Below are 144179 nucleotides of genomic sequence, written 5' to 3' on the forward strand. Positions count from 1 at the left end.
GGCTATCAGACACATGAAAAAATGTTCATCATCACTAGCCATCAGGGAGATTCAAATTAAAACCACATTGAGATATCACCTTACACCAGTTAGAATGGCCAAAATTAGCAAGACAGGAAACAACATGTGTTGGAGAGGATGTGGAGAAAGGGGAACCCTTTTACACTGTTGGTGGGAATGCAAGTTGGTGCAGCCTCTTTGGAGAACAGTGTGGAGATTCCTCAAGAAATTAAAAATAGAACTTCCCTATGATCCTGCAATTGCACTCCTAGGTATTTACCCCAAAGATACAGATGTCGTGAAAAGAAGGGCCATCTGTACCCCAATGTTTATAGCAGCAATGGCCACGGTCGCCAAAGTGTGGAAAGAACCAAGATGCCCTTCAACGGACGAATGGATAAGGAAGATGTGGTCCATATACACTATGGAGTATTATGCCTCCATCAGAAAGGACGAATACCCTACTTTTGTAGCAACACGGACGGGACTGGAAGAGATTATGCTGAGTGAAATAAGTCAAGCAGAGAGAGTCAATTATCATATGGTTTCACTTATTTGTGGAGAATAACAAAAAGCATGGAGGACATGGGGAGTTAGAGAAAAGGGGGTTGGGGTAAATTGGAAGGGGAGGTGAATCATGAGAGACTATGGACTCTGAAAAACAATCTGAGGGGTTTGAAGTAGCGGGGGGGTGGGAGGTCAGGGTACCAGGTGGTGGGTATCGGGGTACCAGGTGGTGGGTATCATAGAGGGCACGGATTGCATGGAGCACTGGGTGTGGTGAAAAAATAATGATACTGTTATGCTGAAAATAAATAAATGGGAAAAAAAAGCCAACAAGAAAAACCTAATCTCTGATTAATAAAAAGTAAATAAGCAATTAGAATACAAACTCTAGTACAAAGATTTTGTGTGTGGTAATATCTACCACCACGCTCACTCACACCCCCATCGTGCCTCCCCTCCAAAACCCTCAGTTTGTTTCTGAGAGTCCACAGTCCCTCATGCTTCATCTCCCCCTCTGATTTCCCCCAACTCACTTCTCCTGTCCTTCTCCTAATGTCCTCCATGTTATTCCTTATGTTCCACAAGTAAGTAAAACCATATGATAATTGACTTTCTCTGCTTGACTAATTTCACTCAGCATAATCTCTTCCAGTCCCATCCATGTTGCTACAAAAGTTGGGTATTCATCCTTTCTGATGGAGGCATAATACTCCATAGTGTATATGGACCACATCTTCTTTATCCATTTGTCTGTTGAAGGGCATCTTGGCTCCTTCCAGTTTGGCAATTATAGCCATTGCTATTAAGACAGCGTGGTACAGGCACAAAAACAGACACACAGACCAATGGAACAGAGTAGAGAATCCAGAAATGGACCCTCAACTCTGTGTTCAACTAATCTTTGACAAAGTAGGAAAAAATATACATTGGAAAAAAGACAAGTCTCTTCAATAAATGGTGCTGGGAAAATTGAACAGCTATGTATAGAAGAATGAAAGTTGACCATTCTCAAAATGGATAAATACTACAATGTGAGGCAAGAATCTATCAAACTCCTAGAGGAGAACATAGGCAGTAACCTCTTCAACATCAGCCACAACAAATTTCTTTCACGACATATCTCCAAAGTCAAAGGAAACAAAAGGAAAAATAAAATTTGGGGACTTCAACAAGATGAAAAGCTTCTGTACAGCAAAGGAAACAGTCAGCAAAACAAAGAGGCAACCCACGGAATGGAGAAGATATTCACAAATGACATTACAGACAAAGGGCTGATATTCAAAATCTTTAAAGAACTCCTCAAACTCAACACCCAAAAAATAGATAATCATGTCAAAAAATGGGCAGAAGACATGAACAGACACTTCCCCAAACAAAATATACAAATGCTAACAGACACATGAAAAAATGTTCATCATCATTAGCCATCAGGGAGATTTAAATCAAAACTATTTGTCTTTCTATCTATTATCTCTTCTGGGGATTTTGAAATTGATCTCCGAAACTCAAAAATTTGATATTGATCCTTCACTCCTCTCTTGTTCTACTATGGACTCCCTTCCCACTTCTGCTGAAGTAGGGTTAAGATAATACCAATGAAACTACAATGACTAAGGTACACACATTTTTTATATCCAAATACTACCTCCTCACAAATTTTAATTAGAGCAGCCACCCATAAATCCCTAAAAAGAAGAACAGCTGTATGAATTAAGGCACAAACCAAGAAAGAACACTTCTCTATCTATAAAAATTGTGGAGGACAATTTTGTGAGTTCAGAAATGTTCATTACAAATCACTAATCAAAAAGCAGGTATCAAACTACATGCTCCAATGTATTATAATAATTGAAGTACACTAACCTGGGTGATATTTATATCTGGGTTTTGTTAACACTGACTATTTGGAATGTCTTCTTTGGATACTTCCTCTTTTTCTAAGTTATGTGTAGTCATATTATAATACTTAGCCACTAACTGTACCAAACACTGTTTCTACCTCATCACCTTAGCCTACAAAAACTTACTATGACCCAGTATTCTCCTATGACTGGATTACTTTTCCAAGGAGCCAGGAAGACTTCCCAGCTGATATGTGAAATTTGCTACAGATTTTTTAAAAATTTAATTATTTTTTTAATTTTTTAAATTATTTCTATAAATAATTAAAAAAAGAAAACAGCACTATGTGTGAGGGATGTAAGAAAACAAAATCAACAGGAAAACAAAGGGATAAATATTTCACAATTGCATAACAAGGAGTTCACTTTTTTCTCATTTCTTTGGGACATATCTTTATGTTTTCATGTCTGCACATTCTCAGCTCTGTATTTAGTTTAACGGTGTAGTTATGAAATATATTTCACAGGACACCGGGTGGCTCAGTTAGTTAAGCATCTGCCTTCGGCTCATATTATTATCCCAGAGTCCTGGGATCGAGTCCTGTACTGGGCTCCCAACTCAGTGGGGAGTCTGCTTCTCCCTCTTCCTCTGTATGGTAGCAGATAACAGAAAAATTATTTTGTACCTTGAAAGGAGGTGCTATGAAAACAAAACAAAAACCAGGAATGTGATCAGTAGGCAGGCAAGAGTGGGAAGGCCTGGAGGACAGTGTGCACCATAAACAAACCTATGACCTGTGGTAATACACGAGATAAGAAAGATGCCATTTTGAGTTTATCTTTGTGTACAGTGTAAGAGAATGGTCGAGTTTCATTCTTGTACATATAGCTGTCCAGTTTTCCCTGCACCATTTATTGAAGAGACTGTCTTTTTTCCACTGTATATTTTTTCCTGTTTTGTCAAAGATTAATTGACCATAGAGTTGAGGGTCCATATCTGGGCTCTCTACTCTGTTCCACTGGTCTATGTGTCTGATTTTATGCCAGTACCATGCTGTCTTGGTGATCACAGCTTTGTAATAAAGCTTGAAATCAGGTAAGGTGATGCCACCAGCTTTATTTTTGTTTTTCAATATTTCCTTAGCGATTCGGGGTCTCTTCTGATTCCATACAAATTTTAGGATTATTTGCTCCAGCTCTTTGAAGAATACCGGTGGAATTTTGATCGGAATGGCATTAAAAGTATAGACTGCTCTAGGCAGTATAGACATTTTAACAATGTTTATTCTTCCGATCCAAGAGCATGGAATGGTCTTCCATCTATTTGTGTCTTCTTCAATTTCTTTCATGAGTGTTCTGTAGTTCCTCGAGTACAGATCCTTTACCTCTTTGGTTAGGTTTATTCCCAGGTATCTTATGGTTCTTGGTGCTATAGTAAATGGAATCGATTCTCTAATTTCCCTTTCTGTATTTTCATTGTTAGTGTATAAGAAAGCCACTGACTTTGTATCCTGCCACGTTGCTGAATTGCTGTATGAGTTCTAGTAGTTTGGGGGTGGAATCTTTTGGGTTTTCCATATAAAGAATCATGTCATCTGCGAAGAGAGAGAGTTTGACTTCTTCATTACCAATTTGGATACCTTTTATTTCTCTCTGTTGTCTGATTGCTGTTGCTAGGACTTCTAATACTATGTTGAACAAGAGTGGTGAAAGTGGGCATCCTTGTCTTGTTCCTGATCTCAACGGGAAGGCTGCAAGCTTTTTCCCATTGAGGATGATATTTGCTGTGGGTCTTTCATAGATAGATTTGATGAGGTTCAGGAATGTTCCCTCTATCCCTATACTTTGAAGCGTTTTAATCAGGAACGGATGCTGGATTTTGTCAAATGCTTTTTCTGCATCAATTGAGAGGACCATGTGGTTCTTCTCTCTTCTCACATTAATTTGTTGTATCACATTGATTGATTTGCGAATGTTGAACCATCCTTGTAGCCCAGGGATGAATCCCACCTGATCATGGTGGATAATCTTTTTAATATGCTGTTGGATCCTGTTGGCTAAGATCTTGTTGAGAATCCTAGCATCCATATTCATCAGTGATATTGGTCTAAAATTCTCCTTTTTGGTAAGGTCCTTGCCTGGTTTGGGGATCAGGGTAATGCTGGCTTCATAGAAAGAGTCTGGAAGTTTTCCTTCTGCTTCAATTTTTTGAAACAGCTTCAGAAGAATAGGTGTTATTTCTTCTTGGAAGGTTTGGTAGAATTCCCCAGGGAATCCGTCAGGTCCTGGGCTCTTGTTTTTTTGGGAAGTATTTGATCACTGATTCAATCTCGTTATTAGATATCGGTCTATTCAGGTTGTCGATTTCTTCCTCGTTCAATTTGGGTAGTTTATATTTTTCCAGGAATGCATCCATTTCATCTAGGTTGCTAAGCTTATTGGCATATAACTGTTGATAATAACTTCTGATGATTGTTTCTACTTTCTTGGTGTTAGTTGTGATCTCTCCCTTTTCATTCATAATTTTATGAATTTGGGCTTTCTCTCTTTTCTTTTGGATTAGTGTGGCCAGGGGCTTATCGATCTTATTGATTCTTTCAAAAAACCAGCTTCTAGTTTCATTGATACGTTCTACTGTATCTCTGGTTTCTATCTCATTGATCTCAGCTCTATTCTTGATGATTTCCCTTCTTATGTGTGGAGTTGGTTTTACACCATACACAAAGATAAACTCAAAATGGATAAAAGACCTCAATGTGAGACAGGAATCCATCAGAATCCTAGAGGAGAACATAGGCAGTAATCTCTTCGATATCAGCCACAGCAACTTCTTTCAAGATATGTCTCCAAAGGCAAAGGAAACAAAAGCGAAAATAAACTTTTGGGACTTCATCAAAATCAAAAGCTTCTGCACAGCAAAGGAAACAGTCAAAAAAACAAAGAGGCAACCCAGGGAATGGGAGAAGATATTTGCAAACGATAGTACAGACAAAAGGTTGATATCCAGGATCTATAATGAACTCCTCAAACTCAACACACACGAAACAGGCAAACATATCAAAAAATGGGCAGAAGATATGAACAGACACTTCTCCAATAAAGACATACAAATGGCTACCAGACACGTGAAAAAATGTTCATCATCATTAGCCCTCAGAGAGATTCAAATTAAAACCACATTGAGATATCACCTTACACCAGTTAGAATGGCCAAAATTAGCAAGACAGGAAACAACATGTGTTGGAGAGGATGTGGAGAAAGGGGAACCCTTTTACACTGTTGGTGGGAATGCAAGTTGGTACAGCCTCTTTGGAGAACAGTGTGGAGATTCCTCAAGAAATTAAAAATAGAACTTCCCTATGACCCTGCAATTGCACTCCTAGGTATTTACCCCAAAGATACAGATGTCGTGAAAAGAAGGGCCATCTGTACCCCAATGTTTATAGCAGCAATGGCCACGGTCGCCAAAGTGTGGAAAGAACCAAGATGCCCTTCAACGGACGAATGGATAAGGAAGATGTGGTCCATATACACTATGGAGTATGATGCCTCCATCAGAAAGGATGAATACCCAACTTTTGTAGCAACACGGACGGGACTGGAAGAGATTATGCTGAGTGAAATAAGTCAAGCAGAGAGAGTCAATTATCATATGGTTTCACTTATTTGTGGAGCATAACAAATAGCATGGAGGACAAGGGGTGTTAGAGAGGAGAAGGGAGTTGGGGGAAATTGGAAGGGGAGGTGAACCATGAGAGACTATGGACTCAAAAACAATCTGAGGGGTTGGAAGTGGTGGGGGGGTGGGAGGTTGGGGTACCAAGTGGTGGGTATTATTGAGGGCACGGATTGCATGGAGCACTGGGTGTGGTGAAAAAATAATGAATACTGTTTTTCTGAAAATAAATAAATTGAAAAAAAAAAAAGATGCCAGATGAAATTCTGAATCTGACTAATGAAATTTCCACACAAAATGTTGAAGGTATCAACCAGATTCTTCTAGTGTCCCAAGATCTAACACAAGAAGTGGGATGGTTTTCGAAGGAGCAATAAATAGAACATCCCCTCTTTATTGGAAGTTTGAGGTCAGAGGCGGTCTACGATGGTTTTCTGGTGGATGGGGAGGTTGAGTCCGCTGCACAGCACTGAGGACGTGCAGACACAGGAAGGAGGTGTGCTCATGCCCCACTGGGATCCACACCAGAACAACATCTGTAGTTCAGTTCTGCAGCTGGCAGGTCAAGCTCTCTCCAGCATGAATGTCCTCACAAATGCCCACAGAAGTGTGGACACAGCCTGTGCCCCTGCTTTGTTTGGGGTAAGTGTGGATCAGAGACAGTACAGGTTCCCCTCCACCCTGGGATATTGGTTGGAAAAATGATGATACACGCATGCCCCTCACACAGTGCAACCTAAGAAGACAGCCCAGGATACCGTCACCAAAACACACAGCCAAAGCCTATCACTCCTTAAAGTAACTCAAAGCAAAAGTGCACAGTGTGGGGCCATGTGTCTAGTATCTTACAGAACATAAAAAGAAAAAAAAAAAAGACACAGACACGTGGATGTATGGCGCATGCCCCCAGAATTACACAGAAACCCAGGTACAATTCATTGCCTCTGAGGGAGAGCCTGAGAGACCGGAAGCAAGTGGCAGGCGGCTCGCGCAGATCGAGCGGGCAGGACTACTGCCCAGGAGCTAAGCTCCTGAACTCAGGTGTTCTGGAACTCTAATTCTAGACCCAGAGGTTGTGAGTTTCTGCTCTTCCATTTTGCTGCCATAAAAAAGCTTGAGAAACACTGAGGCAGGGTGGATGGCTCACGGGGGGACCGGGAAATCGCCCCAGGCCATCTGTCAGGAGGTCAGCGTCTAGCAAGAAGGATACACATGCCAATGCCACCGAAGTTCCTTTCCTCCTGGGCACCGCGATTGTGACTTGGTATAAGCTCCAGTGTACCGCCTTTTTAAATTAAGACGTTATTGTGAAAAATTATCTATTTTATTATTTATTTCATAGAGTTGGATCGAGTAAGGGGGGTGCAGAGGGAGAGGAAAGAGAGAGAATCTCCCTGCCAAGAGCAGAGCCCGACGCGGGGCTCAGTCTCACAGCCCTGAGGTCATGACCCGAGTCAAAATCAAGGGTTGGATGCCCAACCGACAGAGCCACCCAGGCGCCCAAGATCTCACTTTAGAGCTGTTTTTGGTTCACAGCAAAACTGAGGGGAAGATACAGAGATTTCCCATATACTCCCTGGCCCCCCAGTGTTCCCCACCATCAATATCCCCCACCTGATGGCACATTTGTTACCAAGGAGGAACCCCTAGGGCACATCCCCCTCACCCCACGTCTGTGGTTTTTACCGGGGGTCACTCTTGGCGCTGTACGAGCTGTGGGTTTGAACAAATGTAGGACATGTGTCCACCATTGTGGATACGAACAACTCACTGCCCTAGAAACCTTCTGGGATCTGCCATCCCCCGCTCCTGCCCCAGCCCCAGATCATTCCATCCCACAGATCTGTCCCTTCCAGAGTGGCACAAAGTTGAAATCGCGCAGTGTGCATCCATTTCATGCCGGCCCATTTTACTTCATAACACGCATTTAAGGTCCCTCCGTGTCTCCTGGGTGACGGCTCACTTCTTCCTAGAGCTGGATAATATCGCATTGTCTGGTTATATCTTTTTTCAGTCTTTGCTCTTGAGGAAACAAAGAGTATTCTGCACGCTTAGAAGGAGAACATACACAAACGGAGAATGAAAGACTCATGGTGTTCGCTAAACTTTCGTAGTACATACTCTCCGCAACAGTTGGAAAAAGGAGACTGGAAACTGAGTTCCGACTACCAGGGGCCGGCGCTCCGGACGTGTCTTCCCCAGAGCACTGTAAACTCCTTGGGGAACGTCATAGCGCCTGTGAGATCCCCCGCCGGGAGTCAGACTCTCGATGCGCCTCTGAACAACGAGGGCCCCTTGGACCGATGTAGATGACCCGGAGCTGACGTCCCGGGGAGTGTCGGAGTTTGGACTCTGTTACTCTCTTCCCTCATCAAGGCGCCGTCAACAGGAAGCAGTAGACTGCTGATGTGACTGTCTGCAGGCGTCATCTGTATCTAATAAACAGCCACCAACTCTCGTAGAAGGGCTCACAGCAGTTTCCACTGGATTTCAGGAAACGGGCAGGAATATAAAAATGATGGGCAGTAGGTCACTTGCTCAATCAGCCGGCAATAAATGAGACACGGGGTCCGCGTGACGAGGGAAGTAAGCTGTGTCTGCAGTAGCTGGATGTCTCCGTGCCCGCCCACGGATGGTGTGCAGGGTGGGCGCCAGGTGGGGGACCCATGCTGGGTCGGGGCCGTGCGCTGAAGAAGCGATCATCTCGCTGCTGAGTTACGGCTTCAGCCTCCCGGTCTCTCCAAAATGAGGGTTGCTCACGGGGGCTAATGTGGGGGAGCAGGGGCAAGTGAGACAAGCAAGTCCCCTGTAGCTGAAAATTACTGTGTCGGCCCTGCTGTGACTCACTGCCCCATGGATGAACCAGAAACGTTTTCATTAAAAAGAGGCTTTTCGCTGTTTAAAGAAGACACTTAAACAACGTGCTACAATACAACAAGTGTGTGAAATTCTGGAAATCAGAGCTGATCCCTCAACACCAAGATATAATCCAACTACCAATTTATGGTATCACAGATCCAGGAAGAACCTGGAGGAGGGTCGTGAAGGGACCCAGTTCAGATCCCCATGTCATCTGAGACAGCGTGCCCATGCGGGACACTCGCTCCCTGATCTCATGGGGCATTCTGGTATAAACTATGCCTTTTACAGTGCTCCAAGCCTGTGGCAGAGGGTGCCCCAAGGGACACAAACCTGCAGGTCTTCCCTGCATTCTGCAGACCCTGCTTTCCAGGGGAGCAGGTAAAGCTGACTAGAAGCAGAACACACACAGCCCCGCGGTGCACAGAAAGAACAAAGCGGAGGATCCAAGCTGAGCCCTGGCGTCCGCAGCACACTGTCCGCCTGAAGGGATCTGCTCAAAGGAATTCAACGTTAGCAGTGAGTGTGACCCTTGCCTCAGCCAGGGTCCACTCAGCCCACCTTTTTCATGGAACCTAAGCAACTTGAGTCTCTACAAAGAAAAAGAATTAAGAAGGTTGTGCCCAAATTTTTAATGGGATGCATCCCGTAAGGGTCCAAGCGCAGCAGTAATGCTGGGCTCTCTGTTTTCCTGTCTTCCCAGTTCTCCCCATTTTTTCATTGTAATTACATCAAATGCAACTGTCCAACTCTACATCATTGCTTTGGAATAACCTGAATCCTGAGAGCATAAATGTTAGAAGACATCAAAGAACAGACAGAAACCTTACCCAAGATTGCATGTGCTGTATAATCCCTTTAAATTACAGACGCTGTGGTGGGACAGGAACTGATCTGAAGAAAACCCACAGCCTTCATTGCTCAGAGAAGCTAGTTTTCATGTAAAAACAAACTTGTGGCCAAGGAGCCCACTATCTTCAGTCGAGGGCATTAAGACACTCCAACACAAGGAAAGTCACAGCCATTAGGTTTCATTTCACTTACGCAGCACCTCAAAGCGGACCGGGAATGTAATGGGTGGGATGGTCGGCACAATGAGAACTGCTCTCCTGCTCCCTCCCTCGCCGATCTGACCGGTGCTGCTTTCGTGGAGCGCTGAGATGGGGCAGCACCCAGCCCGCTCCAGGGGTCCGACTGAAGATGGACTGCCAAGGGGGGCGGCTTCGCACGCAGCCAGCGCGTGCCAGGAGATGTGTTAAATTATTATTATCCGCTGCCATCAGCGGCTCTCAGGAAGTAGAAAGGACTTTGGGGATTATTCACGGCACAGTTTTAATAAGTCTCCTGCAGCTCGGCGGACGTATGGTCATTAAAATTTTTATGGGGAGTGATTAGAGTGGAAGTGGATTTTTGGAGTAGATATGGGACTTATAAAACACTGTCTTTTCTTAAAAGATCCTTTGAAAATCTTTCCAAAATAATAAATTGACCCACAAGACAGAGAGAAACTGCCAAATACCCATCTCTAAAGCCAACAGAAGGGACGACAAAGCGAGAAGGAGCCGGTGACGGGTTCCCGCGAGGAGCTGAGACAGAATTCCTCCCTCTGTGGCTCCCTCTCCCTTGACGGTCAGCCACGTGGGCCACGGAAGACCACGAGGACCGAGCATCGGCAGGAACACTGCGGGCAGCGAGCCTAACGAGCACTGAAGACGGGGCCGAGAAGTGCTGATGTCCGAGTAGGTGAGCTTGCAGGATCGGGCGGGGGGTCCGTTAGCTGAGCTCGTCTACAGCAGAAGCAGGTCTGGGGCAGAGAGAGAAACACCCGGGGCCCTGCTGCTTTCATAAGCTAACCGGCCTCGGGTGAGCCGCTGCCGGTTTCCAGCACAGGCGCTGATGTGGTGACAGCTCCAGCCTCAGACCCTGCAGCGTGTGTGTCCTGGCCCCGGGCTCCCCCAGGCTTGTAAACTGGACAAGTCACAACTTCATGGCGCTCCCTTTCCCTCCGTTACGAGATGGGCGTGTCGGCACACCTGCCTCACAGCGCCGTCGGAAGGACCGAATTAAATACTGAATATTAGAAGATGCACTGGAAAGTAGTAACTGCTCTTCAGCAATGCTTGCTAGAACTGTTCCTGCCTCAGACACAGTTATGTGTCTGTCAGAGGGGGGATGGCTGAGGGGTGTGTCGCATGCTGTAATACCGAGCAGTCCCTAGATGTCACCGAGAGAAGTTTCTGGAGATGCCGCTACGCTGGTCTCCACCGTCGAGTGCCGACCCGCGGAACGCCAACTTCATTCTCCCAGAGACAAACGGCAACGCTATTTTAACATGGAGGCTCCAGATCTGAGATTCATGAACATTCGCTGGCGTCCAGTAAGGAGCTCTTGTTTTCTTCTTTGGGATGAAAACTGGGTTTTCAACAACACGTTGATATAGTTCTTTTGGTTCCTCCGTACGTTGCCAGCTTCTGAATATACCACGGCACAAACTTCAGTGTAGAGGCACTTGCTGGAAAATTTACAACCAGCCAAACATGCTCATGGATAAAACAATTACATTTTGAACTCTTTATAGAATACCAACTTTTTGCATTTTTTCCCAAGTAAATCTGACACCATTTTGGTATATGCTTCTTATTTTTCACCAGACAGTTTACAGGAGCTTGGGGGTCCCATTTCATGGAACTAAGGCACACAAGCAGACTAAGAGGTCTCCCGTAACTCCAGCAAGGATAAAATTCCTTCTTCACAGAGTCCCTGTTGAAATTATATCCTCAGAGCAGCCGCACGTCGTCCGCACGGAGCCTTTCCTCTCCCCCAAGAATACCCAGCTCTTCTGAAATTGTGGACATGGGTTTCATCTCTCACAGCATTGCCATTAATAATATATTTAATTATGAACTCATAAAAATTAATATTGCAAATGCAGCTGAGTGACTGACTAAATATTTGAATGTGCGGCATTAAGCGGGCAGCATTCTTTAATGGCTTCCCGCCCTCGGCCCCTCTCAGGAGGATTGCGTGCATTAGCCATGGAAAAAGCCCATCCTACGTGGCCCAGAGACGAAGCTGAGAACAATCATTTAGAGATCGGAGCACAGTGAGCTTTTAGATAAAACAGGCTTATGGAGTTAAAGACAGGCTGCTGACTGATCTCCTCAGGATAGATTTAATCCAAAAGTGAGACTAATGGACTAGGGCCAGAAACTACTTGGGATAATAAGAAAGTTTTAAAAATAAACTCATGGGGTCATGTAGGGTAGCAGTCAGAATTAAGGATGGTCTGGTTTACAAGTGACTGTGAACGGTTAGTTCAGGAAATCGTCATGGCACAGCTGGATGGAACGCTGAATTACCACAATAAAATACTTGTTTATTTTAAAATGAAAGAAACTCTTCCAAACCACAACTTGTTTAGACAAGTCTAAAAAGTCTGTTTTCCATTAATTCCCTCTGTAGCGCAAGACTTTTAAGAAAACACTCATAGCTCTTTCTTCAAGTATATCTCTCTCTCCTGTATGATCTGTTCTTGTTCCCAAAAATGCTTTCCATAATTTGATTCACTTCCATCCTTCCCTGATTTCTTCCTCACAGCTTTGAACATTTTTCCAGTTTGCTGAACTCCTTGCAGATTTTTTCATTCTTTAACTCCTGAGCTTCCAGAAGGACTGTGCTCTGTGATACCTGCGTGGTGGACACTGTCCGTCAGTTCGGTAGAACAGTCACAGGACGCTCCACTCAGAAGCAGAAAATACCTTCCTCTTAAGTCATAAGGAATATTCGCCAGAACTAGCTGCTTTCCAGAGCAGCCACAACAAAATTAAAGTACAAGAGACTGCACAAAGTGTACTCACAGACCACAGAGGGGTTAAACCAGAAATCAGGGACAGAGGATGGCTGGCAGATCCCCATATAATTGAAAATTATCACACTTCCCAATATCATGTGGGTCACAGAAGAAGTGTCAAGAGAAATTTTTAAAAGTGTGTTGAACTAAATGAAAATGAAAACACAACTTTTCTATCAAAATCAATGGGGTGACACACCACCTGGGTGGCTCAGTCAGTAAGCATCTGCCTTTAGCTTACGTCATGATCCCAGAGTCCTGGAACAGAGACCCGCATCCAGCTTTATGCTCAGCGAGGAGTCTGTTTCCCCCTTTGCCTGCTGCTCTTTCTCATTCTCTCTCTCTCTCTCTGACAAATAAATAAATAAAACCTTTTTAAAATCTGTAGGATGAGGCAAAGTAGTACTTATGGGGAAATGTCTACCATTAGATACACATATTAGTAAAGAAGAAAGATCTGAAATCAATAATCTAAGCTTGGACCTTAGGAAACTAGAGAAAGAACAATTTAAGCCTTCAGCAAACAGAAAAAAAGAAAAAGAAAGCAGAAATCAATGAAATTAAAACCAATAAATCAGTAGATAAAGTCAATGAAAATAGTAGTTGGTTCTCTGAAAAGACCGTTGAGATTGATAGATCTCTAGCCAAAAAACTACGTTTAAAAAAAAGAAGAGAGAAGACACAAATTACAAATCTCAAAAATGAAAGACAGGCCATTACTACTAATTCGACAGACAATAAAAAGGTAATAAATGGATATGTGAACAACTCTGAGTCCATGATTTTGGTAACTTAGATGAGATGGGTCAATGAGGAATGGATCAATGGATCAATTCCTTACTTAGACACCAACAATGAAAACTCACAGAACAAGAACTAGATAATCTCAACAGGCCTATATATATTTCAAGATTTGAAGCAATAATTATCATCTTCCAAAACAGAACACTGTCAAACCCTTGAGAAAAAATGATGCTAACTCTCTACAATATTGTTCTAGAAAACAGAAGCTAAAGGAATATTTTCTAACTCATTCTATGACTCCAGTATTACTCAAATACCAAAACCAGATAAAGATATTGCAAGAAAGGAAAAATAGAGACCAACTGCACACATGAACATATGTGCAGAATTCCTCAGTGTACTATTAGCAAATCGATTCCAATAATGACTACAAATATTTATACACCACAACTAGACGGGGTTCTATTCCAGACACACAGGGCATATTCCACATTTAAAAATAATTTAAGGTACTCTATCACATCAACAAGCTAATAAAGCAAAGTCATATGGCCATATCAACAGATGCAGAAAAGGCATGAGACAAAATTCAATACCCAATCATGAAAAAACTCTCATCAGATGAGCAATAGAGGGGAACTTTCTCAACTTGATAAAGAACATCTACCAAAAAAAACCTACAGCCAGTGTCACACTTAATGTAGAGAAATTGATCATTTTCCTCCTAAGACTGGGAACAAAGTAAGGGGTATCCCTTCTCAACACTGTTATTAAATATCATATAAATATCATTCTGGAAATGCAATAAGAAAAGGAAATAAAAGATATTCAGCTTGTGAAGGAAGGAATAAAATTGTCTTTGTTTGGCATCACTATTTACATAGAAAATCCAAAGAATTGACAAAAAAAATTTTAACCTCTTACAACTAATAAATAATTAGAGCAAGATTAAAGGCATATACATATATGTATTATATATTTACATATTATATTACATACATACCTTACATATGTATATAAAAAGTATTAAAGGATTAAAGGTATTAAAGGATATATATACGTATATATCAATTGCTCCTGTATACTATCAAAAAATAATTGCAATTCGAATTTAAAACACAATACCATTTACAATATCATAGAACTTAAACACATAAGTATTCATCTATCAAATTATGTACAATATCTATGTTTATAAAACTAAAACTCTGACTAGAGAAATCTAACTTAATGGAATATGTTCCATCATGAATAGGAAGACTCCGTAATGCTGGGTGTCAGTTCTCACAACCTGATGTACAGATTCAATGCAATCCCAATCAAAATCCCAGTAAATTACTTTGTAGAATTAACAAACTGTCCTAAAGTGAATATAGAGAGGCAAAGGACCCAGAACACCCAGTATAATATTGACTGATATTGACTATCCAACTTCAAGAGTTACTAAAAAGCTACAATAATCAAGACAGAGTTATATTGGCACCAGAGTAAACAAATAGATCAGTGGAGAAGAAAGGAGAGTCCAGAATCAGACTCGCATAAATACAGTCCACTGACCTTTAACAAAGTAGCAAAGGCAATTCAACAGAGAATGGATGGCCTTTCAACAGAGAGTGATGGAACAACAGAATGCTCAAATGTACAAGTAAAAGGAGAAAAATAATGTAAACATCAAACTTACACATTTCAGCAACAATAACAAAATTCAACATGGAATGTAGACTTAAGTGTAAAAAGCAAAACAATAAAACTTTGAGAAGAAAACGTAAAAGAATATCCACATGACCTGGGCATGAGATCTCGATACTACACAAAAAACATCTGTAAAAAAAAAATATTGACAAATTGGGCTTCATTAAAATTAAAAACCTTTGCTCTGTGAAAGACACTATCAAGGTAAGGAAATGACAAATCACTGACTGGAAAAAATATTTATAGAACACATGTCTTATAAAAGATTGCTATCCAGATGGTGCAATGAACTCTTCCAATTTAACAATAGGAAGACAAACAATAAAATTGAAAATGTGCAAAAAATCTGAACACCTCTCCAAAGATGATAAACAGATGACAAATAAGCACATGAAAATACACTTAGAACCACTTGTTATCATGTAATTGTAAGCAAAAACAAAAATGAGTCACCACTACATACATAACTACTCTGGACTGAATCCAAACAAGTGTCAATACCAAATGGTGGATAGTGTTGGGAGGATCGCAACACAGTACCGTCTCTTTGGAAGCCAGTTTCTCAGTGTCTGACAAGGCTAATGGTTTCAGAATATAATCTAGCAATTACAGTCTTGGGATTTATCAACCTGATTTGGAAACATCTGCTCGCCCAAAAACCTGCAAGTGAAAGTTTATTGCCACTTAATTTGCATTCACCTAAAATTGAAGACTACCAAGATATCCATGGGATGAACGGATAAACAAATGATAAATCTATACAATGGTATATTTTTCAGAAATGAAAAGAACTGAACAATTATGTCAGAAAGACACTGATGAATCTTAAAATGCATATTAATAAGTGAAACCATTTGAAAAGGCTGCATAGTGCATGATCTCAATTATGTGACATTTTGGAGGACAAATATATAGAAACAGTACAAAGATCGGTAATTGTCAGGCATTGGGGACAGGAGAGGGATGGACAGGTGGCACACAGAAGATATTTAGGGCAGTAAGAATACTCTGTGTGGTACTATATTAGTGGATACCTAGCATACATTTGTATAAACCCACAGAATGCACTACACAAAGCGTGACTCTTAATGGGAGCTAAAGACTTACAGTGAAGATGACATGTCAGCGTTGGTTCATTAATTGTAACGAAGGTACCATCTGGTGGGGGTATGTTGATAACAGGTGAGCTGTGTGTTGGGGGGAAGGAGGTACATGAGAATCTCTGTGCCTTCCCCTTAAGTTTGCTGTGAACCTAGAACTCCTTTAAAACATAAAGTCTATTAAAAATATTTTATAGGGTAGTTTTTAAAGGTAAAATTAGATAACCCATGTATACTTCTGAACACAAAAGCTAGCACATACTATGCTCTTGGTTGATGCTATTATCAATCAGAGTAAGCAACCAACTGTTGAGTTGCCGTTTTGTTTTGTTTTTGTTTTTGTTTTTTTTTGGAGGGGCACATTTTAGGATCATTTCAGAGATCACTGCTTCTTTTATAAAGAATGTATATATAAGATTTAAAAAAAATAAACACTGGATATGCCCTAGTTAAGAAATTGCAGCCAAGGGGATGGCCAAGAGCAAAGAAAACTTGGAATCAGTCATGGGATAAATACCAACTTGAGAAGACCCAAACTGTAAAAGACATAATTTTTTTCATCCCTGTGTTAGGTATATCTTTTACATATTTGACAATTCTTTCCTTTAGTCCACTCCCTCTCCATTCTATTTTATATAAAGATCCTTGGCAACCATGATGGTTGTAATTTAATCACCCCTAAATATACAGACTTAATACAGTAATCAACACTATCCAGAGTTGTGTCTTTCTTTATTAGGAAAACAGTGAGATCTTTACTTTATCCAAGTCATACTTGCATTATGTGAGATTTTTCATTATGTTACAGAAAATTAAATACAGAGAAATAAATATGAATAAATGGGGGTGTGAGACAGGCTTATTTGCCTATTGATCTTCATTTCATTCCCGCCCTGTATGGCTCTCCTCTTTAAGTGTTTGAGGAAGGGGGTGAGTTGGAGCCGGCACCATGCCCTCCCATCCCCCTCAACAGCAGTTTCTGTTTAGGTTCTGCCAGCAGAAAGCACTAGTACAGACCCAACGTCAGTAAGGAGAAAAAAACAAACAAACGAACATTTTCTTTACTTATGGCTCTTCCAATAGAGTGCCAGTTCCTGGTGGCTTTCCAGGAAATGCAGACCAACAGAAGAAGCACACTGGGTTCTTGGACTCTGTTCTGGCAACAATAGCAATGCTATAAAGGACTGCATTCCCCTCGGGTCTTACAGTGCTGGTGGGACTGCTCCTTGACTCCTGCACAGAACTGGCTCATTGATCCCCCAGCAGGTTCAGCAGCTCATGGATTTGGGAATCAGTACCACAGCAACAGTGGTATTGTCCAGTGCTTTGCAAACCTCTGAGTAACACATTTTTCTCTGTGTTGCGTTTCCTCTGTGTGCAATACGTAAAGTGTGGTTTCTTTTTCACTGAGTAATCACTGATGGAAGCTATGTGGATAGTATAAATCTGAGATTTGGGGTTTTTTAAGATTTTATTTATTTGACAGGGAGCATAAGCAGGGAGAGCAGTATGCAGAGGGAGAAGGGAGAAGCGGGATCCCCACTAAACAGAGGGCCTGACATGGGGCTTCCAGGGTCCTGGGATCATGACCTGAGCCAAAGGCATATACCTAACTAACTAAGCCAACGAGGCGCCCCTAAACTTGAACCTCTAACCCAAGCCAGTGTTGGCCCACAGTTATGAAAGTTTGCAACAGGCGAAACTATAGAATATCTTCCTGGTGAGTGCTATTTCACCAAAATGTCTTTATGTTAGTTTCAAAACTTTATAAAATATTTTCCTTTTTAATATTATTTTTGGCTGATTTTTATAGAAAAAATATGTGCATATATCTTAAACTCAAACCTTTTATCAGCATGATGGAACATGAGAAATGTTCTGAGTTACATTAAAAATAAAATTGGTTGAACATCACAACCATGTGTAGAGATCTGAAAAGGTATCAAGTATCTGCCCGGAATATGCCTCTTGAGTTTTTCTGAAGCTGAGAGACCATGTTCCTGCCCAACAGACAGCTCTTTGCTACCAAAATATTTTTAATTGATTGGGGAAAATATCTTAAGCATTTTACCTCCTATTCTGATTTCTGTTTATTTGTAGATGACTTAGCAAATTTCAGAACAATGAACAGGAGTTTTATTCATGTAAAATGTCTGGATTTCAGAACTAAATGTAGGCTCTATCATAATAGGAAAGAGATTTTGAAGACAACATAATTTTGTTATTGATTCAACCCAGATTCCTAAGTGACAGAGCATTTCCTCCAAGGTGACTTTTGTTGGCAAGGTGACTGTTTCCACTTCGTCCTTTCACTGAGGACATGAAAATTTTGAGTGTCTCAGCTTCGAGTAAAAGACTCAGCCTCTTCACGACCTCCTCCAAGTCAAAGGTGGTACGACCCTTCAATCTGATTATCGTTCATATCAGATATCTTCAAGCATCTGTGTAAGTTATGAATTTTTACCCTAAAGGCGGTGTCAGCTTCTGAGTGCACCTACACTTCCAATGTTGGCTAATAGTCCTTTTGTCGTGATACACACAGAAGTGAGTGATTGTAGGTCTCCTTCAGGATACATACTCTGCCCTGTTGCTAGAAACAGAAATATCTCCTAATTAAGTTTTAATACCGATTTAGTCATGTTTTGATCTTCATTCTCATTTTCCCCTGTGTTATAATTCTCCTTCAACACTGTGCCAAACAATGTATATTCTTCAGTTAAGACTGAAATTCAAAGCTGTGAGTGAACGTTTCTGACCTACTTGACCAGCACCAGGAGAAGAAAGGTCAGGTATCATCTTCACGAATAGGGCAGCACTGCGTTCTCACTCCTGCACGTTCGGGTGGTCCAACACTTCCAGCCAGATTCTTTCTTTGGTTTCTGCACTTTTTCCTTCAGCTGCTCCCAAATTCCAGCAACTCAGCCCATCCCCACACCCTGGTTCTCATCACTGCTAGTCTAAAATTTATTTGTAATAATGCACCAGAGTGCAAAGACTACAAAGTTCATTGTCCAAAATTATTATTGTCAAGTGATGTTTCTTTCAAGAGAATATGAATAAAATCATTATATATATACACATATATATATGTGTATATATACACACACACACACACACACACACTCAGAGTGTGATTGATAATCTAATGTTCTGCTAATTGCCTTGAAGGCTAGAAAATAATTGCGGGTCAAGCTCTGCCCTTGGACAGCTAACACATTTTTAAACAATAGTTTAGTGCATCATTTTAGATTCAGTCCTTCATAGAACACAGACAGAAAAATGCATTTGAAATACATAATTTTCAAAGATGGCCAGCCGGATGATTGAGATAACACATGAGTACGAGTCTTGCTTTCTAAAATAAAATTCCTTTTATCAGAAATCTTTATGGAATTTTACTTGAAGAACATATTCTCTATTTTTTTTCTTTTTGTTCTTTGTGTCCTACTGCTCAAGCAACACGCAGTTTGAGGCCACTTTATAGAATTCTGCAAATAGCATTCTGTGTTAAATAACACCAGCGCTGTGGATGTCGGTGCCAAATTAGCAGTGAATGCATAATGCAAAATTCAACTGTAGACTGTTCCTTAGTCTCTGCCAAACGCGCAGAGATAGACACACGACAGAGCCGCTAAGTGCCAGCATGCGCGTTAGGCAGTGGTAGCCCGAGCCCCTGGGTTCAGGCACAAGCAGCAACCAAGACTCACAACCAGGCTGCCTCTCCCAGCACCGCTGCCGCTCCGGACCAGTGCCCCGAAAGCCCAAGTTTCTCCCTCTGGGGCACAAAACATTCTTGCATGGGCCCAAAAGGTGATCTTCAGGGACTGTCTCGTGTCCTTTAGCAACTGTGGAAGTCCTAGCCCTCGTGGGGACCCCTGCCCTTCAGCCCCGACGGAGAGCGGTGTGAGGGGCGAGGCTACCTGAGCCGCTGCAGCCCGCACCTGCCATGCTGACCCGGGTAACGAGCCGCAGAGTAACAGGCAGTGCCTAGAAGAACACTCAGTGTTCCCCGCAAGTGCCACTTCCTAAACACCGAGCTCCAGCGTCCGCACCGCCAGCCGGACGACCACCGTTCCCGTGGGTCCCGGCACCTGCTCTGTCCCGGCGCCACACTCCCTCGGCCTGCGACAGGACCCCTCAGCCTGTCCACCAAGAATGACCAGCGAGGCCGTGGCCCGAGCAGTGCCCCACGTTCTCCACATCGTCACCCCCTTCCTAGGACCGTCCGCGCCCACGTGAAACTAGACGTCGCTTCTCCATCCGCAACAAGAAGTCGTCCCTGCGCGGCATCCACCACCTCCGAGCCCCTGTCGCGGCCCTGCTGCCCCAGCAGAAAGCTCGAGCCGCCTGCGCTAGGGACTCGGGACGCCTCCTCGGTCCTCCCACGCCCGCCGGACGACCCGCCCTCCGAAAGCATCGTCTCCAAGAACGGGCTCTCCTTCAGGTCACGGGCGCTCACCGTGTCCATGACTTCCCCGTCATTCCAGCAGCATTTCAGAGATCTGTAGTTCCCCTCTGGGGTCTCTTGTCTTCCTTCAGGGTCCGAGACACCACTAAGGCCGCCCACACTCGTCCTCCGGGACTGGAGCCCACGGTGGGCCCGGGGCGCCCCGAGCCTCCCCCTACTCTGTTCGCCGCTTCGGCATCTGGCGCCGTTTGGGCGCGAGCCGAGCTGCTGGGTTTGGAGGAGCCGGTTAAGGCCCGAAGCTACGATGAACCTAAGAGTGGAGGCCGCATTCGTCGGCCGCACGGTGCCCACGCCAAGCCGAACCGCGGGACACTCGGCTGCCTCCAGCCCTGCGCATCTGCCCCACAGAACCGCTGAGCGGGGGTCGCACATCTCAGCACAGAAGGAGCAAAGGGGCCCCTGCAGTTTCACGGGAAGCCGAGGGAGGGAGACGGAAGGGCCCAGCTGGGCACACGGGGGTCCTGGGAGCGTGTGGGAAGTGGGTCCCCAGGCACGGCCAGCTGAGGAAAGCTTCCGTCAAAAGCTGTGCTGTGGAGGCCTGTGGGCAGAGCAACCGGCCCAGGAGGGCTGCCCCTCCCTCCACAGGCTGTCAGCGCTTTGTCCGAGCACCAGGCGGTGCAAGGAGGCAGCCTCCCCGCCGCGAGCCCTGCCACGTGAGGCCCTTGCCAGGGCCTCTGCTCAGGCCTGAAGAACCACACTCAGGCAGGAGCCACACCCCTCAGCTCTGAGCCGAGATGGCAGGTGCACAGGCCCAGGAGGGAACCTTCTCCCCCATCCCACCCCGTCTGTCCTGTGGCCTAGATGACTCTGTATTTACAAGTCAACACATGCAACGTTGAGCACGTCCTCCTCTGACCCCCATCACCAACCCCGTGGGCTATCGACAACTCCTTTCTTCCCACTGTTCCAGCCGAACACTTTGGGGGCCAGTCATGAGTTTTCTCTTTCGGTCCCATCCGTGCCCAATCCACCAGAAGATGCTACTTTCTGCAGATTTAAGTTATTCCCCTGCCCTTTCCAGTCCCCACAAACCTCCTTCCAGCCACAGGGCAGTGGAGTCAGGGGTCCCCCTGGTCTACCCAGAACCCCTTCTCCTCGTCAGCACGGCCAGGGCGGCTCTCAACACAGTGGCCCCTGCCCCGCACGGCCACACCTCTGCTCGAGACCCTGCAGTGACCCCATCCATTCAGATGAACGGAAAAGTCAGAGTCGGTCAAGGCCTCTCTAGACTGACCCCTGCAACGCTGGTCTCTACGGGCATCTCAATGGTACCACCTGCCTCACACCCCTGAGGACGCCCCGCTTCTGAGCGAGGACAGATAACTGACCATCCTTTTCCCTGCAAGTTAAAGAGCTCGTGCTTCGCCCCTGTCTCGTTCGCTGCAGACCGACTGGGAAGCAGCCCAGCGTCCTTGCTGGAAGGGTCTGCTTGATCACCCCTCCTTCCGAACCTGACGGCCGATGCAGCAGGTCACGTAAGCATAAGGGGCAGGCAGTGACGTGAGCAGTCCAGTAAGGGCACGGACAGGGACTGCGGGCCATCCCGGGACCCTAACGCTCCAGGCGGAAGGAGATGAGATTTCAGACCCGTGTCGGAAAAATCACAGACACTCAGGGCTGGCCTGTGAGAAACCGCCCACATGTGCCCAGACCACCCTCTGCATCCGGGACTCCTCTGCCCAAGCCTCCCTCTGAGCGGGGACTGTCTCTCGACTCACGTCTCTGAGTTACTGTCGTCACTACGGGGCCACGGGAGGCTGCCACGTCCTGCCCATCCTTGGGCCACCTGACACCGCTGCGGTCTCCTTCAGGAAATGCGGCTGTATTTGACCCCAACATTGGCGATCCTGAGGAACCCCCAGGCACTGCCTGACTTCTGTAAAATCGTAATACAAGCTGCCAAATCAAGTTTTTCAAAAAGATTGAACACAATGTCAAAGGAAACTCCTCAAACAGCCATAATAACGAAAACATCATGTAGAAATCCTTCGTAAAACTCTAATGAATTAAATTAACATGTTCGGAGGTCCCTGGCTGCCACGCGGCCGCTTCTGGAACCGCGCACTCCTGTGACTTCTCCTGCCGTCCGCGTCTGAAGCGTCGCACGCATCATAAGTATTCCGCAGGCACGCTGCGGCTGGGGCTCTCTGCACATCGTTCGCGCATTCTGATTTCTTTCCTTGTCTTGAATAGCACGCTGCCGTGGCTAACCGACTCATCAAGGTTAACCATTCTTCTTGCCACCTTTAAAAATTACATTCTCGGAGGAATTGCACAGTCAAGTCAGATACTGTGGGCACATTTAATTAACTAAATGTCAGAGACCATAGTTGTTACAAATGACATAAAGGGGAAAACAGGATAGGGCATAACCTTGAGACACTTTTTGCTGAGTGCATTTAAAGGACTGATTGTTTAGGCATCAGACTTGTGGACCCAAACGCAGTTCAGAATTTCATGAATATTTCTGTAAATAAGTAACCATGGCTCTCCCGTAGGATCTCATGTTTGAGACCATGAAAGGCAAAGAATAAATGAAGAGGGAGACGTTCATTCTTTTTTTCTGTCTCTGTTTTTCTCTCGAATGGAGGTGGATATTTAGCTGATCCTATCAGAGAAACTGCTGGATCCATCAGCCGCTGGCTAATGAGCAATCCTGTGCCCTACACACAGGGTGGGCTGCTCCCGAATGCTTACAGCCCCTCCCTTCTGCCCCATGTGGCCTGTAGAGCTCAGGTGCACATGAGCTAGGAGGACAGGCATATGTCCAGCATCTTCCTCAAGCACCTAGCCCCCCCTTGACCTTGGCACTAACGATCTCCATCTGCTCCTGACCTGCTCATTCTTCCTCTTGGCCACTCCGCTTACCTCCGACCCGCCAGCTCATTCTGGGGAACAGGGTTCCTCTGATACAGCACTCGCCTCAGCCTTCCCTTCTGCCCAAGCTCTGACCGAGGCTCTTGGCCGGTGGGGGAACAGCGCGGATCCTGACTCCAGCCCTGATGCTCTGAATTACACCAGTTGTGTCAGACTTCCTCGTGGCTTTCCAAAATCCTGACTCTTCCTGACATCTAACGTCCCCTGCTGCCTTCAACCCCACAGAAAACTGTGTCCACAGCCAGTACCACAGCTTGTGGCACCAATAATTCCACAGCATCCCATGGGAATCCCCTTCCTTGGGGAGACAAGTCAAGTGTCACAAGCTGCAGTCTACCACACCGCTTGCTACTTTGTCCAAATCTCTTCCTACTCTAGTCACATTTTGGAAACTCCTCCAAACAGACAGTCGTGTCGACTTGGGGGCCCCTTCTCTTTATGGCTGCCAAGGGTACGTTCTAGAACAACACAGCACGCGTGAGTACTTTTAATCAGGAATACTTCAGATCTCTCTCAGAGTGTTGGAACCTTCTGGCTTTACATTCAACAACGCAAACATCGTGTGTAAAGGGCAGAGTGCTCTCCGCGCGGCCATTTCCGAGGGACTTCCCTCGGGAGCTCTAACGGCTGACAGACACCCAGAGAACCCGCCATCCTTCGTGCCTGCGAAGCAGCCGTGATGACGAAGGAGTCCACCGGCTACGAGACGCGTCGGGGACATTTTCAATCCCTTCTGTTCCGATTCAGGTGTGGACCCCTCCTCTCCGGAGGCAGACGCCAAGCTGGAAGAGCAGGAGGCCTCTGTCGGGCCTGTCCTGGGCCCCCGGAGAGCGAGTAGTGGGACCCGGCCGTCCTCCACGCGTGTTTCACAGGGGACGCGTGTGCATCCTATTGAACTCTCACAGAAAGTTCAGCAAATCAGGCATTTCCAGCCTCATTTTCAGATGAAGAAACAGCCGCAGTGAGGCCGAGGGCCCTGCCCAGAGTCACAGGGCCAGTGAGGCCGCTGGTCGGGCGGTGGGACCGTGCGCTCGGCCGCCGGTCAGGGTCCTGCTGTCACCCCACACCGTCCCAGGACATCGAACCCGAAGGCGGCCACAGGGCCCCGCGAGCTCGCAGCGCGGGGCTCCCCTTTCCACCTCTGTCCCCTGCGGCTGTGCGCGGCCGTCCGCGCAGGCTGCAAACGCGCCCGGACTGCGTCCCCTGCGACCGGCCGAGACACGCTGACCGCCCGGAGCGACGCTCCCGTCTCTGCGGCGCCCACCACGTGGGGGGCCGGACGGACGCCTTAGGACTCGCGTGCGTGTGACAATTCAATTACAAGAAAGGCAAAAACAATCACTGTTTGGATTGCTAAACATTAGAAAACAAGGCTCTCTAATCGTAAAAATACTTATTTTTTTTTTTAATATTAACTGAGAAATCAGAATTAAGGCCACTGAGCTAAATATTTGCTGGAGGCTATTTAAAGAGCTTTTAATTTTTTTAAAAAAATCGAAAAAATCTGCCACATTTCCTCTTTACACTTAAAGAAAATTACAAATACCATGTAGGTTCTGTGAGCATTGTGGCACCAGAGTTTAGTGAAAACTTTTTTTTTTTTAATTTGTCCCAGGAGGAATTTATTTATACAAATTTCAAAGCCTGTGGGCTTATTCCACCTACTCAGATTTGTCCTGGAAAATAAAAGAACTTTCTATTCCCTGATGTGGAACTTTCTACTATAAGATCTGTAAGCCACTGCATAAGAAATACTAGTAATAATTAAGGTCCTCAATAAACAGGACCCTAAATAAGAAAAAAGGAAAGGAAGAAGGCAAATAATAAGAAGTAATTACAGTTATTTTTCAACTTGACTTTGAGAAAAAGGCAATCTGAGAAAAAGTTACCTAATAGTAAAAAAACCAAAAAACATTGTGTATGGGTAATTTAAATTAGCCCAATCCCATAAATTATTTTATAAGTATAATTTATATCCAGTACTGTAGAATTTTGTAATTAAAAAAATGCTCTTCAGCGGCCTCTGGGTGGCTCAGTCAGTTGAACGCCCGACTCTTGGTTTCAGCTCAGGTCATGAGACGGAGCCCCGCGTCGGGCTCTGTGCTGGGTGTGGAGCCTGCCTGACAGTCTCTCTCCCTCTGCCCCCGCTCCCCTCAAAGAAAGAAAAGCTTTTCAAAATCTGAAATACAATCCTATTTAAGTATAACTCTTAAGATACACATTGTATAGGATGTGAACAGATACATCACCACGGAGTCGTTTGTCAAAATATGTATGGAAAAAAGAACCGTTTTGACACTCAGTAATAAGGAAAGATGAGTCAAAATGTATTTTCCACCTACCAGTCTTGTTAGTGGAGTTTTCTTGCAAAAGAGCCGTTTCTTCATCTCAGTCGTACTGAGACAGAACTGACATTCAGCACCGCACACGGTGGGCCGCCGGGGGGCTGGGCCTGCAGACGCGTCAAGTGACGAGCACGGAGAGTTTCGTGAACACTGTCATCTCCTGCGATTCCCAAGAAGGAGAAGGAAAAGAGGATGAGGAAGAGGAGGAGGAAAGAAAGGAAGAAAAAAGAAAAAAGTGCTTTTTCTCATGATGAGAACTTCAGACCTACTGTCTTAGCGACACCCACACACGGCACACAGCGCGTCCCCCACAGACATCAGGGTATACGTGGCATCTAACTCAAGGTCCGTGAATTTTCTATTTCTTGTATTTCACCGTGCGCCCGAGGGTGGATTGTGTCCCTCCAAAAGCCACATGTTGTAGTCTTAACCCCTTAGTACCTCACGGTGTGAAGTCACTCGAAAGACAGTTGCAGCAGATGTAATTAGTTCATTAAAGGGCGGCCCCACTAGCGGAGGACGGGCCCCACTCTGACCTGACGGGCCTCCCCGTGAGGAGCACAGAGACGAAGCTCACGGGAACAGGGACCGCAGGACTACAGCCAGGGCCCCTCAGGGACCCTCAGAGAATGTACTTCTCCTATTGCCTTTGGAGGCAGGAGTGTGGCTCCTACCCAGTCAGTAATGTATATGCTAATAGGAGTCTGTCCCAGAAAGATTTAGCCATAATGAAGGGCATATGGAGAGAGCAGTAAACATGATGAAGGTTCCCGTGCCATCGCTTTATGGGAGACTCACAGAGCAAACACGCTCACAGAGATCTGTCTTCCTGGGCTGATGCACAATAAGGCAACAGAAGTGAGCTTTCATGATGTGAGTCTGAAGGCTCGGTTAGGGCAGGTGTCCCCAAGCTGGGCCCTCAGACACAGGTTTGAGGTAGGGGCCGCCCTTGTATTAGCAGGCGCTGGGGAAGCCACACCAGAGTGGAGTCAGCCAGTATCACGGCACATTGTCAAGGAGTCCCTGGTGGGGGTACATGGACTCAGTCCATCCGGGGAAGCTCAGAAGTCCATCCAGACCACGGGGTTCAGGTCCGTCCACTAAGGGGCTGTGGCATGGGGCTGGGATGGCCATGCACTAAGTCCCTCGGTCGCTGGCAGTTAACTCTCAGCACCTCCCCCTGCTTTCCTGCTGAAGAGACTAAGTAATGCGGTACTGGCAGGTCAGGCCTCATGCCTGAGGCCACAAATCTGAGGCCCAGGGACATGACTGGTGGCCTCTCGTGCCTTCCCCAGTCGCATTAGTTCCTAAACCCTTGCGGATCAGAATTCTGACATGCAGCTTACTTGTCAGAGCCAAAGTCTAAAACCAGCCACGGTGGGTCAAGGGCCTCAACAGACTCCTCCCTAGAGAGAACATAGAGATGGCAAATAATCACATAAAAATACTCCATATCATGTGCCACTGGGGAAATGCAAATTAAAACAAGATACCATCATGCACACCCCTTCAAATGGCCCAGATCCAAAGCAGTGACACCACCAAATGCTGGCAAGGACGGGGAGCACGCGACTCTCACTCATTGCTGGTGGGAATGCAAAACGGTGTAGCTACTTTGGAAGACAGTTTGACAGATTCTTATAAAACTAAACTTCCTCAACATACAATCCAGCAATTGTGCTCCTTGGTTTTTACCCAAAAGACTTGAAAACGTAGGTCCACACAGAAACTTATGCACCGGAGTTTACAGCAGCTTTACTCATCGTTGGCCAAACCTGGAAGCCATCGAGACGTCCTCCAGCAGGTGGCGGATAAAGAAGGTGTGGTCCATCCGGACCACGGAACTGGTCCAGCGCTGAAAAGACACGCGCTATCAAGCCAGACGTGGAAGAACCTCGAATGCATGTTCCAAGGTCAAAGAGCCTTGAAAACTCTGAAAATGCCGCACATGCATGATTCCAACCACACGGCATTCTAGAAAAGGCAAAACCATAGCAAGATCAGGGGTTGCAAGGGTTGATGGTCTGTAGACGTGGAGATGAACAGGTGGACGGCCTGGGGTGTTAGCAGCAGCCCTACTAACTCTGCAAGACACTGTCACCTTGGATACGTGACAAATGCTCTTGGGAGGAGTCCCTAGATCACGCGGCACACAGAGGGAGCCCTAATGTGGAGTGTGGACCTGCGTTGGTAACGGCGTGACGATATCTGTTCACAACTGCAACGAGTGTGTCACACTGACACAGGGGTTCACAGCAGGGGAGCTGTGTAGATCACATGGAACCCTCTGTGCTTTTTTTCCTTTAAGATTTTATTTATTTGACACACAGAGAGCACAAGTGGGCAGAGAGGCAGGCAGAGAGAGAGGGAAAAGCAGGCTCCCTGCTGAGCAGAGAGTCCGACACGGGGCTCGATCCCAGGACCCTGAGATCATCACCTGAGCCGAAAGCAGAAGCTTAACCCACTGAGCCACCCAGGCGCCCCTCCCTCTGTACTTCTTTTTTTTTTTTTTAAAGATTTTATTTATTTATTTGACAGAGAGAGATCACAAGTAGGCAGAGAGGCAGGCAGAGAGAGAGAGAGGAGGAAGCAGGCTCCCCGCAGAGCAGAGAGCCCGATGCGGGGCTCGATCCCAGGACCCTGAGATCATGACCTGAGCCAAAGGCAGCGGCCCAACCCACTGAGCCACCCAGGCGCCCTCTGTACTTCTTGTGCAATCTGAGTTCCTGTGTGACTCTGCCTACTCTGCAGGTTCCTGCCCTCAGAGTTTACTCTGGGCCACACGGACACCCTGACATCTAAAATTTCCTGGTGTGGTTTAGTGCTTAGAGCAAAGTGGGGTCTCTGTTTCTTCTGGACTAGGCAACAGCTTCACACCCACACGCCTCCCCAGGGCTCAGGTTTCTCTCAATTAACCACAAATAGAGATGCACCCCCATAAATGTATGTCCGAAGCTTAGATCCAGTAAGTGAGAAGGGACCGCATCTCCCCTGAAAATCCCTGCACAAGCGACTTGAGAATGACTAACAATACCGGACCCACTCCCAGGAAACAAATCCCAGTCTGTGTCCACGTCATGCCCCCCACCACATGACAGACCTGGGTGCTGACCTCCTGCTCACTCAGCCCCATGGCTGGCGCGAGAAGGGCCACCAGCACGTAACCACTGATTGATGAATAAATGAATGAGTAAGTGAAGGAATGACTTGCCCAACCAGTTAGTAGGAAACTTGAAGAAAGAAAATAAGATGTGTTTTACTTTATCCGTTTGTACTGCTTTTAAAAGTAATGAATGTGTGACCAATGTGTTAATGAGCCCAGGAAGGCAGAATATAGAATGACAGAAAATAAATCTTCCCCCCAGGAAGGACATGTGCTGTGCACTACATCTGATGAGAGGGACACGAAAGAGGCACCAGAGGCAGAAGGCCCCAGGTGTGGGTGACGTGGGTGAAGAGCGGATTCCCGTGGGGCCCCAGAAATAAGAGAGACGGGTGTCCGCAGAACAGTGGGGGTGGGGGCTTCCGGGTCAGTGTGGGGCCCGGAGGACACATAAGAGAGGCCATAGGACTAGCGTGGGTCCCGGGTTCAGGAGGATGGCCGCAGTCGATCTTTCAGGGATGCCGCCGACAGTGACGGCCGCCACGGTTGGGTTCTTGAACACATCTGTTGACATGACGGGACTGGCTGCCTCTCCAGGGAGGGACTGACACATCACAAGACCCGCCCCTCGAAGAGGACACTCTGATTATCACCAGGTGTAGTGGGAAAGAGGCGTGAGATTTGTCCAAGATAAATGGAAAACATGGAGTAACTAAGGAAAAAAAAAAAAAACCAAACCTGCCATTTGGTGAATTCGGAAGAAAGTGTTACCACTGGACAGCATCAACATTCCCCCCATAAGCTATGGATATCACTTCCTCACACTGCACACAAAACATGCGGACGTGTTAGAGCTGTATTCAAATGCATTGGGGTTTCTCAGGAAAAAGTATTATTTTCCAGAGTAATAATGTCGTAGATTTGTCAGGAGCTTGGAAGAGCAGCTTAGGGAGGCACTTCATCATGTCAACACGGAGCACATTTATACCCATTTAAGAGCGGTCCAAGATATTAGCTAGTAAAACAAAAGCAGCACCAGGATTAAAGAATTAATTAAACTTGACAAACAGAGGTACAAGTAGACATGGAATTGCTGTGAGCATGAAAAGTAGCATCTTCAGAACTCACTTGTTTCTGACAAAAAAGCGAATTAACTCTTATACGCAAAGTAGGTGTAACAATGCAGAACGGGGGGAAGGCAGGGAACTGGTGAGGGTCTTGTAGGAGCGAGTCGCGGGTGCGGGGGGCGCACATGGGCGTGAACAGCAAACACAGCGACTACACACGGCGGACTCTCAGAATCATGCGGCAAAATGAAGCCAATTTAGCTAGAAAAATAAATACTCGAAACTTCAGAAAGAACTGTCTGCGCATCATTGAGATGCATCCCGCCTAAATCCAGGGACCCTCAGACACAAAGCAAAACAAAACAAAACAAGAACAGAAGGGACGTGCTGCAAAGTTTCAAGAAGGTTATGGAATAAAATTGCAATGACAGATCTCGTTCGGAGCGCCCTAAGGAAACAATGCACTGGTAGGTGACTTCGTACCGAAGCATAATCACGGAGGAGAGTTGCTGAACACACGCTCCCATTATTGTCAGAATTCCCTGGAAGATTTGAGTCTTTCTCCTGCGGCTGCGAAGGACTTCCCAGGCCCGAACCCTCTCGTCCTCCTCAGGAGGCGTTTTGTTGACTCTGCTTTCTTGATACGTTAAGTGCGACATGACAGAGGCACTAGTCACTTCTTCCCTGCAGCGGTCAGGTGAGCTGAGCCGAACTTTGCAGACGCTGGAAGTTTTAATGTGGGTCAGCAAGTTCCAGACGTGAAACAGAACTTTAAAGTAGGCGCAAGTCTCTTAAACGGTGCGATGACCACTTACGAAGAGAAAAGAACCATTCTCTGATTCCCACCACCACGGCTAACCTGTGTTATGTAGTTTTCTTCAACGTTCTCTAATTACTGGTGTAATGTGTGCATTACAAAGCAACCAATCACTTGCTATCGCTACCTGACATCGTCACCCTGCGTACTGACGATGACATGTTTCTCCAACACTCTCTGCCCTGCCCGGCTGAATGACCTGACGACCCTGGGTCGCCTCCGAGCTAAGCCCACACACAGGGAGAGTCCCCGTCCACCTGCGGCGAGAACGTGGATCTCAGTTAACGTTTGTTCTTAGAAACCCGCAAGGGAACACTGAGTGCGAAGACCCCATTTTCAGTATCTGCACTGCTCTGGAACCTTAATTCAGAATAGGTCATGGCACACTTCGGCTACTGCCAGGCAAGAGAGGCTTTACATGTCCGTTTCCCCTCTGCTTTTCCCGTCTTCCCATGACAATTAAGTTCCACCCCCTGTACGGATATGCTTCTGTATTACATTGAGTCCAAGTCCCAGACTAAGCATCGCCTTTGAAAAGCACTGCAAGAGATACATGTTACACATTTACAGCAGCAAGAAAGGAAAGTAGGTAACATACAGTTACATAATAACGGACTACATAATAGTCCGTTATTATGTAACTACATAATGACGTCCGTAACTACATAATAACGGATGTCTCACGCTCTGACCTAGCGCTGTTGCTGGGCGATGGACTTGGGGTTCACGCTCTTCTGCACCTGACTTGGGGTTTGGGTGAGGATCCTGGCATCATCCAAGCTTCCTCCCACACACCTGATTCCCTATAGGGACGTGAACAGGAATCAGAGAATTCTCACCAGAAAGTAATAAGTCGAACCAGGACTGTGATCCTCACTGATGTACGGAACGATAAGTGCACGTCTGACGGCCACGGCTAGACTCTTCACAGGCACAGCACATAGTAGGGCAGCACCTAGTAATTGCCACAAGCAAACAGACGCTAGACCGGCTTTGATGCCCCCCATGCCTATACATCTCAGGGGAGCAGGTGATTCCACATAGAAGACATAACAGACCAGGCAGGTCCACCACCCCATTCTGTCCGTGAGCATGACATGAAATAGATACAAGGGAACGCAGTATATTTTTTATTAACTCATCAGAGTTTAGAAGCAACCCTGAGTTTTTCTTTGGATGAGTACATGTACAGGACAGAGTCAGTCCCTTCCTCCCTTGAGAAGGGACTTGCAGATTGCCACGGTGAAGAGAGGAGGGAAACTCTCCAAGTGAAGGTGATAATGATGTCCCAGGAAGTTTCTCCGGTGACCAGTCTCAGGACCCGGCATGGAGTCGGAGCTGGAGAGCGTCAGGCTTTCCCTGTGGGCCATGGACGAAACCAGCAGAGTGAGCCAGCCACACATTCCCTGGGGAAACTCGGGGGATTAGTCCTGAGCAGAATTCTCGCAGAAGAGTTTAATCAAGCAGGGAGAAACTCGGAAAGATAATATAAGGAAAGACATACAACAGCAGATTTGTATTCATTGACTGATGGGACACCTGGTTTATATCCCAAATATTCTTGAGCTAATCTTTGGGGTCAGCGTGACGCTAGAACAGAGTGAAATCTGTAAAGAGTGGATGTAAGTTCCAGAACAGCTTCTGGATCTGAGGCATGTGCACGCTCTCGAGGGTTTCTTTCTGCTTTTCGGCATATAATACTCACTTCCCTACTCACAAAATTGGGAATTGCAATGATATCAGATGCACGCTCTTCCCCCATGGCAATAATTGCATCATTTGCTTTCCCAGATCTCGGCTGCTGTCTACGTGCGCCCAGATACCACTGAGCACTGGACAGAACACTGTGAGCATCTCCTGGGACGCACTGCTGTGCAAATCAAGCAAATAAAGGCTTAATCAGAAATTCTTTTATGGGTAAGAAATAATGGACTCCAGCCGGAATTGGTACAAAAGCCACCATCATTAGCCAGTCACAGGATAGATAATTACCGGTGTCCCTTTAGCTGCTTGATATACTCCCATGTTTGGAGATGAAGTTCCTCTTCATCTGGCGCATGCTCCTGGCTTCCAAGTCTGAGAGCTTCTGTAGGAGCACATTCTTTCCGCGATGCCTCCCTGATGCACACCCTCGAGCTCCTGTGAACTCTGAAGATCAAGGGGACCCTACAGGGATCTGGGTCGGGGGCCTCGAGGTGATGTTGCACCTTCTCATGCGAGGTGCCGCTGACGTACAGAGTCACATTAGTTCCAGATGCACAACACGGTGAGTCGACAACTGTGTCCGCTACAAACACTCACCGCGCACCGGTTACCGTCTGCCACCGCGCAAACGTACGGCACTGTTGGTCGGAATTTTTTAACCACACTGATGTCAGTTGCTGAATAAATCCGACTGGGTAAATCACCATGCTACCGCACGTTATTTTGCCACGAACACAGGTACAAGGTAACGCGCAGCTGATACTGAGCCCAGTTTCAGATGCCGGAGTCCAGGCTAACTGGCCTCTGGTTCCCTGTACCCTTCGTGGCCCAGAAAATTCGGAAGGCGTGCGTAGAAGTCAAGACCTGGCTCTGATGGGGTCTCCTGAGCCTGAGGATTATGACTTCATGCATTCATCGCCCTCCGTCGGTGTCACTTGTTGGGGACAGCACCACCATCGGGCCTGTGTCCGTCCAGCACACACTCTGTGCCCGGCCCTTCCCTGGCTGATGCATCACACTATAAATAAAACGTGTGCTGCTGACCGAAGGCCGCCTACGCATAAGCAGAAAGGTCACAGACCCCCGGTGCTGAGACATTAGGACAGGCTAGTGACAGACCAGCGACACAAAGAGCTGGGTGCGGTCTTTTACTGAAAACTCTCGAGTGCCAGCCTGCTGTCTGCTCTTCCAGAAGGGACGCTCCGTGCTCCCTGCTCGTGTGTTTCAGATCTCACAGTCATGCCTGCAGAGAGCTGTTTTTCCACGTGTGTCTGCTGTCGGTTCTTTTCTTACGTGTTAGCTCTCCAAAGGCTCTGGCCTTCAGAAGAGAAGGCTGTTCCCTCCTGCTGTCCGTCCCCACTGTGACAGCTCTTCTCAGGGGCCAGTGAGCACTGGCACTAATGAGGGAGTCAAATAGCTAAGGGTGCGTGTCTGTTGTGATGCATACTCTACCCTGAGACGTAAATGGGACAGGAAGTTCATCTTCGGAACAAATAAATGGGGTCGGGGAGCCTGGAACGAAGTCAGATTCAAATTCATACTTTCTGTCCTATTCTAGTTCTCATGACTTCAAGTCTTAGGATTTTGGTGACACACTTACAAATCAAAAATAGATTGATGCAGAAGGCTGGCAGAGGACGGAGGAGTTGAAGACTGAATGACGTTCAGTTCTCTGGAATTATGAGTAAACACGTGGCTCAGGCTGTAAACACAGCTCGGGCTGTGGTATTTGATTCGGCTAAAACAGTCACTGGTAGGAACAAACACAGTATCTGTCCGTCCTAAAGCCAACTGTCCCTGACTCCTCGGGAACTTGGTGAATGGGTTTAACTTTCTAGATGGGCTCCCATACGATCCACTTTCTGGAGAACTATGCTCACAATGAAGAGTCCTGCCGTCTCGGCTTGCACGGACATCCCCACAGCCCTCCACACCCATCGGTGCCGCTCTCCCTGCCCACCCAGGGCTCCTGCCCCAAACACAGGCTCTGCCCCACTTTGCAGCAGAGATACTGGGGTGCGGCAGATCCCTGGACACATGTTCTGTTCTCAAACACTGTGGCGCATGGACAGATCTATCTGAATAATAATCCCATCATCTCCTTCCTGGGGGCCTTCCCAATTCCCAAATTGTTTCCTCCTAAAAATATAATTGAAGAGAGATTGGGAATCAATGTTATCCTACTGTGTTTTAAGTGTGAAAACAGAAGTGTAATATTGTGTCTTGTTTCTAAACCAAGCATAGGGGTGTAACTTGGCAAGAAGAATAAAACTCCGTGGGTGGCCTGGAGAAGTACAGGAAAAGTGAAGTAAGACGAGCTGCATATGGCGGGGAGGCGGCCGGTGCCAAGAAGTGATCCAGCCCCGCGTGTGCGGGGCGCGCAGAGCGTGTCCTTTGCAGGCTGCCGGACAGAAGGGCAAGCCCCCCGCTCTGCCAGCCGGAGGCGCCAACCAAGAGGCCGCAGCAGCAGACCGGCGGACTGAGGCTCTGGTTTGCACGGACCCTGAAAACATTATTTGATGAAGCACGTTAATCTCTCTGCATAGTTTATAATTAGAATTGCGCTTACATTTCCACCTTACTAAGTGATTCTGAGAGGCTTTCGAATTTAGGTTATGAGTTTTATTATGGGCCGGTTATTAAACCTGAGCCCCTGCCACGCAGAGCCCGATGTCCGTAATGGCCGGGGACTGGGCTCTGTCCCCCGAGCACGGCTTTTTGCTGCTGGTGCCATTCAGTCTGCGCGTTTTTGAAGGGTTGCACTCTGCAGCGCGGTAACACTTCTCTTCTCGGTAATAAGAACAAGGCTCAAGGGGAACTATTTATTTTGCAGACCACAGCCATGAGCCTTCGGTGAATCCTTCCAGCCCCCAGGCAACGCTGCTAAAATGCTGGCTCCGCTCAGCCCCCCTCTCCAACCTCCACCCCCACACGCCCGCCACTGCCCCGAGCTCATAACCCTCGCTCCCTGCGTCCACCAAGCCATCAGACGAGGAGCGGCCCATTCCGCCTTCCCACCCATCGCGGGGGACATCCCAGTGCTTCCCCGTAGCCCACCTGGTGACCGCGCCCCAGACCGCGTCACATGCTGCCTGTGACAGGGTATTATGCAGTCATTCTCACGCATATCAAATTTTAGTTTTCATTTTTTTAAAAAATTCTGGTTTATTCCCATCACCTTTTAAAATGATGGTATTTCTCCCTTCTTTAAAAAAAAAAACTGATTCCATTTCCCTAATTACTTCCTCACTTCCTTCCCTCTTTCTCTCTCTCTCTCTTATTTTACTTATTTATGTATTTACTTCTGGAGACTGTCTGCAGGATGTCTCCATGTCAGCCCCCAAGTGCTTCCTTCCATTGTCTTTCAAATCCACTTCACTTGTGATCTGTTGTCCCTTCAAGTCACATCTCAGTGCTGATTTTGCTAGCCCCTCCCCCGTTCCACTGAACCTACTGTCGAATTTACAGATGCTCAATCTTCATCTTACTTATCAGGAACATTTGTAATGCATGGCCATTTTCTCTTCCTTAAATCATCTTGCTGATGTTTATTTACTTTGCTTTCAGGTCACCACAGCATCTGCTGGTGGTTGACTTGCACGGACTCAGTTTACCCAAGCTGGAGCTCTAGTCCCCAATCTCCCCTCCTCTCACGGTGCTGACAGCCTGGGCCACACGCAGTATTCTGCGCCAGGCTTGGAGGGAAGCAATAAAGCACCAGGCATGTATCCCTTTTGCTTCCTGAAGGCTGGTGTGGGAGCATAGGCACAGCTGGGGCTTCTCTGCTGTGCACCTTGTTGGGTGATGGGGCGGGGGAGGGGGATGGAGGACGAGGAAAGCCTCAGCTCCTCTCCTTCAGCTGCTTTTACTCCTAAAATAGGGTCAGCACCAGAGACAGTCACTGCTTAACCAGCTCGCACGATCTGGTACAATCAAATCTTTGTAACAAATTCTGTATTTTTTTAATGTATTTTTTTCATTTAATTTCTTTTCAGTGTAACAGATTCATTGTTTATGCAACACACCCAGTGCTCCATGCAATCCGTGCCCTCCATACTACCCACCACCAGGCTCACCCATCCCCCCACCCCCCACCCCTTCAAAACCCTCAGTTTTTCAGAGTCCATAGTCTCTCATGGTTCACCTCCCCTTCCAATTTCCCTCAACTCCCTTCTCCTCTCCATCTCCCCTTGTCCTCCATGCTATTTGTTATGCTCCACAAATAAGTGAAACCATATGATAATTGACTCTCTCTGCTTCACTGATTTCACTCAGCATAATCTCTTCCAGTCCCGTCCATGTTGCTACAGAAGTTGGGTATTCATCCTTTCTGATGGAGGCATAATACTCCATAGTGTATATGGACACATCCTTATCCATTCGTCCTTTGAAGGGCATCTTGGTTCTTTCCACAGTTTGGCGACTGTGGCCTTTGCTGCTATGAACATTGGGGTACAGATGGCCCTTCTTTTCACTACATCTGCATCTCTGTATTTTATATCACTCCTAGTGCTTCTGCTTTTCTAATCATACCCTGACAGGCACATGACCCTACCTACTACTTATTCTTTCTTTGTCCTCTTTTCTGGTTCCTCTATCACTGACTTCATAACATTGGAGTGTCCCAGTACCAGCTTTGGTCCTTTCTCTTTTCTGTGCATACTTTGTTGAGACTATGAGACTTGCCCAGTCTCATAGCTATGGATGGAATCTATAAGCTTTATATAGAGATGGGTTGGCTCTAAATGTGGATCCAGATCTAGAGCTAGGGCTAGAGCTAAAGATGGCACTGATGGAGATGATGGAGATAGGGGTGGTAGACATGCAGATAAGGGAGACGGAAATGATGAAGATAATGGAGATTGGGATGGTGAAGATGGAGATGATAAAAACAGGGATGATGGAGATGATGAGGATGATGGAAATGAAGACAGAGATGATGGAGATAATAGACATAATGGACATGGAGATGGAGATGGAGAAATGATGGAGGTGCTGAACATGGAGATGGAGATGATGGAGACAGGGATGATGGATATGGCAGAGTTGATGGACACAGAGATGGAGATGATGGAGAGGGAGAGGATGGATGATTATAGAGCGGATGGAGATGGAGGTGACAGCGATGAAGAGGACAGAGACAGGGATGATGGAGATGGAGATGATGGAGATGATGGAGACAGGGACAGAGACAGCTGAAATAGAAAAAGAGATGATACTTGGAAGTTCAGAGCCAAATATGGAACCACATATTCAACATCTCCATATGGTTCTCTAAAAGACATGTTGAATGCAAGATGCTCAAAAATGAACACCTGCTCTGCCCCCTGATAGAAAACACCCTGCCCTACCAGAAGATAAGCCATCTCCCTTTCCACTGATGCCAGCTCCATTTTTCCAGTTGCTAGAAATAAAACACTCCCACTGAAGCCTGAATTCTCCCCTCTTGTACCAATATTCAATCATGTAAGAAATATTTTGGCAGTGCCTTCCCAGGAAAAGCAAAACTCATACAATGGCTTAGAATACCTTATATGACATGGCTCCTCTTTTACTGACCTTATTTTCTGCTTCTGCCCACTCCAATAACTCTGGATCCCAGACAGTTCCCCAAATATTCCAGGTATATTCTCCCTTCAGGCTGCACGTCTTAGTGGTTTCTTCTGTCTGGAATGCCTCTCTTCCTTTTTCCCTTGGCTAACCCACTCATCTTCTCTGAATCCCATGTGAGTAACTAAATTTTAATAAGGCTGGACTTGACTCCCTTTTTAATACGATAAACCATCTATGTACCATCCCCTTTGTTCTGCTCTATATCACTTTTACTTTGTATAGCATCTTCCATCTTCTGATATTCTGCATAATTTACTTATGTTTATTGTTCTCTGACTTTGCCCACCAACATGAAAGGTCCATTGGCCTGGCATTTTTGTCTTATGATACATTCCAAAAGCTAGAGCAGAACATGCTTTGCAGTACTAGGCAATGGACAACTAAGTTTTAAACGAACAAATGAACACAAGAGGTGAATTTTCCTTTCTCCACAGTGTGGACACTTTGGCTCAGTATCCTCTGAGACTAACGGCACTGGTATCAGGTCATTTTAGTGCTGCTTGTCTTCTTTCTCATCCAGACTACATTCCTCCTTGTCTGGCCTCACCTGTGCACTCCACATACTTTCTGGCCTTTACATCTCCATCAACATGGCAATTTGCCATCTCCATAGTAGCAAAACTGCTAAGCATATGATCACTGAGACCTTTGATGTCTTCCTTTGCATTATTAAATAAATTCAACCGATAACACATCATGACATGCTGAGTGCTCTGGGATATCGCTTCCACCTGTTTTTATTAAAAAGAAAAACATTTATCGATTCAAATAAAACAAGTAATCATACTATCATGCCTATGGGGATGACAATTGGGGAAAAGTGGTTATTAATAATATCTCAGAACTTTTAGAATCTTAACTGTCTTTGTTATTCAAGGAAGGCTGACAGGACCTCCAGAGGACTCATCCTACTCCCCACGCTTTCTGAAATCAGGGCAATGGGGGAAGGCAACTGCCCTTTAAAATTTTCATAAATAGGTCGGTCACATGGTAATTAACAGGTGATAGTTTACTAATGGAAACAGTTGTATCATTTTTAAAAATACAGATAAACTCGCCTTCCTCAAAATTCCATAGCAGACACAAGATGGTCTTTGGCAATCTTCCCAACACCCCTTTCATCTCATTATGACTTGTAACGTCTCTTGCCAGCTTTCCTTAATGCATTACTCATACTCTGTTCGCTCATGATCCCCAAGAACAGGATCACATTTAAATAGTCTTTTATTGTATTTTGAATAGTATAGTAATATTGTTTAGATCAATCTTGAAAACTCTTAAAGTTTAAGAAAAGTGATCATTTTGAACAAAATGATCAAAATGAACAAAATGAACAAAACGAAAGCAGGTTAGGACTAATGGAAATGCATATTGAAAGAACATTTGAAAAGATGCTCATTGTATACAATATTCACATCTGAAAATGTGGAAGTCATAAAAGAACACATAATTGGAAATATATTAATAATATATTTTACTGTATTTATAATATATTTTATATTTACTGTAAGACAAATGTCCTGGACAATTGTACACTACTCTTAGTGAGATGGAAAGTAACTGCAGGACCTTCCGACTTGCTATATGTTCTGTCTATACTTGAAAAAATACATAACTTTGTAATGATAAAAATAAGAAATAATACATTTAATTAATCTGTAAGTACTAACTGGATAAATCAATCTTTATCCTCTTTAATTTGAATATTTATTTTATATTTTGTTAGTTTATTTTTATTCTAAAGGAGTGTTGATTATACTTAAATTTAAAAAATTATTAAGTGGCTTACTTATGCATCACCTTCTAAAAACCAACCTACAATTTTACATATAGAGATTTATGATTATAGAGTATGTAATCAGTTGTCCAACAAAAGGAAAATGAGGTCAAACTAATTACACACTTATGGTCATGGCCCCCTTTTCTAAGTATTGAAAAGATACTCAGGAAAAATTAATATACATATAAATTATATATTACTGAAGTGTCTTCACCTACCAGGACTGATTTTATAGACATCCTGCTATCTATCAGAATAGATAGTGATAATTTTTACAACACCTTTTGGATTTAAATTCTCGCAGAATTTTTCCACACATTACATTGTAATCAGTAAGAAAAAACTTAGAATCTAGTGAAATTTTCCCATACTTAACACTGGTTTTCTTTATTAGAAAGCATTTCCTTCAATACAGTGAAAGCTTACAATTATCTTACAGGAAAATTGCATGCAGATTTGATTACAATAAGTCACAATACTTCAATATTCCAACAATTGAGTCCTGTAGTCAGATAAACTATGTGTGATAAAGTAAAGGTATGTTTTTTTTTTAAATAAAATCAGTGGTTGCCAGGAGATACTGTGCTTGCTCACAAAGAAAGTCTAATCATATCTCCTGTCTCATTAGTAATAAATGCCGTTATTAGTTCAAATAACCTCAAACCTGTGTTCAAATATTTCCTAGGTTTCTAATTGCCTGTCCTCTGGCTGGCACTTCGAGTCTATATGCAGGACTTTTATTGGGTACTTAAAATGAATAGTAGACTCTTGTCCAGAGCCAATTTCCTCCATTCTAACAAAAAAGGGGCAAACAATAACTATTTCCAGTAAGGAGAAAAGAGCATTTCTCTTTAAATGGAACAACTCCCACTCCATGTGCACAGGACAGGTATGCAAACTGGTTTTCTTTTCTTTTTTTTTTCAATTTATTTATTTTCAGAAAAACAGTATTCATTATTTTTTCACCACACCCAGTGCTCCATGCAATCCGTGCCCTCTATAATACCCACCACCTGGTGGCAAACTGGTTTTCTGCTCAAATTCTCCAACCTAACCTCTGGCAAAAAGTCAGTCTGTGACTGGATTTTCCATTGCTTTTCTACTCACTGGCATTTCCCCAGAATATAGTTTTTATCTGAAAGGACCGTGTGCCTTCCTGCCGGCTTCTGCTCTACACCCTCACTGAGTCTTGGAACAGAGAACCCCAGACCAAGAAATCCTGTGCAATGCCCCACCCCTCCATCACTGACCAGGGCCGGGACAAACCAAACATGTATTGTAGTGCTCGGTTTTCCTACCCACAAAATAAAAATCATGCTTCCACAACCATCTTTGTTCAACTCATCAATCAAAGTACTTTGGGAAAACTACACAGTCTAAAAATCAGATTGTATTAGAGGATTCTTTTTTTTTTTTTTAAGATATTATTTATTTATTTAACAGACAGAGATCACAAGTGGGCAGAGAAGCAGGCAGAGAGAGAGGGGGAAGCAGGCTCTCTGCCGAGCAGAGAGCCCAATGCGGGGCTCGATCCCAGGACCCTGGGATCATGACCTGAGCTGAAGGCAGAGGCTTAACCCACTGAGCCACCCAGGCGTCCCCTAAAGGATTCTTATTAAGAAAGACTTTTGTATGCTGCTCCTCAACTTCCTGGCATGGCCCAGCACGAATCCTTCAAACACAGAACATTTACAGTCCTTCCCGATTCCGGTTCCCCTGTATTTCTCAGTAAGAAGCAGACTGCTACTTCTTGATTATCTACTTCAAACATCATTGATGTATCCCCGCATGATCAAGTTTATTTGCAGGGTCCTTGCCATCCCAACCTTCCCCTTGCCCAGTAGTCTAACACCTGTTAATTACTTTGGTGATTTTAATGATAGATACTTAACTATTTCTATTTCTTTCTTTTCTTTCCTCAGAAATGGAGTCTCCATCTCGATCCCTCATTTTGTAAAATGATGTGTGTGCTCGCACACCTGGGCTCACCATCCCTGGCAACTCTGACTTTATCGTCAGTACCTCCACAACGGTGAGTTTGGTAACATTTGCATGATAATCTCAACCTCACTATCTCCTGTCTTACGTGTCCTTTGATTCTGATTGCCGAGAATGCATTATGTATAGGCACTTTTCTCCGCTGAGAATAATGATTAGTCTGCTAGGATGAAATCGCTTGAAAAATTTTCTTGAATGTTCCTTGACTTTCAAAGGGACGGGATTCTCTCGGAAGAACGTCCTTTCAGTTTTTGCTTTTGACTTCCTTTCCTGCAGCATTCCCAACACACTGTCTGACTGCCCGTCCTCGCACACAGAGATCTCTCTCTGGTCCCTTCTCCTTCTGCTCTGGTAGAAAATCACTGGTCTCGGCAGAGCTCTCCCCTGAGATGTGCCGTCACCAGACCCATCAACCAGAAACATTCTTCCTGGACCCCAGTTCTTTGGCTTGGTTTATTTAGCACCTGCCTTCCTGGACAGTGACCTCAAATCACACCGTAGGAAACTCTGCATGGGAGCGTAAAGAGCGTGAAAGCTTGGATGACCCCCAATCTGACATGCCTGCAGACACTCCACTCTTGGGAGTCCGGATGAACGCTGAAAGCATCAGAACCACTGCTTGAAAACATGTGGATGAAATTGCTTCAGGGGCACCTGGGTGGCTCAGTCGGTTGGGGGTCTGAATCTTGATGCTAACTCAGGTTATGATCTCAGGGTGGTGAGATGGAGCCCCATGTCAGGCTTCGCACTGGGTGCACATGGAACCTCCTTACGATTCTCTCTCTCCCTCCCTCTGCTCCTCCTACCCCCACACCCTGTACCTGCTCGCTCTCTCTCTCTCAAGAAAGAGAGAAAGAGAGACAGAGGAAGGGAGGAAGGAAGGACGGAATTGCTTCATTCTATACCACCACCTGTTGAGAAGTGGGCTCCTCATTTCTAGTTAGCATAACTTCGTGTACTTCCTGGGGGTTTTCGTGGTATTTTCTTTATCCTTGTAGTTCTAAAAGTCCAGGTGTGTGGGGGTCTGTTTTTAACTCTTGTTTAACATTCACCATATCCTGTCTCTTAGAATATTCATGGATCTCAAAAACTCTCTTCGGTTATTTTGTTTGTTTTTCTTGATAATTTTCTTTTCTTCATTTTCTCTATGTTCTCTTTCTTCAAACCCTATTAGTCAAATGTTGGGTCCCTTGAATTGGTTTCTTTCTGTTAATTTTTCTGGCATGTAACCCAAACACTGTATCTTGATTTTACATTTTCTGAGACTTCCTGAATTCTATTTTTCAAACATTTTTAAAAATTTTTAACCATCATAAATCTCTTTTTAAAAAAACTTATCATTTTATAATCATTTATTTTCTTAAAGTCCAATCTTCTTTTATGAATACACTGTCTTCTTAAATCCCCGTGATCGTAGAAGTTAAAAGGTTTTGTTCCTTTATTTCATATACGAACAATCTGGGAGTTTTTTGTAACTTGAATTTTAAATTTTATGTAAAAATAGTCCGCAAGCATGTGTTTACACTGGATCTTTCATGTACATTGTCAGACAAGGTCATAGGAAAGCTGACCGATGACTGTGCGCATGGACGGAACCATCAACAGAGCAGACCACTTGAGGAGGAGGAAGCTCAAATTCCAGACCACGGCTTGGTTCTAAGCCACGGATGCCCACTCCTGTTCCTCCCCTAGTTCCTCCTGGATGGGAGGATCGATTCCTCCTGGAACAGCCCTCCACTTAGGGGCGCCTGCGGTGGGAACGTTAGGTGTGAATGCTTTGATGGCAAAATATCGTTTGTAAAGTTGGAAAATGGGGGAAGGCCGGTGTGTGTGAGTGTGTGTGTGTGTGTGTGCACATGCGCAAGGACACGCATAGTCAAGTAACCTGCCTCCTGTTTTTCACACGCACCTCACTCTGACCCGCACTCTCAGGAGTCAGGGGAGTGCGTCAGGGGTTCTGCGCCTTTCCGCCTCAGGGCAGCTCCCACCTGCGCTCCCTCTGGACTGATACGTAGCCGTGGCTAACTCACGTCCGTCTTGCCAGTGGGGCCACATGAGGAAAAGCATATAAAGATACATTCCTCTACCTCAAAATAGATCATTAGCTCAAGTGAGAGGCTTCATAAATAATAAAATAGTCATTACATTCCTTTTCCTTGGATTTTCTCTTTTGAGTCATTAGAGATATCACTTTCTTTTTTTTAAAGATTTTATTTATTTATTTGAGAGAGTGAGAGAGAGCCAAGTGGGGGAGAGGCAGAGGGGGAGGGAGAAGCAGACTCCCCGCAGAGCTGGGAGCCCAATGCGGGGCTCAATCCCAGGACCTCAGGATCAGGACCTGAGCCAAAGGCAGACGATTAACTGACTGAGCCAACCAGACACCCCTAAAGATTTCTCTTTTAATATATGTATTTATAAATATTTAGGCAAGAAACACGAAATGAATTATCACACCATGTAAAAAAACCTAGTGAGGGAAAAACTTGTGAATTTTATTTTAGCTCTTATCATACACATATGCGTGTGTGTGTGTATATATATATATAAATATCATATAATTTGATATTATATACATGATATACAACTGTTCTGCTATAGTATAAAATGTACTTGGGACACCTGGGTGGCTCAGTCAGTTAAGTGTCTGCCTTCAGCTCAGGTCCTGATCTCAGGGTCCGGGGTGGAGCCCCGTCTCAGGCTCCCTGCTTAGTGCGGAGCCTGCTTCCTCCTCTGCTTGTTCTGCCTGCTGTTTCCCCTGTTTGTACCCTCTCTCTCTCTCTGATAAATAAATAAAATCTTTAAAAAATATATGAAAATAAACTAAAATGTTCTTGCATATCATAATTGGATAAGTCTCATTCATTTTTCAGACATTAATTAACCCCATTATTTTCTATAAAGTATACCAGGAGAACAGTATTCACATGTAGTAAGAGGTCCAGATTCTAGTTAACTCGATTCTTCTTAATAGATGATTTTATATAAATGTCAGCTGTACAAAGTTTTACTTTAAATCATCCAAACAAGCATTCATTATACAACATACTTTCTTCTGTCGATTTACACAAGATTGAGTTTACTAGACTCTGAAAGCCCATGACCACATTCTGTTGTGTGTTCATCCACCCACTCATTCATTCATGATGCCTCCCATGATGCCTCAGATTTATTAGGAATCCATGAATGGGTGCTGGCTGAAGAAAGCACTTTTAGAAAACCATACAGACATGGGACGCCTGGGTGGCTCAGTTGGTTGGACGACTGCCTTCGGCTCAGGTCATGATCCTGGAGTCCCGGGATCGAGTCCCACATCGGGCTCCCAGCTCCATGGGGAGTCTGCTTCGCTCTCTGACCTTCTCCTCGCTCATGCTCTTTCTCACTGTCTCTCTCTCTCTCAAATAAATAAATAAAATCTTTAAAAAAAAAAAAAAGAAAGAAAACCATACAGACTGATATAATTACATAACCTTTTATAATATTTCAGATAAGCCTTCCGAATATTCTTGGAATATTCTGTTATGGTGAGCTATGGTAGTTATGGTCCTAACTAACCTATTATAGTTACGGTCCTAACTAATCTCAAGATGAAGCTGGTCTTCTAGTTTGACACTGAAACATCAAATTAAAATGTAAATATCTAACCCAGTATGAAACAAAGGAATGTAAAATATACCATTTGGTCACACAGCAGGTCAGATTAATTATCAGACTGCCCAGACATCTGAAAGAGAGCATGCCCTGTGTCGAGGGCACAAACGGGGGCAGAGAGGTGCCCTGGAGATAAGGAAAGTTCCAGAACATGGCAGTACAGCCATGGATTGTGGGTCAAGAACACACTTGGTGGAGGTGAAAGTATCCCAAAAGAGACTATTTTGAAATATTCAGAAATGCTTATCTCCATATGCCACAGAAAATATCACAGTTGCTGTAAATAATGTTGGAGTCCGGCTTTAATCGACATTTTTTGAGTCAGTCTTGACTGAATATAAATGTTGGTAAGAATATTGTTCTTCAAACCCCTCAGACTCTTTTTCAGAGTCCATAGTCTCTCATGGTTCACCTCCCCTTCCAATTTACCCAAATTCCCTACTCCTCTCTAACGCCCCTTGTCCTCCATGCTATTGGTTTGAAGTGGCGGGGCGGTGGGAGGTTGGGGTACCAGGTGGTGGGTATTATAGAGGGCACAGCTTGCATGGAGCACTGGGTGTGGTGAAAATATAATGAATACTGTTTTTCTGAAAATAAATAAATTGGGGAAAAAAAAAGAATATTGTTCTTTTCTAAACAGTTCTTAATGTAAAATAAATTCCTGCAATGCTACTACATATAATCCTCTCTGTTATAACAGGTAACAAGAACCCAGAGAAACACACAAAGCTAATATCTATTATGTAGATCTGAATTTGATATATATAAATAAGGTTGAATTAAAGCTAACAAAGTTGACTCTTAACTTAGTAAATGTGAACTTATTAAGCATTTATGAAATTTGGCCTTTTGTTTTTCTTTTAAATAGCCTGCATAGAAAATGGTGACCTCTGTTATCATGGATACACGTAAGTACCCACTCTTGACTAGTGTATTACCAAATAGATTTGCAATAACTGGTATTTAAATAGGAAATAATTACTAGTACTTTTGTGTGCTTATATTTCTATTTGTACCCTTAAAATTTTACTTAACTTTCTTATTAATTACATAAATTTTGTAAAATTGTCAATTATAAAATTATGTAAATGTTCACACATCCTGGACAGGTATGGACAGCTTGAAACTTTATAGAATATTAACGTGAACTTTTTCAGAGGCTTGTGACAGAAATGATGCCATACACAAATGCTAATCTTCAGATTTCAAAATGAAACCAAAACATCAAACCCAAAGCCTTGGTAAATGAAGAAAAAAATAATGGAAGTATTTTTGAAGATCGCCATTAGGAAAGAGAAGACAGAGGAAACACTGTTTCAAAATATCATTGGCTGGGAGGCAGGTGCATTTCTGGAAAGCAGTGTGAGATCTGTGCACCAGTGCCCCAGGAGAACACCCGTAACTCGTGACAAGTAACAACTAACCAACACAGCCAGCCAACAGGGTCTAGCTGACATTACTCAACACACCAGCCAGTTTGGGCAAATTCATTTTGTTTGAGCACGCATGTAACAAACACGGAGACAGATTATATCTTGATCGACAAAACAAACCTCAACTATTTAAAACATTAAGATCATACAGAATATGTTCTCTAACATCAATAAAGTCAAATTGGAAATTCATAACAGACAGAAAACAGGAAATTCTACAATTACCTGAATATAAACCCATATTCTTCTATGTAATCCATAAGTCATAAAATGAGTCTCAAAAATGTAAAACACATAGAACTGAAAGAAAGAAACTGAAAATTCAAAATAAAAATATGTGGAATCCGGGGCACCTGGGTGGCTCAGTGGGTTAAGCCTCTGCCTTCGGCTCAGGTCATGATCCCAGGCTCCTGGGATCGAGCCCCGCATTGGGCTCTCTGCTCTGTGGGGAGCCTGCTTCCTCCTCTTTCTTTCTCTCTCTCTCTCTGCCTGCCTCTCTGCCTGCTTGTGTTCTCGCTCTGTCAAATAAATAAATAAATATTTAAAAAATATATGTGGAAGTCATTTAAAACACCATTAAAGGGAAATCTGTGCTCCTAAATGTTTACAATAAAATATAAAAGGTCTTAAATAAATAATCAAACCAAGAAACAAGAAAAGGAAGGGCAAAATACCCACAACAGAAGCAGAAAAACGGAATCCAGAGAGTACAAATAAACAAAACCAAAAGATTTTGGCAAAGTCATTAATTCTATCAAGACTGGCAACACTGAAATTAAAGAAGACCTGTCACTATCTACAGGAATGAAATAAAGGAATATCACCATAGATTCCACAGCAAATTAAAGGGAGTATGAGGGAATTACTGCAACCAAATGTACACTCATAAGTCCTACAACTTTCAAGACATGGATCAACTACTTGAAAAACACAACCACAAAAACTCAACAAAGGTAAGTGAGACAAGCAGAAGAGTCTAGTACCCTAAACATCAAAGAAACTGAATATGTAATTTAAAACTGCAAAAATACAAACACAAAACCAACAAACAAAAATCTCTACTCCACAGCCAGATGATTTCACTGGAAAATCTACCAAACAATTTTTTTGAGAGAGAGAGTTCACACCAGCATGGGGAGAGGGAGAATCTCAAGCCGACTCCCCACTAAAGTGAACCCCAACACGGGGCTCAATCCCAGGACCTGGAAATCGTGACCCAAGCAGAAATCCAGGGTTGGTTGGTGACTGACTGAGTCACCCAGGCTCCCCTTTATCAAACATTTTAAGACTACAAACCAAATCTACACAGTTTCTTCCTGAAAATAGAGCAGGAGCGACATTTTCCAAATAATTTTATGAAGTTAGTATTAGTGTGATACTAAAACCAGAGAAATACAGTAATTAAGAGAAAGGAGGAGGAGAAAAAGGAGAAAAAGTAGGAAGAAAAGGAGAAGGAGAAGAATGAGAAAGAAGAATACAGATGAGTCCGTCTCATGAACTTTGATGCGAATATTCTCTGCAAAATGTTAGCTAGTGCAATCAGCAGTGCATAAAAAAGAATTATGTGTCATGTCCAAGTGGGTTTTATCCTAGATATGCAAGTCTGGATCTATATTAAAAATTAATCAAAGTTATCATACCTACAAGTTAACATAGAAAAGACATATGATGGTATCATTGACTGAAAACAAAACATTTGACATCCAGTACTCTGTTATGATTTAAAAAACTGATAATTTATATGAAATATATCGATTTCTCAAAAATCACAATCTACTAAAACTCATTCAGGGAGAAACAGATAATATGAATAAGCCTATCTCTATTAAAGAAATTACATCAATAATTCATAAACTTTCAAGCCCAGATGGCTTCATGAGGGGTTTCTGCTAAACATTTAATAAGAAGTTATACCAACTCTCTACAATTTCTTTCAGAGGATAGAAGCACAGGGAATACTTCCTAACTCATTAAATAAGGCAGCATTACCAAGGCCAGACAAAATGTTACAAGAAAGGAAAACTATAGACAAAAACATCTGAACATAGATGCAAAAACTCTCAACAAATATTAGCATATAAAATCCAATAAAGTAAACAAAGACTTACATTACCATGACCGCCCTGGATTTATTCCAGATATAGGAGGCCAATTTAACAAGAGGAAGGGAATAAAAATTCAATAAACCTAATGTATCACACCAATAAACTAAAGAAGAAAAACCACTGAATCAAACAACAGATGCAGAAAAACATGTGCCAAAATCCAGCACCACTACAGGATTAAAAACTCTCCAGAAACCAAGAGGAACTTCAACTGGATAAAGAATATCTAAAAAACCCCACAGCAAACACTATACTTAATAGTAAGAAATCACATACTTTCCCCCTAAGAACAAGAATAAGACAAAAATGTCCCTGACATCACTCCTATCCAACATGGTACTGGAAGTCCTAGCTAATAGAATAAGACAAGAAAAAGAATTAAAGATCCACAGATTGGAAAGGAAGAAATAAAACTGTTTTCAGACAACATGATTTCCTATGTAACCCAAAGGATTAACAAAACGCTTCTGAAACCAATAAATGAGGATTGTAAATCTGCTGGGTACAAAGTTAATACAAGAGGAGTCGATTGCTCTTCTATGTGCCAGTGTTGTACAAATGAACACTGAAATGTAAAACAAACACATTTAAATTAGCATCAGAGGCATCTGGCAGCTTAGTCCACTAAGCCTTGGCCTACAGGCTCAGGGTCCTGAATAGGGCTTGCCTTTAGGCTCTCGGCTCAGGGAGGAGTCTGCTTCTCCCTTTGCCTCTGCCCCTCCCCCTACTTGAGCTCTCTCGCTCACACTCACTCTCTCTCAAAAAAATAAAATCTTTAAAAATAATAAATAAAAAATAAGCACCAAAAACATGAAATAGTAAGGTATGAAGTTAACAAAATAAGAACAAGATTTATAGAAGAAAAAATATAAAATATTAACAAAATAAGTTAAAGTAGGTCTCAGTAAATGGGTAAGTATTTTATGCTCACGGTTGGAAGACTCAATGTTGTTAATTTTTAATTTAATTAAATATTGTTGTTAATATTTAATTTACCCTATTTAATATATAGATTTAATAGTTCCAGTAAAAATCCCAGCAAGTAATTTTGTGGATATCAACGAACTGGTTATAAAGTTTTTGTGGAAAGACAAAAGATCCAAAAATGGGTCAAAATGGAAAATGAATAAAATGAACAAAACTGGGGGACTGTAATCACCTGATTTCAAAATTTTCTATAACTATAATTAAGACAATGAGCTATTAGCAAAAGAACAAACAAGTATGTCTGTGGAACAGAAGGGAAATCCCACAAATAGCTAACACAAGTTTAGTGAACGGATTCTTTTGACAAAGGAGCAAAGTTGACTCAACCAAAAATGGACGATTTTTTCAACAAATGGTCCTGGAAAAACTGTGTGTCCACAAGAAAATAATAATAAATAAATAAATCTAGACACTGCTCTTATGCCTTACACACACACACACACACACACACACACACACTTAAAATGGATCCATACCTATTGTAACACCTAAAATCTCTAGACGTAAAATAGGAAAGATCCTGTATCAACTTGAGAATGATGATAATTCTTTAGGTACCCAGCAAAGCACCCATACAAGTCAACCATAAGAGGACAAACCAATTAAAATGTGACCAAAATATCTGAACAGATATCTTCAGCTAAAAAGACAGACGGATGGACAATGAGCAGATGGAAAGATGCCCCACATCATATGTCATCAGGGAAATGCACGTTAATAAAAAACCAAGATCTAGAAAAGGCAAAACTGTGGAGACTATGGTAAAAACCAGTCGTTGTCCAGGTTGGTGTAGGGTAGGGATGAATAGGCAGAACACAGAGAGCTTTTAGGGCAGGGAAATTACACCATATGATAATACAATGATGGCTGTCTATCTATCAAGGTTTCTCCAAACCTATAAAATGTACACCAAACTGAACCCGAAGATAAACTAAGGACTCTCCGTGATTATGATATACCCATCATTGGTCCATCATTGTTTCAAATGTACCAGAGGGAATTATTGATAATGCGCAGGATGGTGGTGTGTGGAGCAAGGGGTGTGTGGGATATCTCTATACCTCCCTCTCGGTTTTGTTGTGAATGTAAAACTTCTTAAAAAACAAAACACAGCAATAAATCAAGAAAACACACTGAGATGCCACTATACACCTACTAGACTGGCCAAAATCCCAAAACACGGAGAGCTGGCAAGGATGGGGAGCACAGGACTCTCACTCATTGCCGGTGGGAATGCAAAACGGTGCAGCTACTTTGGAAGACAGTTTGACAGACTCTTATAAAACTAAATTTCCTCAACGTACAATCCAGCAATTGTGCTCCTTGGTTTTTACCCAAAAGACTTGAAAACGTAGGTCCACACAGAAACTTATGCACCGGAGTTTACAGCAGCTTTACTCATCGTTGACCAAACCTGGAAGCCATCGAGACGTCCTCCAGCAGGTGGCGGATAAAGAAGGTGTGGTCCATCCGGACCACGGAACTGGTCCAGCGCTGAAAAGACACGCGCTATCAAGCCAGGAAAAGACGTGGAAGAACCTCGAATGCATGTTCCAAGGTCAAAGAGCCTTGAAAACTCTGAAAATGCCACACATGCATGATTCCAACCACACGGCGTTCTAGAAAAGGCAAAACCATGGCAAGATCAGGGGTTGCAAGGGTTGATGGTCTGTAGACGTGGAGATGAACAGGTGGACGGCCTGGGGTGTTAGCAGCGGCCCTACTAACTCTGCAAGACACTGTCACCTTGGATACGTGACAAATGCTCTTGGGAGGAGTCCCTAATCACGCGGCACACAGAGGGAGCCCTAATGTGGAGTATGGACTTGCATTGGTAACGGCGTGACGATACCTGTTCACAACTGCAACGAGTGTGTCACACTGACACAGGGATTCACAGCAGGGGAGCTGTGTAGATCACATGGAACCCTCTGTGCTTCTTGTCCAATTTCTCTGTAAACTCAAAACTGCTTTAAGAAATAGAACTAGTGATAACAAAAAAGTGCTAATATGGATGTGTTTAGAGAGCATCCTTACATCACTTATGAGAATGTGAAGTGATACGGAGCCTCTGGAAGGCAGGGTGCCCACCTGCCACCAAAGAAACCTGGGCTACTGTACAATTCAGAAATGGCACTAGAGGACACATACACCAGAGGACTGAAAGCCAATTTCCACACCCAAATCTTCACATCCCATGAGTGTCTGTAGCAGCTTAATTTGTGATAAACAAATTGGAAACAACCCAAATGTCTTCCAGTGGTTAGTGGTGAGCCAATCTGTGGACAGTCTACAGTGAACAACCATTGTTTGTCCATACGCTGTGATATGACAACAGAAAGGAGAAGGCGCCTGACCTAAGCAATAATGTGGGGAGTGGTGGGTCTCAAAGAAATTGTGCTGTGCAAAAAAAGGGCCAATTTCCAAGTATTACCAAGTGAGTAATTCTATCTATACAGCACTCTGGAAATGCCAACATTTTAGGATGGTAACAGATATGCACCTGCCAGGATGTGGGAAAGGGCAGGTGAGGAGGCGTCCACATCCTTGAAAGGGTAGCACGTGAGTCTCTGTCTGTGTCTTGAGTTCTTGCATCAATTTGATTTTCTTTGTTGTGATGCTGTACTCTCTTCAGGGGAGATATCATCTTAGGGTAACTGTGTGGAGGATTTAGCAGGTCTCTGTGGATTATTAACAATGGCACAGACCATCCAAACCGTATTCAAAACTAAATAAGGATGTATATAGTAGGTATGTACAAATTAAAGTGAATTATGAAATGAAACAAGGTGTGATGCCATCACAACTTTTAACAGGAAATGCTTTAATTGGACATTATGAAAAATGTACACTATTTGAGATGTTCAGGGGATCTCATAAAACCTTTGCCTTCAGACCACTCAGTCTGAGCCAACGGGTGGAAACACTTGGGCACAGGCAGGACAGGCGAAGCCGGTGGTCCTCAGCTTTGAATGTAAGCACACCTTGGCCCCGGAGCCCATCTGAGGAGGCCAGGAGCCAGCTCTGCTCCTGCGACTAAATGCCCACCAGGCAGCAGGACTGTAGACTCCCCTTATCTGACCAAGAAGCCTTGGCATCTCCTCACCAGATCCTCCCAAACCACAACTGTTCTAAAATTTACATCACACAAGGGATCTTTAGAGCCACTCAGATCTGAAAGATAAATATGAAAAAATATCTCCACATTTCCAAGCCATTGATTAAGACCCTTGAAAACATGGAGACTTTTTTCTTCTTCCTTTTTCCTTTTTTTTTTCCATTGCAAGCCCACCTACAAGTACTTTGAAGAGAAATCATATACTAACTCCCATGTGGGCACCATGTCACTTAACAAATTCTACAAATAAATGGAGATGAGAAACACAGCTTCAACTCTCCACTAATCTCTAATCCAACTGAAGGCAAATACCCATTACCAAAGAAACACAATGGAAAGATGGTATCTATGTACCTGCCCCAGTGTGTTCACAGAGAAAATATGATGGACATTAGGAAGCATATTCACATGAACCTAAGGAAGGATGTGGGGAGGGGCAGAGGGAGAATTTAAACCAGGCTCCCTACCCAGCATGGAGCCCCTCGCGGGGCTTGATCTAACAACCCTCAAATCACAACCCTGAGATCATGACCAGAACCAAATCAAGAGTTGGAGTCTTCACTGACTGAGCCGCCCAGGCGCCCCGGGGTGGAGGCATCCTTACAGAAGGAGCACAGAAACATGGGAAGGGCTTGTGGCATGGGGAAGGCGGAAGCGTTCCAGAAGCCCGCGCATAACGCAGGAAAGTGAACACAGCATTGTTTCTTCATCAACAGCCACGAACCTTCTAAGAGGAATAGCAGTTTGTACAGATATGTTGGGGAAGAACATAAATCCCAAAAGATAACCAGGGGACATGTGACCAGTCATCTAGACAACTTTGATGGGATTGATAATGTGAAGTCCAGAAGAGTAAATATAAATTTATCCTTCTTTTACTGGTGCTCCAGGACGACAGATAAAACAATAAAAATGGTTCCTAACTGACCAACTCTGGCAATTAATTCTGCAATCTTAGCAACGTTAGTTGTGGAAGACAGACATTTCTTTTCTGTGTGTTCCATAAATTCTACCATTCTTGCATATAAATTTCACAGAGCCGTGATGGACAAAAGTGATCTTGTTAAATTACGATCTCAGCAAAAATAATCACCCGGTTGTTTGGTCTGCACAGATGTTCTCAGTACCTGAAGGCACTAAGCGAATACTTCTCTTATCATTGTACAGTCTCAGGCAGACCAACGGGAAGGCCATGGTTTCCACCCAAAGCAGACGTAATTTTGGCCCTGGAGCAGTGACATGACGATAAACTGAGGGTGTATTCATTTCCTACTTCCTGTGAGATGGGGACTCAAAGAACAGGTGAGATGGACTTTGACAACCAGAGCACCATTTTGAAAACTACTAACCACATGTATAATTTTATTAAACAACAGTCTCAAGCTGCTGGATTAAGGAGAACTAATAGGTCATTGTCTGTAAAAAGTCAATTAGGAACCAGGGGCATTTAATAAAGTTGATTTTGCCGGATGTCTATCAGAGTCCTAATTTTTTTACATAATTAGGGAAGGTTCTATTTTATTCACCTTATTAAAAATGCTTCTGATACTGCCAACATTCTGAATTTTGATGAAAGTATTCACTGTGCAAGTGAACCATTGGTTTGGAGACCAATCATCAAAATTTCATGCCCCTCCAACACTAATTTTCCTTCAAGCAGAACACACTGGGGAAGCTCTGAAGATGTGAGCCGTGGGCCGGCCTTCCTGCACTGCCGTCCTGTTCATTTTCTTTACATTGCATCTATAATGACTGATACAATTATTTTGTTATCTCTCAAAACGTGGCAACTTTATGCAATATTAACTTTGACTAGCACATGCACAGTGAATTCATTGACGATGTGGTCTAGGAATTTGAATAAACTCATTGAGTCTTAAAAATGTTGAATCCTAAAGTTTTCTGTAGTATCAGCAGCTCCCAATGTGAATGTCTTTAATTTGTGAAATGCTTTGCTTGTGTTTTCCCACAGTCCCTAACCACAGGATCCGTGCATTCACCCGACTGTAATTACCGTTCACAAATCATCTTTTGTAGAACCTGATCAAGAGACTTTGCAAAATCATTTTCAGAAATGCAATTTTTCATCATCTCCTTTTCTATCTGTCAATATAATTTATAACTGTCATTTTAAAGCTTTAATTTCCTGGTGGATATTGCATTATTGCGTATCCAGGATAAAGGATTAGGAAAAGCCACATCCCTTAGTGTGAACGTTCCAGCAGACAGAAGTTTGCTTTTCAAGGTTTTTCTCACTAAGCCGCTCTTCCTCAATCCCATGGCATCCAAAAGCTAATTTCCACACCCTCTTTCTCATGCCCATCCGGAAAGAGGTGCAAAAGCTTAAAACTAGAAAATCATCTTAAGTGAATTTCCATATAATTTAACTCTTGACTGCTTTGCTGTCCTTGTGGTTTTCATAAAACCTGACAGGTCAAGAATTTAAATAAAATATAGGTATATGCAAAAAATATACAATATCTTGCTGCCTTTTGAGTTTCTCATAGCCTGACTTTCTTGACAGGTGTTCTCTCAAGTAGGGGAGTCATCCTTCCTTTTTCCAAAAACAGAAACATGGGACACAATGATACTCTGACGGGTGATAATCTCTGGGGTCTCTGAATGTGAGGGGACAGATAGGGAAGGGCTACCTACCTGTTGGTTTCCCCTCGTTTTCTGCCCTTGCCCAGGCAATCTGCTACCCAGATACAGGCCATCTACGTGTCTATCTCCATCCCAGGGATGATAAAAGAAGAATCTTTTTTTAAGAATTATTCATTTATTTTAGAGAGAAGGAGAGAGACAGAGCTCACAAGCAGAGGTGGAAGAAGCAGAGGGAGAATCTCCAGCAGACTCCCCACTGAGCCTGGAGCCCCACACGGGGCTCGATCTCACGACCCTGAGACCATGACCTGGGCTGAAACCAAGCGTCAGATGCTTAACCGACTGAGCCACCCAGGCACCTCGAGATAAGAATCCCATATGATTACAGAAAAGGGGCCACATCAGGAACTTTGCCATACTGGGAGTAATCCATGCCAAAAAAAAAAAAAAAAATGAACACGTCCCTAATACCGTGGGAGAGGGCGGGCGCCCACCGTCCCTCAGGGACTTCAGGTGGGATCCGTCTGTTGCTTCCAAACCATGCTGAGCGCCATGAGTGTCGGTGAGTTATGTCCGTGTGGGAAGAGGACGGCTGAGCTGATCACCTGTTCTCAGGAGATCCACCGAGAAGATGGGAGACTTTAAAACAACGTATGATCGGACTGTGAGAGGACTGAATTAACTGTCGAACGATGTGCGGGGGCCGTATAATAAAGGTAGGGTTCAGACGGAAGAGAACGAGTTCAGTGATGATAATGAAAGGAAAGCTTTCTGAAGGAGGGGACGTTGGGGCCAGGGTTTACACACAAAACACGACGGAAGTACTTTAACATGTCACGAGCATATGCTTATAAATATTAATTTGCAGCTTACATTTTTTTTCTACTCCTCTTCAGAAATAACGGGAGTCGGGAGCTTTCCTACCCTTCACAAATAGCCAGTTACAACATGTCATCAAGAGGAGGTTTCTCAACCAACAAGAAACCGGATAGACACATCTCACCACCTTCGTCCCACCAACGATCGTTGGAAACGGTGAACACGGCGCACAGACCCACCAACGATCGTTGGAAACGGTGAACACGGCGCACAGACCCACCAACGATCGTTGGAAACGGTGAACACGGCGCACAGACCCACCAACGATCGTTGGAAACGGTGAACACGGCGCACAGACCCACCAACGATCGTTGGAAACGGTGAACACGGCGCACAGACCCACCAACGATCGTTGGAAACGGTGAACACGGCGCACAGACCCACCAACGATCGTTGGAAACGGTGAACACGGCGCACAGACCCACCAACGATCATTGGAAACGGTGAACACGGCGCACAGAGCAAACACTAGACTCCAAGGATAGAGAGAACCCGACACATGGTGAGCTTCTGGAGCTCTCGTTCTGCTTTCTGTAGAACCTGGGTAGGGTGCTGGAGAAGCCAACGACCCAGAAACATCAGCGGGGTCAGAGTTTTCTTACAGGTCCCAAGAAAAGGCAGCTCTCTCTTGCCGAAACAGTAACAAAGAGGCAATCTCAGAAGACAGAAACCCCTTGACCATGACCTACCTGTGCCCGGCTAACATTACGAAAACCACACACAAACATGAATCAAGAGAGAGCAGGAGAGGCTGTGTGAATATCAGGTTAAGCAGACTTTACAGCAAATTATAGCAACAGCATTAAAACTGAGAAATAAATTTTGCTAAGCACAGACAATATTTACCACAACTACACCATGCATGTACTCGTAAAATCCCGCGGCATTTACAACTTCTCCTGCAGTGGGTTTGGGACCATCTGCTCGAGTTATTTTCTAGGTGGCCTTGGTATAAGTGATGTGGTACTTCCAGGCCTAGCAGAGATCTCCTTGTGATTTTCCACTGCTTTCCACTTGGATCCTGCAAGGCAGACGACCCACACGGTCCCACGGCACAGATCCCGGAGTCACCGCGTGGAGGAGAGCATCCACGGGGCCACCGGGCCCACACTGTGATTTGTGGAGTTATGTGTCACTGCCACTAACACAACAAAGTCAATTCCACAGGGCACATGGGACTGGAATTCAACTTTCAAGTGGGAATAGGACACCTTGGAGAATGAGAACAGAAGAGGGACAGGGAGGTCAACTGTATGATTCATTTCGAAATACTGGTTTAGCAGAACGTGTGAATGACCGTGAGTGAGTAAATATCAAAATTCCACAGATCTAGTAACGATTCCATAATTCAGTGTCTCGAAGATCTTTTATTTCCCCAGGAAAGATTTCGTTCACATCAAATCTTTATGCTCACATGCAGTGAGTGCTTATAAAGCCTGTGCCAGACACTGTGGTCTGTGCCGACACATTGGCTCAAATCTCCACAGCAAACTGGTCTGGAATCAATCAATTCTGTTCCACTGAAACAGATATCCAGACTCACAGAGCGAAACAACACACAAACACCGCAGAAGGGCAGCTCTAATCTAGGTCTTGCTGGTGTCAAAGTCTGCATTCTTGGCACCAAAATTCCTAACACAGTGAAACCTATCTGTGTATTTATAATGCTACTTCTTTATGTTGTGAATTTTGCTTTAGAACTTAGTACACACTAAGCTAATAAAATGTTCCTACTGCGTTTGGGAATCTGCACATCCTTTACCCACTGGGTACTGGGTTTTACATATGTCTTCTGTTGGCTCAAACATGTTGATGATGTCATTCTAACTTACTATATGCCAAAGTTCTTTTTCATCTGCTGGATTTATCATTTTCTGGGTTGCTTGAATGAATATCTATAACCACAAAAATAACATTTTCATACAAATTTGTGCTTTTCTTTACATATGAGAGTAGAGATCACTTGCAAAATTTGTAGAATATCTATTTGCAGAAAACAAAGGAGCAAAGGCACTAAAACGGAGTAAAGACAGTCTTCACAACAGACAGTCCTGAGCAACTGGGCGCCTACCTACAAAACAGAACAAAACCCTCCACGCGCACCTTACGCCTTTCCACAGAAATTAACTCCACATGGATCACAGACCCAACTGTAAAGTGTCAAACTATAGAATTCCTAGAGGAAAACACAGGAAAAAAACCAGATAACCCCCCTGGTTATGACGGGGGTGCCCAGATATAACACCACAGCTACGATCCGTGACAGGGAGAACAGGTAAACTGTTCTTCACTGAAATTCCCATGAGAGACTATGTACTCTGAAAAACAATCTGAGGGGTTTGAAGTGGCGGGGGGGTGGGAGGTTGGGGTACCAGGTGGTGGGTATTATAGAGGGCACGGCTTGCATGAAGCACTGGGTGTGGTGAAAAAATAATGAATACTGTTTTTCTGAAAATAAATAAATTGGAAAAACGAAAAAAGAAAAGAAAACCACTCGGCGGGAAAGACTGTCAAGAGAATGAGAAGAAACACCCTAGACTGAGAGAAAGTATTTGCAAAATACAAATCTAATAAAGGATTGTTACCTAAAATACACAAAGAACTCTTTAAAGTTAGTAAGAATACAAGAACCCCATTAAAAATGGGCCAACACTCAACAGACACCCTACTAAATAAGACACATGACGGTAACGAAGCGTATGAAAACAGTCCCCATATCCACCATGCAGCCATCACACTCCTCACTATTTAACCAAAGGAGTTGAAAACTTCTGTCTGCACAAAGCGAGCACATGGATGTGTGTGGCACCTTCGCCATAATTACCAAAACCTGGCTACAACCATTAACATGCCCTTCAGTAGATGGATGCAGTTTGTCCAAATAACGGAATGTTATTCCGCACTAAACACGGAGGACCTAACAGGACACGAAAATCTGCAGTCCCCAGCGAGCTGATTCCATGGCTGTGGACAGGTCCCGAACGACACATCCTAACGGTCTCCAGCCAACCACAGGGGGGCCATTTAGCTGTTGCTGTGTCTAGACACTGATTTTCACATTGTCCTCAACATACCCACTGGCAATGTGTGTGTAAATATTATTATGCAATGTGCACATTTATGAGTCAGGAAATTTTTAGTAAAACAATAATAAGAAAAATGTAGAATGAAAAGACAGTGAAATTTGGATACGGATTCAGACCTTTTAACTATAATCCGCATGAATCTTTAAAGGGGGTGGCACAGGAAGTGAAATGATATTAATAACAAACAATATCCTAGAAAATTCATAACACTAAAAATCAGAACAGAAAGGAATCTATTTTGAAAAACAGCAAAAATGAGTAATTTTGAACCAATTAATTTCAAGAAAGTCTGTGAGTGGATTTCTACTGCGGGGGACATAATGTCGCCTGTAAATGGTGCTCAAACATTATGTCGCTAAGTTCCGAAGGGCAAATATGTAGATACTTTGTCGGGTGGAGTAGTATTTCGTTTAAGCTCAGGGTGCAAATGAATAAGATGTGCAACCATCAAAGAAGAAACAACCTAAACAAATCAAATCCTTAATTAAAGTACTTTATGCTAAGAATTCACAAAATACGCTATGAAAGTATTGAGAACGCAAATGAAAAACTCAGAAATTGACATCAGGATCTTTAATATATACAGAATAATTTAAAAATAATCAAGCATTTTTAGATATCATTATTTACTGAGGCTTCAAAAGCTAGTAATATTATTATCCAGACCTATCCTTCCTTTGTTGCAAAACTTTTGTCTACTTTTATAAGAAAACTAAAATTTAAAAAATAATCAAGGTAACAGACTTTCAATAATTATTAGGATTTACTTCTCATAAACAAGCGTTCAAATTAGTTCCTTAAAATTTAAATTTCAGGCCTCAGAATAATTTTATTTTTGATCCTAAGAAGCTGAAAGAAGCAGTATATGAAATTATATATCAAATGCTCGTGTGTTTTAAAAAGTTTCCAATGAAAATAATATTTATATAAAAACATAATTGGATTTTAGTACAAGTCCTATCAGTAAAATTACTGGAAGAAAACCTACAGTTTGGGCCAAAATCTTGGGAGAGTTTCAGAAGGTTTTAATTTGGCAGATTCACCATAAGAAATTTTCTCTGGCTAATGCAATAAAAAATGTAATTACTTTAAGTGTTTTCAACCATATGTCAAATAAATTTCTCAGAGAATCAAATACCAAGACTTGAAAGAATGAATTTTGGAAGGAAATTTAGACTTTGGATAGTAAGTTTTAAGTGTAAAGGATGTGAAGGAGTTTGTAATTCTCATCAAATCTTATAAATTTACTCTAATGGAAATTAACGAAAAAAGAATGATCTTCATAAAAAATCCAATTATTATAGCGATCTGACTTTAATAAAATACATTTTAATAGATATATCAATATTTCTTTTGTTTTAAAAGAGATATAATTCAGTTATTAAACCGTGAAGACTCATTTGAAGAGGGAACTGATTTAATTAAGTGAAGAAACTTTGGCTGAGACGCAGAAATCACAGAAAACAAGCAATGGGATACAAAACAAAGCAGGGGAAGAAAGTGTCTTCTAGGAGTACAACTATTAGATCGTGTAATAACTATACGAAAAAGCAATACTGTTTGATGAAAAAAGTAAAGTTTATATGTTTACTTTTTTATAGTTTATAAAATACTGAAACACTGCCAAATGTCATTAACAATGTTGCATGGACAAAACCTGAATGGAATCAACAAAACTAAGCCAACTAATTAAGTAGGATCTACCATCAAATCTCTTATTAAATTTCTTGTCAATTATACAGACATGTCTTATAGTATCACCATTATTATAAAGGTAAATAAAATTTTAACAAATTTAATAAATTTATATATACATTTATATATAAATACATCATTTATATATACATTTATACATAAATATACATTTATATATTTATATATACATTTATGCCATTTATGACCACATTTATTTATATATAAATGTATATATAAAAATAAAATAAGTTTTAAAATTGTACTACAACTTCTCTTAGCTTAGCATTAATAGAAAGGAACTCACTTCATAAATAATATTGTGGCTACTGAAACACTTGGAGAACAGATGGAAGACTCGGACATCATTACTGACTTCAAGTAGTGACTGGACAGAACAGACACAGACACACCAAACAGAAAGTCACAGGCAACCTTTCTTTAAAAGGAGCAGGTGACCAGAAAATCCTGAATGACTTGATAAATACTTTATAATACCACAGCCATTAAAGCCCAGCGAACGGGTGTATGAGCAGTCTACACAGTGGGATGTATCGAGACAGACGGGTGTATGGGCGGTCTACACAGTGGTGAAGTATCTAGATAGACGGGTGTGTGAGCGGTCTACACAGTGGGATGTATCGAGACAGATGGGTGTATGGGCAGTCTACACAGTGGTGAAGTATCTAGACAGACGGGTGTATGGGCGGTCTACACAGTGGTGATGTATCGAGACAGACGGGTGTATGGGCGGTCTACACAGTGGTGAAGTATCTAGATAGACGGGTGTGTGAGCGGTCTACACAGTGGTGAAGTATCTAGATAGACGGGTGTGTGAGTGGTCTACACAGTGGTGAAGTATCTAGATAGACGGGTGTATGGGCGGTCTACACAGTGGTGATGTATCGAGAGAGACGGGTGTATGGGCGGTCTACACAGTGGTGAAGTATCTAGACAGACGGGTGTATGAGCGGTCTACACAGTGGTGATGTATCGAGAGAGACGGGTGTATGGGCGGTCTACACAGTGGTGAAGTATCTAGATAGACGGGTGTATGAGCGGTCTACACAGTGGTGAAGTATCTAGATAGACGGGTGTATGAGCGGTCTACACAGTGGTGATGTATCGAGACAGACGGGTGTATGGGTGGTCTACACAGTGGTGATGTGTCGAGACAGACGGCAGAGAGGTGAGCAGACAGGATAGAGAGACGACCGACGACAGAGAGAGATAATGATGGAGAGGGTGGACGGATGCATGAAGGTTGGATGAAGAAAACTGGGGGGAGGGGAAGAAGGAAAATCTTTTTAAATATCTTGTTAAATTTTAATATCACATACAGTGTGATATTAGCTTCAAGTATACAACATAAGGATTCGACCATTCCATGCACTACTCAGTGCTCCCCAAGGAAAGTGTAGCCACCACCGGTCTCCAGCCATTACTACCGTCTCATTGACTCTTTTCCCTACACTGTACTCTTCATCTCTGTGACTTACCCTGTAACTGGGAGAGTGTGCCTGATAATCCCCTCTATCTACTTCACCCAGGCCCTGGCCCACTTCCCCTCTTGCAACCACCACTTTGTTCTCTGTATTTAGGAGTCTGCCTGCCTCTTTTCTTTTCTTTGTTTGCTTATTTGTGTCTTATGTTCCACATATGAATGAAATCATATGGTATATTTGTGTTTCTCTGTCTGACCTGTTTCACTTCACACAACACCCCCTAGGTCCATCCCTGTGGTCATAAATGGCAAGGGCTCGTTCTCCTTCATGGCCGGCACATGCGCATATGTGTGTGAGCTTCTGTGTACGTATGGGCCACATCGTCATTACCTGTTCCTCCTTTGACAGACACAGAGGCTCCTTCCATACCTTTGCTATTATAGATAATGCTGCAGTAAACACAGGGATGCCTACGTCTCTCTCAATTAGTGTTTCCTTTCCTTTGGGTAAATAACCGGTAGTGGAATTACTGAGTCATACAGTATTTCTACTATTTTTAATTTTTAAAGGACCCCCCACACTGTTTTCCACAGTAGCTGCCCTAATTTGCAGGGACTGTATCTTTCTGAAAAGTTGTTTTTAAAAAGCCAGTGAGAAAAATCAAGAAAAGAGAAGGATAGGAATATCTCTGAAAAGCAGTCCAGGGAAGCTATCAATAACTAAGATGTATTTATTCATTCATTTGAGAATGTTTTCCTTTTTATTTTTTTATTTTTTTTTAAAGATTTTATTTATTTATTTGACAGAGAGAAATCACAAGCAGGCAGAGAGGCAGGCAGAGAGAGAGGAAGGGAAGCAGACCCCCCGCTGAACAGAGAGCCCGATGCGGGACTCGATCCCAGGACCCTGAGATCATGACCCGAGCTGAAGGCAGCGGCTTAGCTGCCTGAGCCACCCAGGCGCCCGAGAATGTTTTCCTTTTTAAATGGCATCTGTGTTCTGGGACTGGTCTGCTCATTAAAAATGGAGAGCTGTATAAATACGTATAGGTATGCCTTTATGGTTTACACTATGGTGCAGTATAGAGAAAATTAAATAACTATGCAAAGAATGTATTTCAAGAACCATGTGGTCAAGGGGAAACAAAATGATTCTGTGATGCCATAAAATGAATGAATATGAACTGGGAAGGAGTAGAACAATTTCCTTGAAGAAGTGATCCTGAAGGTCTTTCTTTTGTAACAACCAAATAAAAGAAAATGTCTCTCATTTGTCCAAATTAAGCATAAGGATCACATAAGCATATTAGTTCTTCAGAAGGAAACTTTTCCATGCAAGGCATGACAAGGAATTCTTAAACATAACTAGTTCTACAAAAGTGTGACGGATCAATACAATGGGTGATGTCCTCAATAACTGATATATTTAATCAACTGAATACACAAAGAGCAAGACATTGTGAAAGCACAAAAACCCAGGCTGAGTGTCGCACTGAAATGACCCAGTATCATTAACAGGAAAAAATAACTCTGAACAAACTTCAAAAATAAATTAACAAATGATTCCAATGTCTCTCTGATTGTCCCTTTCCAGCTCAAATCGTCTCATGTGGCTTTTGACATGGGGAGATAGCGTTTAAGGGTACAAACTTGGAACCAGTAAATAAATAAGTCAGGAAGGGTTAATGCACAGCACAGCGATTACAGACAACAACACTGTGTCCTCAAGTTGCTGAGAGATCAGTGTTGCTCCCATCGCAAGAGCCTGGTGGTATTAGCTACAGTCTTGCAATATATAAATGTATCAACTGTATCAAATCAACACATTCTATACCATGTTATCTGTCAATTAGATATCAGTGAATTATAAAAGAGGCAATATACAAATCAGATTCTTATAGAAAGAACCAGCGCATGCTTTAGCTATCCAGTATGAAAAGTAAGAGAAATTATTTCTGTAATAAATTTCCTGGTATTGATTAAATGAAGTGACAATTCTTTAAAAGATAAGTTAAGGGAGCAAAGCTGTTAGCTCTCCATCACCACCGAATTCCAAAGGGTCCTGGGGTATTGGCAGATATGATTAATTATTTAATAAATAAACCACATGTTTGAACAGGAGGTCATCCAAGTTGAAGAGCCTCCATTCCGCCGGCGTCGTCCTTCAGGGAGTATTTCTCGGGGAAAATCGAAGCACGTAAAGGTGAGAACTGGGGAGAGTCTCTCCGAGAAAACGCCACCTCCAGAGCCTCCACGTGGGAGTCCAGTCCAGAGAACAGACTCTCCCCGTGTAAGTTGTTCCCACGTGGGAAAATATTTTTCACAAACGTAGTTTCATAAAAGAGCAAAAATGAATGTCTACAGTACTCTGGGGCTCTTCAGATTTTTTTTTTAATTGAAATGTAAGTAGCCCACCTGGGAATAGCTTTAACTTATCTAAAAGTCGAGGATGAATCTAGACACTGTTTTGTGTTTCTGGATAGTTGCAAATTATTTTACTGGGCTATTGTCACTATTCCATATGTTAATATTTGTGTTTTCTCTTACTTATTGTAGGAACACATGAGCGCCGTGGTTCTCAGGTAGCAGAAAAGGATGTGTCAAAGAAGACTGTAGAGCACCTCGCCTTCGGTGTCACAACCTAGCTCACGCATGAGGAGCCCAGAGCGGGGCCATGCCCCCAGGGCTCCCTGTGACCGCCGACCCCTCGATCTGGAGGGGAGCCTCACAAGCTCTGACACGGGACGGCACGGTGCATGCTTTGTAAAATCATACGTCCATGGGGAAGCAAGGGTCACACAGGTTTTGGTGTCCTTATGGCTATTTGTGTCACTAGATCAAACATCATCAGATGTTCACCGAGGTGGGAGAGAAACAGTGACAACAGACGGATGATGCCAGCGTCCTGCGCATCAGGAACAGACTCGTGGTCCGTGCCCGCAAGGACCCCAGCGGCAGTGCAGTTTCCAGCGACACGGATGCACGTAACTGCCCCCACGTCATGTCTCAGGTTATATCGCACACAACATGAACACAATGCAGAACCCACGGGCCTTACGTGCGGCAGCACAGGCATTCGTAAAACGCTGTATGTAACACTTTGGGGCGGCAAAAATTTCCATCATTTTCTTCACCCTATTGATTTTAGCTAAACTGATGCTACTCTTTCTTAAGTTTATGGCAATAAAGACCTGTCAGTAAAAAAAAAAAAAATAAAATAAATGTGTAAATAATACATATTATTAATATTTTGGACATAGATCTAATTATTCACAAGCTGTGTGTATCGTAAAGATGTTTAAATTGTGTTTTCATTTGATTTTTCTTGCTTTGTTATGATCACTTGGAACTGTGGTAATGGTTCCCAGATCTTATAAACACACACAAGTCGAAGTCAGAGTGACTTGGGGCGTTCTGATATTACCCTGACTCACCCTTTATAAGAAAATCTTATTTATATTCTGTTTCTGATTGTATTGTTTGCTCCTTTATGGAAAAAATTGATTTTATCCTGCTGTTCAAGCTTGGGTAAGTCAGAAAACAAAGTAAAATAAGCAAAAGTTACACATGACCCTAGGCTATGGAAAAATCTTTTATTGCAAGCAGAACTCCGTCCCCACTCTCTGGTAGAAGTCAGAGTCCTCCTGAACAAACAACTGATAAAAGCCTTGGAGTCATGGATGAGGGTGAGTCACGACCAGTGACACAGAAGGTAGAGTCCCACACTGCATTCCAACAGGGAACGTCTAGATTGTGCCAATCATGGGATCTTTTCCTTTCTAAATGTCCAGAGCCAACGCTCCCTTGACAGCACTGAGGCATTTAAGTTTCATGTGATGTAAAGGGAAATAAGGAAGGTCCTTGGCAACTGAAGGGTGACTTCAGGGACAACCAGAGATGTTTAAAGAGAGGGAAAGTGGAGACCTCTGTGTGTTGTATAATGCAACCACTTTTTCCGTACCCCCAAGAAGCATTCAGTGAAAGATCTCAGACAAACGTGTGGTAAATTTCCATCTATTTGGGAAGTTATGACAGAACACTTAGTCTAGTAGCTCAAATGAAGAGCCCAGAAGCCCTATGGAGACTCACGATATGGGGACCAAATCTGAGCTAATTAACTGGAATCTGTCATACCCTCCCTTTTTTTTGAACATTCATATTTGTGCTGTCCTTTGAAAATCTGTGGACAAAACACAAACAAAACAAAACAAAAAAAAAAACAAACAAAACCACAAGCAAACAAAAAACCCTAGATCATTCTCTCCTCCCTCCATTATCAGAAGGTAATTTTCGTACCCACCCCCATCCCCATTACACGCCGGACCTTCTTGCTGCCCTGTAACGTCACCGATCTCCGGCTGTCCGTTCCTGCTCAAGTGCACACGGATGACCCAGAATAAAGCAGGTGGGCAATAAAAAGGAGGTCTGATCCCAGACTCTGCAGTGAGGTCAGTCAAATGACCAGGATCCCTCTTCCTGTCCGTGTATCATTTCAAACCCAGTGGGCCTATGTCGAACGAACTGCTAAGTTTGTTGAGCACTGGTTTATGTCTTCCGTATCCCTGTTCGCGTTTTTTTCTATCAGTTGAGTTTTTGTATCAGAGTGTTTATAAAGTATAAAATAAATCAGGAGAAAGAAAGAAGACATTGTTTTCCCACAATATATTCAAATAAGGAGGATAACCTAATTGTTCTACAAACTGCTTTCATCTGGTCTACCGTGCAAACCACAGAGGCTTGGCTAAACACGAAAACCTCATCCCTCGGCTCCGTCTTCCTGCCTGAGCCTTCCCTTCTGTCCAGAGTCCTGAACTGTCAGATTTCATGGCCACTCCCAAAGCACGGCCATCACCGCGCCATCCCTGCCGCCCTCAGGGCTTACTCTGGGTCGGGAGTGACCTGCGGCCCACCCAGTTCTCCAAGTCATTCATCAACCACGAAAGGGACCCAGGTCCACGTTAACACAATAACGTGGAACCAAAGCAAAAAAAGAGTTTGTTCTACAAACTCTGAGCTTCTGCCCACGCCTTTTAAAAGCGCAACACACTGGGTCTATTTGAGAGAGATTAAAAGTTACGAACTTCCAGTTATGAAATAAGTCACAGGGATGTAAAGTATCGTGTAGGGAATGGGGTCAATAACGTTGTAGCACTGTTGTGTGGGGACAGGCGATACTATACTTATGGGAGCCATTTTATAAAGTTCATAATTTGTCAATCCCTATGCTGTAGATCTGAAACTCGTATAACATCGTATGTCAACCACGCGTCAGTAAAAAAGTAAAATAAAATAAAGACATGGTCTGTGCTTGCACAACAAATTCTAAATAGTTCATCTTTAATTGAATATATACACTTTACTAACCAAAAGAAGGTAGATTTTAATCATTTATAAAATATTGTGCATTTATCCCACATACTTAAAAAAAATTTATATTTAACCAAATTATAAACAATATTTTACTTTATGACACTTATAATTTTCAGTTACTCTTTAATGTCTATGTTTAACATATTTCCTATTTCTGTAATATCCATAAACTTTTAGATACCAGAGATTTTTTTTTAAGATTTATGTATTTATTTGGGAGAGAGAGAGAGAGAACACGCATGCAAAAGCAGAGGGAGGGGAAGAGGGAGAGACTTCAAGGAGACTCCTCAGTGAGGACAGTGACCTAGGTAAGACTCGATCTCAGGACCCCAAGATCATGACCTGAGTGGAAACCAAGAGTCAGACACTTAACCGAATGAATGACCCAGGCACCCCTACCAGAGATACATTTTTAAGTATGTTTGCTTATTATTGTAAATTTACTTGCTTATATTTTTTAATAAATAAATCATCTGCAAACGTATTACTAGAATTGTCTGCTTTCAATAATGTCACACAATCAACACACTCCAAAGGTTTAAAATCCTACCAAGTATACTCTCCAACTACTCTGAAAATCATACACTATTTCTGCAACATTACCTTAAATTCACAAAGTAAGCAGATACTTCTAAATTACCCATTTGGTAAAGAGTAAGCATAAAGGATATTAAAAGATATTTTGAACTGGGCGCCTGGGTGGCTCAGTGGGTTAAGCCTCCGCCTTTGACTCAGGTCATGATCTCAGGGTCCTGGGATCGAGTCCTGCATTGGGCTCTCTATTTGGCAGTAAGCCTGCTTCCCTTCCTCTCTCTCCGCCTGCCTCTCTGCCTACTTGTGATCTCTGTCAAATAAATAAATAAAATCTTAGGGAAAAAAAGGTATTTTGAACTAAAATTTGCTCCCCTAAATTCTTTTTTATTATGTTCAGTTAGTTCTTGATGGAGTGTAAAGAATTCATCAGTTATGTATGTCTACCTTTTTAATATAAACCTTTAAAATTATTTTTCTAAAACTTATTGAGGTGGATGTTGATGTAATAATTTTTTAGGGAAAAAGTGGAAAGGATAAAATATTAAAGATAAAGGTAGAAATCAATAAAATATCATATAAACATGCAGCAGACAAGTCAATGAAAAATCTAGAGTTAGCTCTTTGAAAAATTCATGCAATTGATGAATACCCTAGAAATACTGATCAAAGAGAAAAAAAACAGAAAATGGAAATAATCAGTATTACAAATGATAACATATATCATAATCAATTTCAAAGTTGTCAAAAAAGATAATAATATGGTACGGAAAATAGCAATGATTTAGGAGTATAATTAAAGAGATTATTAGAAAATGTAATTCAGGGGACACCAGGGTGGCTCAGTCCTTAATCGTCTGCCTTAGGCTCAGGTCATGATCCCGGGTCCTGGGATCGAGCCCCACATCAGGCTGTCTGCTTAGTGGGAAGCCTGCTTCTCCCACTCCTAGTTCCCCTGCTTGTGTTCCCTCTCTCACTGTCTCTCACTCTCTGTCAGATAAGTACATAAAGTCTTTAAAAAAAAAATTGCAATTCACAAAGTCTGACCAAATAAAGGTAGAAATCTAAATTATCAGATAATTTTAAAGAAGTTGAATTAATTATTAAAAATATTCCCACAAAGAAAACCCAGGCCACAGACAGTATACTAGTGAATTTAATCAAAGTTTTAATAGAAGAATGTACCAACATTCACAGAATTGCCCAGAGAATAGACAGTTGTTAAATACGTTCTAATCAGTTTTACATACTGGCAAAATGTGATAACAAAACTTAACAGAGACAGGATAGGAATGAAGTACTGGAAGCCAGTCTCACTCATGTATACATGCATATTATATTATATTATATTATATTATATTATATTATATACACGTGTCTTATACTATATTATATATATGCATATTACATTATATTACATTATTATATTGTATACATGCATATTATATATTACATACATCGTATTATATTATATACAAGTGTATTATATTATATTACACATTTGCATACACACACACACAGCATTCCTTAAAACATTCCTATGAAACTGATTTAACTCAAAAGCTAATGATACTTAACAACGACAAAGAATCAGAATCTGAAAATCAAATCAAACTTCTCCGTCCGATCGCAGAAGCGTGTGTTCAAAACACTCCACCACGGAGGAGAGCGCCGGCTGTCAGGGTTTCATGTACAAACTGAGTTACTTTAGGTGTTTTTCGTCTCCTTTTATTTCCAGTTTGTCGCGTGTTTCTGCAGCTTAGTCGTGCGCTCCTCCTGCCCCGGCGGGGAGGCCGGCGAGGTCCTGCTCCCATCCCGCCCCGGGGTGTCAGGCCGGCCGGTCCTCGCGTGCTGGACAGCGCCCAGCCCGGTCCACAGCTCAGTCTCTACGGGCCTCCGCCCGTGTCCACGGCCGCGCGGGATGCAGGGTCTCCGAGACCACATCCTGGACACCACCACCCTCGCTTGCTTTCCGATTTTTCCCGTAAGTTAGGCTGCAGGCAACAGTGCTTTCTGCTGTTATTTACATGGAAATGACCTAATTTTGCCTTCGTTTTTGACAACAGCTTCCCAGGATCTAAAACCTTGAACATTTTATTTTTCTCTTTCACTGTTTGGAATGACTCCTCCCACTGCCTGATGACCTGTTTTTATGAGGAGAAATCCGTGCTAATTGTCTTGTCCCTGAACACGACGGTCCCGTCTTTCTTTCAGCCTTTTCTCCTCCATTGTTCTGTCTTTCAGCCGTTGACTGCGCTGGGTCTAGATGTGCTCCTACTGCAGGGGATTCATTTAGGTCCCTTGATGTGTTTCCATGTGGGACCGTTACTTCTTCAAATACTTGTTCCATTCCCTCTGCTTTCTTCCCCAGTGTTTCATTTCTGTGTGTGTTTACGTGTTTCATGTTCCTCATCAATATTTTTTCACACGGTTCTTTCTTTGAATTATATAATTTCTATTTATAGATGCTCAAATTCACTGACACTTCTGCAATCTCAAATCTACTCCTGAGATCAATTAGTTAATTTTTCATTTAAGCTATTGTAATTTTTAGCACTAAAATTAATATTTGGTTCTCTCTTGTAGATTCCATTTCTCTTATTTTTCCTAATTGTTCATTAACACATTTTCCTTTAATCATGTGAACACATTTTCTTTTAATTCCTTGAACATATGAGTCACAACTTCTCTGAAGTTTTTGTCTGCTGAGTCCAGCATCTGCCCCCCTGGGTCCAGTTTCCACTGATTTTTTTCGTAAGTATGAGTCTCACCTTTGTGTTTCTTTGCCTGTCTAGGGACTTTGGCTGAGGATCTGAGGATAAATAACATATGAGGTAACTTGGGGTTCTGTATTCTTTTTCTGAGGTTGCTGCTTCTTTATTTCGGAGCCATGCTTTGACTCACACTGTAAGATCTACCTGCCCCGGGTACAACTCCCGGCGCATCCTGTCAAGCTGCCGCGGCTTCCCTTCCTTCTTCCCGACTCCCTAGCAGCGTCCTTGTGACTGAGCACTCTGTAGCCACAGAGACTAGGCAGTGACGCTCAGAGGCCCCGTCTCACAGGGCTGCCCCCCTCTGCCACACGCACGGTGACGGCGGGAGACCCCGTTCGCAGGTTCGCTCAGCCCGTCCCCGGCCCTCCCGCTGGCCAGTGACACAGTTACGGGATCTGCCCACAGCTCCCACTCCGAGCCTCCGGATTCATTCAGGAAAGCCGGGGTTTTGCTGCGCGCCTGAACCCCGTCTGTCAACAGCAGCCGGCAGAGCTGTGGGGAGCCGCTCCCGTCTGAACGCATTCCTCCGCCTTCCACGAATAAACGCTTTGGGATTTTGCGTCTCACCCAGATAGAATCTGTTACCTCTTGCTGGCAAACTGCTTGGCGTTCTGTGCCAGCCACATAATGAGTTCTGCAACCCCTGCCGCTGAAGCTGCAGTCTGTTCCGTCCAAGGCTGGGTGGGAGCCGGGGAGTACTGCCAGGCACAAAGTCAGACTTCGAATTCCTTCCCAGGGAAGTTTCTCGGGAGTGAACGATTCTCAGTTGGCAGGTCTGCTTTTTGTCACCTTCTCGGGTCTCCCAAAGGCTGGCTTTAGTCATCTTTCCAATCTTAGACTCGATGGAATGAACCACGCTTATCAACTCTCCTTTTCATGCATCTTCAACTGCTCTGTTTCTGCGCTCTTTTGCTAGGATCCCTGAGAAACACGTCCACAATCTTGTCCTGAACCCATGCAACATGCAACACTAAAGCAGGTGAGAAAAATACCGTCTGTGGCCCACTCTACCACCGTGGCTACACACGTCGACGGAGTCTCCCGGTTCCCTGAAGAGTGTGATCCTGTCACCACCCATGTGAGCTCCCTTCGGGGTGCGGCACTGCGGGAGACTGCACCCCTGGGGCCGTCACACAAAGGACACTTTATTTGCAGCAAATAAGGACATCAAGGGGGAATAACTCCCAAAGCTGTGACTGCCTGAGCGGGGATGCGGGTTCCTTCAATTTAGGGTTTAGGATGAATATTCAGGAAGAGGAGCCTTGTCATGGCGCACGGTTGCACACGCAGACTTAGAAAACATGCGCTATCCTACATTAGGGTAAAGTCGTTTAGGCTCTTCCTGGGGTGGAGGCTTAAACATTACAACGAAGCAGGTGGGATTTGCTCCAAGGGGAAGGGGACTTGGGAGGAAGGGCCTGTGGTGGGCCGCTTGCATAAACAGGATGGGGTCTTGGGCTTGTTGTCTCAGGTCCCACAGGAATGCAGTCTTGCTTTATTTCCCTCTCTCTCTTCCTTTCTTTCAAGAGTTTATTAAGTTCAAGTTAGTTCACGTACAGTACACTAGTTTTAGGGTCGAGGTTAGTGACTTGTCAATTGCACAGAACACCCAGTGCTCCTTCCATCTCATGCCCTCCTCCCTGCCTATCCCCCACTTACCCCAGCCCTTTCCCTTTCCCTTTCCCCTCCAGCAATCTTTAGTTGGTTTCCTAGAGTTAAGAGTCTCTTATGGTTTGCTTCCCTCTGTTTTTATCTTATTTTAGTTTTCATTCTCTCCCCCTATATTCATGTGTTTTGCTCCTTAAATTAGACACGAGAGTGAAAGCATTTGGTATTTGTCTTTGTGACTGACCTATTTGGTTTAGCACAATACCCTCCAGTTCCATCCATGTCAAGCCTTGCTTACTTCTGAAACAAGACTGGAGTTTCCCACTGATTTATCCTCTCTGGAATGGGGACGCTATTTCCAGGCCAGCAAGATGCCCTCATTCGTTTTTGCATTCCCTTTGTTCCCTTAGCTGAGCTCTTTGCATTTCTTTGCAATCCTGGCACCTGCTAGGAAGTTCTGCAAGAGGCTGTGGGGCCCAGATCTGCGACTAAAATGGGCCCAAAATGACTCCCCTGGTGTCGGGAAAGCTAAGTCTTTCTTTTTCTGGGGACTCCGAACTCTCTCTGCTCACAGTGTCCTTGTCAAATTTCCCTCCCACTCCACCCAGCTGCACTAGTCAGGGTTCTCCTGAGAACAAGAACCATAGGATGTGTGTGTCTGTGAAGAGCTGTATCATGAGAGAAACTGGCTCATGCAGTTACGGAGGCCGGAAATCCGCTGTGCTCAAGCTGGGGCCGGAAGGGCCAGGGGTGGGGCTCCGTCCAGTCCCCAGGCCTGAGATCCAGGAGCAGTGATGCTCCAGGGGAGGAGAGGACGGACGCCCCAGCTTCCTGCTTCGGCTCTGCGCGGCCCTGCCTAGGCAGCACGAGGCCCACGCACACCGGGGAGGACCCAACCTTCTTCACTGGTTCTGACGAGGGAGCAGAAGGCAGCTGAGGACAAAGCAGAAGCTCTGCAGCCTCCCCCGCCCCCACTCCCGGGTGGGCCGCGGTGACAGTCTGTAGGAATCTCCCAACCATCTTCATGTTCTTACCTGGCTAGAGGGAGAAACCTTGACCTGGCAAGTCCTCTTTAGCACATCAAAGGTCTTTTGAAACCTCCCTTTTCCTCACTTCCCCCAACCCCATCCTATATAATCTTGCACCTCTCACAGCCCTGGGGAAGCAGCTCTTTCTGCCCACGGGTCCTGTCCCCGGGCTTTAATGAACCACCATTTTGCACCAAAGATGCCTCAAGAATTCTTTCTGCATTGTGGGCTCCAGACTCCACCCCACCCAACCTCTCCTACATTCTAGAACCTCTTCAGTTCTATTGATTTGAATGCTCATCTCTTCTGGAAACTCCCTCACAGACACACCCAGAAATATTGTTTACCAGCTCTCTGGGCATTCCTTGAGCCTGGCACCTTTTAACCCATAAAATCAACCCTCACACTGATGAGGGAACAGAAGGAAGCTGAGAATGAAGCAGAAGCTGACACCCCAGAACCCCCCACCCCTGCACTGCCATGGGATGCATGTGACATTCCTGAGGCACTCCTGGCTGCCCTAAAGCTTAGGAAAGGAAAAACAGGAGTTAACCTACAGAGATCACAGTCCTGTAAGACCTGAGTCTCCCTTAATGTACAAATGTCCTAGCAATCTACAAGAACAAAGTATTTCGATCAATAACGCGGCTTCCGGAAGGAAATGTAGATACAATTACACGTCCTTATAAGCCACAGCCCATTGACAGATCCTTGAAGTGAGCGATGTTCCTCCAAGAAGCTTTGACCTGTCTTCATGCCAGTGCCTTACTAAGGGGTCAACAACCCTAGCTTGACAAGGGTTACCTGACAGTCTCCTTTAGCACATGAAAGCTCTTTTGAAACCTCCCTTTTCCTTACCTCCCCCTCCCCACAGCAGATCACCAGCCACTCCTCACAACAACCTCCGTGCAGCCCCTCTTTGGGCCACAGGTCCTGTCCCTGTGCTTTACTAAACCACTATTTACACAAAAGACATCTTTCCTGGCCCTCAGCTCCGACCTCACCCCACCCAACCTCACCTGTCTTCCCAAACCCCATCAACACCAACCTTCCAAAACTCCTTGCCTTTTCTCATTCTTAGACAATGACCTTGCTACGTACATCAGTGAAAGCAGCCGTCCAGCTTTGTCCCACCGTGTCTGTAAGCCAGATACCCCCCTTCCCACCAGGTGAAGCTTCATGAAGTCTCCTACCCAACAACCCCGCTCTACAAGTGTATCTCCGCCCACCATCCTTACTTCTGTGTGCTGGATGACCCCCAGCAACCTGAAGTAGCTATCTGCCTCCCAGTTGTGAGAGGAAGAGAGTAACTAACCAAACAAAACCTGTATTTGACAAGAGACAATGTCTCAATATGACTCCACATTTCTCCTGCCTTCCCCATCATAGTTGCATGAAAGCACAGTCTACACCTGCTTTTTACCATCCCCCCAATCATGCCTTTATCCCCAATGACTGATATCAGGGTCACTGCCAACCTCCATAGTTTTCCATCTGATCTTCAACGTGAAGTCCCCATCCATGGCCTCTCTAGCAATACTTGACATAGTATCTCTTTAAACCTCCTTGAAACCTCTTCTTCCCTTGGTTTCCCTGCTTTCACACACTCGCGTATTCTTCCCTCATCCTTCGCTGACTGTTCCTTCTCAGTCACCTGTTCTGGAGTCTCCTAATTCTTCTTGATCGCGTGATGCTACAACGCTCCCGCTCTCGATCCTGGAACATCTCCCCTTGCTACGCTGATTCTCCCAGAGATTTCATCCATATGCTGATTGCTCCAAATTTAGCTTACCTCAGCTCAGATGTCTAAACTGAATTTAAGACAAAAATATGCAACCATGAACTTTTTCCTCTAACTGTATACTAACTTCACACATTAAAACACCCAAAATGCATCTCTTGTTTTCCAATAAAACCGTATTCCTACGGGGTGCTTCACTTTTCGGTAAATGGCATCTCTAAATATTTGATTACTTTAGTCCAATACCTGTGAATCATGATTGACTCCATTCTTTATTCCAAGACCCAGATGCAACACACTAAAAAGTACATTTTGTGTCTACTTTCCAATTCTGAATCTGACCTCTTCTCAAGGGTACCTCCCTTCAAGCCCTCCATCACCGCTTGCTCAGCTGCTCGACGCTTCTCACAGCTCACCCTCTGGAGCCAGGCACATGCTTCTCACGGCATCTGCGGGGACGGTCTGCCGTGTCATGTCACCCTGTGGCTCCACTACTGAGATTTCCAGGAAGATACATGGGACTACTTTTCCAGATCTGTGTATCTGTTTGACTTTCCATTCCCCTTCCTCCCAGCAAGAACATAAAGACACATGAGAATAAAACGTGTTTTATTGACCACAATCTCCAGGCATTTTGGCTGATGGTTGGGCCAGCGTAGGGGCTCATTACATGTTCAGATCTATAAACCAGGGCAGCCTATGCGCTCTACAACAGAACGTCTGCTCGGCCCACAGTGCTCTGGGTCCGCACCCATCTCCCTACCTGCTTCCTCTTCTTCCTTCTTTCTCTGGGCTGTACCTCTGGTGTTGTGTAAACAGGCCAATCACACCTGCACACCAGAGACTTTGCTTTCCTGTGCCCCATACCTGGGACACCTGCACTGATGCTTACACGTTTCTTCCAGGTCTTGGTTCCTTAGTTCCACATGGTCAACTCTTGGGGGATGTTCTCACCAAGCTCGGCCACAGCTCCCACTCTACCCCTTAGCTTGCTTTCATTCTCGTCACAGCATTTATACGTATCTGATATTATACTCGGAGGCAAACACTTGTTGTAGACGAAATTCTTTGGAGACTCTTCTTGTAATAGTTTACTGTAGCCCAGGAGGCCTGCGTTTGGATTTTGTTGTCTTGCCATCAGCTGAACATGGCCAGAGCCACCACACGCCCCCTCCACGCTGTTATGGATGGCGACAGTGGTGTTTACTTTTCCTGCACAATGCTTTGGGACTTGCCAACCTAGAGAGTAATAAACTCACATGCCATGACATTGTTTTTACTTATTTCCTCTTTCTTTACTCCTTTTATCACTAAAGTTTTATATATGTAGTGTGTTATATTATTGAAATGAAGGTATACCAGTAATTTTATAATAGTAATATACTTGAATTATGAAAATGCACTCTGCAAAGTATTTCTTGAAAATAAATTAAGATTCTTTTTTTTTTAAAGGTTTTATTTATTTATTTGACAGACAGAGATATACAAGTGGGCAGAGGGAGACAGAGAAGCAGGCTCTCTTCCAAGCAGAGAGCCCGACACGGGAATCGATCTCAGGGCCCCGGCATCATGACCCGAAATGAAGGCAGAGGCTTTAACTCACTGAGCCACTCAGGTGCCCAACAAATTAAGATTCTAAGATACAGTAAGACTGTACGTTTATAAGATCAGTTGTACATTTTCTAACTACCCCAAATAGAATGGAAGGTTTATAAAAATTTGGAGTTTGCTACTATATCCCAGCATCTAGGATATGGTTTGGTTTGATAGTAGTCATCCAACAAGAATCTGTTGGTTAAATGAATACTAAAGAACATGTGTAGGACCATGAATTAATACTGAAAATAATGACTATTCAGAAAATTACTTTATGTCGCATACCCATTGACAAAACAAAAGATTGTCATTTGCATGATTTTTTAAAATTCAGAAATATACCATTGTAAAAATATATAGACAGGACTGATAGTCCCTTTTTAAATATGTACATTGTGATTCCTAGCAAAATATGAGTTTAAGCCATGTGGTTGTCAACCATGTTTTTCCTGTGTTTATAAGTGATTAGGTACTTGGTCCATTTATCTTCTGGGTTAAAATCTTTAATTTTTTACTACATGCTGTCATCTCACAGAGAATATATTAGTGGTAAGAATGGTAATATATTTATAAAATAATGGCAATGAATGTACAAAGTTGTGGTGAAAAATGAAAGAACACCTAGTAAACTGAGAAACATACCATGTTCATGGATTGGAAGACTCAGCACAGTGAAGATTCCAGCTCTCCCAAAATGGACCTGGAAGGCATATTGTTTTGCTTTGTTTTGTTTTGTTTTGTTGTTGTTTTGTAGATTTATTCCTATCAAAATTCCAGAAAAGTTTTTTGTAGACATGTACAAGTTTATTCTCAAGTTGCTAGGTAAGGCACAGACCGAGTATGCCTACTATAATACTGACAATGAATAACAGAGGTTTAGGCTTCCTGTGCAGATGCAGGACTCAGGAACACATGGTATTTGCAGATAAAGATGGACATCTATGGATGGAGCAGAATAGAGAACCAAGAAATAGGACAAGTGTAAGCTGAAACGATTCTGACAAAGGCACAATGGTAATTAAGTGGAAGAACAAATGGGGCCACGGCCAAAATGAATACATAAATAAACTTCAACCTAAAAAAGCACGTTATACACAAAATAACAAAATGGATCATAAATGTGTATAATTTGAAACTATAAAAATTTTAGGGAAAAGATAAAATTCTCAGGACCAGGGCAGGGCAGAGAGCTCTTGATGTGACACCAAAGAACAAGCTGTAAAATAAAAATTGATAAACAGACTTCACCAAAATGTAAACCTTACGTTCCACAAAGAGTGGGGTGATGAGAGAAAAGCGAGCCAGTGACTGAGAGAAAACACCCGCAAACCACACACGCATCAGAGGACCGGTTCCTGGAACATGGGAAGAGCACTCAAAGTCTAACGGTTAACTATCACACTCGAAGACGGGTAAGAGGCAGGAGCAACCTGAAGAGATGTCCATCATCATGACCTCTGAGGAAATGCGGATGAAGCACCTTCCGTCACTACTCACCCATCAGAGTGGGGTCCAAACAGAGTGGGGCCCCAAACATTGGCATTGACCATGTCAGAAGCCAATATGAGCCTGATGGGAATGGGAAGTGGTCCAGGCAGCCTGAGCCCAGGTGGCAGTTTACTGTAAAACTAAACACAATGACCACACGGACCAGCAGCTGTGCTCACGATCATTTATCCCAATGATATGAGAACTTACACTCACACAAAAAACCTACGCAAAATGTTCACAGCAGCTGTATTTACAGTAGCCAAAGCCTGGCAGTGGCCTCGCTGTTCTTCAAGAGACGAAGGTGAAATAAAGAGTGGCATGTGCCCACCACAGGGCACTCAGCAATAAGAGGACAAATGGGGGATATGCCCACTTGGATGAACATCAACAGAAATGTGCTGGGTGAACAAAGCCAGCCCGAAGAGCTCCATAATGCACGAGCCCACTGACATCACATTTTTGACATGACAGCCTTAAGAAACTGGAGAACAGGTTAGCGGTTATGGGGAGGCAGAGAGAGAGGTGGGGAGAAGGGAAGAGCAAGTTGGTCCGGCTCGACAAAGACAACAGAGGAGCCTGCGTGAGAGTGAGGCACGTGTGCATCACGACTGTGCTGGTGGAAAGGAAAACCCAGAGGTAGTGCTCGCTTCGGCAGCACATATACTAAAATTGGAAAACCCAGAGGTGTACGCAGAGTGAACAGAGCTGAGTCACACATGCAGAGGTCTAGTAACACTGGAAAATCCGAGATAACCAGGTTGTCTCCATGCTGATATCCTGGTTCTCACATCATGCTATTGTTTTGCAAAATGTTATTGCTATGGGCAGAATTTTTGTACCCCCCCCCCCAAAATCACATATTGAAACCCTACCCCAAATGTGATGGGATTGGGAGGTGACAGTCTCTGGGACATGACGAGGTCATGAGGGTGGAGTCCCCATGATGGGATTAGTGCCCTTGTAAGAGAGACCCCAGAGAACTCCACTGCCCCTTCCCACCATGTAAGGACACAGCCAGAAGACACCACAGGTGAACCAGGAAGCCAGTTCCCACCAGACACTAGATCTACCGATGCCTTCATCCTCCTGAACCACAAGGTGTCTGTCATCTGTAACCCACCCAGTCAGTGGTACATTGTTAAGGCAGCCCCAGCAAAGACAGCCACCCCCGGGGGAAACGGGGCACACATGGATAATGGATGCATATGATCTCTCTCTGTACTCTTTGTTACAAATAACTGTGAATTTAAAATTATCTCAATAAAAATTGTAATGAAATGCTACATAGAAGCCCCATCTATGATGTATGTTAAACCTCCAGAAAAGAAAAGAAAGAGGAAGGAAGGGAGGGAGAGGGAGGAGGGAAGGAGAAAAAGAGAGAAGGAGGGAGGCAGGAAGGAAGGGAGGGAGGGAAGGTGAGGTAATTGTTTAAATAAGTTAAATTATAACATATTTCAGAGTAACTCCATGAGGTTCTCGACCACATATCTGCCATGCCATCAAGCGGTCCCATGCCCCAGCCTTCTGCCTCACTATTGATTTTTAGCTGTTTTGTTTGTTTTCTATTGGGATGGCTCTTTTCCTACGAAGTTCTACTGAACATTAAAAAAAGGAAAGATGTGTCTCGGTTGATCAACAATAACAGAACCATTTTGATCATATAGAAATGATAAGTTTTTCGGCCAGATGTCCTGGAGGGATTTTCCACTAATACGAGGACATCGTGTCGCAGGCCCCCTTCCGTGGGGGTCTTCTCCAGAGCTCCTGGAAACTGCCCAAGCTAGGCAGGGTGAGCCCTGGTTCTGGTTCCTTCCTCCAAGAGTGACCAGGTAGGACTGAGGTCTAGCAGTATCCTTCTGGTGGGGATCACTGAAGAACTCCCTACCATTGCCAGTTCTTAATTCAAATCTAGAATAACCCTGCCGAGGGGTAGGCTGATGGTCTTGAAAACGGCCCATCATCAATATAGAACACATGTAGCCAGTGTGAATATAAATAATTTTAAAATGTTTCCATTTCTGAAAATAGAATTCCACATCCCTTATGCAGGGATGGTCCTGTGCGGTTCCCCCAATAACCCCGAAGGATGCACTGAGTACCCTGAGCGACAGGCCAGAAAAGAACCTGGAATCCAACCCTGACCTAACATAAAACCTGCTTTCCCAACCACAGGAAGGACGCAGTTAAGGTGCGAACCAGTGTCCCTGCTAGGGCTGGCTTTGACAATGCCACTTCTACCCACGTGCGTAGAGTGTGCTGAACGTGACTGATAGAAAGCCCCAAGGATTCCCAGCTCCACAGAAGATGAAACTAATTTTCAAATGATTTAAATACTATCCAGGTTCACAGAGTCACTTTCTCAAATCCACACCACTTTAGCTACGACCTGAGTCTCAAATTCCAAAGGTGAGGTCTGATTCGCTCCCAGTTTTTGGTGTCCTCTGGGCTTGTGCAGAAGGGGAATGTGGAATAGATGAGAATAAGGGGAAGGGATGTTCCCGGCCATGAAACTCTACAGCAGGTGGCAGACCCTCTGCGGACAGTATGTCTGGCCTCCAGAGAGATACTGCCGCTCCAGGGGAACTGGAGAGTCACAGAAAATAATGCCTAATTCTGACACGAGACAGGAAGAGCCCATCAGCAGAGCAGTCCCTGGGCCAGGGCAGTGCACGCTCTGGAGGGCTGGGGTCCCAGCATGGCTCTGCCACTTGCCGGCTGAGTGACTTCTCTCCACACAGTGTTCACTAGATCCCAGTGTGTACCTGAGAAGAACACGTTGTAGGAACTGCACATGACAATCCGTCCAAAGTGACTGATACGTTGCTCTGTCCACGGTAATTACCTACCGCTGGCTAGCTGCTGTGGGCGTGGTCATGGAAGCTGCCGCTGCTTTCATTACTATTAACCCAGGAAACTATCATACCTACTTTTCCAAATCCAGGGTTTAGTAAATGGTGGAAAATCACATTCTCTGACTTAGTCGCCTACGGGATGCTGTCTATGCTGCTGATTCATGTGTAAAGCTACTAGAAGTGTGACATGCACCTGTAAAGACACACTGTTACCCCATGGAAACAAACCACGGACACAGTGTAGCGAGTCACTTCTTAGCTTCAAAGTGAAGGAGGGCCGTTTTATCTTCACTTTCTTGACTTGAATGTTAGCACACAGTAACAAGGAAAATCAGAGATGCAAAATCTCGATTTAATAAAAGTGAAGGATAACCCCAACACCATCTGTAATTCCTGCACACAGCGGCAAAGCTCCACAAAGACAACAGAGGAAAGCTGTCCGATAAGGGGTGACCAAAGGGAGCAAAGATCAGTCTAACCTCAGATTTCTCCAGAACAAAATTAATTCTAGGAGACAGAGGCGCTCCCGTCGTACAGAGTATGCAGGGAAAGAAGGTGTGAACCAAGAGTCTTAAAAGCAGCCAAACTGTAACTCAAGGTAAAGAGCCATAAAATAAAACACTCAAGATAAAACACACACACACACACACACACACACGTGCTGGAGGACAAAATTCAACTAATGAAAGGCGAGTGGAAAAAACACTGTCAAAGAAATGTCAATGGTAAGGAGTTTATCTTACTGTAAGACAAACCAAAACGAGTATGTTATTTATGGGTAAAGAACAGAATGTTCATGTCAAAAGCCTTAATAATGCAGAAACAATCAACAGTTTTGAATAAAGACATAAGGAAACGGGAGACGGTGCGCTGTAAGCAAGTGGGTGACATCATCTGTTATGCCCGACAGCGGAGTGATGGCAGCTGAAGACGATGAATCAGAAAACCATAAGTAAATATGAGCAAAATGGTAAAGAGTAAGAAATATGTTTTTCCTCACTGAAATTAAGTAGTGAAATTAAGAGAAGAATATGGAGGGAACGGAAATATATTGACCTGGTGTGGGATCACACTTGACCTTAGCCAAAAGGCAAAGAAGCGATCACATGGTGTGGAATCAACTTATACTACATAAAAATATGAAATTGTGGCTAAAATATAGTATTACAGATATTTATGTAGATTTGATTCAATCCCACTCAAACATCAGCATTTACCAAAAATTTCAGCCTTATTCTAAAATCCATGCAGAAATACAAAGGACCAAGACCTGCCAAGGGAATTTTGACACACCCAAAAGACTTAACACTACCAGCTATCAAGACCTGTTGTAGAAAGATAACATGGCATCAGCACCAGGACTGACGGACTAGCCAACGGAACTCAACAGTGAATCTGAACCAGACACATCTACATGGGTGGACGACCAAGGCGTTGCCAGAATGCAGTGGGAAAAACAGTACATTTTTCAATAAGTAATTTTCTGTGAAAGAGTGCATTTGTTTTCTTTGGTGACTTAAGAAATTATCAGACATTCAGTCACTTAGAAGAATCCGAATTTATTACTCACCGTTTTTGTGGGCACAGGTAGAGGTCAGCTGAGTCCTCTGCTGCCTCTGCTCAGGCCCTCTCAAGGCCGCACTGGAAGCACGGGTCAGGGCTGGGGGCTCTCGGTCCTCTGCTAGGCACACACGGTTGTTGCTGGAATTCATTTCCTTGTGGCTGTTGAACTCTGGCCCTCAGCTGATAGAGACCATCTGCTGCTCTTATACATAAGGGCCCCTCTCCAAAATGGCAGCTCAGGCCTTCCAGGCCAGCAGGAGAATTTTGCTCATGCTTTCAATCCCTCCCTTCAAAAAGGGCCAAGTCCCTTAGAAGGGCTCATGTAATTAAATCAGATCTACTTAGGATGATCTCCCTTTTAATTAAATCAAAGTAACTGATTTGGGGCCTTAATGACATCTGAATATTACTTTTCCTTTGTGCTATACCATAACCTAATCAAGAGTAAAATTCATCATCCTTATAATTGTCCATATATTCTAGGAGAAGAAATTATACCAAATACCAGGGCTAGGGAGCTCCCTGGGCCACTGAGAATTCTCCCCACCATAACGGGACATCCAGAGACAAAAGGAAGCTAAAAGCCTTCCTCACCCTATGAACAAAACTCAATTCATCCTCACCACACCCTGTCAAAAAAAAGTCAGTAGTTTGCAGATGTAAGTGTCAAAGAAAAATCAGTGTTTAACAAAAATGTAGGACAAGGTCTTAGTGACCTTGGTTTAGGCAGACATCCCTTAAAAGGGGTAAAAAAAACACTAACAAAGAAAAATGATAAATAGTACTGTTTTAAAGTTAAGAACTTTTGTTTATTCAAACATAATAAAAAATAACATAAAGTTAAACCCAAAATGCAAGAAGTCATTTGTGATATAAACATAAAACCAACAAAAGACTCATCCACAACATGAAAGAACTCCTCCATATCATTATGGAAAACAAGGAAAATGCCACAGTACCTACACTGGGCAGAAGATGTGAAAAGCCAAATGCAAAAACATTCAAAAATTAAAAAAAAAAATGGAAAGAAAGAAAAAAGCACATGAAAATTCTCACCTTGATTAACAATAAGAAAAATGCGAGTTAAAAACACAATAAAATATAACAACACTTACCACAGTGGCTAAATTTTTAAAAAGATACAAATGTTCAGTATTATGGAGCACATGAAGGTACGAGACACACACACTGCTGGAAAAGCATTCGTCAGCACCGGATCAGACGGAACATACCGTACTCCTACGCGGTGATGACACTCTGGCTTACCCCAATAAACAGGGGTCTAAACATGAAACATACATGCACCGTAAGACAAACAAATCCTAGCAAGTTACTGCTAATGCCCATAAAACATAAACCAGCCAGTGCCCGCCAGCAGCAGAAGATGCACTGTGGTGTATGCATAACAATGAGACAACATGCCAAACATGAAGTTGAGCAAAGTAAGTCATGAAAGAGAAAACGCAGGGTAGGCCATGTATATAGGACGCCAAAAAAATAGGGAAATAAAACCTACAGCATTAGAAGTCACCCTTAAAGACGACAACAATTAAAGGGAGATGAGAGCAGAGTCTGAAGTTTGGGCAATGTACTCTCTTGAACAGGCCATTTACACAACATCCAAGATTATGAAAGTTCTTTGAAATGCCCATTTCTATAAGATTTGCACATCTAGGTAAATTATACTGCAAAATATTTTTTTTTTAACAAATGGGATGGATGTCTCCAATTGTGGTACATTTCCAAAATAAAAATTAAAATGATGATAAAAGACATCACAAGTCATTGCAACCACACACACACACACACACAAGAGAGTGAGAAAAGGAAAGGAAGGGAGAGGAAAGGAGAGGGAAGGAAAGAAAAAAACAACCCAGGGTTACTACTTGATATCAGACAAACTTTTGTTATTTAGGTACAGAAAGAGAAAACGAGAGAGGGAGAGGAGAACGTGTTCACGGTGCTAAAAGTTTGAAACGCAGGGAAATGTCCAACAATTTTGCACATATATGCAAAAAATAACCTAAACCGGCCATCCATGAGAACGGGAGTGTGAGGGCCTCTGAAAGTTCGCCTCTTCATAAAAGCAACCAAAAAATGGCAAAAATTCTCACAATGAACATTTTCAAAATTCTGGAAATGAATCAAAAGCTGGCTACAGTAATAAAAGAAAGTATGGTATTTGCATAAAAATAGACAGTCTTCTCCAATGAAACAGAATTGCGAATTCAAAACTAAACATACACATCCTTGCGCGATTGATTTGGACGCGGACGCAGCAACATTCCCGGGACGCGCGGTCCCCTCCCCAAGCGGCGCTGGGCTCACGGGCTGTGCGGGCAACGCCCCGCAGGAGAATGAAGGCGCGCCTCGACCTCAACCTCGCGCAAACTCCACTCAAAACCCCAAGACGTGCGAACGCGCAGCAAGCGCAGGAAAGGATGCCGCATCTAGTAAGTCCCGAGAGGGATGCAGCGCAGCCCCTCGCGCTCAGCCACAGCAAAGAGACGCCGGAGCGAACTCTGAGTGGCCGGTGTTGCGAGGCCCCGGACCTGGAGGAGCCGAAAGGACCGGCGGTACTGCCAGCGCCGTGGCCACCAACACCAAACGCGCCCCCGGGACCCAGGTCCAAGGCGGCGGCTGGAGCCGGCCGCGCAGGCGGACGCGAGGCCCCGGCGCCCAGAAGCAGGTCGGAGCCGCCGCCACGAGCCAGGCCGCTGCGGGGACACCCCGAGCCGGAAGGCGACGCTTGGCGCGCTCATGGGGCTCCCCGGCTTTCCGACCTGCCCCCGAGGGCCGAGCCCGGCATCTCTGGCCGGCAGACCCCGGCGTGGGTCTGGACACCCCAGCCCGCGCCCCTGGCCGCAGGCCCCAGGCCCCAGGCCCGGCTCCGCACCGGAGAAGCCACCCCCAGAGACCCCAACCACAGCCGGCCCGGCCGGCGGACAGACTCGCCGGGGGCACCGGGCAGCCTCCGCCGTCCCTGCTCAGGCCGCGTCCGTGGGGCTCCCACTCCCGGGGCGCCCGCGTCCCCTGTGGACCGGCTCCGGGGCTGGACCCCGGCTCCGCGGGCGCGCCCTGCGTCCTCCTGAGGGCTTCTCCCCGCGGCCGGGTTTGCGCTGCCCGGGGGGCCCCTCCTCGAGGCCGGCCCTGGAGGCCGCGGGTCGTCCTGCCGCTGTGCGGAGGAGCCGAGCCCTTCCCGCGCTCCCTTGGCCCGCAGCAGGGGTGCAGTCGCGTGTGTTTGCCTGGTGTGCCCGGGGCCGCTGCGGGCGCTGAGTAGGACTATGTGTAGGGTCGTGCGTGTCTCGTTGTACAGAGACCGTTGTGTGTGGGTGTGTGTATTTACTGTGTGTTTAAATATACGTGTTTAACTCAAAAGGAAACTCACCATTTCTTAAACATGAAAAGATGCTCAGACTCCTTTTTAATAATAGCAATAGAATTTTGGAGTCGATTGAGAAACAATCTTTCACCAAGTTGAGTGGTAACGATGACAGATGATGCCGGGGATGGATGGACGGACGGACGGACGGAGGATAGGTGGACGGGGGCGGGGGGGGGGTGGAATAGATGATAGATACGGTGGATGCGTGGAGAGACGGATGGACAGTCAGACAGACAGACATCAGAGCACAGGAAAATAGATCATCTTCTCTGTTGTTTGCGAGGATAGATGAAGCAGCGAACTCAAGGAAGGTGGTTTCGCACGGCGCGCACGTGTGCGAGTGTGTGCAGACGCCCCGACCCAGCGCCTCCTGTGGCTCTGCTCCCACCTGTGGGAAATGAGGCGTGTACAAATAGTGGCAGCGGGGTTTGCACGACGAACCGGAGAAGACACAAATACCCATTAGCGGAAGATGTGTTAAATACGTTATGTACATCAATAAAACAGAGTGCCCCGTGGGGAGCACTGAAGAGAAAGAGGCAGCTGTACGTGCACTGAAACAGAGACAGCCAAAAATTCCCGGGTAGAAATAAGTGAATGTGAGTCTACGCATGTTTGTAAATGAAAACAAATGTGAAAGTAGTAAAACTTGTTACTTATTTTTTTAAATACTTTATTTATTTCTTTGAGAGAGAGAGAGAGAGCATGAGGCGGGGGCGGGGGGTAGCAGCAGCAGAGGAAGAGGGAGAAGCAGGCTCGTCCTTGAGCAGGGAGCCAGATGCGGGACTCGATCCCAGGACGCTGGGATCATGACCTGAGCTGAAGGCAGACAGTCAAGCTGCTGAGCCGCCCCAGGATCCCCTATTACTTCTGAGGAGGAGCATGGATAAATGGGACCGAAGATGCTTGCTTTCACCTTTTTACTTTGTACCTTTGCATATGTCACCGACTCCACGAGGTAAAAGTCAGAGAAGTCAACAAGCACCCACATGGATGTCGAGGAAACAGGGTACACAGGCTCTGCGGCCAGGCTCTGGCCGAATCTCGAGTTATGCCTGAACAGCCTGCGACTTCGGGTCTGCTCCGTTAGCAACTGGGGCATCGCTGTGCTTCTCAGTTAAACGAACTTGGGACTCCTGGAGAACAAGCATTTCCAGCCTCATTTGGTCTCTGGTCCTGCATGAGCGGTTCTTCTTGGAAGGTAAGTGCGACAGAGACCAGTGTTTTTCTCTGGTTTGGGGCATTATCATTGTTATTTTTTCATTGGCATCACGGCCAGCCATCAGCTGGCTCACTGAGAAGTCCGCCTTGGGCAGGAGACATGTTGCACAAAAGCCTCCCTCGCGTCCTTCCCAGCGCGAGTAAGATACAGACCCTGCCTTCCGTGTCTTCGGGCTCCTCAAAGAAAGACAGCAGTCCGATCAGGACAGCGCGGATTTGTCTGTCAAATGCTTGGGAGGGCTTTTCCTTGTAGCTTGATTTGTTTGCCGCTTCATGCCTCTGTGCTGTAATTGCATCCAAACTGACACCTTCTGAATAAATGCTTTCTTTTTTTTTTCTTCCATGATCTCGCTGTCTTTGGTAGCTTCTCAAAGTGTGTACACCCCAAAATGAAGTTCTGCGATTTTAAAAACAAATTCATTACCCACAAGTTGTTGCCTAGGAAAGGAACCATTTAGAGGAAATTACAGATGCGCAGATTGGTGTGAACGGCTGCTCATCATTTTCCAATTAGCCCCTGTTTCAGGGTGTGTGTGTGTATGTTTATTCCTTAACGCGTTAACTTTCCCTCTTCTCTGGTTGTGGTTTCCAGGGGTTAGCTTGTTTCTCGCCTCCTCACTGCTGTTTCTGCGAGATTCTGATTGTGGGTGACTCTGTTGGCCCCACCCTGAAGCCTTTTGTTGAAAACAGATCATCTTGAGTATTAAATTTAGATCACTCAGTGTGAGTGGGGGATGTGAGTGGGAATGACCTTGGTTTGCCCACTTAGCTGTATGGAAAGCGAGTTTTTTGTTTTTTTTTTTTTTTTTGGAAAGCGAGTTTTGAGTGAGAAATTGATGAGTCCTGAAAGGCTGAAAGAAGGAGCATCGGAGATTGTTTGAGCTGCGTCAGGAGCACTGAGGCTTGGGAAGCAGGGAGCTGGAGGTCATTCACACTGGCTTCTCTGCATCTACGGTGGAAAACACTTCTTCCCCCAAAAGGTGTGTTCTGAGGCAAGACATGCGGAGGTGACTCAAGGGACTGAAACACTTGGAAAGTGTTGTCTTACGTAATATAAATGTCGGGTCTATTTTAAGAAACATGGGATTTTCATCCTATTGTCCATGCACCACAGAAGCCAATAACAGAAGGAGTTATTAGTCATTTTACATTTCTTGTGATCAATCTCAACACATGCCCATTTTTTCCACACATGAGGTAAACAACCGTATTTGTGTGGGTGATAATTGCAACTTTCCTATTAAGTTTGAAGTTCCATGATATCATTAAGAATTAATGAACAAAGGTTTCACTTATTTGTGGAGTATAACAAATAGCATGGAGGACAAGGGGTGTTAGAGAGGAGAAGGGACTTGGGGGAAATTGGAGAAGGTGAACCATGAGAGACTATGGACTCTGAAAAACAATCTGAGGGGTTGGAAGTGGCGGGGGTGTGGGAGGTTGGGGTACCAGGTGGTGGGTATTATAGAGGGCACGGATTGCATGGAGCACTGGGTGTGGTGCAAAAATAATGAATACTGTTTTTCTGAAAATAAATAAATTTTTAAGAAAAAGAATTAATGAACAAAAAAGGTAAAACTTAAGAAGTCAAAAGTAAAAAACAAAGGAATGACAATAATAGTGCAAATATTTTGCTATCTTTATTTACTTAATATGCTCTCTTCAGAATGTTCTCAAATTCTTAGCAATGTTTGTAAATACCTGCTCATGATCCCATCAGACGCTCCACAAAGCCAATGTAGCCAGAATCCTGACGATATACATTGTATCGATTTTCATTTTTACTGTTCCAAATAATGGCTAGATAAACATGATTTTGTATGTATATTTACACATATCATTATTTCTTTAGAATAAGCATTGGAAAAGAAATTGCTACTTCAATGCCTATGAGTTATATTAAGGATTTTCCTAACTTACCTTGAGAGCAACTGCACACATCATAGTTTCTTGAAAGAATTATTGATTACTAATGCCAGTAAAAAAAAAAATGAATAAAAGTAAAGAATGAATGAAGAGTAGGGGTTATCTATGGTTTCGTCACTCTCTTTTGACTGAAAAAAGATCGTTTTCTGAGGAAATCTGACTGACATGCTCTCCTGTCCTTTCCAGACAATTAGGGTAAAGTAAGCATGGTTTCACTAGGGCACAGCCTAGAAAGACGATGCAAAACCACTTCCACTACAAAATTGTTTTTGTCCAATCTTTTCCTTTGCCAGATCTTCGAAAGAGCAAGCATTCCACTCGTACCTGAATCTCAGAACAGAAATGAGGCAGAGAACTCCAGTACTTTAGAGACCAAAGAAATCAGAGTTTATTTCAATTGATTTATTTCACAGATAAAAGATAGGAGATCGGTCTAGAACTTGTTAGGGACCTTCTGAACATTATCCCAGCTTATAGAATCCCAATAGCAATATCAACACATTTGATGACATTTAATAGAAATCAGAAGTGCATGGCAAGAAAATCACATAAGTTCTATGAAACAAAAATAACAAACATACAAAAGCAAAAAAAAAAAAAGCTCAGCCTCCTTAGTTCATAAATTGTACTTGCAGTGAGGAATACCATTCAATATAATAGTGGCTACAATGTATAGATAGTAACTTGCAAACTAAGCAAAGGTATATTAAACAGTTTGTCTTTACTAATAATTAAGTTACTACTATTTTTAATATTTCCTGTTGGCAATGAGGTTTCATATCCCAAGTACAGAAGAGGGGTTCAAAATTAGAAAATCAATTAATGTAATTCATCATATCAACAGGGTAAAAAAATGTATCATGACATATCAATAGATGCAGAGAAAGCATCTGAGTAAATTCAACACCCATTTATGGTAACAGTTCTTAGCAAATTACTAAAAGGAGGAACTTCCTTAGCTTGATAAAGAATATCTACAAAATCCTACAGTCAATAAAATACTTGATGATGAGGAACTTGAGGCCCTCCCACTAAGATCAAGCCCAAGGCAGGGAATTCCCTTCTTCCCACTTTTCATGAACATCATTCTGGAAGTGCAGGCTAATTCAGTAAGAAAAAAAGGGGGGGGGGAGAAGGGAATAAGAGGTATAGAATTAGAAAGGTAGAAATAAAACTGACTTTTTTTGTTGCAGATGATATGTTCATCTATGTAGAAAATGTTAAAAATTGACAAAAAACTCCCAGAATTAATGAGTAGTTATAGCAGGATTATAGGATACAAGGTGAATATGCAAGAGTAAGTCACTCTTTTTTTATATACCAACACGGAACTAGTGGAATTTGAAATTAAAAACATAATATGAGGGACGCCTGGGTGGCTCAGTGGGTTAAGCCTCTGCCTTCAGCTTGGGTCATGATCTCAGGGTCCTGGGACTGAGTCCCGCATCGGGCTCCCTGCTCAGCGGGGAGCCTTCTTCTCCCTCTCCCTGCCCCCCCCGCCCCCCGTTTGGGTTCTCTCTCAGTATCTCTCTTCCTTTTTGTCTCAAATAAATAAATTTTTAAAAATCTTTTGAAAAATAAAAAAAAATTTAAAGCCTAACAAAATTTATATGAAGAAAACTATAAACTATAAAACCTTGGCTAAATAAGTTCAGGAAGGTAAGTAAATGGAAAGATATTTCATGTTCATTTATAGAAACCCTTAATTAATATTGTCCCGTTGAGATGTCAGTTCCTCCTAACTTGACCTATAGATTCAATGCAATTTCAATGAAAATCCCAGCAAGTAATTTTGTAGGTATAGACAGAGTGATTCTATAATTTATATGGAGAGGAATAAGACCCAGAATACCCAACAAAATACTGAAGGAGAAGAACAAATTTGGAGACTGCTACTACCTGATGTCACGATCTGCTGGAACACTACCGTAGTCAGAAGAGCCTGCTATTTCCTCTTCCGAGATATGCAACAATACGCATAAATCTAAAAGCATTAATCTAAGCAAAATGAGCCAATCACAGAAGGAAAAACACTGCACGATCTCACTTACATGTGGAATCTTAAATACGCAAATTCTCAGAAGCAGCGCACAGAAAGATGGTGCCCAGAGGTTGGACGAGGGAGAAATGGGGAGTCAGTGTTCAGTGGGTATAAAGCTGCAGTTATACAAGAAGAGTAAGTTGTCAAGATCTCCAGTGCATCATGGAGCCTATATACACTGTGCTGTGCACTTAAAAGTGTGCTGACAGGGTGGCTTTCATGGCGAGTGTTCCTGTCACACACAGGGGTGAGTGTAGGACCTGGAGATGGTGGACGTTTATTACCTTGATGGAGCTGATGGTTTCACAGATGTATGCTAACTGGCTACACGCACAGAATTGTAGATACTTTGTAGTTATTTGTGTATCAGTTACACCCCAGTGAAGTTTGTTTAGAAGATGCTATGGTGTGGGGTTGGAGAAAAAAAGGCCACATAGATCCACGGAACGAGATAGCGAATACAGAAATGCGTGTGCACAGACAGAGCCGACTGATCTTGGCAAAGGAGCAGAGGCAACACGACAGAGGAAGAACAGCGTCTCCAACGGATGGTGCTGCGCAAGTGGGAACCGTCCAAACCAGTCTAGACATAGAGCTACCTAACTTCAAAATGGGCCATGTATTTAAATGTAAAGAACTATAAAGCTCCTAGAGATAACAGGAGATAATCTACCCACCCTTGGGTTTGCTGATAACTTCTTGAATATAATACTGAAAGCACGGTCATGAAAAGAATTGATAAGTTGGACTTAATTAAAACTAAACACTTGTGCTCTGAGAAGACAAGCCACAGGCTGGGAGGAAATATTTTCAAAAGACGTATCTGACCAAGGACTGGTATCCAAAATATACAAATAACTCTTAATATTCAATAATTAGAACACAAAAATTTAATCCAAAAATGGACCAAGGACCTGAGTAGACACTTCATTAAAATATATATACAGATGGCAAAAAAGCCTATGCAAAAATGTTCCACGTCATATGTCATCATGGAAAAACAAATTAAAATAAGACTGAGGTACCACTACACACTTACTAAATTGGCTAAAATCCAAAACACTGACAACACCAAATGTTGGCAAGGACATGGGACCACAGGAACTCAGTCACTGCTGGTGCAATGGAGAAGGTGCAACAGACAGGTTGGTGGCCCTTTACACAGCTAAATCTACTCTTATCCTATCAGAAATTGTGCTCCTCAGTGTTTACCCAAAGGCATTGAAAACACATATTCACACAAGTATATATAGTGGTTTTGTTCAGAGTCGCCAAAACCTGGAAGCACACGAGGCGTCCTCCAGCAGGGGACCGATGAGTGACCGTGGCCCATCCAGACAAAGGACACTATTCAGCACTAAAACAAAACAAGCTGACAAGCCATGAGAAAACATGGGAGAACCTTAAAAACGCATCCCTGCGTGAAAGACGCTGGTCTAAAACGGCTGCGGTGTGGTTTCAACCGTATGATATTCCTGCAAAGACGAAACTGCAGACACAGTGAAAATCAGGGTCGCCAGAGCTTGGGCCAGTGGGGGGGGGTGCATAGGGTATTTTTAGTGCAGTGAAACTATTCTGTACGATGTTGTGTGATATACATCACTACACGTTTGTCCAAAACATGGTACAAAGACTGACCCCTGATGTAAGCTTCGGACCCAGCGTGGTAGGGACACGTGTACTCTGGTTCATTGTCTACAGAAAATGCCACCTGGTGGGGGACACCGATCGTGGGGGCTGTGGGGAGAGAGTGTTTGCGAACTCTACTTTCTACAGAACTTTTCTGGGAACCTAAAACTGCTCTGAAAAGTGAAGTCCGTACTAAAAGCAAATGAGCAAAAACCAAAATGTACACGTGAAAAAATAAAGTTGATGTAATTACAAATTGGTAAAACCTTCCAGGAAAGTCATTTAGTATATGAATCAAAAATTTTAAAAACGGTTTCTGGCAGGCCAGTAATTTACTTTCAAGGATGCCATTCAAAGGCAATAATCATGGATATCATCTTTTTAGTAAGGCTTCTGTCCATTTTTAAGACACTTTAATGAATAATATATGTGATTGAGGAGTTGTAAACTCAAGTAAATGTTTATGCCCGTTTTTTATCTGACATTTCTAAACTTTTGCCTTTGTTTGATTCTTTGGCACAGGATCCTGGGCTTTTCTTCCTGGCCCTCTGGTGCGGGCTTCACTCACCCCGGACTGGATGCCTGTGTCTGGCCTCTTCTCCTCCGTCGTGCGTACCGGACTGCAAGCCACGGCGGGAGCACAGCGCTCGGGATAAGCAAGACGATGCCAGCACTCACAGCCGCTTCCTTGCTTCTCCTGGCGAGCACCGAGAGGTCATTCCACACCTCCCAAGTCCCCGGCATGGCAGCTGAGCACACGGCTCACCTAATGACCAGGACTGCTTCGCCTGCTTTCTCTCACAACTCCTTCTGACTTACAAACTTCACTCTCTTCTCTGTGTTTTGACACAATAAATGTGCATCTCACGTTGTTCTACTACAAAACTGTCTTTCAGATACTTTCCCGCTGCACGCTATCTTGCAATCATTTCAGAAAAGCGTTCATTGTTCTGAGGAGCTCTTGGGAGGGTTCCACTTCTGCAGCTGAAAACCGTTCTTTCGCACCGTTTCTCTTCATGCGGGTGGCACCACCCACGTCTCTGATCCTGAACTCGGATCTGACCTTTGTCGCGTCACTGATGATCTCTTCCTGTCAGACGTAAGTGCCATTGGCCTTTCTTGCTTTATGAAAGTCAAGTTTTATTTTTTATTTTTATTTAGTTATTTAATCAATTTATTTTATTTTTTTCTAAAGATTTTATTTATTCATTTGGCAGGCAGAGAACACAAGGAGGCAGAGGCAGGCAGAGAGAGAGGGAAAAGCAGGCTCCCCGCTAAGCAGGGAGCCTGACGCAGGGCTTGATCCCAGGACCCTGAGACCATGACCTGAGTCAAAGGCAGAAGCTTAACCCACTGAGCCACCCAGGAGCCCCATCAATTTATTTTTTGAGACACGGAGCACCTGAGTGGAGTGGTCGTAGGAGAGGGAGAAATAGAATCTCAAGCAGGCTGCACACTGAGCGCAGAGTATGACGCGGGGCTCGACCTCACAACCCTGAGATCATGACCTGGGCTGAGATCAAGAGTCTGGTGCTCAACCATCTGGGCCCCCCAGGAGCACCGAATATCAAGTTTTAATTCCTCTGGTTCAAGTTTGCCTGAAACAGCGCTTGATCTTTGTCTGGATATTTTTAAGGTTTTTGTTTTGTTTTGTTTTAACCACTTCTGTTTTGTTTTTCTTAACTCTTTGTTTATTTTAAAAATATCAGCTAAGCTGTATAACATTCCTTTGTAGCTGATCCCTGAAATCAAATTTAAAATGTGTTACTGATGAGAAGGGACTGCTTAGTGTGTGCACTATTTTCTTTCGGGGTGACGAATGCATTTCAGAAACGGAGGTGGTGGTCGGTACAGCTCTGTCAGTATACTAAGTGCCATGGAGTTGTACACTTTGCTTAAAATGGTGAATTTTATGTTACGTGAATTTTACCTCAATAAAATAAATCATACTTCAAAAAATAAAATAAATAAAATGCATTACTCTCAATTTAGTCTTGCATAAAACGGTTTTGAAGTAAGAAATTATCTGTAATAAAAAGAGAGATTAAATGTTTACACTTTTATCTCCGGTAGAATGTTTCTATTTAAATGAGAACAATAGAACCAGAAAAACTGCAGCATAAGACCCTAAAAAGAATCTTATTTTAATTGTGGGAATCACCCCAGAAAATTAAAAGAAACTTGTGCAAACAAGTCCTTGGCCTATCGGGACGGTGGGTCTCCAGCCTCGTCTAAGCGCTGCACCACCGAGATGTCCGTCGTGCGTTGATATCCATGAACCGCTGGACGTGTACCCCAGACTTTGACCACCAGCAGAGCTGGACGAAGTATTAGTTCACCAGACTTTCCACCTGGGACCTTGCATGGGGCAAGAACCTCACTTTTCCCTCACCACCCCCAGGCTTCCTTCCTGTGTTCATTCCGGTGGCATTGAGTGAGGTCACACCCAGGAAAGTGTCCTGTACGTGCACAACGTACCGCGGAGACACTGGGTATGCTGATGAGAGTCAGGGTCTCTGCAACAGGAAGTTCCCCTGTGGACATTCTGGAGCCTTTCTCATGGTCGGTGCGGACAGAAGTCACACAGCACCGCGTTTGAGACCGTTTGGTAAAGGCAGTGGACTAAGGGTCCACGTTGTCCTTCGGGAATGCGGACCCACTATGTTTTGGCTCCAGCACTGTTCTGGGACGGCTGCGGTCCAGCTCGTCGGCCACAGCGTGATTGATGGCCTCGCTGTCGTGTGACTGATGGTGCGTCAGGCAGAACAGACATCTTCGGATCATCTCCTCCTGGTAGGTTGAAAGACGGGAAAACCCCCGAAGGGCTCCCGCTTGCACTCCTTCTTTGCAGAGATCAGAGACGACAAGTTCCTTCCTGTGTTATTCTTATGTGTGTAAAGAGGATTTGTACAAGGAAGTCCCTGGTGTAAACAATATTGAAAAACTGTTCAAAGGATTAAAGCGCCGGCAATGATCTGCCCCCAGGAGTGAGTCTTCACACGGGCTGCACCGATGTGACCAGCCACGGGCGCTCAAGGTGATACCCAGCACCCAGTGTGGAAAATAAATAAATAAAGCAAAAATCGACATGGTCATAAAACCAGGCATTGCTTCTATATTTTAATATAAATTAAAAAGTACGGCAGAGTCAAGTTATCAGGGTAGATGTGCAGAATTAGAGACAAAATGCATAGAGTGTTTTCATGGGCTCCATGGACGTGTTGAGTCAGGTCAATGGGGCTACTTTGACAGAGAAACCCAAGGTAAGAGAGATCAAAGTGTAGCCACAGCAGGGTAAAAACATTAAAATCTGAAAACCTGTCCTTTAGAGCTATGGCAACAAGATTTCTTTTCCTGCTACATGGGAAAGTAGTTCACTGTCGCATCTTACTCTCCAAACAGGAAATGTGGGTTGACTGTCCTAATAATCCCTTTGGATCAGTGAGCCATTAACATCTTAATCCCAAAAAGCTCTGCTTTTATTTCCAGGCCAAGGTTGGTAAAGAACGCTTGAGTCTTAAGCTGGGACGCGCTGGCAGCCCTCTAATGCACTGACCGTGTTCTAAGATTACAAATAAATCTAAAGATTACAGAAAAAGCACTGGCCAAGATGGCGGCCCTCCACCCTCTGCCCTCGCCAGCCGACTGGACACAGGTCAGCGCGCAGGCCACTGCCATCTTTGTAAAGCCTGTTCTGTTCTGTGTGCCGACAACCCGCTGAGCGCTTAAGCTCCTCTTAGGATGGAAAAGGGAGAGTGGGGAAGGATTTATAAGAATCCTCGAGACAAAAGTTCCTTGATGAATTCACCGAACATTTTCACAGCCTCCCAACCCACGTTAGGGCTCGTTAACTCACACTTGAAAACATTTGTTAAAAATTACTTGTTTCCAGGGACCTTTGGCACCATTGGCAGAGATGACCCATTTGATCAATACGGACACCACAAGCCGGTGTATCTAAGAATATTTTATGTGAAAATGACACCAAAAACAGGATCCTGTGGATTAAAGAAAAAGTAGGATCCTGTGGGTTTAACAACATCAAAGGGTTTTTTGGTTTTTGGTTTTTTTCTTTTTCTTCTTTTGGGTTTTTTGTTGTGTTTTGTTTGTTTTTTGGTTTGGGGTTTTTTTACTGCCGGCTCCCACATCCCACAAACGCTAACGTTTCTCATTGTCTGCAGAAGCCTTGCCTCGCACTCCCGTGAGGTCACAAAACAAAGTGCTCGCCCTGGGCTTATTCGGGGCTTCAGTTATGCCGCTGATCTTTAACTGTTGTATTTTGTCACCAAATATTTTACAACACGGTTCACAGGCACTGAATCACTTCTGAGTCTTTTGTACAAACTGCCATCCCGTTTGTTTGGGTCACTGTGCCCTGAACCACACAGCTGGGGGCTGAGGGAGATGGCTGGCCTCTGGCTGTAACCTAGTCCCTGTGCCCTCCGGACTTTGCTGACTGGCCTGCCCAAGTCATCTCACGTTTATACGGATGTAGAGCATCATAGCGTTCTGCCCAGCGAGGGGCTGAACGCTGCTGTGTCCTTGGTCACAGCGATAATTCGCGACAATAAAAAGCCACAAAGAATCTGGAAGCACTTTTTCCTCCGACATGCCCCGGTCGGGTTCACTAGGAGAATGTCGAGGTACCGTTTTTTTCTTCCAGAAAAGTCTTCTCTTCGCTCTGTTCCATAAACTGTAGCAATGGCATCGTGATTTGTATCCGTTATTTTTATTGTCCCTTGTGGTTTGTGTTTATCTTTTCAATCTCTCCGTGCGTCATACACTAGCGTGTTGAAGGCGACTGTGGCAGAAAAGCCATTTCTTTACACTCGGGCCCATCTCTGCTGCGCTTTCTAGAACTGGACGAGAAAGAAAGGATTCAGCGAGAACCGGGACGTCCCCGGTCGCAGGGTCCCCGCGCACAAGCCCGCGCAAGAGCCGTGTGGCCTGCGGGTCCGACGCCGGCGCTCCCGTCACTGCGCAGCACCTGCTTCCCGATGAGGACCGCGTTCTCTCCCGCTGCCCCCGCGCCTCGTGGACGTGAAGTCACGGGGAGATGACACGGCCAGTGGAGGGGCAATCGCGCAGCCCCGTCGGGAAAGTCCCCCTTCCCCGCCGCGGTAGCGAAGCTCCGCGTCCCGTCCTCTCTGCTGCTTGACCTCCCCCGGCTCCAGGCGCGGCCTCCAGCGGGAATTCGTCTGCGCTCTGCAACGGGCCGGTGCCCAGAACCCCGGGAGCTCATCAGGGCAGGAGGGAACCTGCGGTAGCTCCGAGACGCTCTGTGGCAGCGCTCACTGAACAATTCGTCCAAGGTTGGGGGTGCCGTGGTGGCCAGGCTGCCTTCCGGGCGAGAGGCGACATACACCCGAGCTGGGGCAAGACCCCTCTCCGGCGACAGCGCCGAGGGGGCATCCGATGCTGTAAATCGTGGGGAAAAGCCAACCTGGATTGCATTTCTGGCCAGAGTCTGAATATAGGGAACAAGCTTCCAGGGACGGGGATTAAATAAAAAACAAAATCCAAAGGAAGAATCTGGGGTGGGGTGAGGTTAGGTCTTGAATTATCACGTGCCGGTGTTGCACCTCGGGTAAGATAAGTGTTTCCCATCTTTCTCCACGAAGTGTAAAGCGTATGCGTTCAGGTTTTGGAAGGCGCTAGAAAATATAAGAAACATGTGCTTTCATTTCAGTCTTTCTAACTTTAGCTCTCTAGTGAATATCTCACGGCTTTTATTTGCAATTTTCTGACGATTAATAATGCTGGATACTTTTTACTTCTTTATTACCCATTTCTATGTCTGTTTTTGCGATTACCTATTCAAGTCTTTACTCCGGTTTTTATAGATTGGTTTCCTTTTTATTTCTAATTAGTAATATTTCCTTACATACTATGGATAAAAGCCCTTTAACAGATGTACTATGTATATCTATGATTTGCAATTCAGTTTCTTTCAGTGAACAGAAATGTGTAATTATGATAAGGCAAACTTACCTTTTCTGCTTGTATGTGTCCTATTGTTTTGCTGTCTATGCTTTTATTCAAAAACTGTGTTCCAAACTGAAAGTTTCAAAGATATTTTCCAGTCTTTTCATCTAGAAGAGTTATAATTTGAGGTGTTTACATTTTGGTCTACTTTACTCCTTTACCCAAGTGGTAGGGGATCTAAGTTAATTTTTTTTCAGATCGATGTCCCATTATTTCAGCAGCAATTTTTGATAAGGTCTTACTATTAGCTAATGAATTGTTTTGGAGCCCTTGTTGTCATTTAAATGACCAAATAAGCATGGGTTTGTCAGTCCATTGGACTAACTTTCTTTCTCCATAGTGTATGTCCTCCCATTGTGTTATCTTTATTTAAGCTAGTATTAACTGTTCTAGGTGATCTGAAATTCATATAAATTTTAGAATCAACTTGTCATCTTGTAAAATCAAGCATACTGAAATTTTGATTAAGATTGCATTGACTGTGCAGATGAATTGATGGAAAATGACATCTTAACAATTCTGAGTCCTCCAATTCATGAACTTGGTACAATTCCCCAGCCCTAAGGTCTTTGTACTTTCCCTCTAACAGTATTTTGTTGTTTCTGTTTGTTTGGGGGCTTTTTGGGGTGTGTGTGTGTGTGTGTGTGTGTGTGTGTGTGTGATGTCTTATCTTTAATTAAAGACTTTCTCTTAAGTTTTTGGTGTTTTTGCTGCTGATGTAAATGTTATTTTTATTGGCATTTCCCCATTGTTTATAGCAAATATGAAAAAATGCAATCGATCTTTGTATAATCACCTCGTGTCCCAGAGCTTTGTTAAATGTAATTATTACATCTCGTAATTTGTAAATTTCAGAATTTTCTTGTGTATACAGTTAGGCAATGTGCAATTACAATTCCTTCATTATAAATGATCTTTGTAAATATCATTTCTTATTCTTGACATGTTGCATTGGCTAGAAACTTCCTTCCAATACCGAATTAAAGTAACGAGAACAGACATCCATGTCCTGTGCCATACCTTACCTGAAATGTACCTGTGCTTGTTGTTAGCTGTAGATCACTCCTCGATGTCATTTAACAGGCTGAGTAAATAATTTTCTGCCTCTAGTTTGTTGAGAGGTTTTATCATGAATGAGTTTTGATTTTCTCAAATGTCTTTATGCAGCTTTTGATAAAATCATGTAGATCTTCTTTAACAGTCTATTAATATGTAGATTATATTCAGTGCATTTTCAAGTGTTCAGTCAAAATTGCATCCCTCAGGTAAACTACCTCGTAATAGTTAGTAATTTTTATATATTGCTGAGTTTGATGACCTAATTCATAGAAAGAATTTTTATGTCTATATTCATGAAAATATTGGCAAGTAGTTTTCTTATAATGTATACATGCATGATTTTGGTGTCAGGTAATACTGCCCTTATTAAATGGATTTAACAATGTCCCAAAATATATATCAGGTAAACGCTGTGTAAAATGATGTATTTTCTTTATCTATTTGGTAAAATCTGTTAGTAAAGCCACTGAAAATGGACTTGAACATTCTTTGTGGAAAAGGTTTTAATGATGAATTTAATCTATTTAATAGGTATAGAATGACTCAAACCATTTTTTTTTGAGTAATCTTTTCTAGTTTGCTCTATTGTCCAAGCAGATAGTCTCCACCTCCTAATTGCTTAGACTAAATCTGGTATAATTTTCAAGAGCTGGATATAAATCTACTCTATTGCTCTGTGCTTTCCCTCTGTCTCATTCAATCATTATTTATTTTTATCTGCCTATAGGAACTAGTTGAGGGTTTTTAGGATCTAATCTTGCCTCAATAAATGGCTTAACTGCTACTCCTCTTTACAATTTAGTGGTAGCTCTTAAGTTTACAGCATAAAACTTCAGCTGATCTCAGATGATCTTCACACCGAGTATGGGAACATTCTAACATTTTACTGCAGTTCTGCTAGACCTTGTTTTCTGCTATTGCTGCCATGCATTTTAAATCTAGTTATGTTATAAACTCAACAATGCTTTGCTGTCATATTTTCATTAGAGTCAGTGATCATTTTAAAAAATGAAAAAGTTAGAAAAATGTCTTTTATATGTCTGTCCATATTTACCATTTCTAGTTTTTATTTGTTCTTCATTTCTTTCTGTTCATTCAAGTTTCTATCTGGTGTAATTTTCCTTCACATTAACAACTTATTTTAGCATTTCTTGTAGTGCAAGGTTACTAGCAATGTGTTATCTCAGCTTCTGTTTTTCCAACCAAGTTTTTGTTTCTATTTATTTTTATAGAAGCTTTATTGGGGTATAATATGCCTATAATAAAATTAATCAATTTTAAGTTTATAATTTGATTAGTTTTAACAACATATCCAACCATGTGACCACCAGCACAATCATAGTAAAGAACATTTTGGTCCCCCCCACCCCAAGTTCCCATCCTGCTACTTTACAGTTAACCCCCACCCCGTCCCACGTGGGCCTGACCAACCATATATCTGCTTTTTATCACCGTAACTTTCTACAGTACAAAATTTCACGTACATGAAGTTATACAATATGTATCCTTTTATGCCAGACTTCTTCGTTTAGCATCATACTCTCCAAATTCTTCCAGGTTGTTTCATGTATCAGCAGCTTGTTTCTTTTTTCCTGAATAGTTTCTTTTCTATGACTATAGCTACAATTTATTCATCCACTTACCAGTTTTATAGATAGTGAGCTTCTTTACCAATTTTGGCTATTAGGAATAAAGTTGTCATGAACTCTCAAATGTAAATCTTTTGTCAATAATGTTTTGACTTATATTGTTTCATTGTCTAATAAATTAATCATATGGTAAATGTAGGTTCAACTTTGAAGGAATCTGCCGAATTATTTTTCAGGGCGGCTGAACTACTGTGGATTCCAAGTCACAATTCATGAGATCTGGTATTGTTTCTTTTTTTTTTTTAAGATTTTATTTATTTATCTGACAGACAGAGATCACAAGTAGGCAGAGAGGCAGCAGAGAGAGAAGGAAGCAGGCTCCCTGCTGAGCAGAGAGCCCAATGTGGGGCTCGATCCCAGGACTCTGGGATCATGACCTGAGCCTAAGGCAGAGGCTTTAACCCACTGAGCCAACCAGGTGCCCCTTGATATTGTTTCCTAACTGGTAGTGATTGTGGGGTGTATTAAGTACTATCTACTGTGATTTTAGCTGAAATTTCTAAAGCACTGGATTTTTCTTTATGTACTTATTTGCCATTAGTATATTTTATTCTATGAAGTATTGATTCAAATTTTTGCCCATTTAAATCATCATGGTGTATACCTTCTTACTGAATTGGAAAGGTTCTTTATAAATTCTAGATATAGATATATATGTTCTTAATTAGATTAATGCTTTAAAAATATTATCCCCTATATTGTGGCTAGTCATTTCTTTCATTAAAAGTGACATTTGAAGAGCATTTGTTGAGGTTCAATTCATTTGAATTTCCTTTTGTGGTTTTTGTTTTTTCTGTCAAATGAAAGACCTTTTCTCGCCTTTTCCAAAGCCATGAAGATGTTCTCCTATGTATTGTTCTGGAATTCTTATTTATTTAGGTCTTACATCTTAAGCCATGGTCATTTTAAATTATTTTCATGATATGAAGTTAAGGTTGATTTATATACAATATAATTATATTTATGTATTACATAAATTATATTTTATATGAAATTATCATATACTATATCTATATATCTACATATATGTAATTACATATGTAAATTGTATATAGTAAATATATATACCATAAAGATAGACCGATAGATAATTTTCTTATGACCATTTCTTGGAGACAATTCTTTCTTCATTGGACCAGAATGGCATTGTTGCTGATTAGCAACTGGCCACAGATGTTTGAGTCTATTTCTGGATTCCCTATTCAGTTTCCTTTAATATATACATCTGTTTCTTTGTTGTTGTTGTTTTAAATATTTATTTATTTGAGAGAGAAAGGGAGAGACAGCACTCGTGGGAGAGGGAGGCAGAACCTCAAGCGGACTGCACTGAGCACAGAGCCCAAACACGAGGCTCCATCCCCGGACCCCGAGATAAGACCTGAGCTGAAACCAGATGTTCCGACCTTCAACTGATTGCCATCCAGGTGCCCCGCACATCTGTTTTTATACAAAAACTGTAGCATCTTTATCAATAGATTTTCATATTATGTCTATAAAGTAATTCGCCTTTGGTTTTGCTTAAAATTTTTGACTATTTCTAGGTTCTTTGCACTATCACACGAGTTTTGAATCAACTTATTAATTTCTAAATAAAAGCCTACTGGAGGTTTTTGTTTTGTAAGTAATTTCCACACCCAGTGTGGGGCTTGAACTCAGTACCCTGAGATCAAGAGTCACATGCTGTATGGGCTGATTCAGTCAGACACCCTATCCTACCTGGAACATTAATGGGAACTACTCAAATATTTTAATTTTGTGGAGAATCATGTATTAACATTATTGAGTCTTCCATGAATCCATGAATCCATGATTATGGTGTATTTCTAAATATATTCGGATCTTCTTGAATTTCTCTCCGCAATGTTTGGTGTTTCTCAGTATACACACATTCCAAACATTTTGATAGAATTATCCCTAAGTGTTTCATGTTAAGATGTTTTTGTAAATGCTTCTGCCGGCAGAATTTCAATTTCTATTTTTCAGAACAAATACATTGGAATAAAACATCTGATATTGACCTTGTAAACTGTAATATTGCAGGCTCGATGCTCGCTGCCGGACGGTCTTGTTAGTCATAGTCGTCATTGTAGTCGTAGTTGTAATCGTAAAATCTTGGGAATTTTCTGTTGAGAAGATTACATCATCTCTGAATTAAATTGGGTTTATTCTTCTAAATTTTTTTCCCTGTCTTAGTGTACTCTCTACAGCATCCACACAATGCAGAATAGAATTGGTGAGAGCAGATGCCTTTGTCTCATTCCTGATCACAGGGGAAACCATTCAGTCCTTCACCAACACAGCAGGATTGAGCTGTAGATTTTTGAGGCTGACATGTCTTCCTTATGCTTCTGGTTTTCTAAAGGGAATTTTAATGAATGAATATTGAGTTTTGTTCATGTTTTTTCTCTACATTTCTAGTATGGTTAGGTAATTTTTCTTTTTTAATCTGCTAATAAGGTGAATTAAATGGACTTATTTTTAAAAGTTGAAGCAATCTTGAGTTCATGGGATAAATCCCACTTGGTCATGATGTATTTTACATATTGCTGGATTCCATATGCTCATATTTCCTTAAAGATGTTAAGTCTAGGATAAACTGTGGTCCATCCAGACAGTGGAATAGTGTTCAGTGCTAAAAATAAATGAGCTGTCAAGCCATGAAAAGACATAGAGTAAATTTAAATGCCTATTATCGAGTGAAAGAAGTCACTTTGAAAAGCTCACACACTGTATGATTCCAACTGTGTGACATTCCAGAAAAAGCAAAACTATGGAGACGGGAAAAGGTCAGGGGTTGTCAGAGGTTGGGGGAAGGGAGCTGGATAGTGGGAGCACAGGGGATTTTTAGTCAGCAAAACTACTCTGTGTGGTACTACAATGATACGTTATACAATGTACTACAATGATACACTGTGCGTCTGTCCACACCCCTAGGATGCACAGCACCGAGAGGGGTCCTAGTGTCAACGATGGAGTCAGGGTGATGATGGCGTGTCGGTGTGCGTTCGACCTCGGTAACAAACGTACCATCAGGCGGGAGGTGTTGATAGTCGGGGAGGCTATGCTAGGGGTAGGACAGGAGGCATGTGGGAAATCTGTGCCTTCCTCTCAATTTTGCTATGAATCTAAAACTGCTCTAAAAAAATAAATCCTGCTAAAATTATGGAGTCCATATTTGTGAAGGATAATCCTCCACTATTTCATTTTCTTATAATGTCTTTATGGTTTAATGTCAGGTAAATACTAGCATTATAACATGAAAGATTTGCAAAGGAATATATGTATATTTTTTCTTATATGTTTGATAGATTTCATCCCTGAAACTGTACACCAAGGCTTCCTTTGTGGGGAATGTTTTAACTTAACATTTAATTTCTTTAATAGATTCAGGGTCATTCATGATTTTCTGAAATGAGTTTAGGACATTTCTCTCTGTGAGGGAATTTGTATTCCGTCTGCTGCTGTAGAGCCATCTTCCCCTTACTCCGTTTACTAGCCATGCGGATGGCTCTACCGTCACTCCTAATGTTAGTCGTTCCTTCATGCTTCCTTGTTATTTTGTTGATCACTAAAGTTCAGATTCATCGGTTTCGCCAGTCAGTCTAAAGAACCAACTCTTGGATTCTGTAATTTTGCTGTTGTTCCGTTTCCACCGGGCTGGTTATCTCCTTACCCGCTGCCGCCTCACAATCATTTTGCTCTTCTCGTCTTGTTCCTGAAGATCGGCACTTTCTCACTGACATCAAAGCTTTCTCCTTTCCTAATATCAGCATTCAATGCTACGAATTTCCCTCTAAACACTACTTTAGCCAGGTATCACAGATGGTGGTATACTGTGTTTTTCCTGCCTTCGGTGACGCAGAGGCCTGGTTTGGTCATCTCCTCGTGAGCTGCTGCCTGGCCGTGGCCAGTGCTGCCGCATGTTACCTTTACGAGGGCTTTCCTTGCATCTCATCTTGAGTTCATCTCATCTTTAGTTCACATACTAGCAAAGGTTTGATGCCCAGACCTGCCATGAGATGTTGACTTTTCTCCACTCTAGCTCGGCCAAGACTCCAGCAGACCCTATCCAACCTGAACTCGCCATTCCATCGTTCACCTCAGAGCAGCCCTTTTCCCGATATGCATTGCTCTCCCTCACTCTGGGCACAGGGCTCTGGGACCCGCTCTGCCCAGCCCCTCACTCCCTGGGAAGAGGGAAGCCCCCCACATTCAAGTTTCTCACCTGCCCAAACTCTCAGCTCTGCCTCTCGGCTCGGTGGGATCACAGCGCTCTGCCTGGGCGCCACACGTCCTGCAGTAGGACATTGACTTCCCGCCATGAAGAGCTGTGACTGTGGTGCTCACCCCATAAGCCTCCTTTTCTAAAACGGCTGGCCATCTTGGACTTTGTCCAAAGCCTGACAATAATGACCTCATCCATTCCATCCAGTTTCATGGTTGTCAGGAGGGGGAGGCCAGACCCTAGACAAGTCACCCCATTATAGCTGGAAACCAAGTCAAGATCTCCCCTGCACAGTTCCAACGGAAAGGGACGCTTCGTAACAGAGGTGCTATTTTCTACCACAGGGTGTGATGTTTTTGTATCGTGGGGGGGAACATACCCCCAAAACACAAATGCAACCGGCACATCTGTGCCTCGCAGCCTACCTTTCACGGTGCATGCGGAGAAGTCACCCAGGAACATCTGCTGCTGTGCGCTCCCTGCCAGATTGCTGCCAGCTCCAGAAACCATGCCAACACCCATCACGGAAGGCCTGTGGACGTGGAAATCACACATTTCAGGGACAGCTTAGCTAGGCCATCGGCCGTATACACTGCCCCATTCCCAGAATGGTAGTAGCAACTGCATTCAAAGACAAGTGATGGACAGACATGTCACCCACTGATGGCAGCCGTGTCTGTCTGGCAGGCGCACTGGAGGCACGTGTCTAATGCCCAGTGACGGCGCTATCTGAGAGTTGGCAGAATCTGAGAGCAAGAGCTTTAAAAAAAAAAAAAAAGCAAAGCCCTGCATCGTCGATCTCGGTCATACTTGGAGCTGCATGAACGCACGAGCAAAGGTCGCAGTGAACAGCACGTGTTACTCAAACATTAAATTTTGTCTTCATGTGAATAAGGATAAGAAAAATGAAGACTTTCAGTAAGAACTGGAACAGAGTTAAAGTAAATCCTTGTTCTTTACACATGCCAGGTCAAACCTTGTGAGTGAACCAAAGAACAAAAGGTCCAGGAATTCTACCCAAAAGGTACAGACAGACACATTTTCGTCCGGACTAGGATACACTTCAATGGCATCTTTATCCAAACAAGTTCTAGACAGTTTTTCTCACCATGTTATATATTGAAAACAGCGTACATTTTTTTCTGAATGACCGTCTTTAAAGAAATAGGCGCGGACATCCACGAGGGATCTGGAGCATTTCATTCAAAAGCTCTCGCTCTGACACAGAGTGTGTTTCACTCATGGCATCACGGTTAACATTTACTTGCCCTGTGACCTCACTTGCATATTTGGTCCCTGGCTGGCCGTCACCTGGGACAGTGGGTGGTACTAACCCGTAGGTTGTCCGTCATGGACTGTGCTAGCCTGGTAGCTGCATGTCCCCCTGGGGAAGCACTGTCCTAGACTGCGTCTGCACCAAATGTCCCATTCATTGTCGTTGGCCAGAGCTGGGAACGGCCAAGCCCTGACTTGGTATGGGTCAGACCCATCGGTCCACACACACGCTGGACCCGGTGATCCACATCCCTCCCTGCTGTATACACTTCGGGGGCATTTACTTGCCGACTTACTTGCCTGGGCCAAAGGCCCCCGTGTCCCACCTCACATGGCATCAAGCTCACAGCCCAGGGTCTCATCACCCACATGCAGGTTCTTGGATGCATCCCCTCCTGATGTAGAGACTTAGGATTTAAAAGCTCAGTTGCCTGCCCTTCACTCAGCATATGATGCTCCTGGAAACAGTGAGACATGGGGACAAAAGTCTTGCCACAGGCACCCTCCTGGAGCACAGGAATGGAGACCGCAGCTCCTGGTCGGCAGTAACTCTGAAGGCTTGCCACGACCTTAGCAGGGCTGCCCCCGAGGGACCTTCAAGTCCATCCTATCTCAGGAAGCCCAGCTCCCCGTCCCCTCCCGCTGCTGCCGCTCCCTCTCCCACCCTGGGTCTCGTCTCCACCCTCTAGGACACCTTCCTTTTCCACAGGAAGAGGGTGCGTTTGCGCATAGCACATTTCTCAGCGGGCTTCCCGCCAACAGAAAGCAGGGTCCATAGGGCTCTCCCATGCAAGAGCTGGTGTCACATTTCCATGCACAACTCTCCTAAAGTCGTGTGGGATTTTTATATTTCACAACGCCAAAGCCACGCCCTCAGCGACCCTCCAGAGCCCGCTCTCTCCAGCCGTTCCTGCAGCGGCCTTGCGAGTGAGTCTGCAGACCGTCCTCTGGGGTCCCCGCTCCCCGCCTTCAGCGCAGCAGAGGTCCTAACAGAGAGTGCCGCGGCCCACCTTCTCTTCAAGCCCCACCGCCAGGCTTTCTTCCCTGTCAGGACCCTTTGTCTGCTGTGCAGACTGGGAAGGGAGAGCTTGCTTTATTTTCTAAACCATCAAGACCTGCCTCCTCTATATTCCCCCCAAATCCCAGGTGAAGACTGAAAAATTTGCTCCTTCATTCCGTCATGCTGCCTCACGCTCCCTGCGTCTTCTCACAGGTGGCCGGAGAAAGCCGACATCCGCCTGCACGTCACCTTGGCGGAGTCCTCAAGCCCATCCGTGCAGTTCCCGCCGTCCGGGTTACAGAGCCGTCGCCGTCCAGCTGTGGTCCTTGCACGTCACGCAGGCCCCTTGCCTGGGCTTCACGTGGCGTATTTCCAACCAGCCTCCAGGCATCATTGGCCCTTTGATCTTCTGGCCTCTGTGCCCAGCCTCCAGCCACTGCCTTGTCCCAAAGCCAAGGTCACATGTTTTCGGTTATTTGCTCTTGATTTAATCATCATCTTACTTCCAGCTTCCCATTTCTCTATCAGTTTGTTTCCTCTACATAACAAGCCGCCTCAAAACAACGGTGAGTTCTGTTGGAGCGAGCTCAGCTGGACACTGTTCCTCTGTGGCAATCCTTCATGTGTCCGTGGGGAATGTGGCCGTCAGCCAGGCCTGTCTGGCCAAGAGGAACCTCGGCTGGCGTGGCTGTCCCCGCTCTGTGTGGTGTCTCGGGCACCAGCAGGACGGCCGTCTCCATGCGTGGCAGAGCGCTCAGGGGACGCTGCGGAGGGACCGCGAGACAAGGCCCCCACCACGCGGGGTTGGACGAGACACGTCGAAGACCCCTCGGGGCACACACGGGTGGAAAAAAGACCCCTCCTCCGACGGCAAAGTGCTCATCCACACTCATAATCCGCAAATTGAATCCAGGAATTAATTTTGGTGGGATTTTTACGAGTAAGAGAAGAAAATGTGACAGAAATGAGAAAACTGCTCTGTAGATGTGTGTTCTAATTCCTCCTAGAAACAGGGACAGTCACCATCCTATATTCCTGCTTCTTTCGTTTAACACTTAGCTTTTCTCTGTTCTTTCTTCCTATTTCTCTTCTCCCACCCCCAACACGGGTGGTAATAATCGGAAAGAACTGACATGGCCAAAGCGTAGGGGAGAAGGGAGATTTTAGGCAACTTGTTTCTTCCACCTTAAGCCATAGGAAAATCTCAACGTTGCCGTCTATAGAATATTATCATGGCTTAGGGCACAGATGCATTTATGTAAAAATGGCGTCTGTCCAAACAATGTAATACGTTGAAATGTCATAAAACCCACGGCAACATTTATACTTCATTGAAAATCAAAACAAATTCCTGACTTGAACAAATTTCTCCATGATGCATGTATTTTTCCCAAAGTCGACTTCTGTGAGATAGTAAAAGTTGATATGCTAACCTCTATCTGAATTAGGTGATTAAGAATTTGTTGCCTGGCAACAGAGTTCATATGTTTGATATTTGTTTCCAGGAGGGTCACATGTAGATATATTTTTAAGAGATACTCTGAATCAGATAAAAAACTAACTTGATACTAAAATGGTTTATTTCTAATGACTATCAAAATTGTAGTAACAAATGGTATGTATTTGTTCAAGACTAATACTGCCTTTGAGATACATGCAGCTTTTGGGGCAATTTCAAACAAATCCCAGTGGAACTGAGTCCCTGAGGACGGTGGCTAATGATTTGAGTCTCCTGCACGCTTCATTTCTCCCTGTCTGTCTTCAAGTCTTCACATCTTCTTTATATTATTTTTCTTGTTTCTACACCAACTTCTGCTGCAATTTGGGCTCGCTAGGCAAAAACGAGGTTTGACTCTGAATACCTATCCAGTCTGTTGCTGACATTGTTAAATGGAATGAAAATCCAGCCCCTTCATACCATTCTCTTTTTTTGCCATTATGGTAATATAATTTTTTTTTTTTAAAGATTTTATTTATTTATTTGACAGAGAGAAATCACAAGTAGGCAGAGAGGCAGGCAGAAAGAGAGGAGGAAGCAGGCTCCCTGCCGAGCAGAGAGCCCGATGCGGGACTCGATCCCAGGACCCTGAGATCATGACCTGAGCCGAAGGCAGCGGCTTAACCCACTGAGCCACCCAGGCGCCCCTGGTAATATAATTTTTGTGACTGATAAGGTAGCAAAATGGACTAGCTTTCAAATATGCAAGACTTTAAAACTTTGACAGCTAAAACCATAAAAATACAATGCAGCAATATATTTATTGTTTACTTTTATGGCACTAAAAATGTACCAGTTAAGTGACATAAAAAGAAGGGGGAAAAGTGGTATAATAAAAAAGTAAAACTTCTCCAAGTAAATGGTCTTGAATAAATTTGCCAAGTCTTCTCCTTATTAGCCCATTTGGTCTTACGCAGCAAACAGCTCAATGTTTAAATGTCAAGCGAATGCTTACTCACATCTTACGAAAGTACTAGGAGCACCGGATTAACTCAACGGATGACAATAAAATAAAGAAAAAGAAACAATATGAATGCTAAAAGCCGTACTTAAAAAGTAAATATGAACAGAATGGCATACAATTGAGATAAGGAGGAAGGGTGAATCCCATCTTAATTTAAGAGACTGAGCCTGGGCTATGGGTGCCTTTTTTCTATCTCCATACGGCGCTTCTGAACCAGTGGGGCAAAGCTAGTCTTCTGAGTCCCACCCTGTCCCCATGGCTTCGTGACGTGGGCCTGGGTGAGTTCATTCTCCTCTACAACCTGCCTCTGTTCGTTCGCTGTCAGGAGAGTCTGCCGTGCTCTCCAGGAGAGAGGATGGAAGTAGAGTTGAGTGTCTCTAGCTGGGCTTTCCAGGTGCCAGATCATAGTCTCCATCTCATTTCTGCCATGTTCTACCTGCTGGACTCACTAGGCACAGCACCAAGTGCGATAATCCACATCACTGGGTCCTGGAAGTCAAATTATTTCCATTAAAAGGTAAATGTCGTTATAATGTTCTTGCAAATGTATTAGAAAATAATTTTTAAAACATCTTCTTGTTATCAGTAGCCCTTTATTTTCAAAACCGATTAGTATTTATTTTCTTTGTAAAGACACTCTAGTTTCAGGTGCTTTCACTGACATTTGAATATCCGTATCTTACTTCTGTAGACAAAACCCAGAATCTCCATCAAAGTAACACAATGATACATCCTTCCAGGAATGAGAACATGTGTTTCTTAGACCAACCGTTTTACTTGACCATTTTCTCTTGTTAAAAGTTCCCCTGTATGTATTTCAAACATTCTCTTCAGAAAAAAATGTGCACCAAAGAATGATAATCTTCTGGTATCACTATAATTCATGTGAAAGTTGCCAGAAATTAATGTGGCATAGTGTAGAAGCCTAAAGAAGTCTGAAGTAATCAAATTTAAAATAATTATATAGAATTCACTGAGGGAACGTGAAGTTAAAAAAAAAAATTCCATTTATGAAGCTCACATTGGTCTCTACGCAAGTTGCCTTAGTTCATTAGAGCTGAAAGAAGACCGGGCAGCCTTATTTCTCATGGCTCTGGAAGCTGGAGACTGGACGTCAGGGTCAACTTCCGGTGAAGGCTTTTCCCAGCTGTGCAGATGACTGCTTTCTTACTGTGTCCTCACCTAGAGGGGAAAAGAAGCTGGTGTGTCCTCATCGCGTAAGGGCACTGACCCCAACCGGGGGCCCCCATCCTCATGACCTCGTCTAAACCTAATTACCTCCCAAAGACCCCCATCTCCAAATACCATCACATTGGAAGGTAGGGCTTCAACATATGAATCTGGGGGAGAGAAGGTAGAATTCATTCCACAACACAAGTTAAAAGAAAAAATAGACAATTCGATATTGTCACAATATCTGTTCTTCCCAATTTGATCTATAGGTTCGATACGATCCCAATCCAAATACCAGCAGGTCACTATATGGATATTGACGTGGGGATTCTAAAGTTTGTATGGAGCCGCCAAAGGCCCAGAATAACCAGCACAGTATCGAAGAAGCAGGGCAAAGTCAAAGGATGCACACGGCCTCACGTCAAGACCTGCCGCAAAACCACATAATTATGAGAGTGCGGGGCGGGCGGAAGAATAGACTAATAGATCAATGGAACAGTGCTGAGAGGCTAGAAATAGACTCGGGTAATTATAGCCAATTGGTCTTTGACAAAGGAGCAGGGGCAATTCAAATGGAACAAAGCTGCTTTTCCAACAAGTGGTACTGGAGCAGACAGACATTCACGTGCCAAAAAAAAAAAAAGAGGAAAAAAAGTGAATCTAGACAGCGACCTTCCATCTTTTTCAAAACTGATTCAAAACAGATCATAGATTGAAACGAAAAACACGGTACTATGAAAGCAATAGAAAATAACACAGAAGAAAAGCTAGACACTGTGGGTACGGCCCTGACTTTTTATATCCAGCACTGAAAGCACAGTCATGGAAGAAGTCATTGATACAGTGAGATTTATTAAAATTAGAATCTTCTGCTCTGCAATGATAATATTAGGAGAAGAAAAAGACAAGCCAAAGACCGTGAAAAAATATTTGTAAGAAATATATTTGATAAAGGATCAATATCAAAAATATACAAAGAACTCTTAAAATCCAACATTTGAAAAAAATTAAGAAACGGGCAAAGGAAAAAAAAAAAGAAATGGTCAAGAGAGATGGACAGAAACATCACCAAAAATATGTAGAAGGTGAATAAACATATGAGAAGTTACTCAACGTGATATGTCAATAGAAAATTACAAGTTAAATCAATAGTGTGATACCTCCCCACACTTTAGGAATAACTAAAATCCCAACACTGACAACACTAAATGCTGACAAGGATATGGAGAAACAGGGGACCTCTTCCGTTGCTGGTGGGAATGCAAGATGGTGCAGCCACTTTGGAAGACTTAGTTTTTTTGCAAACGTCTTAAGAAGTGTTTTCTTATAAAACTCTCACTGTACGTGTCAGGATCGTGTCCCTTGGTATTTACCCAATGAACTGAAAATAGTCACACAAAATTCTGCACAAAGATGTTTACAGCAGCTTTACTTACAATCGTCAAAATTTGGAAGCAACCAAGACGTCCTTCAGTAGGTGATGGATAAGGAGACAATGGGATATTATGGTAACGAGCTCCGAGGCCGGGAGAAGCAAGAAGGAAGTTCACATGCATATTAGTACATGAAAGGCGCTAGTCCGATAGTCTCCGTACTGTGTGATTCCGGTCATATGACATTCTGGAAAAGGCAGAACTTTGGAGACGGTAAGAAGATCGCTGGTTGCCGGGGTCTGGAGGGAAGGATGGAGGGGGGAGACCAGGAATTGTAGGGCAATGAGCATACTCTGCCTGACCCTACAGGTCGATTAATGTCATGATACGTTTGTTCAAACCCGCAGAATGTGCAATACAGAGTGAACCCTAACATCAACTAGGGACTTGAGTTAATTCTGTATTAATATTGGCTGAACAAATGTACCACCATAATGAGAGATGCTAATAATAGGGAAAACTCAGAGGGCCAGGAAAGGGTATATGGTAATTTCATGTTATCCTGTCAATTTTTCTGAAAACCTGAAACCACTAAAAAAAAAAAAAAAAGAGTAGCATTGATTGTTTAACTGAATAATACTGTCCGTCTCCCATTTCTACAGTTCTCACCCCCTCCAGCCTCCCCCACACACCGGAGCCCTGATCTTCGGAGGGACCTGGCTGTAGATGTGCGTCGGGTAGCTCGGGGGTCGGCTCTCCCAGAGCTCCCAGATCTCTGCCAAGAGCTGACTTCTTGGCCCCGCAGCACCCTGCTCCCCATCCCTGCCTCAGTGGCCAGCCTCTTGCTTTACCGTGTCTGAGTTCAGGGGATGCTCTGAGCCTCTGACACTCCAGATTCCCTCGAAATTCACTTGGGTCTGAACCATCTCTGTGCTGGCCTCCGTGATTGTTCAATGGCGTACGCTCCGTTTACTCATCGCTTTCACGAAGTTCAAGTTCAACTCATGCCGAAGTTCTGGCCCAACGAGGAGTCAAGGCTTTCCCCCTGCGCTTGAGCTCTGTGAACACAGCCCACTGCTCACCCACCCCCAATGCGCACGTTTTCTGACGGGGTACCCATGCGTGTGCGTGTGCAGGCCAGGAGGGGCCTCCTGCACCGTGAAAGCCGCTCACACCTGACTCTGCGGGAAGCTCTGTCTTGGTCTTTCTGCTACTTTACTTCTGTACATCTGGCCTGGACAGAGAGGAGGGAAAGAAAACAAACCAGCGGCTCATGGTTGCCTAGAAAATAGCCCTTCACAAGCGTCCTGCTCGGTGTCGCGTTGGCTGGACATGGCCACTTAAGCTCCTGACAAATCACTCCATCAGCCGGGCCACCTCCTCTGCCCGCGTCCCACAACTGCAGCGACATGGGAAGGGAGCTAGTGGCAGTCATACGCGAGCAGCAGTGGCCTCCTCGGAGCACCACGGGGCCCTCTCGGCTGAGGCAGGGCCGGACTCCCAAGGGGACTGACCCTGAGTGCAGCCAGAGCCCGGTTAAAGGGGTTTGTCCTTAGAAACTCTTTCCTTCCTGATGGCGGTGGTGACGACCTTCCGCTTCGAGAGCTCCACTCAGCCGGAATGGCCACAAGCTTATTATGCACTTAAAATAATGCACCTTATCAATCACCCCGGAGTCGTGGCTTCCAGGAGGGAGAAGGGCTGTCTCGTGGCGGGGAGCCCACAGCCACGGACGCAGCGCGCGAGGGAGACCAGCACCGTCAGTTCGCGAGGGATGGCCCTTTTGGTCCTTCTGAGGAATGTGTTTGGGTTGGTTTGTTTTGCATGTAGCCCACCATCCCTCGTCAAGGGTAAACGTGCCGATGACCTCGTTGTTTTCCTAAGAATTCCAAGTACAGACCTCAGTTTGCCGCGCAAGGAAGAGACAGGTCACGTCCCTCTTCTACAAACACAAGTCAGAAACGTTGACGTTCCCCCTAAAATTCGCTCTTCTCCTGCCCACATTCTTAAAAGAAATATCTTTGGAGAAACGTAATTCTCTCCGCGGCAATAATGCGGAGAGAGTAAAATGAAGTCAACGAAATAAAACGAAATAATTTCGGCTCTCTCAGGTTTCGTGCTCACCGCTTTCCGGCTGTCCGAGAGAAGCCTGAAGGAGGATTTTCCAACCCCCCTGCTTGCAAATAGATGTGAGGGTCATTTTGTCTGGATGAATCCAACAGGACAGATCCAAGTGGGGCCGGTTTCGGGATTTGCGGTGAGCACGGCTAGAGCGGGCGGGGGTTGGAGTAACTGAAGGTTGAGGCGACTGTTCTCTTTCCGTTTCCGTCTCTTCTCTCTTCTCTGGCCCTTCCTCCCTCTTCCAAACCCCTATGTGCGGGTTTCACTGTTGCAGGTCAGGCGGGAGAGGGCCCATCCGGGAACTCCCCGGCTACGGTCCTCGCCGGCAGCCCCCGCGGGCACGGTGCCGCGCAGGTGCACCAGCTGTCTCTGGCGGCCCGGCCCCTTCACTACTTACCCTGTTCATCAGCCACAGACTCCAAAGTGCACTTGGCTTCTGAGCTGTAAATCATGAACGGGAATAATATCAAGGCTGAAGGAGAAGAACAAATTGAGATCAATCCTACAAGAGAGTACAGACCAATAACCCCGGCTGTCTCTGCGGAGAATTGGAATGAGATTTCATCGCAGGAGATGGTCTGCCACGTTCGGACAAAGCAATTTCCACCCTAACCCGAGGGCACGCTTCCCACAGGAAGGGACCCAGGTCTATTTCATTTACATGCGGGTCAAACATCCAATTGATTTTTAACTGTCCATTTTATTGTTTGTCAATAAAGAAGAGAGAAAATCCAATTTTAGGGGATTGGTCCCCATAGGCAAGCTGTTCGGGACATAAATATCTCCTGCTTAGCCTCAGTGACGCGTCTCTTAGAATGTACCTACCCGCCCCCCAGTAAAATACAGGCTGTGGCTATTATGGCAAAGGTTGCCAGGGCAGGGAGGGGCTGCGTCCGAGCTTGTCAGGACCATAAAGGCTCCATCACCTTCTTTATGACTGGAAATGTCAGGTGGTTCACTCTCTGTGGGGGGAGAGTGACACATTTTAACAAGCCGTCAGCCACTTGTCCTGAGCATGGACCATGCTCGTCAGACTGGCACAGACCTTCCAGCCAACCTGGGGAGACAATGCCGTGCAATCCAAAGGGACCGTGTGACACAACCCCTGCATCGTGCTTCGCACGGTCTAGACCGCTGACTCGGGATCGCCTGGAGACATTCGTCGTGGAGGCAGAGTCCTGGGCTCGACGTCCAGAGATGCACATACCGTGGTCTGAGCACTGTATTTGCTCTGGAGATAAAATATCCCTAAGTGTCCTAATGTTACAAAATATTGTGCTTCCTGTTAAAATACCAAAGCCTAATTGGGCCTGGTTGGGGAAAACCCTAAAATAGCCACAGCAATGATGGGCAGCAGAAGGCAAGCAAGGAAGTCAAGGATGGTGGCCACTGGTCCTAGCTGTTCTCAGGAAGATGGCCCTCTCTGCGTCACCATCTGGCATGCAGACAGCACAAGCAGGCCACCCCGACTGGCCACCCAGTCCCGCACGTGAGGGCAGAACTGAGAGTTCCAGGTGATGGCAGGCGCGTGTGACCAGGCAGACCGGGGGTTCCGACACCCCGTGCCTAAGGTAGCTTCTGCAGCCTTGCAGTACTTGCAGGGACAGGGGACAGAGAACCTGGAAGACCAGGTGTCCAGACCAGGTATCCGGACCAGATCATCAAGCAGACTACAGACTATGGAAACCTTCCGTGACTTACCTAAGAAAATCCTGACTTAGTATGCAGATGCCCGTGTCCCATGGCAGGTGTAAATTTTAGGATAACAGACATCCTTCCGAAACCTCCCACAGCGAGCTCTGTGCTCCTGACGTGTTCCCTCCGCGTTCCTTGCTGGGAGCTCTGGCGCGTCATCTGCTTCCAGGCTCTTTCTGGTGGTTGGTGGAACTCAGTTCCTCGGGCTTGCAGGAGGAGATCCTGTTTCCTTGCTGCCTCTCAGCTAGGGGCTGGTCTTTGCTTCTGGAAGCTTCTTAGGTTTTCCTGTGACTCCCTCCAGCACTGGGGGTCAAGAGGATCTCCCCTGGAGTGTCTCATTTCCCTTCTGCCAGCCTCTCTTGCCTCCAGCCGGAGAAGTTCTCTGCTTTTAAGGATTCCTGGGATTAGATGGGCTCACTGTGTAACCCAAGATAATGTCTCTCTTTCTAGGTCAATGTCCTTAACTACATCTGTATAAGTCTTTCCACCATGTCAGACAACACATCATCAGGCCGCGGGAACTAGTGACAGCAGCAGCTGGATGGCGGCTCACATCTGCAGCCGCCCACGCCGGCAGCTGCCCACATTGACAGGGACAAGCTCCCACATATGCGTAAGCATGCTACGAAAGGACTCTGCAGTGTGGGCATCAGGGAGGAACCCTTGCCCCTCCCTGGGATGCGGGCGCTGTGGGTGTGTGGCAGATCCCAGGAACCCAGGATTCCAAGCAGTTGACACATTGTGTCTGACTCTAAGGGCTGTGTCTGTATTCCAGCATCAAGGCCAGGAAAGACATCATGGGAGAATGGAGTGCTTTGTGGGAGTACTTGGAAAGAACGGAGGAGATGCAGACATAGGTAGGGGAAATGGTGAAAGAAATACCATCCAATTAAACATGAACGTCCCACCAGGACCTCAGCCTCCCAGGAATTCAGCCGCACCCTTCCTTAAATTCCTGGAGATGTAAGGTGTGGTGCATTCCGTGCTGGAACTGGCCAGCAGCAGAGGTAAGCATCAGGCTGTGATGAAGGGTCCCTTGCAGTCGGCAGAAATGGAGGTACCTTTGTGTCTGGGCTCAGACGCACCTGGCTTTGCACTCAGATGAATTTCCACAAAATGAATAGTCATGTTTATTTTTAATATAAAAAGTAAACATTGATGTTTAAATTTTTAAAATTAGCATATTTCTTAATGTCAGATGCCTTCAAAATTCCTTAATAAGAATATACTAATGGTTCTTTGTGGAGAAAAGGGAACTTCATGCACCATTGGTAGGAATGCAAACTGGTGTGGCCGCTCTGGAGAACAGTGTGGAGGTTCCTCAAGACACAGAACTACAGTATGTTCCAGCAATTCCACCATTAGGTATTTATCTGAAGAAAACAAAAAACACCATTGAGAAAAGATATAGGTGCCCCACAAGTTTATTGCAGCATTTTGCAATAGCCAAGACATGGAAACAACCTAAATGTCCATTGATGGATGAACGGATAAAGAAGACATGGTGTATTTATACAAGGGAATATTACTCAGCCATCAAGAAGAAATGAGATCTTGACATTTGCAACAGTATGGATGGACCTTGAGGGCATTATGTTAAGTAAAGAAAGTCAGACAGAGAAACTCAAACACCAGCATGTCTAACTTACCTGTGGAATCTAAGAAACAAAACAAGTAAATGCATCAAATTACAACAAAAACAGCTCAGATACAGAGGACAGAACAGTGGTCACCAGTGTCGTGGGGCTCGGATGAGTAAAACCAGTGAAGGGGGTCATGGGGTAAAAAGCACATTTCAAAATAAATCATCAGACATAATATATAGCTATATTCAAAGTTGCCGGGAGAGTAAATCCTAGAAGTTCACATCACAAGAAAATAATTGGAGGGGGGATAGCTTTCGTGGCAAATGGTAACAGGATTTAGTGATCACTTTGCATTTGGATAAAAATTCTGAATTGTGTTGTACACCTGAAAATAACATAATGTTATGTGTCAGTTATAACTCATAAAAAAAGAATATGGTACCAGTTCCTAATTTAATACATTCTAAAAAAAAACAAGATAGAAAAATTGCTGAAAGATGTTTCTTAAAGACTTTTAGTCCTGCTTTTATGATATTTCCTAGGTATTTAACATAAGAAGTTTGAGCTGATTAAGCCTAAAAAAAAAAAGATTTTCAGTATATGAGAGAAAAATGAAGGGTAAATTGTATGATTGTGTGTTTGATACAAACTTGAGATGAATGCAGATATTAGCACACTGTGGTGTGGTGTGGCATTTAGTTCATCACATGGTAATGGTAATATGCCTATATATTTATAAGCATTTATTATACTCAGGATATTTCTAATAAAATGAAAATAGTATGTTGATTACAAAAACCCATTTTTTTTTTTTTTGGTGTGAATTTGATTCTAACCACTTAATGGAGAACTTTCAGAAAAAGAGAAGGTCATTCTGTAATCGCCGTTCCGTGGCGCACCGCAGAAACCTTTCATTTGTCGCCGTGTCTGGACTGGTTGGCTTTCTGTACCTGATGAGCTCGCCTCACCATTAGGAACACCGTCTCCTGAAGCAGGGCCACTTTGCTTTCCAAAAGCCACTGAGACCCACGCTGCCTCAAGAAGGACTTTCTCTGAAATTACGGAATATAATTTGCATACGTGTGTAAAGATATAAATACTGTAAACAAAGATAATATTCAATTAACATCAGAGAGATGTACATTGTGCAGTGCCCAGTGTCCAATGCTGATGAGTTCCAAAATGGACACGAGGGAAGAAGAGACCGTGCTGGAGAAGAACACATCCGTTCTCAGGGACCGTTTACGCAGCAGGTCTCTCTGTCACAGAAGAGTCCAGCTAAAAATACGGCTTCGCAGGCGCCGCAGTGAGAGCTTGAGGAGGCAGGCGACTGGGATCTCCACAGCAGAGGAAACACCGGAAACCAATGAATCGCAGCTCATGTCTACGCCTGCTTGAGTCGGCAGATGTCCGAGAAGTAGGAATGAGTGAGTCATAGAAGGTTCTCTACGGCTTACATGGTTACTGTTGTTTCCAGGTGAAATCAGGACGCTGAATTTCAAGTGGAAAACATGGGTTCTTCCTCCACAAACAGGGTTGACAGGCTCCAGGAACGGACTGAGACGGCCCTTGAGGACTCCTCGTCCACGGCGCCTGGTCTCTCCAGGGACAGAGTAAACGTCCACGATTCATCCCACAAATCTCCACTTCTGTCCTTGCCACACACCCCTGACGCAGTCCTGATCCAGACTTCGGCTTAATCCGTCTCCTCTGAGTGGGATCTCCTTTCTAAAGCAGAGACCAACCCAAGTCTGCCTGTTGGGAAAGGTCATTGCCCTCAGCCAGGTGAGGGCCAGCCGTAGAGTCCACTGGGAACAGGAGGAACTCGGAAAAAATCCTAGTGGTGGAACAGCCCACACAGATGACAGTGGAAGCCTTTGGAGCCCCGAGAGGAGCCATGATCCTGGTGAAATGTGGCTAAGCCTCCCTCACAGGGCGGGGCGGATGGGACCCAACCCCAGGCTCACCGATCTACGCTGTCCTCAGTCAAATTAGGACGTAGCTTCAAGCTGCGTTTTCTTCCCTTGGAAATGGAGTTTGCAGTAGAACCCACCGGCGACAGGATTAGATAAGGGACCTACGTGGCTCAGACCACCCAGCGAAGTCTGGCAATCAGAGCGGCCTCTTCGCTGCGGGCTGTGCCGTCCCAGCGAGTTGCAACCACCCCCTGAGACAGACATGAGCCTCCCTGTGGTCAGGGATGGAGAAAATGAGGTCCGGGAAAATGCCAACTGTCATGGCTAGAAAATCACTGGGGGCCCATCCTTGGCCTTGGTACCCTGTGTGAAGTCGTCAGCTCCCTCCCCTGTGAGACGGCGATGTCGACATCCCCGCCCCGGGAAACGCAGGTACGTCCATGTCACCGTGCTTCCACCTCTGATTGGGGACGAGAAGCACGGCTGTCCCTCCCAGCCAGAAGCTTCCAGAGCCTGTGCGGGCCTCCTCTTGTCAGTCTGATCCCAGAGGCAGGAGGGCTGGCTGTCCCCCACCAAGAACTTGGAGTTCTTTCTATCACAGCATCACAGTTCAGATCCAAAGTTAATGCCGCTTCTTCCCAAGTAGTCTTCCCTCAGACTGAACCACAGTAAACCCTGTTGTCTTCGCTGTTCAGCGCCGAGAAGTGGTTCGTCAGTCACGTCCAGTTCCCAGTGATTCCCGCGTATTTGATTTGGAAAACGTCTGTGCTTAGTATTGGGGGATTCAGACGACGTGAATTCTCCAGGTGGCATAAATAGTTGTTGCACCGTTAAAATCACGTTAGTAAATGCTTCTTTCGTAGGCAGTGATAGTGAACAAAGCTAGATGTGTGTTTGTTTGACTGTCGGGAGTAAGGCATGAGTCGCGACTGAACCACAGAAACCACAGGAGTTTGTGTCTATGACGACGTGGCGGGGATAAATTCCTGTCTCTGTCCTTGTTTTTAAAAAAAAAAAATCCAAATTCAGACGTGGAATGAAGTCCAGATGACTCATATTCAGTCCCCGGAAGCTTTAATGTAACTGAACCGTGACGGGGAGCGGCGGGGACGGTGTCAGACAACTCCAGGAGAAACTGGTCAGATAATGGGGTAACTGGTAACACGGTCCCAGCAAGGACTGCACCGTGGGACGGTGGAGACAGGTGTGTAGTGACTCGAGGTCAGGAGAAGGCGACTGTGTTTAAGGTGACGAGTTACAGGCAAAAAGGACGACTCGTTCTTGCTCTGTTTAGGGTAGCGATCGATTTTTAAACTGTTGATTAGCGAGAGGAATGAGTGCTTTCTTTTGCTTCACGTTGTCAAGCCAAAGGACTCAGATACCAGCTGTGCCCTCACAGGAGCAGGAAAGGCCTCCCGTGTGTGTTTTCCTTTGGCTTCTCCAGCGTCGCGGCTCGGTGTTTGTGCCGCTGTTGCGGGACGCACGGAGGCGGTCGTGACATGAAAAGGAAGGCGGGGAGAAGAGCAGACGGAAAAACCTTCCTTGTGTTCAGCAACACGGAACAATGGAAGCCCTTGAAGGTATAAACCCCGAGATGTCCTCTCAACCCCGAAGCGTGCGGCATTCTGGAACACGGGGGCCGCGGTTTCAAGTAAACACGCCGCACGGGGGGCGGCAGACCCGGGTGCTCCCCCGTCGGGCAGGACGGACGCTCACGCCGTGTCCAGCTGCAGAAACGGAATTTGCTTTGAAGAGGGAAGCGGGGGGCGCCCAGAGCCCAGGACCCCGCTGGGTCCGCGGAAAGGTGAGGGAAACTATTAAGCGTTCTTTGAAGTGGAGGAGATTGAGGAGCTCATGGAGGGGGAGAGATGGCTCCCGGAGGGCTGCGTGGGGGCTGCAAGCCGGGGAGCACAGGCCCAGCCTGCGAGGTCAGAACGCGGGGGCAGGCAGGAATCCAGCCACCCTCCTTCACAGGAACGTCCCGGGCAAGTGTGTTCTCCTGCGGTGGCCCCGGAGTGCGCCTCCTGAGACCTTCCCGACTCACCCTCCGATAGAACGGCCACTTGCCCCGTGTTCATTCCTGCCCCCATCATTCCCCACTTTGTTCCCTCAACGGACCCCGATCCTGGGGTCACAGTGGCCCCGAGCGTCTTCCTAAACGCAGGAAGCAGTCCTCGCGGGTGGGGTCGCCCGCGATGCCACCTTCCCAGCCCCCGGACACACTCCCAGACACTTCATGGCCACGTGTGAAGGAGTGACCGGGGCCCTTACTCTGTTCTTACCAATGACCAGCGGGGATTTGGGACTTCAGGTGCTCTGGTCTTCCTCACCGGAGACTTAACCCTGCACCTGAGCCAACCTTTGCCTTACGTGCCTCTTGGGTGGGACAGAAGCCCAATGTCTCCCTGGGCCGTGGTGGGGTTTTCAAATGTCTGAGATGCTTTCGTGTGGATCACGTCGGTGACCCCATCAGTTTTCCTCTCTGGACCAGCTCATCCCAGCACAATGGATAATTACACGCCGAGGTCCGTGAATACCCAGAGCGAGAGACACTGGGGGGTAACTGCACGCGCGGGTTGGCGGACGGGTAGTCGGTACTTAGAGGGGACACAGATGGGGAGAAAGAGGCCAGAGCTGACGTCTAGGTCAGGGAGCGTCTGCTTTATTACGGGGCCGTCCGACGGAAGAATCGGACACTCTCCGCCTGCTGCATTTCTTCCATTCAAACTACAAGGCAAAGGCATTAACAATTATTTCTGGGCTGTGGGCCTTCAGCTCTCTATGATACCTTCCCTTTTATTTATCTGTTTTGTTTTGTTTTGTTTTGTTTTGTTTTGTTTTGCAGTGACCCAACAACTTACCATTTTTAAGCCCATCTTAACTTTCCAAAATAATCTGTTTTTTTTTTTTACTGCCACATGCAAGGAGTTTCCTTTTTTTTAGATTTTCTTATTTATTTGACAGAGGGAGAGCAGAGGCGGGGCAGGGGCAGAGGGTGAGGGAGAAGCAGGCTCCCCGCAGAGCCGGGAGCCGATACGGGGCTCATTCCCAGGACCCTGGGAGAACGACCTGAGCCTAAGGCAGGTGCTTCGCCGACTGAACCGCCCAGGCGTCCCCACAGAGGAGTTTCTAAAGCATTTTCCTTCCCTGTCACCTGAGTTTCCCCCACAATCTCTCTGCATCGTGCGTTTTATGAGGAAAAGATTCAGCGTCAGGAAGGGATGAACTGTGGAGGAACAGGAGACCCAGGCAAGACGCACGCGACCTCGGCCACACCGTGCTCCTCCCGGGGACTCAGGCCGCGTAGACCACGCCGGAAACAGCTACAACGTGCGACTCTTCCAAGGGAGGGGCTGGCAGGAGGAGCGGTGCCCTCGGGCCCCAGAGATGACGCCACGGCGCAACGTCCTTACTCGTGAGTCTCCGGGGCTGTGGTCACCTTCAGAAGAGAACCTTTTGGGAATGGAAACCAGGTCAAAAGTTATTGGGGTAATTTAATGTAACTGATGTTCTCTGTTTCCACCACAACGTTGTTGACGTTCAAAGCTAATGAGAGAAACAGACACTGACCACGTCTGGCACCTCCTCCTGGGGCAGGTGCCTTCATCCCACCCTCAAGGACGGAGGCAGGAGAGGAGAGGCCGGGCCCTGCGCTTCTGGCCACGTCCTGGCCCTGCACGTCACGGGGCCACGGCAGCCCACACCGAGGCCTTCCCCGGCCTTGACCACCCAGCTGGTCTCCGCTGGTTTGTGCCCCGTAGTCGAGAAGCTTGTGAGGACCTGGAGGGATGCACGGGAACCGGGGCTTTCACTCACTAGAACGTTCTGGCGCTGCCCGCATTTTCCTGCTTCACAAACATTCATGGAAGCCTGGCCCGGGGCACAGCGGCTGCAGGTGCCGGTTTTATGAATCCGATAAATTCTTACTAGTTAGCTGCAGCCATGTGCATCTCCCCCTAAAGACACGGGCGCTTCCAGCTGTATTAGCAACGTGGCACAGTAGAGGAGCCGCTCTGTGCCAGACGGGCCAAGCGCTGTGCCCCGACCGGGAGCCTCGCTTGTGTGCAGACGCCTCCGTGACCGACGAGCCCGCCGTGCTGGAATCCAAGCAAGGTGGCTTTGTGTGTTCGCTGTGTTGTTTACACACTTGCCGATTGCCAGGAGGCCGAGGATGTTCCCGTCAGAAGTGCAGAGCAGCAGAGCGACGGAGAGTTCTGGGGTCACGCGTGGCTCCCTGTGTGCACTCTGCCAGCCTTAGGAGCTAGATGCACGCACATGGCCGTACCTACCAGGTCCAGCCCTCCCCGCTGTGACATGAGTGGGAGAACATTCTCCCCGTCACGGTCATGATCGCCCCATGTGCAGTGATCAAGAACCCGGCATACGGTAACGTTCCAGCGTGACGGCCGCAGCCGAGATGGTCGGCGAGCAGCGGTGCTACGGGCCGTGTGTGCCTGGGGGTGGAAACGTGATGTGGAGGGCCGAAGAAACGGTCCAGGGGAAGCTCGTTCGGACCCTCCTCAGCCTGCATGTGACCCTGCAGATCCGTCTAAGTCCCCACAACAAGGTTTTGGGAAAACTCAGGGTAGTTGTCATGATAAAGGCACAAGAGAGAAAACCAGGTGTGTCCATGCAGAGGTTTCTCCCTGCCGGAGCAGCGGTCCCATTTCTGTCCTTGACCAATGACAACTCAGAGCCGAGGGAGGACTTACTAAGCAGGAGCGTGAACGACCCTCCCCCTCCCCTAACTCCCGGAAGGGCCCCCAGGGAGCTGACCAGAGCGATCGGAAAAGACAAATGTGAGCGGTGAGTCCATTAGAGGAACATGTAGAAAGGAGGGGGTGAGAAGCCAGGACGAAGGAGTGTCGGACGGACTCGGCTCCATGGGCTGAGCAGAAGGTCATGAAGGGAGAAACGCGGTCTGCGGGGAAGGGAGGTTTGACTGTGTAAGGCAGGTGGCGGGTGAGGTGACCACTGGGGATGTCTGGTCAAGTCCCCAAGACTGTATCAGATGCTCCGTCTCCAGGCTCTTCCCATCATACAGGGCAGTGGCTACACTTGGAGCGAGAAGAAGGTTATGGACCGAGGACCAAAGTCCTTGATGAACACGTGTGGTGACGTGGACAGTAGGCCGTATAAGACGGAGCATTCAAGCTGACAAAACGGGTTTGGGAAGGAAAGGCTGGTTTTATGAAGACTGTGAAGACCAGTGTTTTTGGCGTGGACACTGCTGCGTCCTGAGGATGTAAAGCCACGGTCTGGGAAAGGTTCTTCTCGAGAAGAGCCCCAGAGCCGTGTGGGGTGTGAGCAGGGACATGGCTGCGGGGACAGGAGTTCCGCACGCAGGACCCCGCTGACTGTGCGTGCCGTTTCTAGAGCGTCTCATGAGCGTTTAGGAAGTCTCGGAAACAGGAGTGTGTCAAGCGGAGACGTGGGGAGCATTATGAATGCACAGGACAGAAGACCGATTTCTGTCACCGTGGGTCAGCCTCGGGCCCGTTGTCTCGGTGTCAGGAACAGATTGTGTCTCCATCTGACGGAAGGACGCCGGACTTGTCCTCAGTCTTATTTGGGAGTTTGGGTATAAAACATTTGGTCATACAGACTAACATGTGACAGGATCATGAGTTTACTTTAGTTTACGCTTTGTTCAGCTGAGCTGAACAGGGGCACAGAGGTAAGAAGAGAAGAGACAACATCATCCAGGCCGCAGCTGAGCGTTTCCGCAGCTCTGGGACAGGCTCTGTCGCAGGCCTCGGCACGGACGGCAGACAGCAGGGCACCTCCGAGCCCACCGATGGAACCCAGCCAGGCTGCGGACGCAGGCTGCCCGTTGCTCCTAACGCAGATTCAGTAAGCTTTGTCTTCCAAGTGACGCTTTTGAATATAAGTTTAATTTTCCCGGAAATGATTTCCCTGAAAGCTTTCGTCTGGACCCCATGGCTGGATCCATCCATACACCAGTGTTCAGCAAAGTCCCTTGTCCTGACACACTACCATTTACACGCTTCTCTTGTGATTTTCCTGGGGTTAGGATAGTTCGCTCACACGGTGCTGACGCCATTCCCCTGTGGAAACACGGCTTTAGTTTGGTTCCAAAGGCTCCAGATAAAACACACACACAGGAGTGACGTCCCCATCACGTCAGGGTAAGTTTTCTACCATCTCCATCTCCCCCAGAACGAACCCAAGTGAGGAGAATCCTCTGAGGGCGAGGAGTCCAGCCGCGGCCTTTATGGGGTTCCGGAGGGAAGCAGGGACGTTCGCACACCCCGGGACGTCCACACAAGCACGGAGAGAGGACGAGAGACAGTCCGACTTTGCGAGGGTCCCCCGTCGCCAAGCACCGCAGCCGAGGGTCGGTGAGGGAGAGGGAGGGCACGTGAGAGCGAGCCAGCTTCCAGCAGGGCGGGCACCGTCTCCGGAGCCTGTCGGTCTCGCCCGTCGCCCGGCCAGAGCACGGGATTGTGAATGCACGACTGGGGGCCCCGAGCAGCAGAGGGAACGGCAGGTGGGGACGGCGAGAGGGGTGCCGAGCCCACTGAGGGCCGCGAGGGGTCCTAAAGGCAGGCCTGCCCTCGAGCCACAGGGACTACGTCACCTGTGCAGCCCCTCAATCGGCCCCAGGGCGCCCTGGGCTCTGCACGCCTCACCCCCACCCTACCCGGGGGCGGGCTCCTCGTGTGCACCCCTGACCGTGGAGAGTGGCCTGTGCAGAGGGCTGGTGGGCAGAGCTCGGCCCCGGGCTGTGGGGCTGGGAGGGCTCAGGGGAGCACGGAGCCTCGGCCCCGGGGAGGCAGACCAGAGGCTGTGAAGCTCGGGCCCCGTGCTGCCGGACAGGGAAGACCGAAGCTCCTGAGAAGCCTCCCGAAGAGGACAGCAGGAGTGTGGGGCAGGAGGGTCCGTGGGCTCGACCCGAGGGAGCTCAGCCTCCCCGTCAGAGCTGACGTGAGTGAGTCGGTGGAGACGGGGCAGGTGACCACTACGTGCCGTGTGACAATGACAGCGCAAGACTTCGGGAACCGGGAGGAATCAAGAGACACGGCTTCCCGGAAGGAACAATTTTCTAGCAACCAAGCCCCTCAAAAATCTCCACTTGCTGCTTGGCTGTTAGGGAGCTCCGCACTGTGAGGGAGCTCCGTGAGCTGCCGGGAGACACAGTGATGCCGCGGAGTCAGGAATACGACACGCAGGACAGTGCCCAAACCTGCCCCGAAATCTAGCGTCGTTCCGTCCGTCCCACCTGGAGAGCGGAGCCACCACCCCCTGTGAGGGCCGGAGAAGACAGAGCGGCTCAGTGTTGCACGGAGAGCAGAAGAGCGCTCCGTGGACAGGCGGGAAAAGTCCCACGAGAATCAGATGTTGGGGGAGAGAAGACACCCGTGACCTTGCACACGCAGAGGACAGTCCCGCAGAGCTAACCGCAGACCTCGTCCGTCGCGAGAGGCCAGGCCCGAGCCTCCAGCACGGACCAAGACTCAGCCTGAGGCCGCGTCCTTGTCGTTGCGGGACGTCTCCGTTCCCAGGACACTCACCCACAGGTGGGGGCACCTGAGGTCGTCCCCAGAGACCGACCCCCGCCGCGCCCTGAGAATTCGCCGAGCTCCTGCCGTTGCTGTGGCTTCCGACCCCGTGCTCCGTTCCTGCTGTCCTGCCGTGGACGGGGAAGCCGGAGCTCGCGTCCCCAGGCCTGACTCTCAGGGTAAGCTCAGGACGCCCTGTACGTGTGAGGGGGGGACGTCTGGGCCACGCATATTCCTTTCCCCCCGGCATCGAACACAACTAAGGGGAAAGTAGAATTTTCGAGCAAGGAGACCTCCTTTCCGAAACTGCAGTATCGCAGGCCCGCGCCGGAGAGGACACAAAACTCACCACGAGGCGAGGCTTTAGCTCGGACGACCCGGGTAGCCCCGTGCTCCTCGGCGGGGCCCTGCAGGCCCGCACGCGCCCGTCGCATGACTGAGTTCCGCTGCCAGGGGTCCGCCGGGCTGTGGGCACGTGGGTGGGAATAGGAACGCGCAGCAGAACGCCTCACTCTGTTTCAAAACACCTGTTCAGAGAGAAAGAGCCGCAGCCTCCCACGATGCCAGCACCCTGGGCTGGATGGGCCAGAACTGACTCCACGCTCGCTTTCCCTGCCTTTCCGAAGGGGCACCGTGTTCTGGGCCGACAAAGAGGCCTTCGCCGGTTTGGTGCGCCCGCCAGTATTTTCCCTTTCCTCACCGTCAGCAGGAGGGGTGTCCTCGTGGTGCCGGCGGGGCTGTCATTTGTCCAAACCACCGGTTTTGTTTGGCAGAATGGAGTTGGCTCTCCGTGGCAGTCCCGATAGCCCCGTGTGGGATGCTCACACCCGCAGAGCAATTAGAGGCCTCGCGGAGGAGACCCCACGTGCGGCCGAGGTCCTGCGAGAGCCCCGCTGGGGCCTCAGGATGGGGTCATGCATGCAGCGGCTCGCTGGCCACTTGCCGCTCCGGCCCCCGGGCTGGGCTCGGCCCTGAGAAAGGCCAGCACCCCGCCGTGCCTCGTGAGAACCCTGCGCAGCGTGAGTCAGCCGTGGGGGCCGTGGTACACAGAGCCCCCGCTCCGTACATCAGGCATCTGTACCTGGCAAGTTCCTACTGATGCTTGAGACCAGTCCACACGTGACCGACGCTAGAGGGACTCGAATTCCCCCGAAGAGCTTGTGAATCACCCTTTCCATTCTGTTCCGTCAGTGTCTCGGGTTTAACACACGACTTTGCTGCGTATTTACTGCGGTTTCCGACACCTCTGCGCAGCGGGCTCGCTTCTCCGGCACAGATGCGGCGTCGTGGGGCTGCCGCCCTCCAGCCCACCGCCTCGCACAGCGTCCTCGTGCAGGGCGCCCGCGAAGGCCGCCGTAAGCGGGTGAGCGCCCAGGCTTCACTCTGTCACCACCGGGACGCCAACGTGCCTGTGGTTTCTTCTCCAGAAATCTTCCGCAAGATACCCCACTCGTGGAGCCTTATGCCCACCGGGAAGGCGCCCTCACAACGTTTGAGAAAGCGCTGATCTCTTTTTGATGAAAAAAAAAAAAACAACTGTAGCAGGAAAAACTCCCTTCGATTTGTTAAATGGTTTCTTGCTCGCCTGCGGGTTGAGGATCTTCAGTGGCGAGCTCTGGGCGTGTTCAGTTGTTCAGCACAGAAGCTCCGCGTACAGAACAATCCATTAAGGGGAAGGGAGGAGCCTGGGGCGTCTTCCAGTGTGATTTCTAGTTGACATCCAGGATCATTTTTACTTCTACAGTAGGGAATCTAAGAGACCGAGTTTCCACTAGATTTCAACCCAATTCAGAAGTGACGCCAACTGTTTCAAGGAACGAGATTCTCCCAGAACACGGTGGCTGTGCAGTCCTGGTCCTGGCCAGACGGAAGCAGAAAGAAGGGAGAAGGCATCGTGTCTCCTGGTAATAAGAAAAGGGCTCATATGTTTTAAAATTTATTTTTCAAAGATTTTGTGACATTTTAAAGGAACACAAAAAGATGGGAAGACAAACACATAATAACACATAATAACACACAAACACATAATACCACGTTTTTCACGTATTTTCACTCTGAGTCAATTTTTTGGAAAGTTTTCTGGGTCAGGCTTGCGAAGTGACAGAAGATCGTTATGCCCAAAATTCAAACTGAAGGTTGCTGGAGGGGAGGGGGCTGGGGTGGGGGGCACTGAGGGAGCATTAGCTGGAACGCGCCGTGGTGTCGTATAGAGGCAACTGCCGGATCGTTGAGCTCTGCCTCTGAAACGCGTCGTACACGGTATGTTAGTTAAATCGAATGTAAACCTTAAAGAAGAATTTAATTCAGACGTTGAATCCTAATCCCCAAGGTGATGCGGTCATGGAAGGTGAGAAGGTCATGAGGGCAGGGCCCAGGCGAAGGGACTGGATCTTTATAAAGGGGACCCCGGAGAGTGCCCTTGGCCTCCACCCCGGGAGGTCTGCACGTCCGGCCTGCAGAGCTTGGGAACGCGGCGCCTGTTGACAAGACCCCAGTTCTCTGGTGTTTGTGACAGCCGCCCCGACAGGCCAGGACGGAGGTCATGCTTCCTTCTCTCCACGCGGTGCTGTGCAGAGAAACCCTAGTCCTTCAGGAACGGAGGCCCATGGTCTGTGAGAAGTCGCAGGGTCATGGTGTGCTCCGCTCGCGGGAGAGAGCAGCCAGCGGCTGAGGAATGACCATGGCTCCGAGCGCGGTCCCTTCCCAGGGTCCCCAGCAGCTGGGCTGAGCTTGCGTGCGGCTAGAGCGATGCCGTGGTCACAGACACGTCTCCGCGCGTCGACCTCTATGCCCCGTGCGTATTTGTTCACCACCTCAAGTTTGAAGTAACGGAGTCTGCGTGGTCCTGGCCACACTTCCCCCCAAAACCACCAATACTGAGCTCCGTGGCATGACCCCATCACAGAAGGGTACGGCCTGTCTCTTTACTCTTCCGGGCTCCGAGCTGTGACAAATGTCGTTTAAACAAACGTCTCACAGGATGTACATCCAGTGTGACGGCAACGGCGGGAGCCGCGACTCATGATCGTCTTCTCGATGCGGCCGTAAGTTCTCACGTCTGGCAGGAACGCAGACCGAAGAGCATCTACTCAGGGACGGGCTGAAGCTCGGTCTGTCCCTCTCGGTTGAAGCCACTTTCTCTCTGCAGCGTCACCCCTGAGATCGTTTCCCTGCGTGCGGCAGCCGGGTGGCCCCACGAGAAGGCACAGCGTTCCCGGAGACTCCTGAGCCACACACCCAAGGTGCCCCAGCACCCGCGGACGCCCCCTGGGGCCGTGACAGCTTCTGAGAGGCGAGCGTCCTGGGCTTTGCGCGGTCAGGGGCCACGGGGTCCTCGGGTCCTATCGTTCCCCACAGCAGCGCGCAGGGGGCGTGTGCCCGGGCATCCCGACATCGGAAAGACAAGACCGCAGGCAGGAGGGGGAGCCGCGGCTCTCGGACTCTGCCTGCGTTCGAGGAGCCGTAAGCGCCCGTGAGGAAGAAGCAGGCCCCGGGCGCCGGGCTTGTGTACTGGGCCGTCGTCCCCTGGGCTGACCTGGGACCGCGGCTCCTCCTCCGGCTCATGAGCAGAGCTGTCTTGCTTAGGGAGGCGTGAGGTCGCTTGTAAATAATTCCGGGCCGCGGTGAGGGCAAACACAATGGTGAGAATATCAAATTCCCATTAGTCGTCTTACACGCGGCCCGACCTGGGTGTGGGATGCGGCTGCCGTCAGGGGACCAGGAGCGCCCACGCCCCCCGCACGGACGGATGAGGCTGACGATGAATGTGGAGAACAAATACGCCGGGACGCTCCGGGATTCCAGAAGGAGTAAAACAGACTCACTGAGGATGCCGGCTCATAAAAATATTTCATGCAAAAGCTCTGAGTATAACTGGGGGAAAAGGGGAAGACCAAGTCGCCCTTACCGAAACCCAGGGCGAAAATCGTTCTCCGAGCCCATTCCCAAGGAGGTCTGAAAATCCCAGCGGCAGGAAGAGCCCGACGGGCCGTTTCCTTCGTCCTACAGTCCTGCGTCCTTCCACGCCGCGCGGGAAGGCAGACGTCTCCAGGCCCCGGGCAAGCTTCCCCGAAGCCGGCGAGCCCCGTCCGAAGCGTAGCCCAGGTTCGGCAGCTCCTTACAGGGCTGTCCGCTCGCGGGTGGGCCGTTCTGGAGAAGTGCGCTGCTTACGCGGAGATGACATTATGGGCTCGTTGTGCTAAAACGGGACACTGACCGAAGAAAGTAGGGCCTTCTCTTGAGTCCATACGAATCAGCTGGTCTTTATGGAGGTCCAGGAGAGCCGTGACCGTGGAGCACATCTTGAGTCATCTACCCGGACGCGGGAGCGAGTCTGGACGCGCTCACGGCCGCCGACTGACCTCCCACCACAGGACCCGTCCTCGGTTTGCAGGCCGTCCCCTGCGGTCCCCTGAGAACGTCATTTTCCTTCTAATCCGGTTGTTAGAGGAATAACTGACAAATAGTAGATTCTTTTTTTTTTTTTTTTAAGAGAGAGAGAGAGAGAACCTGAGCACAGAGCTGAGGCAGAGGGAGGAGCAGCTCCCCGCTGAGCAGGGCGCCCGATGCGGGGCTCGATCCCAGGGCACTGGGATCATGACCTGAGCCGAAGGCAGACATTCACCGACCGAGCCCCCCAGACGCCCGACAAATGGTAAATTCCTACTTCAGGATTGATTTGCTGTCCTTGCGAGTACACGTTAGTGAGCTCTGACAAACACACTTACAGACTCTCACCCCGCAGCAGAGGTAACATTCCCGTCGCCTGCAGTGGTCCTGTCCCTGCCCCCTGTCCCTGGAAGACGCGGGTCGGAGCCCTCTCTCTTTTTCCGAGTGGCCTGTAGCTAAGACCCAACTCGTGTGTCTTCGGTATCTGCTGTTTCTCTCTCATCCTGAGATTCCCCCATGCTGCCGAGCGAGTCTCCCGAGGTCGTGCTGGGCCTCGTGCGAGGGGGCGATGGTGCCCTTGTTGGTCTATCTACCGACGGGTCGCCGGACGCTGTGTTCCCCACAGTTTGGTGACCGTGACTGGATCCGTTATGCTCGATCTTACACAGGAACCTGTTTCCTGGTCTTCACTTTGCTTGCGTGAATACGGATGTTGAAATTGCTGGGCCCTGTGATGAGGTCATGTTTAGTTGTAGAGGAAATTACCCCTGCTTCCCCGGCGGGTTGCGCTCTCTCGTATTTACGTCACCGATGCGGAGGAGAGCCGCCTGCCCTCACACACCTCGCGTGGGCAGTGGTCATGGGTCTGTTCCAGTGACATCACAGTGCGGTTTCGTCTGCGACTCGTTAATTACTGATGAGACTGAACACATTTCCATGCACTTACGGGACATCCATATTTCCTTGATAAAGTGTCCACATGTTTTGCCTGTTATACACTGGATTCCCTTTTTTACAGATAATGTAGAGATACTATTTGTTGCTAGTCCCTTACCAGACGTGTTTTACAAATATCTCCTCCTAATCTGTCTTTTGTCTTTTCCTTTAACAGTATCTTTCAAAAAGCAAGGGACCTAACTTACCCTTTTTTTCATAGTCTGATGTATAAGTTTTAAGTCATAGTTTGTTTTGTATGAATGGATGCCCAGTTGTTCCAGAACCACTCATTTGAAAGATTATCCTTTGTTATTAAATTGCTTTTGCTCATTGTCCAAAAATCAATGAGTGTTATTGCTATTCTGTTCCATTGATTTATATACCAATCATTATGCCAATATACACTATCTTAATTATTCTACCTTTACAGAAAATGCTGAAAGTATTTTTTTCTTTCAAAATCATTTTGGTTATCTCTGGTTATTTGTTTTCCATATAAATTTTGGAAAAAGCTTACAAATTTCAACAAGAAAAGACTGTTGCAAGTTTGGTTACATTGAATCTATAAATCAGTTTTGTGATAATTAACCACTTTACATGATTGAATTTTTATACCCATAAATACGGTATATATTTCTTTAGGAAAGTCTCTTAGATTTTTTAAATTTATGTCAGCAATATTTTGTGGGTTTCAGGAAAGAAATCTTGCACATATAGCTTTATCCTTAAGCTGTCCATAATTTTGATCAATTCTTAATGCATTGTGTTAATTTCAACTTCAACTTTTTATTTGTAGTATAGGGACACTATCGGTGTCTGTATTTTGAGCTTGTCTCCTGATAATTTGCTAAACTTACATATTCTAGTAGCATTTTTGCAGGATCTTTTGGATTTTCTTTGAAAATAATTTTCTTTTTCAAAAAAACACTTTCATGTTGCCTGTCCGATCTCGATGCTTTCAAAAAAAGAAAAGCAAACGAGAACTTGACCTTGCTTGATCTCTTTGCTTATTTGCTCCGTGTTGAATAGCGGCTCTTCTCACCACCTTTCCAACGTTAGGGGGTCCTTCCACCGTTAGGTGTGTTTCCCGCAGATCAAGGAAGTTTTGTTATCAGGTTGAGAAAGTCGCCTTCTCTTCCTACTTTCTTGAGAGTTTTTTCAGAAAAATCATCTTTGGTCCAAATCTTATAATACAATCCTGCACGTTTTCTTGGTAATCTATTGCTATAAGGAACTGGAGGGACTGAACGTCAAACACGGACAGAACCCTACACTTCTGGATGAATCCCAGCGGGTCCTCGTGTGTTCCTCTCACACGGCTGCATTTCCGTTTTCTGACTTTGTTAATGAACCGTGTGGCTCTATTCTTGCAGACCACTGTTCTGTGCGGTTCTGTTTGTGTGATGTTTTTGTATGATTTTTGCTTGCAGAATTGTTCTAGTCTTCTCAATAAGATGAGATTTGTCCTCTCGTCTTTTATTTTTTAAAAGACTGTGTTGAATGACTCTTACCTCTTCCACAAATTCTTTAGTAGATTTTATGAAGGAAGACATGTGGGACTGGGATTTTCTTTCTTTAGTGGATTCATGGTGATTCTGGTTATCTAACTCTTCTTGGGTGAGCCTAGTACTTTCTATTGGTCTGTTCATTATATTGCCTTACAGTTATTGTAATTTTTTTAAAAAATTAATGATATTAAGGACTATGGTGATCTCACTCTTTAATTCCTAATATTAGAAACTTGTATATTTATTTTTTTCTTAATCAGTTTAGCTAGAGTATTAATAATCTTATTAATCTTTACAAAGCTTTAGTTTCACATTTTCTCTCCTTTTCTGTTTTCTATTTCATTGACTTTTGGTCCTATCTTTTAGCTTCCTTTTCCCATTAAAATTAATTGGCTTTTCTATCTCTATTTTCATAATTTGGCAACTTGTGTCATTGATTTGAGACTTTTTCTCTTTTCTAATATAAGCAGTTAATGCATTAGATTCTCCTCTGGACACTGCTTTAGCTGCATCTCACCAAATTTGATGAACTCTGCTTCATTTTTATTTGATTGAAATATATTATAACTCCCTGAGAATTCTCCTGTGACCACTGGATTATATAAAAGATGTTGTTTAATTTTCAAATATTTGGATATTTTCCTTTGTGTTCCTGACATTTTGTGTTTAATTTTGTTGTGTTCACACTTAGTGTAATTTCAATGCCCTTTACATATGCTGATTTTTGTTTCATGGCCAAGAAGATCGTCTGTCCTAATAAACACTCCAGGTCCACTTTAAAATTATGTGTCTCACTCTGTTTTGGAGGTGGACAGTTCCCCACATACCTGTTAGATAAGCTAGTATCATTGGGGCTTCTGGACTGTCGTTTCTTGTATTCATTCTGTCAGTCACTAAAAGGGGATTTGAACTCTCCAAAAATAACTTCAAGTTCACCTGTTTCACTTTCCAGTTCTATCAGATTTACTCAAGACTGTATGAGTAAGTTAGTTGCATACCCAGTTAGGAATGGTATTTCTTCATGATGAAGGGGCCTCTTTGTTATTGTGCGATGTCTGTCTTTATGCTTGGTAGTATCCCTCATTACACAGCCCGCTTGAATATTAATAATTAATTAATAATAACAATGCACTTGTTTATACATATACATATCTAAATCTCTTTTACATAATACTTCATAATGTTAATATAGTCTTCCAATATGTAATGCAAATACATAAATGGAAACATACATTTAATACAATTTTATTTTACTTTTTTTTTTAAGATTTAATTTAATGAGAGAGGGAGAGAAAACGCACATGACCCTGTGAGCAAGGAAGGGAAGAGGGAGAGAGGGAGTCCCAAGCAGACTCCCCGCTGAGCACAGAGCCCAACATGGGGCTCAATCTCTCGACCCTGAGATCATGACCTGAGCTGAAATCAAGAGTCAGATCTTTAACTGACTGAGCCACCCAGGCCTCCCCTACACATTTAATACAATTTTAAAGCAGTTTCTTAAATGACTATAAGCTGACACCTTTGAATGACTTAAGAGCTATATGAAGGTGCAAATTAAGATTAAATATTTCTTCTACTTGACTCCTCTGAACAAATCTGCTCCCTCATCCACAAACCAGCTCATGTATCAGCAAATACATAGTGGAAAACTGTTTGTGCCCATAATTATTTGAGAAATTGGCAGCTAAGAGACCATTTAATAAGTCAAAACTCCTATTTGCAAGAATATACCTGAAAGGATTCTGAAAATAATTACAATCGTGTGAAATAAATCCGAATTCTGAAAATTTTAAATTTCCGAAAAGGCAGATGGCATTCAGGTAACCTCTTTTGTTGTTCTTAGCCTGATTGCACATTAAGTAGAAAATGCTGCTACATGTTTATTGCTATAAAACATATAAAAGTGCTTTGATTTCACTCAGAAGTAGGACTTGAGGTTTCTAATTATTTTCCCTCCAAACATGGGAATATTCTCCTCGGTACATCTTCGTGTTCCAGGGTGGGTGTGTGACGCTGTCTCTCTGTCCTGGAAGGAAGCTTGGCTGACGGCTCCCTGCTGACACGGAGAAGGACCCCCCCACACTCTCAGGCCGCCCTGCACTCCACTGTGAGTCCCACCCCTAGGTTCGCGAAGACCTGGAATCCTGACTGTGGTCCCCCTTGTGCTCACGCTCAGGGACCACGGTTAACGAGGACAGAGCGAGGGGTACCACGGCATGGCTGGGCAGTTTCTAAACAAGGACTGTATTCAAAAACCCCCTCACTGTCTGGCCATTGGGACTGAAACCCCCACATGAACCACGCGGGCACCATTCCTGAGGAAACTACGGCAGGGCCGCACACAGGCGGGCTTCCCGTCCAGTTTGCTCGCAGGCCCCCTCCTGCCGGGTCCTGGAGGGACCCCAGGGGAGCCACAAAGTTCTGCACGCAGGTTTGATGACGCTGCAGGGGAGGCACTGGAATGACTTGAACTCCGAGGCAGACCATGCCACGGGAATAGGGGGACCTGGCCCTGGGGACAGAGATGTGAGAGCAGAGCACACACGTGGGAGAGAGGCCGTGAGACACGGAGAGGCCGAGTTGCCCGGGCTCGTTCCTGCCGCACCTGCTGGATTTTCATCAGTGCCTGCTGGGGGGAGCCTCGCGCAACAGGGCCTCAGTCTTAAAGCTGCAAAGTAAGGATGACCCCAAGCATCCCTTCGCCTATGATGTTCAAATCCTCCACAGCACGAGCAGTGGGGGCCCAGCTGGGCTGTCGGGGCTGGGTTCCTGGAGCTGCCCCAGCCCCGGCAGGGTGTTCATCCCCAGCCCTCACTGCCAGGGGGCATGTGCCCATGTCTGAATGTCACACACCAGCTGTCCCTGAAGACAGAGGTCAGGTACAATGACTCACCTGCCTCCTTCACAGTTCGCCTTCATGGACTAGAAAAACGTCCTGCATCTCCACCAACTTTCCACGTCCCCACCAGCCCCTCCTGTTCCTTCAACAATTACTCAGAAGACATCTCACCATTTCAGACACCGTTAAGGGAATCCCACTTTGTCTGCCTCCATTAATGTACAATGTTCTTCCCATACTGTCTGGAGAAGTTGGAGGAAAGGGAGGGAGGTCTCCCAGAAACATGGTTCCAATCTCTGCCCTGGGGGCACCCCACACACCCTGCCCACCCCCAGCAGTAAATGTGGTTGGCTCTCTCTGCCTTTCGAGAATCCCAGAGACAAAGCTCTTCATCGGCTTTAGAAAGGTCACATGCACAGGGAAGGGAAAAAGTGTCCAGAAAGGAGAATACCATTTTACTTTCATACTCTCAGTTTAACTTTTAAGAAAATAAAGTTTCTTCAAATCCCAAAAGAAGTAGATAAGAAAAATAATTCTTAGAACTTTTTGGCCCAAATGCTAGGAATAGATTATTTCTCTACTTTAGAAAGGATTTTTAAAACCACATATCCAAATACACATCTTGAGCACTTGGCAAGCCATTTTTTTCCTATTACACATACATATTAATAGAACTTTCATAGAATACTGTATCCACTGAACTATATCTTCATTAAATCTGAGAAATGTAAAAATCCAAATTCTTGAATAGGTCATCATTTCAAGAAACATGAATTATGCCAAATATTGATGTTTTAAATAATATCAGCTGATAAAATCAATGTTCTTTCATTTCTCTGCATAATGTGCCTTCCCGCACCAAGCCAGTAATTGCACGGCCGTGGAGGGAGGCAGAGGGAGGCTGTGCACGGTGATAACGGAAGGAATCTGCCTCGCACCAGCTCCGAGCAGAGAACCCAGAACTGTAGCTCCAGCACTGACTTGGCGTAGGAAACTGGGAAACTGCTTAGTGGCTCTTGGACTCCGAGGTCTCGTTTCAGATGTGGACCCCGGACAGGATTTCTGGGATGATGCAAGCAAGTGCTGGGGAGAGACCGTCTCTGGGAAGAGCAAAGGGCCTTCTCGCAGCCTCCATAGTGCAGGTGCGGGGCTGAATGTCATGCCCGAGCCTCGCCGGGGTGGTGGCCACCAAGCACAGGAATCACTGTGAGGATCAAGGAAAGGGTCTGTAAGCCCTGCCTTTCTGGTTTCCATGCCCCAGGTGGCTCCGGTCTGCCCTGGGTGTGCACCTGCCCTATGTGTGCACCTGCACTGAGTGTGAAAATGCTCTGAGCGCACACCTGTGTTGAGTGTGCAAATGCCGAGTGTGCACTGCCCTGAGGGCCTTGCTCCTTCCAACCAGACTCTCAGCTTTCAAGGCCAGTGTAGACGTGGGGGCCGGGATGGGCAGAGTGTAGCCCGAGCAGTGCCCGGGCACTCCGTGCGCTGCCCACATACAGAGAACATCAGCGTCCAAGTTCGTTGGGTATCGGTCCTCCATCCCTTCCCGACCTGCCCAGGGGGAGCCAGCCCTTCCGTGTGCGTGTCCCCTCATGATCTGCGAGCACAGCCAGGTCTGAGCAGCTGCACTCCCCGGTGAGCAGGGAGGGCAGCGGATGAGGGTGTCCCGGCCACTGCGCATGGGAAGGAAGAGCAGGTGAGCGGAGCTGGAACCACGTGAGGGAATTGTCGGAAACACAAACGACTTTCCGCAGATGGTAAGTCTTGTGAGTAAGAACTGGATCTCAACACTGCTTTATTCCCGTCGCGTCAACCCGCCTGCCTGGGAGGAGCACACAGAAGAACCACAGCCAGGGGACAAGTAACCTCTGTTTACCTCCCTTGTGGTTACTCGGTGTTGGAAAATGAACATGGCCGAGGCACACCACGGCTTTATCTGTCTTCTCCATCACAGAGTCTCTGTGCTTGGCACTTGGGGTGTCCAAAATAGTGTCGAATGAGTGAACCAGAGCCAGCAGACAGGAAATAAAGAAACCTCGTGGTGCATGCCCATGAAGTACGAGACCGTGCTCCAGCTCTCATGAACCATCTCCGAGAGTTTGCTGCTAGCAAGAACATCGGGAGATTTTTGCAAACTGATTAATTGAACATTTAACAGCTTGTTTTCATGTACAGTTTACTCAATTTATATAAGCAATTACTGAATTTGCATGTACAAATGGATGCAGCTGCAAAGCCTAAGGTACTTTTTTTCATTAGATCTACTAAATTTGAATCAGAAAATAGGTTTACAAGTCATGTTCGGCATAGCTCTGCGTGTTAATCATAATCACAACCCAGCACCCTACATTTGAATAAGGTTATGGGGAAGGTCACTTAGACCAAATAAACTAATAGGATTTGAAATGCATGAAATCCTGTTTTACAGTTAAAATGCAAGAAGAGAACAAATCTTAATCACTTCCCACCTTGATCGATTCCTGACACCTCAACTGTAATAAATTAGTCGCGTAGGAACAGGCCAGAGAAGCTCGGGAGCAGGGCGGTGGGTTGTGTGCACAGCAGTGACCTGAAGCACGTCTAACTCATCATACGAAGGCCATGCCCTGTTCCTTCCCATATGTGTTTGGTTTGGTTTTGGTTTTGGTTTTGGTTTTATTGCTCACTGGACTTTAAAGGCTGGGTAGACATTTTAATTCCATGGCAGATAACTCTATGCAAATTTGACTTAGATTCCTACTGAGAATCGTTGGTCATATCTCCGTTGTGTCTGACTTCAGCTCTGGTACCCAGACATCGAACCATATAAAATGGAATTCAGGTAGAAATAAGAGAAACATGTTATCTTTTGAGTACTGATTACTTTCAAGCAAGGAGAATTTTCTGTCACATTTGCATAGACAGCTCCAAAATCTTGACTGGAGACTGAATGCATTAGAAGGTCATTAGTAAATTCATGTTCTTGGGAGCTTTTTTCATGGTTTAAATAGTACACGAATTCCAGAAGGATCTATCTGATAATTTTTTAAATCATTTGTACACAGACAGAAGTGATGATTTTGGCTTTCATTTGAGGTTTTTCAAATCAAGCAGAAATGCCTGTAACATTCATATATTTCAAATCATTACTAAGCGGATGGCACCGTCCTTGTCATAAATCTAAGTCCTCCCCTCCCAGATATTTCCAGCCATTTTATCTTCATTAGTGCATGTCCAAAAGGGTTGAGACGACACACTCCCGACACATAACACAAATCCAGGAAGTTTCAACTGGTTTGAAGCCTTGTCACCGAGCCCAGACTACTCGCGTGAGAATTTATAAGGGTGATTTGTCCCAGCAACCCAGCATGGCATCTCCCTTTACCATGTCCTTGATTCATAAATCACCCTCGAAGGTTTTGACCATGAAGTCCTATTACCTTGGTGTTGGGACTTCGTGAGTTCCCTATTCCCCTCTAAGGAAGGCATTTTGCATTTAGTGGAATTCCGTAACAAGCCACACGCACACACCCCTCTGACATCTCCCGCCAGGATCAGGATGGAGTATGAGGAGGACTGAGGGGACTGAATGTGGAATCCCAGACTCACACCGTGTGCCTGCTAGTGTTTCGGTCACGTCGCTCACATTCCGCCGTGGCCACCAACAGCCGACGGCCACGCGCAGATGTGCCTGGCACTCGCACAGACCGGTTTGTTTGTATGCTGGTCCTACAACCCATAACACGGCCCTATGATATAGGGCTATTATGATCCCCTTCGCAGACGAGAAAATTCGAGTCCTGGGGAAAGGACCCACTTCACTCAGGACTCGCATCTAGTAAACGCTCCACGGATGGTCACATCGTGGGGTCGCTAAGATCACCTGAAGATCACATTCAGAGTTTCTGGGTGTTGAATCCAAATGTCATCAGTAATTAGGTTTCTGGGCTGGATGACTGGTGTTTATGATTTCATGTAACGTGATGTACAAGCTGGTTTTTTTGATGGCTCAGGTGTGTTCCAACTGAAAATTGTGAAGACAAGCTAATGAAAACAATAAAATCCATTTTTTTTTAAAAGTTCCGTTGGGCCTTCGGATTATCATTCTGAATTTTAAGTCTCACGGTTAAAGTATTAGATTAAAAATATGTAAGAGATCAGCTTATATCTGATCTGTAACCTTCTAAATTCCCTAAAAATTGCGTTGGCTTTGAAAAATGTGCGTTCTGGGTTTTAATTTGTCCTACCAAGAGATCCTCAGTTCCATCCTTTACAATTAAAGGGATCAGCCGGGTTCCAAAGGACAGTACTGCGCTGTAGCAGGACTCCGACCAAGGGCGCTACAGTCTTTAGGTTGTCCTCAGCACACTTGTGCTGGATAGGAAGCCTTCATCCCAAGGCCCGGACCTACAGGTCTCCTCAGAGCAGGTCCCGGGAACTGCATCTCAAAGTGTGTTTTTAAAGTCCCCGATATGGGGGGCCTCGGTGGCTCAATTGGTTGAGTGTCAGACTCTCGATTTCGGCTCAGGTCATGATCCCCAGGTCATGAGATCGAGTCCTAGGTCAGGCTCTGAGCTCATCAGGGAGTCTGCATGTCCCTCTCCTCTGCTCCCCCCCACGACTCTCCCTCTCCCTCTCCATCTCTAAAAGAAATTTTTTTAAAAATCTTTAAAAATATAAAAGTAAAGTCTCCATGAATACCCGACTACTCTCACATATTCATGCCTACTTAGGCACCCCCCTTAATCTCTAAGAAAAGGAAGAGGACTAGATTAGGCACGCTAGGAAAAGTGACGGGCCAGAGTCTGGATCTGAATCACATGAGCACTGTTGGAAGTTAGCTACATCGGACTCCGTCTTAGTGTTACTTCCTGCAACCGCCTGGCCTCTGGCGGTGGCACTGACCTCCCCTCCCTGCGGCCACCGAGGTGGTTGGTCTGGACTACATCACCGGCCGCGCAGTCACTGCCATCTGACGTCGTCCAGTAACAACTCCTGAGTGGGCGAAGCCTCTGGGAACCAAGACACTATTGTCCTGGATCCCCCCACTCTTTCTCACCAAACCTCCTCTGGAAGCAATCTCCCCACCGATCAGTCTGATGACTGTGTGTAGAAATGAGCCAAGACCAAGCTTGTGGAGCCCATCCATTAAATCAGGCATCAAGCAGATAAAGCCATTTCTTCTGTATTGCCTGCAATAGAATATATTCAGAGCACCTCATATTTCATTATAATTATCAGCAAAATGATTTTCATTGAATTTCATTTCTTCTCTTAATAAAAAGAGCCTTCAAAATGAATAATACAAATTTTTCCACTCATTTTTTATGCTTATAATCCACAATACATTTACCAGAAAAGAAATGATCCCCAAAATGAATCACAAAGGTCATTCACTGTAGGGTTAAGAATACATTTTTTTATTTCTATAAACGTTTTATGAATCTGTCTATGTATTAAACTCTTCAGACCCCCACAAATTGTTAGCCAATGCATGAAATGTGATATAGGGTTTTTCTTTATTGTTTACAGATTTGTGTGCGGCCTTAGAAGTGCAATTTAGAAAACTCCAGCATATATAGTTTATTTGCTTATAAAAAGTCTATTAAAGTCTTCTCAAGAAGCTTTGTATAAATTATCAAGTTTGTGTGTTTCCAAAGCCGTTTAGAGAAGTGAGCTGTGGCAATTAGAT

General features: G+C 45.2%; 1 protein-coding gene across 1 annotated transcript; it reads left to right on the forward strand.

Moving 5' to 3' along the window:
• The first annotated feature begins 85949 nt into the window (after positions 1 to 85949).
• On the forward strand, positions 85950 to 86684 carry LOC122891058 (basic proline-rich protein-like). The gene has a single exon (XM_044226431.1). It carries the CDS (start codon positions 85950 to 85952, stop codon positions 86682 to 86684), a length of 735 nt encoding a protein of 244 aa, XP_044082366.1.
• Positions 86685 to 144179: the final 57495 nt, after the last annotated feature.

Source organism: Neovison vison, chromosome 12, assembly GCF_020171115.1.
Source record: "Neovison vison isolate M4711 chromosome 12, ASM_NN_V1, whole genome shotgun sequence".
NCBI classification, from domain to species: Eukaryota; Metazoa; Chordata; class Mammalia; order Carnivora; family Mustelidae; genus Neogale; species Neogale vison.

Coding starts and splice junctions, on each gene's coding strand:
- LOC122891058 (XM_044226431.1), top strand. CDS start 85,950: ATGAAGGCGCGCCTCGACCTCAACCTCGCGCAAACTCCACTCAAAACC.